This window comes from Ictalurus furcatus, chromosome 12 (assembly GCF_023375685.1).
Source record: "Ictalurus furcatus strain D&B chromosome 12, Billie_1.0, whole genome shotgun sequence".
In the NCBI taxonomy this organism is placed as follows: domain Eukaryota; kingdom Metazoa; phylum Chordata; class Actinopteri; order Siluriformes; family Ictaluridae; genus Ictalurus; species Ictalurus furcatus.
The window spans coordinates 15,630,437-15,750,787 of NC_071266.1; the positions used below are offsets into that span (position 1 = coordinate 15,630,437).

The 120,351-nt window shown below is 38.8% G+C and overlaps 8 protein-coding genes across 10 annotated transcripts; 5 read left to right on the plus strand and 3 right to left on the minus strand.

Annotated features, from left to right (window-relative positions):
- Positions 1-5,302: 5,302 nt before the first annotated feature.
- Positions 5,303-17,984, plus strand: slc9a3.1 (solute carrier family 9 member A3, tandem duplicate 1). Its single transcript, XM_053638124.1, has 16 exons — positions 5,303-5,766; positions 11,360-11,662; positions 11,771-11,931; positions 12,017-12,095; positions 12,206-12,383; positions 12,605-12,825; positions 12,989-13,191; positions 14,347-14,436; positions 14,543-14,613; positions 14,763-14,892; positions 15,024-15,178; positions 16,353-16,470; positions 16,562-16,735; positions 17,361-17,412; positions 17,532-17,618; positions 17,719-17,984. Exons 1-16 carry the CDS (start codon positions 5,511-5,513, stop codon positions 17,982-17,984), a joined length of 2,544 nt encoding a protein of 847 aa, XP_053494099.1. The 5' UTR covers positions 5,303-5,510.
- Positions 17,985-22,763: 4,779 nt separating this feature from the next.
- Positions 22,764-46,744, minus strand: ago3b (argonaute RISC catalytic component 3b). 2 transcript variants are annotated; one of them, XM_053637577.1, is made up of 19 exons: positions 46,202-46,744; positions 39,271-39,442; positions 38,879-38,999; positions 38,063-38,271; positions 37,733-37,869; positions 37,418-37,552; positions 34,567-34,654; positions 34,199-34,346; positions 32,710-32,829; positions 32,364-32,486; positions 31,601-31,734; positions 31,258-31,442; positions 28,992-29,151; positions 28,814-28,904; positions 28,324-28,518; positions 25,611-25,745; positions 25,387-25,488; positions 24,837-25,036; positions 22,764-24,382 (listed from the first exon to the last, which is right to left on the minus strand). In XM_053637577.1, the coding sequence occupies exons 1-19, from the start codon at positions 46,218-46,220 to the stop codon at positions 24,274-24,276; spliced, it is 2,583 nt and encodes an 860-aa protein (XP_053493552.1). In that variant the 5' UTR covers positions 46,221-46,744; the 3' UTR covers positions 22,764-24,273. The 2 variants fall into 2 exon arrangements, with proteins under 2 accessions (XP_053493552.1, XP_053493551.1); XM_053637576.1 differs by having other exon boundaries at positions 32,343-32,486.
- Positions 46,745-47,816: 1,072 nt separating this feature from the next.
- On the plus strand, positions 47,817-55,312 carry olah (oleoyl-ACP hydrolase). Its single transcript, XM_053638808.1, has 7 exons — positions 47,817-48,786; positions 49,976-50,109; positions 51,176-51,314; positions 51,727-51,826; positions 52,446-52,615; positions 53,161-53,243; positions 54,519-55,312. The coding sequence occupies exons 1-7, from the start codon at positions 48,773-48,775 to the stop codon at positions 54,659-54,661; spliced, it is 783 nt and encodes a 260-aa protein (XP_053494783.1). The 5' UTR covers positions 47,817-48,772; the 3' UTR covers positions 54,662-55,312.
- A 1,425-nt stretch (positions 55,313-56,737) lies between these two features.
- Positions 56,738-63,379, plus strand: tekt2 (tektin 2 (testicular)). The gene is made up of 11 exons (XM_053638160.1): positions 56,738-56,825; positions 57,437-57,557; positions 57,913-58,070; positions 58,164-58,289; positions 59,220-59,425; positions 59,571-59,714; positions 60,736-60,850; positions 61,024-61,131; positions 61,222-61,365; positions 61,460-61,539; positions 62,194-63,379. The coding sequence occupies exons 3-11, from the start codon at positions 57,915-57,917 to the stop codon at positions 62,402-62,404; spliced, it is 1,290 nt and encodes a 429-aa protein (XP_053494135.1). The 5' UTR covers positions 56,738-56,825; positions 57,437-57,557; positions 57,913-57,914; the 3' UTR covers positions 62,405-63,379.
- Positions 63,380-66,149: 2,770 nt separating this feature from the next.
- Positions 66,150-67,398, plus strand: si:dkey-211g8.9 (free fatty acid receptor 2). Its single transcript, XM_053637343.1, has one exon. It carries the CDS (start codon positions 66,259-66,261, stop codon positions 67,288-67,290), a length of 1,032 nt encoding a protein of 343 aa, XP_053493318.1. The 5' UTR covers positions 66,150-66,258; the 3' UTR covers positions 67,291-67,398.
- A 5,001-nt stretch (positions 67,399-72,399) lies between these two features.
- On the plus strand, positions 72,400-74,233 carry LOC128615922 (free fatty acid receptor 2-like). The gene has a single exon (XM_053638324.1). It carries the CDS (start codon positions 72,773-72,775, stop codon positions 73,934-73,936), a length of 1,164 nt encoding a protein of 387 aa, XP_053494299.1. The 5' UTR covers positions 72,400-72,772; the 3' UTR covers positions 73,937-74,233.
- A 7,008-nt stretch (positions 74,234-81,241) lies between these two features.
- usf2 (upstream transcription factor 2, c-fos interacting) lies at positions 81,242-90,581 on the minus strand. The gene is made up of 10 exons (XM_053638427.1): positions 90,107-90,581; positions 88,564-88,607; positions 88,125-88,240; positions 87,259-87,378; positions 86,404-86,560; positions 85,584-85,671; positions 84,426-84,484; positions 82,129-82,223; positions 81,863-81,991; positions 81,242-81,750 (listed from the first exon to the last, which is right to left on the minus strand). Exons 1-10 carry the CDS (start codon positions 90,142-90,144, stop codon positions 81,661-81,663), a joined length of 936 nt encoding a protein of 311 aa, XP_053494402.1. The 5' UTR covers positions 90,145-90,581; the 3' UTR covers positions 81,242-81,660.
- A 5,530-nt stretch (positions 90,582-96,111) lies between these two features.
- On the minus strand, positions 96,112-100,733 carry LOC128616344 (fMet-Leu-Phe receptor-like). Of its 2 annotated transcripts, none has more exons than XM_053638950.1 (3): positions 100,294-100,733; positions 98,506-99,064; positions 96,112-98,304 (listed from the first exon to the last, which is right to left on the minus strand). In XM_053638950.1, exons 2-3 carry the CDS (start codon positions 99,055-99,057, stop codon positions 97,813-97,815), a joined length of 1,044 nt encoding a protein of 347 aa, XP_053494925.1. In that variant the 5' UTR covers positions 99,058-99,064; positions 100,294-100,733; the 3' UTR covers positions 96,112-97,812. The 2 variants fall into 2 exon arrangements, with proteins under 2 accessions (XP_053494925.1, XP_053494924.1); XM_053638949.1 differs by having other exon boundaries at positions 98,506-99,067.
- Between the last annotated feature and the right edge of the window lie 19,618 nt (positions 100,734-120,351).

Here is a 120,351-nt window from a genome sequence, read left to right on the forward strand (position 1 = left end):
TGCTCAAGATTGCTCACAGTTCCACTTTTAGGGTCAAGACATAAGGAAGAAACCTGGAGAGAACTCAAAAGGGAACCCATCCTCATCTGGATAGTGTGATTTCTCTCCTATAACTGCATACTATAGAGTCAAAAAGTGCTAATAGTGTTAACAGGAACATGAGTATGAGCATCAGAGTCTATTGTATCAAACTGAAATTATTAACTGTTCAATAAGTAGAAAAGTAGAAACCCTAAATATAATGTATGAGACAAAGTGTTTCAAAATCGAGTGCAGAAGGCTTTTGCTTTATACAGTAGTATGTTCAATCAAAGGAAGTGATTTTAAAAAATCATGTTTGACAAATCACAGTCTTGCAACACTCAGAATTCTTAGACAGACTGATTGTTGATTGTGTCATCCAGGATTATCTAGTCCAAACACAAGTATTATACTTGTATTATTGTTGTAGTAGGAGGATGTGTTGCTATTTGCCTTGGTGGTATATTAAGCATAGTGAATCCTTTCTTCTAGAGACAACAAATCCACCTAGAGATCCACAGAAAAACACAAGTTAAAATGTCAGTAGAGCTTAGCATACTCGGCTGGCCGTAGGAAGTTAATTAGCAAATGTCTGAATTTTCCCATGTCCCTAATTCTACTTCACATACGTGATTTATTTTTTCACTGTTAGTTCAACCATCAATGGGAGTCGGTTCAATAGGTCTAACAAATCAGATAATAGTTTGTTCAATCTTCCTTGTGAAAACACTCCACAGTAACAATGAGCCAATCTTTCTGAATGACAATAATGAAAAATATAATGACTTAGTGACCTCTAGGTTCCCTTGAAGTATAAAATTAATGTTGTGGGGCAGTGCATATATATGAAACATAAAACAGTTGTTTCAGGAAGTCATTATTCTCATTTGCGTGGGCAGTTTCTCTTGGGCTCATCTAGGTGTATTTGTATTTATATGAATACATCTCAGTTTCATATAATACTCTATCCACCTTTGAATACAGAACAATGAAATCAAGGGAGTGAAAAATGATTGATTGAGGAAAAAGATTATAGGCCTCATGTTACAGATGAATATTATGTTCCACCCACACCTGCAACAAGAACATTGACACAACATACACTGTTGTGTAAGCAGTTAAGCAGCGTACTACATGTATCATTAGTGGCTACATCAAAATAAACAATGTCATGGACAGCCTTGAGATGATGATGGTGCGTATTTGCGTGCATGTGCATAATTCACTGTTAGGATTTGTCATTCCCTACATATATATACATTTTTAAAAATAAAGTTGCATACACACTCAGAGACTGAGTTTTCTACTTAGCTGTAAAAAGCCATTCTTTTTCCACTAGCGTTACTGTAAATACCCATTCGCTGAACTGATCTTCAAGTGGTTAGCATGGCTCACCAGGTTGCAGTGAAGGCAAAACAGTAAATTCACAGTAAGTCCACCTTCCAAACTTGGATAAAATGACAGAAGGTCATGGTATCAGGAAGAGAGTTTCATACTGGACTTGGGAAATCACGATTCATACTTACAGGTCTGTTTCGAAATCTTGTGGTCTTGTTTATAGGTTAATTACTAAGACGCATGATCAGGGCTTTTACATAGACAGTTGTTCTTGGTGTCAGTCTCAGTCTTCACTCAGGCCACTTACTTAAGGAATAATCCCTTTTTCCACCAATAGTTTATGCTAAATCTTGGACCACCATGAAGAATTCTCAACTCCCAAGTGATACTGAATGACATGCAGGAATAATTATTGTATATCAACACCAAACATTTTACTACAATTTGAGAAATGAATTAGCAAAATGTCTTCCAAAATGTTTCATACTTAAAAAAAAATAAAATAAAAATTATATATATTTTGTTTAGACAGCCTTTAAAAATGCCTTTGACACAAGAACGTATTGAAATATTTCTCATGGCTGGATCATTAGGATGTCACAAGGTTGTGAAGGACTTTAACAGGAAACATGGCAAGCATATCACACACATGACACTGTCACCAAACTTATAAACAAATTCAAAAAGACTGGAAGTGTTGTGGACCGACCGTAAAGAAGTGGACATCCAGGACACGAACATCCACTGATGAAGGCACAACCGAGATGGTGCTGGCAAACATAGTCCCCTATGTATGGAGACTTTTGGGACACCCTGTATAATAAATATAACAAAGTATAAATATAATCAAATCAATCCTAAAAGTGAAGTCTCTTTATATGCAAACATTTCCAATTCCAAAAATCAATTCCTTTTCCAAATCTGATTATACTGGTATCAATTTTTTGCTTGAGATCCATCTCTAATATTTAGTAAAAGAATGATTTAACTAATGTTATAACAACCTTAGAAGCAACAGTTCCTAAATTATTTGCTATTGCAATAGTTTAACAAAACTGGGTTTAGTTTAAAATTTTAAACCTGTTTCATTCTTGCAAAATGGAAATACATGAAGATTTTTAGCTATCTGTTGTGAGCAGTCAGGTTCTTCCAAACCTGTTGTTTCAACAGATTTATGAAATGTTGTATCCTGGGATGTGGCCACTATTTTGGAATTACTCATCTTGAGAAAATTCCCAGAGAAAATCAGGTGTGATTAAAGTATTGATATTTTGCCAATTTGCCAAATTATGTCAAGATAAGGTCTGCAAGTACGAGTAATAAATCTGTAATGATGCACTGCCTGAAACTGTGTACATGAGATGGATTTTGCTCATGCAATTGTACCTCATTAGGCACAATGAAAATAATAGTAATAAAAATAACAATAATAATAATAGGATCAAGATGGTCACTAATGCAATTTACTGTGAAATACAAGGTCATTTATAACTACTTGCAGGAGCCTTAGTCCTAAATTGTGGTCTATACTCAAACATAGTGTGTTTTATAAAGAGAAATCCTGCATCATCACACTACTCTGTTTGCATTTGGAATATCCTCAGTGATTCCAAAGCACATAATGTATAATGCCTAGTTATTGACAACATTAGACCTCAGAGTTGTCTCAGTACAGCATGAGATATCAGGTAACTGGAATAAAAGAATAAATGAAGAGGCAAGATGGGATATGAGAAGGTACATTGTAAACAAGATGAAGATGGCTTCATTATTGGGTTAAAAACGAGATGGGCGTGAGGTGGATATAGCACACCACGGGATGGCTTCGGAGGCTGATTAAAACCCAGGGCTTTATCTGTATTACAATAGAGCATAACACACGAGACAGATTCAACAAACAAATGAGCAAAATATACAGAATTACTAAGAGAAAACAAAGGCAGAAATGAATTAGTCAAACTAGAGGTCACAAACCAAACACAAATGCTAATTACAGAGGGGAAATAAAAGGCAAGAAATGTGAGCTCTAGTCCAGATGATCTAGTCTCATCTTGAAATCAAAGCTACCTGATTTTGATATTTAAGCCATCCTGTACATTTCTTGTCCATCTTCCATGCAAAAACATTATTTACATATCTTATAAGTGTACATTATTCATGTTCTTAAAGATATCCACTTTTTAAAAATAAACAAATTCATTTGGACACATTAAAAAAAGAAAACCCCCAAAGATAAAAGACTTCTTTGTCCATTTTACTGCACGGTCAATCCAGATTTGATCGGTGACTCCTTCTCAGCTTTTTGTCTTCCTCTGTCCAATTCTACCTGTGTTTATTCTCCACACAGAATTTCTATCAGAAGCAGAGCAAGTAAAATGAATCACCTTGTTACTAGATAATCAAACAAAGAAAAGAAAAGACAAGAAAAGTGTGTTTGATTTTGCCACTGTTCGAGTATGACCTTAATTAGATTAAGGTAAGTAAAAATTGCTGTTTACATGGTAGTTTCTTAATTAGAGTATGGTCTTAATCGGATTAAGAGTGGATTATTGACTGTGTTTACATGGACAACAATAATCCACTCTTAATCTAATTAAGACCATAATTTGATTAAGAAACTACCATGTAAACAGCAACCTTAATCTAATTATGGTCATAATCTAATTAAGCTCTAATCGAATTAAGACAGGTGGATTACTCCTGTTTTAATCGTATTATGGACGTGCATTACAGACATGTAAACACCTTAATCACATTATGAACGTCGTGTGAGCGTTTTCACCGCATTTTGCGACAGGACACGATCACACACGGCAGTTTTACGTTTTACGGCGAACAAGAGAGTTCGGCTGTGTCCCAAACTGCATACTTGCTTACTATAGGCCTGTAGTGGGGAAAATACACGCATCTCGGCTACTATACAGTAGATAAGTATACGATTTGAGACGCAGCCTACGGCTTCAAGCAGTTGTCTATTTGCACGTATAGCATGACAAATAATTAACCGCACTTGAAGCGTTTGTAAAAATTTAAATAAAAACACCCAAAACTGTATACGGTACCATAACGAAGACGAACTGTATGTTGATACGTGAAATTCTGGAGGGATGTCGGACGGCGTGGCGCAGTGACGTAATGACGCGGGCTCTTAATCTAATTATGATCAATAACATGTAAAATGGGTACATGACAGGAGTATTCTAAAAGCGACTCATGTAAACACCTTAATCACATTATTACCTTACTTAGATTAAGGTCAATAATTAGATTATTACTGTCCATGTAAACGTAGTCATTGTTGTCCATGTAAACGCAGCTAGTATTTAAACCAGGTAACCACCTTGTAAACTTCAGCTTTGCCTTGTAAAATTGAGATTTGGTTGGTTGACTGTATGTTTGATGTAAGATTGAAACATTTATGGTAAGTTGATTTCCCAAACTGACTTTTAGCATAATCCCTAGAATTTAATTAGAATACAATCCTTCATCGTCACTACAAACTGTCTGAACAGAACCCATCATTATGGATTCTGCAATGATATGGTTTAGATCTAGAGAGTAGCACAGATGTAGAAGGACATCATTAGGATACATAAGCTTAAATCGGCTCTTAAGGCCCACTATTGATGCTTTGATTATACATTTACATTGTTGACACCTTAAAACTGTACAGTTCCCTGACTGTGTGTTGGTTTGCACATTTCTTCCTATACACATTTTCGGGAAGATGTTTGAGAGAAAACAGTAGTCTGCTACAGTAATATTAGTGAAGAAAAATGACTTGTCTCAACTGATAAGCACTGGAGTTGGACAGCAATCGTTTCTGAACTTGATCCTGTTTCATGGTGGCTACTGGTTCTTATTAATACAGGTGAGTCAAGAGGGTGTGGCTGGATCCTAACCATTACTGAGTCACTATTGAGCCAGAGGAGGAGCAATGCCTAAAGAAGGGATAGAGGCAGGTGATATATACATGCTGCAGACTGACAAAAGTGTGTTAGAGAAATATAGAAAGAGACTGAGTCTAGGGCTAAGTAAGAAGAAATATGTAAGAATAGTCTCAACGTTTACAGGAGAAAAGACTTCCAAGGTCAGAGAGGACAAGCAGGTGAAAAAAAAACGCAGGACTAAAACAGTGAAACCTGTCCAATATGGCACTTTTACCCAGGCTAAGCTTTTTCGTCGTCGTACTATTAATATTCAGTTCTTCATGCTGGGCTGACCTGTTAAGGAGCAGCAGTAGCAGCAGCAGCAGCTCATCCAGCAGTAGCACAGGGTCAGAAACTACCGCCAACGCTTCTGCTACGACCATCATGACACTGCCGGTCGTCACATGGAAATGGCACCATGTGGAAACCCCGTACCTGGTGGCCCTATGGATCTTTGTCTGCTGGCTTTGCAAACTTGGTATGCCAACACTGACATCCTGCTTTGGCTAATGATAGGACTGATGTGAGGTTTACTTTATTGAGAGAAATATGACGACATGGAGACATAGAGATGGCATTGCCTCCACAGAGGGAGATCTTTTCATACTTTCTTTTCATAACGTTCTTAGTTTTGGATGCATTCTGCAGGTTTAACATAGTTATGGGTGTTGTGTTAGGACTGGGGGACTAAATCACTAAATAAGGTATCACTAGATAAGTTTGTACTCATTAACAACTCTCGCTTTAGAAAGTCACTGCAAATTTAACACCAATTGAACAGAGTTAAGCACTCTGTTTTGTGTGTGTGTGTGTGTGTGTGTGTGTGTGTGTGTGTGTGTGTGTGTGTGTGTTTATTTCTTTTAACCATGCCCTGCAGGCCGTTTGTATATTTAATAACCCAGTGCACACAAAGCATTTCGGGAAATATCACTTGTCTGCGGTGATTTTGTTTTCTTCTTCTCAGTGCCACTCTCACTACCAGTGTATGGAAAGAGTCTGGGTTAATAATGGATGCTTTAAATAACTAATGGCTCACTTGTGTAATTGTGTGTCCTTGAAGCTGTGAGATGCTACGGTATGTGACGTTGGCTTCAGCAGCCCCGCTCCTGCTGTATTTAATTCAGTGTACTTTTGGTTAGAGAGAGTAAAAAAGTCAGACACACACAAATCCCTGAATATAACACTTGTAGAACTTGGCAATACTCGACAAGAAAGAAACATTTGACTTCTGTTGTATAAACTTTGTTTGTAATGATTGACACGAGTCATACATAATAATGTCTGCTTTTGATTTAATACCATTCCAGTGCTGTATTTTTTATAACACAGGGGAAGACTGTGCTGTCTCAGCATTAAATATACAGTCTAATATACAGCACAAATCCATTTCAGTGTATGAACAACCTTAAATCTGTTTCGAACTGAAAGGAAACACTATAACATCATACTAAACTCTGTCACTCTTCACACCGGAAGGCTCACTAACAGACGTTTGGAAAGACTCGTGTCAATCATTACAATTAAGTTCCTGCAGAGGACATGAGTGTTAAGGAAAGCTTGTTGAATCATTCGAGATTAGTAACAAAACTGTCGACTTCAAGGTCGTTCCCTTTGTGCAGTTTGCAGGTGGGATATGCGACATGCATGCCGAATAAAATAAAATGAAACAAATCACCAACTGCTCGCAGAGAGAAGGATAATGACGCTTACCGTTCTCAGTTGTGCATTTAAGACAAAGTATCCACTCGGAATATGTGGTTCAAAAAACGAACATATTTTGTATCGAAATTGGTATGTTTGGAGTTTTTATTTTTTTTTACCAATACCAAATACCAAACATACCATCTTCAGTGTGACAGTCATTTAGTACAGTCTGTCCAACACTTAGCTAGGACTGTGTACACATTTCAGGAGAAAAATGAAATCAGCCATAAATCATTAACATCCTGTCACGTAACTCATATTATTGTTTAAGTAGTAGCTGAACGGTGAGATTTTTCGATAGATATTTGTTATCATATAATATTAAATAAGGAATGACATTTTTTTCATATTGAATATTTAGCTGATTATGTTGCTATAACATTTCAAATGACTGATTTGCATTACTAAATATTATACATTCTGATATCTATATTACCAACAAAAAATGGCATAAGCTCACTGCTTACAGTAGGACATAGTGAATGATAAATAAGCTCGAACATTCACACACAACGTGTTCCTTAATGTGTTAATGATATAAAATAAAAATGTTCAAAAGCATTAAAATGGCAATGATCCTATTTAAGATAGCCAGGATGTGCGTGTGTGTTTGTGTGTGTGTGTGTGTGTGTATGTGATATTTGTTCCGGTGCTGCAAATCACAACTCACCACTATGAAAGTTATAATATGTATTAATGAGTTCTTATAGTTATGAATCACTGATATTAGAGGTCACGTTTTTAATTGAACAGGTCTTAATCCATACCTGAAGAACTGAGAAACAGGCAGTCCTTTAAATAATGTCAACTTGAATCTCATGAAAATATCAACTTAATATATTTAATAGAAATATTTTTTTAAAATCCTTAATAAATAGCCATAAATACTGTATTATTGTGCACATTCAGCTAATATGCATAATAGTTAGATTATGTTCATAAAATAAATCTATATGGATTTTTTGGTTTTCTTTGTTTTGTTTGTTCTGTTGTTTTATTGTTGTTGTTTTTTTAGCAGTTTGAGAAGTTTGCGAACCCCTGCTTTTTTTTTTTTTTTTTTTTTTACGGTACTTGAATACTTAAAATGTTTCATAAACGTCTCACATAGCTCTGTGTCCAATGAGGAGGAGGATTTTTTTTTTTTTTTTTTTTTTTAGCTCTCTACAGTCCATCAAGGTCAGTTTAAAAGGGTGTGAGTGGATTTCTCAAGAACTCTACCCTTAGGCTATTGCACCAGTGCTGACCAGGGCCAAAAGAAGTGTAGAAGAGTCTCTGTGTGTGTGTGTGTGTGTGTGTGTCAGAGAGAGAGAGAGAGAGAGAGAGAAGGCTACTTTCATGGGCACCTCTGGACTAGACATAGCTACTGAATAACCGTGCTGCAAGTGTGGAAAAGGCAGAAAGAACCTGTGACCCGACACAATGCTTCGCTTGACCTGTCTCTATTTTCTGGGGGTTGCATTTCTGATATGTGCAACTACCCCAGTGGCTGGAGGACAGTCTGGTGAGGCGATGCATAATCACAGAGAGACAAACTTAACAAATCTCAATGTAGTGGCAGAAAGATGGGGCCATGTGGAGACTCCTTACCTGGTAGTACTGTGGATTCTTGTTGCTGGAGTGGCAAAGATTTCTGGTATGTAGAAATACAATACAAATAAGTGTATATATATCGCATAAAGTGTATGTTTTTATTAAATAATGAAGTAATTCTGAAACTCTGCACTGAACCTACCACTAGTGCCCATCTCTGAGGAAATGTCTATGGGCTGTTATCCCTACTAAAAACCATCACAGAAATTCTAAAGTTTTTCACTACAATACCATTACAATCATCAGCTGTTAATCATTACAACCATTATCAAATGGTTTCCATTACACATTAAAGACATAGATCCTTACTGGTATTCACTAGACAAAACATGCCACCAATAGAAGGCAACAAATTACCACTAGAGACCCACAGGGACCACTACAGTTTCCATTAAAACCAATACAATTCCCATTAAAACCATTAAAAGCATAAAAAATTCTATGAGCGTTTCTATTATTTTTTATTTTTATTTATTTATTTTATTTTTTTTTAGCAGGGACAGCTTCATTCAGACCATTTGACACCACATATGTATTTAAAGATTTTTTTTTTGTTTCGTTTCTCATGAGACTTGGTCAGAGACTGTTACAATTCTGTTTTAACAATCGGTTTATTTATACATCTTCTACGTAAATGCACATCTTTTTTTCCCCCCGAGCCCATTTCAGTGAAATGTGATCTCTATAGAAATCCACTGAAATTACACAGTCACACTTCTGTTTGGGTGTGTAGGAAAAATATGATGTAATTATTAACATCACAATCCAATTTTGAGACCACAAGCAAGCAAAAAAATGTATGCCCTGTCCTACATGACGCACTTGCGGTATCCTGATACACATTTGCATGCCCGCGAGGCCATACAGCGTGCCGTTCCTCACTGAGGAGGTCAACATGGCTGCTCACGAACGCTATGTGTCCTCACTACAAATTGAATAAAACTCAAATAAAGTCCCACAATGTCTTTTGTTGTTAGTTAAAAAAAGGTATCAATGATCAACCAGAAAGTTAAAGTTCATGGATGAACTTTGATGTTGACTTGACAGGCGTTGCTAAACCTGCTAAAAGAGTTAAAAGATATTACAATGTTTTTCTTTCACTGATTTTAAAATGTTAAAAAGTTGAAAAGTTAAGTGTGAAAACATTAAAAGGCTGAAAGGTTGCTGTATAATGGTTAAAGGTTAAAAATGTAGACAGAACCGAAATCTGGAATATGGTCTACTTGATTCCAGAGCTCTGAAGAGATTATCATCTCCCTCTCCTATGTGCTGGAATGGATAGTTCCACTTTGTGTCTCCATTCTTTCAGACCTCTCCCCAGACTGAATCACGCTTCCTTTTTTGGGGACCAAGTATCTTGGGTTAATTTATGTTTAACAACTTTGTGAAAGTAGAAGAAACAAATTATATATATATATATATATATATATATATATATATATATATATATATATATATATATATATATTATCTCCAAATGGAAAAACTCAGCACAGTAGTGGACATTCCCAGAATTGGCCGACCTTCCAAAATTCCTCCAAAAGCACAGAAACAACTCATTCAGCAAGTCACAAAAGAGCCAAAGACAACATCAAATGACCTACAGGCCTCTCTTGCATCAATAAAGGTCATGTTCATGACACTACTATCAGAAAGACATGGCATCCATGGAAGATTGGTGAGGTTAAAACCACTGCTAACTCAGAAGAACATTAAGGCTCGTCTGAATTTTGCAAAACACACCTTGATGATCCTCAACCCTTTTGGAAGAATGTTCTGTGGACTGATGAGTTTGGAAGACAGGGGTCCCATTACATCTGGAGTAAACCCAACACAGAATTCCACAAAAAGACCATCATACATATGGTCAAGCATGGTGGTGGAAGTGTGATGGTATGGGTATGCTTTGCTGCTTCAGGGCCTGAGTGACTTGCAGTTGAGGGAAACATGAATTCTGCTCTCTACCATAAAATCCTAAAGGAGAATGTCTGGTCTTCAGTCTGTAAGTTGAAACTCAAGTTCAACTGGATTATGCAGCAAGATGATCCAAAGCATAGGAGTAAGTGAAAGACTGATCTGTGGTTATTGGAAGCGTTTGATTGAAGTTATTGCTGCTAAAGATGGCACAACCAGATTTTAACTTTAAGAGGGCAATTAGTTTTTCACATGGGTGATAGGTGTTGGCTAACTTTTTTTGCTTCAATAAATTTTTTTTTATAAAAACGGTATTGTGTGTTTACTCAGGTTGCCTTTGTTTTATGTTGTATTGTACTGTACATTTTGTAGTATTTGACTATTTCTCTACCCTCTTGGATTGAACGGACGTTATTTCTTGACTTGTTTCTATTGTTTACCTCAGAACTTCTGTAGACATGCATGTAGATTCGTATCCACTCTTGTGTGTATTCTTAATAAGGGATCAATTGTACAGTTCTGAATACATTACCTAGTTGACATCCATCTCTTTAAAGCAGTGTGCTTATATAAATAACTCAAACAGCACTTTGGACTAATTTTGTTTTCATTCCAGTTATGGAAAACCATGCCCTTTAAAAAAAAAGATTCAATAAATTTCTGCATAATGCTGAGAATCATAGCAGCCCTATCTACAATAAGGTAGTGTGCATTACTTGGCAAGTGATGTGGTTCTCTTGTATAGGGAATCTTAATATTGGAAATACTTAAGAGATAAGAGATACTTATAAAGGGTGATATAATCTGTACAAATTATCTTCACTGATTTCTACAAATTAATCAGTTCCGCAATCTCTTTGCAGTGATACAGATGAATACCTGGCTTAAAAGCTTTTTCCCCGAGAGTGGACTCCTGATCATCTGTGGTTTTATTCTGGGTGGTATCATCTGGGGTGCAGACAAGGTACAGACATTTTCACTCACCCCAAGAAACTTTTTCTTCTTCTTACTGCCACAAATCATCTTGGACACGGGTTACTTCATGCCCAACAAGCTTTTCTTCAGCAACCTGGGTGCCATCCTGGTGCATGCCGTTATTGGGACAGTCTGGAATGCAGCTGCAGTGGGGGTCTCTCTCTGGGGCTGCTATCTAGGAGGAGCTATGGGTATATCGGAGTGTTTTCTTAAAACCCTCACACTATCTGCCATAACTAATTTAGTAACATACAGTAAGCTGTGTAAGGATGATTTGACCATTTATATCTGCTCATCAGGTGACCTCCAGATCGGATTGTTACAGTTTCTGCTATTCGGCAGCTTGCTTGCTGCTGTTGATCCAGTGGCTGTGATTGCTGTGTTCGAGGAAGTGCATGTGAATGAAGTGCTTTTCATCTGGGTGTTTGGAGAGTCGCTGCTCAATGACGGCGTCACAGTGGTCAGTCCATGCGTTCAAGTTATAATGGCTTAATGCGTGACACCTTTGTTGCAGATTTTAATTTAGTCTCATTCTCACTCAACAGGTGCTGTACAACGTTTTTGATGCCTTTGTGTCTCTGGGAGGGCCAAAGATTAATGCTGGTGAAATCATCAAAGGCATAGGTGTGGGCATAAACCTTAAAATCGGAACATTCTTGTGCTATGGAAGTGTAACTACAGTTAATCATATTTGCTTTCTACACCCATTTCACCTTTTTTTTGTCTCTCCTCAGTCTCATTTTTCATAGTGGCATTTGGAGGTTCATTGGTTGGTGTTGCGTATGCCATCATCATCTCACTGTTGACCAAGTATACTGGGAAAGTTCAGATCATTGAGGCTGGTTTCATCTTTGTGCTCGGCTATCTGTCTTACCTCACAGCCGAGATGCTTTCACTCTCTTCCATCCTTTCGTAAGAAGATATGCTTCACCATCTTTTTGATATAATCAACATGTTTTTATTTTCATCAAATGTCACAATATAGTATCTCAGACAATTATAATAGGACTTAGTCATTAGATGATACAATCTTTGCATAATTTCAGCCAATATTGGCTGTTGTTGCATATCACTTTGACTTATTTGACTTGTTTTTCATGTCTTTGACAAGCCTTCCCTTGTTCCTTTTACAGAATCACTTTCTTCGGTGTTTGTTGCCAGAAATACGTGAATGCTAACATGGATGAAAAGTCTGTAACTACAGTGCGGTATGCCATGAAAGTATTCGCAATTGGCTCAGAGACCATGATCTTTGTCTTCTTGGGTATCTCTGCCATCGATAATGTCATCTGGGTGTGGAATACTGGCTTCATTTTCCTTACACTGCTCTTTGCAATAATCTACAGATTTATAGGTGAGTTTATTGTGTTACATTTAATGTTGGGTTCATCTGAAAGAACAAGTAATCTTGGTCTATAACTCAGATCAAATTATACATGATATCGTCACCTTTTATTTAATACCCTTCTCTCCAATGTCTGAATCTGACTGGTTTCTGTTATGTGTTGAATCTCTAGGCGTCTTTACCTTGACTTGGTGTTTAAACCGGTCTAGACTGGTTCCCATGGAGATCATTGATCAGATAGTGATGAGTTATGGTGGTCTGCGTGGGGCCGTGGCATATGGATTGGCAGCTTCATTGGATGAGACCAGGATTAAAGAGAAGAACCTGATGATCAGCACAACACTCATTGTGGTGTACTTTACTGTCATACTTCAGGTACAACTGTCACTTCATTACACAAGTTCTACATTTGTATAATCATCAGTAGACAAAATACCCTATATGGCTAAAATTATATGGACACCTGAGCATTACACCCATATGTGCTTGTTCAACATCCCATTACAAATGCATGCCAATAATGGTATTGCCAACACTCCCTAATGCAGTGCTGGAACAGGTTTGGAGTTCCATTGAAGGAAGTTGTAATGTTACAGCATATAAAGGCATTATAGACAATCATGTGCTTCATGTTACAACTGCATGGTCCTGTAGGTTCATTCTGTATAACATCAATAGAATCAAACTCTATCTCACCGAACAGGCTACACAGCTATTGGTCCAGACTCTGTCATATCAAAACTGGACTACTGCAATGCACTACTCTCGGGCCTCCCAAACAGCTCCATCAAACCCCTCCAGATGATTCAGAATGCAGCAGCACGCCTCATCTTCAACCAGCCCAAGAGAACCCATGTCACATCCCTCTTCATCTCCCACCACTGGCTTCCTGTAGCCGCCCGTATCAAATTCAAGGCCTTGATGCTCACATACAAGACCTTGTCTGGAACAGCACCCTCCTACCTCAACTCTCTCCTTGAGGTTTACGTTCCCTCACGCAATCTGCGATCGATTAATGACCGACACTTAGTAGTGCCTACTCAGTGTGGCTCAAGGTCCCTTTCCAAAACCTTCACACTAACTGTCCCTCAGTGGTGGAATGAACTCAAAACCGCAATCCGAACTGCAAAATCTGTCACTATCTTCAAAAAACAGCTAAAGACCCACCTCTTCTGTGAGCACATAACTAACCCTTAAAACACCAACCCCACATTATCCTTTAATATAAAACAAAACAAAACAAACTTACTTTTTCTCTTACACCTCTACTCTGAGCACTTTGCTTTTCTGGAACTCAATTAAAGATCTTGTATAGTAGCATTACTTGTATTGTTCTCCACTTGCTATATCGCTTTGCTTGTATTTCCTCATTTGTAAGTCGCTTTGGATAAAAGCGTCTGCTAAATGAATATATGTAAATGTAAATGTATAACATTTTGGGGAAGAACCACATATGAAGGTTATGATCAGGCATCCAACATACTTCTGGCATTTCTGCATCTGTTACACCATAATCTTCTGATTTCTCAGGGTCTCACTATGAAGCCTTTTGTCCAATGGCTAAAAGTTAAGAGGGTGATTCCATCTGAACTGAAACTTATTGAGAAAGTGAACAACAGGGTAACTTAACCTATTGTACTCAGAGAACAAAAACACACAGAATCTATTTCAGAAACTCTACATGTACCAGCTTGACTGAATTTTATTACATGTATTTGTGCCACAGGCATGTGAACATATTCTGGCAGCAATGGAGGACATTACTGGACGCATAGGAGATAACTGGTGGACCAGAGGGTTGGTGCTGGAACATGAAGATCTTGATATCATGACACTGCAGCATTTTTCTAAAAAAACAAAAAACAAAAAACAACAACAACAAACAAACAAAACAAAAACAACCCTACTAGTTTATGTCTTATATGCTGGCATAAATGTTTTTACAGATGGAAGCGGTTCGAGGGGACGTATGTCACCTGGTTTTTGATGAAGCCAGAAGCCAGGAAAAACCAAGACTACCTTTTCAGCATCTTCCACAAACTTAACCTGGAGGATGCTGTTAGTTATGTTACTGAGGTGTGAACTGGGATTACAAATGACCTGTTTATTTGATCCCAGATATAATATTACTATCCGTAAACAGGCTGATTAAGCAAAGTTTCACCGGGGAAGTATAAAAGTCTTACTTGAATATTGTCTTATCGCAGGGAGAAAAACGAGGATCTCTGGCTTTCCTGCGCAACAGTGAAGGCACTAATGTTAATTTCGAGAAAAAATTTGGTTTGGAGTTTTCTGGAGTGATGCCTGACATCACATCTGAGTTAGACTATGGCAGTGACAACGTGCCAGTGACCTCCATCATGTAAGTGTACTGGATCTTATCAACTATGTATGGCAGATGTAAACTCAGAGAAGCACTTTTCTCCTATATAGTATAAATAAATACACACAAAAAAGTGCTGTTAAGCTTGTTTGGCCAATGTGACCCAAATTGGGTTGATAATGGGTGACACAGGGTGTTGGGTTGAGGATCCGAAAGGCACTTGTAGAAATCTATAACAAATAAGTTTTTTGTCCACATTTAACTTAAATTATAATTTAATTGAACCATTTGTAATTATTGTTCAAATTTCTGTATCAACTAGACATTAATGTAGGCAAGAACTTTTTTTTTTTTTTTTTACTAATATGTAGTTTGTGGTCTTGAGAGCCAGCATTAGCATACTGGCAAAAAATACACTAGTTAATGATATTTCAGGGGAAAATACGGTATCATACTTTCAAAAAAAGGTTTAATTAGATTACATAATCATATTTACACTTAGCATTAGCAATTGCTATAATACATAACTATTAATGCTACTTCTAGCTAGTTATCATTTTCCTCAGGAACATTTCTCAGATAATCGGCTAGCACTGAAGTCAAGCTAATTCTAGTCCTTTGTTTGATATTCATACAAAGATGTAATATTGAGTTGTCTTGGTTTAGTTTCGTTGAGTGCTTTTTTTGTAGAGAAAAAGACCTTCCTGAATCTTCTTTTACGCTAGTAGGATATGTAACTAACAACTTGAGTATCTATATCCCATCAATGTAGTCATTCTTAGCCATGATTTAAAATAAATGAATAAATAAATTTAACCCCACATGCTGGGTCAGCACCTCTGGGTTAAAACAACTCGCGCTGGTTTCCCAAATGAACCAAAATGTGGTTTGTTTTTAGCCTAGCTATTTTTAGAGTGTATGTTCATTTCTTTTATTAATGTACTGTAATATGACATGAGAAAAGTACAGCTTCTCTTCCATTGCTCTGAAGGTCACGTCCTCAGAGCTGAGAGTGTAAATAGTCACCTGCATGCACTGCAGCTCCAGTAATGAGAGTGAAAAATAAAAGTAAACATAGGACTGTTTATGAAAGACACACCACTATAAGTTCATTGTTGCCCTACAGAGGTTAAACTGTCTCTTATAACCTTGGGGAAAAAGTCATCATTAATGAAACACAAAATGTATACATTTGGTGTATATTTCCACCCAGACGGGACACCATTCCCTCTGTGTCTCTGAACATTCATGAGCAAGATACGAAAGCCGTCAACGAGGACATCAATGCCCACCACTTACTGCAGCAACATCTGTACAGAAGCAGGAAAAATGTATGTCTATCATGCAAAATTGGATCATACACACTCCCCTACCCAGAAATCTCAATTCTATACACTAATATGTCTGCATTTCTTTCCACAGCACCGCCACAGGTACAGCCGTAGTGACTTCACCATCAACCAGAGTGAAGATGAGGTACAGGAGATCTTCCAGAGAACCATGAGAAATCGCCTTGAATCATTCAAATCTGCCAAGATGGGGGTCTCTCCAGCCAAGAAAATCACAAAGCATCCCAAGAAAGAGACAAACCAGAAAGTGAGAACTCTTTCAGAACAACTGATTGTAAAACCATAGACCGAAATCTGCTTAACTTAGTCTGCAATACAATATACACTTTATGGCCAGAGGTTTGTGGACGCTTTACCTTCAAACCCCCATATGTGGTTTTTCCCCAAACTGTTGCCACAAAATTGGAAATACACAGTTGTATAGAATGTGTTTGTATGCTGTAGCATTACAATTTCCCTTCACGGGATCAAAGAGGCCCCAGACCTCTTCCCTAAGCGCAAAGCGAGCTCCATGAAGACATGGTATGTTAAGGTTGGAAGAAGGTGGAAGAACTCAAGAGTCCTGACCTCAACCACACTGAACACCCCTGGGATGAACTGGAACTGGAGCCTCCTCAACATCCCAACATCAGTACCTGACCTCAACTTCACTAATGCTCTTGTAGCTGAATGAACACAAATCCCCACAGCCACGCCCCAAAATCTAGTGGAAAGTCTTCCCAGAAGAGTGGAGATTATTATAACAGCAAAAGTGGGAATAAATCTGGAATAATATGTTCAACAATCACATATGGGTGTGATGGTAAGGTGTCCACAAACTTTTGGCCATACAGACAGTAAATGTACTATAATAATCTTGTGCGTGTTTCCAGATGTCTAATTTGAGGGCTCTAGACAATGCAGCCCATCCATATGGAGATGAAGGTAACCCATTTTATTAGTGTTTTAGGATTATTTGGATCTAAAAATTTGAAACAAGTATGCATTACAATAATGTTTTTTTCCACCCATATACCCTGGTGTATTACGTATATATTGTTTAGATTTCGAGTTCTCAGAAGTAGACAGTACATCCAGCACTGATGGAAGGGCTGCAGGTGGCAATTCCTCCTTGCGATTCGCAAATGGAGGTGAGCAACAGCATTCATTCTGAACTGTTTCATACATCTTTTCACTGTAGACACTTAATTTTTCCCCCCAAATGTTATACTCCCTCTTTTTGGGTACCAGGTATAGAAAATCCAGCATTCATGCCAGACATGGACGTTCCTCCTCCTCCGTGGTTAACAGAGGCTGAGAACGACACGAGCGTAGCACCTTCTCAAAGGGCACAGCGCCAACTACCATGGAGTCCCAACAACCTGCGCCGCCTGGCACCTTTGAGGATCAGTAACCAATCAACAGACTCCTTTCTGATGGCAGACGCTCCACCCACAGAGGGATCACTCGAAGATCCATTTGAGGAACCACCTAAAAGGGATGACTCCCATCTCTAGCCTTCATATTAGTATTTAACATTAGCTTGCCATATCGTTGGATCAGCATTTCCCTGATATGCGTTTGAATACGAGTAAGATCAGCATACACTTTAGAGGTTAGTCTTTCTGTCATATTTAATCGTTTGTTCTTGCTCATCTCCATGAAGACATTCGTAATAGCATGCAAATATCTTGCCCGAGAAACATTCCAGTGATGGTTACTTTTTACTTGTGTGTGTTTTTTTTCTTGGACCGTGGAAAGTTACAGGAACACTCAGATATCCTAACAGTCCTGCAGTCAATCATTTATGTTGGAAATGTCATTTTGAAGGTAATATTCATAGCATCCGGTCCAGATATGTGGTTTACTCCCTACAGCATATAGGGAGGGGAAAACATACAATACTTTAATAGTAATATTGAATGGATTAACTTCAGCATACTGTATACTTTGTGTAAAAGCACTTGTACTTGAGTAAAATGATTATATACTTGATCTTTCTTTTCTTCACCAATAGGTGAACGATAAATTATTCTGAATTTCCCTACAAAAACTATGATCTTGTTCTACTTATGTACCGATTCAGCTTCTGAGCTTCGATGTTATTTGTTCAGTGCATATCTCAACAAGCCTGAAATCCTCACTAATGCTGAAACACTCTCTCAATGCTAGTTGTTTATGTATTGCTTAAGTCCTTTAGTTTACTATGCCTAAATATTACTCTACTTAAATCTTCCAAAAATAATAAAATGTGATTTTTTCTAGTCGGGTTTTTTTTCCCCCTTGCATGAATTTAAGAAAGAGACAAATTCTGCATACATATATATATTTAATTAAAATATTAACAATTAAATAGGACAATAAAACACAACTAAACTAAACAAAAAGGCTCAATGAAAGCCCAGAATCAGACGGTAAGACCCTCCAAAAGTGTATTTCGAAAACCAGACAGATCCTTTATCAGACAAGCGAAAGCATAATGCATTATGTACTGTAACCAAAGCACAAATCAATGATTTTTTTTCTTTTATTTTTTCCATGGAATCCCTTCATCATAAGGAAGGAACTGACATGGCATTACAGAGCTTGAGCACTGACCAAAGTTTTAGCGACTCTAGTTTATCTGCTGAAAAATATACAGAATAGATGCTAAATTTATAGATCGCTGATGCAGGAATTGTCAGCAGCTCCAAATGAAGACTGAGCAAGATAGTTTGGATTAGAGACTGAAGTCAATTAAACATCATTCAAAACCTGCTTATATAATTGCTATTTTAAAAAGAAAAGAAAAGAAAAGAAAAGAAAAGAAAAGAAAAAGGCTAGATCTTGGAGGTCTTTAGTCGCAGCCTGGCTAGTGCAAGCAGTTGTTTATGCCATGCCATGTGCCCCAATCACCAAAAAACACCCTTGTGGAAAGTTTGGTCCTGACATGATGTAACTTGCAAATCTCGGATATGGATGTGTTCTTGGCAAACAAAATGACAGTTACACACACATTTCTTTAAAAACAAATACACACATTATACAGTATATCATGAATCAGTATATACTCAGCTTCAACGTCGACAAGTGCTTGTGCCCTTTGAGCATTTCAAAACTACTCTTTTTTTGTCCTTTGTTTACTAGTTTAAGATCAGCACCATCAAGAAAGGCACATTCCACAGACAAGTCTCTTTTTATAGTGACTCTTCACCTCTATGTGGAAAATAATAATAATAATAATAATGTTAGAGTTTAGTTCAAATCATTCATTATAGTGGATAAAACATTACACAAATTCCACAAATCTGCTTTAATCTCCATTTTGTTAGGATGGACCTTTAAAGGGTAGGTTTATAAGTCTGTTCATATAGTTAAGTTGAAAAGAAAGAAAAAAAGAGAAGTTATATAAAAGAAAGAATGTCAATAGCCACTTAAAACTACACCAATACCATAGAATGACATGACAAAAAACAAGAACAACAGCATTTTAAAGGAGTGAATAAACCTGGAGGTCAACAGTCTATTGCATTTTAACTGATTATTGTTAGACACTCATCGTTTAATATTGATGTTATTTTATATTCTTGTATCTCTCATAGACTTTTGTTAGCAAAAATAAGTGGTGTGCATTACACAGATTCATTCTTTAAATATACAAATATACCTCTGCTCTGAATTAAAAATGCTTTTGAGCCAAGGCATCTATATCTCTAGTCCAGCACGGAGAGGAGAGGAGAGGAGGGGTGGGGCTTATTACATCACAGTTTGTACCCAACCTCTCCACCCTCACATGAAATGCCTCGTTTACCCTAGCAACTATATCCGTGGCAACTTGAGAAGATAAAACGTGTGTACTACAGAATGATGTACCCCAACATGCACAGGATTACATTACATGCCATATTCATCAAACTCATTTTTCAAGTAAAATCAAATCAAATGCTGGTAGTGCCAGAGAAGTACCAGTACGTTCAAACGGAGGGGAGATTTCACAGTGCTACGCACTGAAGTCATCGAAATCAGCCAAATACACGATGTGCTTCCATATTAAGGCAAGATTGGCTGAATAAGCTCTTAATGGTGTTACGGTCTTGTCACATTTCACAAATGTCACAGTTACCTCATAAACCTACAGGTTTCAAGGGATTTGCAAACTTAAACTGATTTTATACTGAGCAGTCAGCTGTTCAAAGCCCATCTCATTGGTTTTTGGAACTTGGAGACATTTTAACATGTTTAAATATTAAAACTACAATTCCTCTGAACTCTGACTGAGATGGTTTTTATTTCAGTCCTTAACTAAGAAAACAATGGAAGATTAACTTCTTGTTAAACTATCCGGTACAAGAAAACTGATGATTAAATTTTACAGTAAAATACTTCATGTTTATGAATTATATTCCCAATAAACAATAATAAAACCAACATTTGTACCAGAATGCAACCAATAATCAAACAACTTTAGGTAACCCATTCTTTACATGGTTGGATAATTGTGATGTAAACTTTTTCGACTGATTGTGGACTCATCCAATCTGTTCTTCAGATGTGAACTAAAGGGTTTTGAACATCTGGCTCTTGGATGCCATTCGTTTTGTTGACCATTCAGCAAGCATTTACCAACTAAAGTAACTTGCTAAAACTGTTCTTGATGCAATATCCCAACCTCTATAAGGCTTTCAAGCGACGAACCTGCATCTAAGACCGAGCGTGCGACTTTCAAAACACTCTATGTATGGTGAAAGTGAAAAGAACATGGCAAGCTGTGTAATAATAACAGGGAATGGTGGACAAGGCTTTCCAATTCCCCAAATTACAGCACCGCACTTCTTAGCACCTGGGCGAAGAGCCCCAATTGAGAATATAGAGTCATTTCAAACAATTAAGTGCAGTAATATTGTCATCATTCCTCGCACTCTTTGTACCGACACAGATCTGTGTGTAGTATAACAAGGGTTTAGCAGCTACACTGGTTTGCATCTGTATGTGGCTTTGAGGATAAAGACGCAGTGGACAAAGCCAATGCTTAAGGACAATAGAGGTCAAGTAGTAAACAGCCCTCAACCTGTAATGGGTCCAGAGAACAACAAACAAACAAACAAACAACCAAAAAAATAACATGCAGATGGCGATCATGATCTACTGAGGCACACTGCTTAGATCTGTAAGACCTGCAGATTCAGACCTTGTTCAAAAGTGGCAAATGCTACTTAAAAAAGGCAAAAGCTTACCATCTTCCAAAGCTCAACATTAAATTAAAGAAATAAAAAACTGCCAAGATTAATGTGTTGGTTGTGTCATACTACGGAACCAAAGTGCTAATTTACATCCGGAAGGACATTCGGCGGATTTATACTTGGAGGGCATGTGCATCAAAAACCGTATGACAGCCAGGAGACACCAGATACACTATATGGATTACAGTTTGTGGACGTGAGACCATCTCTCATCTGGGAAGGTAGATTTTGGGGCGTGGCTTTGGGGATTTGTGTTCATTCACAAATGAACAAGAGCATTAGTGAGGTTGAGGTCAGGTGCTGATGTTGGGATGTCGAGGAAGCTCCAGTTCCAGTTCATCCCAAAGGTGTTCAGTGGGGTTGAGGTCAGGTCTCTGTGCAGGACACTCGAGTTCTTCCACCTTCTTCCAAATTTAACACACCATGTCTTCATGGAGCTCGCTTTGAGCACTGTCATGCGGGAACAGATTTGGGGCTTCTTAGTTCACAGGGAAATTGTGATGCTAAAGCATACAGAGACGTTCTAGACAATTCCATGCTTCCAACTTTTCAGGGAACAGCATGCAATGAGCTGCATAATGCGATCTGGTGCCTACCAGCTTTGATTTGCGCTGTCAGAATTTTGGCCCGCTCCAAAAAAAATCTTAAAAAGTAGATCAGAAGGGCCTGTAGCTGAATCGCTTTTGGAAAAACCTTTGTGCACAGATCAGCGTGGCAGTATGTGCTTTGGGGAGGAGAGAAAGCAAGAAAGAAACGCCATTTGTTTCAAGACTCCAAAATGTTCGGAGTACAGGGTAGTCTCATCTGATTACTCATCCCAATCTTAGTTCCTCTGTTCATGCGTTTTCAAAAATAAAGTCATTTCTAAAACACTGCTTTTAAACAACGGCAGTATGAGGGTTTAACAGCATGAAAACCTTCGGATGCTCATTAAAGTGTTTCCAGGCACTTTGTCTCGAATCCCTTTGAATACACAATTATCTCTTTAGCCACAACACACAACATGTTTAACCCCTCCGTAATGTGTATAAAGTAACAACACTATAAACTATATAGATACTCGCAACCATGTGAATAAAACCACCAACTTCTCTACAAAGCATCTGAAGTTCATTGGGAAAATGCTGTATTAAGCAACATACTCATTCAGTACCTGGTAAAGACGACCACACACACACACACACACACACACACACACCTCACATGGGAAATTTTCTACTCTACTGACCTTGGGTCAGGTTTAACAGATGTCCAGCAGTTGTACTTTGGAAAAAACTGCAGTTCTTAGCTAATGTATCACTTTGCTTACACAGGGGAGGAAGAGAGAGAGAGAGAAAAAAACAAGGGACAGTCATGAACGGATACAAGGCTGAGATGTTTTCCAGGCAGCACAATGACGCACATGTCCAAGTATAAGGACTGATGACATAGGGTAAATCATTAAAGTTACTTCTGAACCTTGCTTAAGACACACACACACACACACACACACACACACACACACACACACACACACACAAAAGTGCACAAATGGTGGAAATGGAGACTGAGACAAAAATATCCTGTATCAAGTATTTCAGAGTAAGAGAATTATTAATCTGCGTTCTGTCGCGATAACTTCTTTACAAGTTGTTGAGCAAAACAGGATACTTTGATGAATATGCGCCAATATAAAATCAGAACATTCTTCCTGGTTTTGTTAGTTAGAATAGAACACAGTGTCCATTGGCAATGACCTAGCATCACTTTACCCATCTTCATTCAAATTTATATAACAGTTAGTTCCGGTCCACTAATTTGATTGGACAAGCGGCATGCTGATATTTAGTATAACAGCACTGGGATATTTCACTCATATGCTATGGTCTGTTTATCCAGCTGTGGCTTCGTTGGGAACTATTTTTGTTGATGGAGGGGAACAAAAAACAAAACACACCACAAACCCCCACAGCCCCAAAATATTTGGCCATATTGTGACTGAAATGTCAGTTACTCAATAATAAAGTTTTCTTGTAAAAGCAATATCACACTCGCATGCAATCGTGCTGCTGTACTGAATATCAGTATGATATTCGGTGCGATATTGCTTAATTATAGCATGGTAACGTTATTGCATGATCAGTTGCAGGGACCAATCAGTTCTTTAATATCACACCGCCCTACAAAGGTGTTGCACTCTTCCATTTATGAGAGTGAAATTGTTTGACCTTTAGATCTGATATCAATTTCCCTAATTTCAGCTTTGATTTTCAATCAAAAATGAAAAAGAACTTCATGTGATTAAAAAGACAGACAGACAGGGAGAGAAAAACTCGATGCTAATAAATAAGTGTACAAGTGTATGCCATACCTTTGTCGGGACTCACAGATCTACACAAGAAAATTAAAGAAGTAGGCTCTTAGAAAAGCCTGGCTGTTTTTTTGTTTGTTTCTATTCTATTGCATAACAGTGTTAATTCCCACCCCTCCCCTTTGTTGTAGTTGCGTTTGGTTCATTTTAGCAGCAGAGCGGCCCGGGACTGGGGAGTAGGTTTCAGTGCATGATGTCATATGAGTGACAGGTGAGTGCGGATGAGGAGGAGGAGGGCTAGGCAAAGTACATGGTCCTCAGAGTGTCGTGGTGAATCTGCACAGCTTTGGCCAAAGCTTGGGGGTCACGACCATTACTCTGTCCTGACACATGACTGCCCTCCGCACTGAGAGAGACACAGAGAGAGAGAGAGAGAGAGAGAGAGAGAGAGAGAGAGAGAGAGAGAGATAGATATCAACAACAATGCTCATTAAAAATATCAACAGTGAGCATATTATACGTTATAGAATCACATCACTGGCTACCAGCTTTATTTAGAACAGGGTTTAATGGGTACTGAAGATAAATAAATGAATAAATATCATTTTTCAGAGATGTGTTTTGTTCTTTCAGGACATATACACTCGCTGGCCACTTTATTAGGAACCCCTGTCTATTCATGCAATTATCCAATCATGCGGCAGAATCGTAACACATTAAAACCCCCCAGTTCCCTACAGTGTATTTTTCAAATTTGCAGAAAGTTTGAGATCATAGTTTGAGAAACCTCTTTAGCTGTTTTCTTACACTCTGTGCTTCATGAATAATAGTTTACATCCTACATGATAAACGCTCCTTACCTGTCATGCTCCTTGTCGACCAGGTGGTAACGAGCACGGAAGGCCACTAGGTGGGCATAGTAGGCAGGCGCTGGGATGGAGACGGAGCGTGTGCAGCGTACATACGTGTGACACAGCTGGTAGGTGAGCAGCTGGAACTCGTCGGCTGTGAAGCAGTTATCATCCCACAGCACGTGGTAGTGTGAGGGCCGGCTCGTACCCTTGAGATGCGGAGAACAAAACAGCAGCTTGGAGTTAAGGGTGTGATCCAAAAGACCGCTTGCTACTCATTATGACAATAGGATTTGTTTCACAAACTAGTGCTGAAACTTCTCTGTGTTTGATTTGTGGTATGGTTTTGGTCCACAGAGAAACGGGTTACTGCAAAATCAGTACAAACTTAATTCTTTATCGTCTAATGAAACCCTTGTATGCTGTTGAGAGTGGTGTCTTGCAGGATGACAATATATGTTTAATATCTTTTCCAATTCAAAAACTATTCTGGTGACTAATGGTGTCCTGGCACTTTATGAAGAACTTTGGTTTTGTGTGTGCGTGTGTGTGTGTGTACCTGTATTCCAGCATGACTGCAGAGGTAAAAATCAAACTCGTAGGGGTGGGTGATGTCTGTGTCGACTGTGGTGCCGGCAGGAATATTCCCACTCCGTCCGACCTGAGAAAGCAGGGTACAGGGTAAAGTAAAACGAATGAAAAAAGAATGACAAAACTGCCAGTAATATACCTGGAAACATGAGATATAAGCCCAACAATATTCTGGACAAAGCTTTTCCTCACCCTCTCGTTACGGTCAGCGCAGAAAAGGCGTGTGTGGTGTCGCTTTTGCACGACGATATACGTGATACCTGGTTGGTACTCTCTCTCCAGACTTATACAGGCTTCCCGAATGGCCAGCAGCTCATAATACAGCACCTAAATAACAGAGTCCATTTAGCATTATGCATTATTATCGAAGTGAGCCACGTTAGCATTGTTGTACTGATTATTTATTTATTATTTTTTTTTAATGGCACCTTTTGAAGACAATTAAATTCCTGGCTAAAACAACGGGCGCACGAGGGGGCTCTCCCTACCATTATTTCAGAGGAGCAAACCGGGTTTATAAAAGGACGGCGTTCCTTTTCTAATATTCGTACTCTACTTAGCATTTTGTGTTCAAAACAAAACAGCGCCTCATCTGAAGTGGTCATCTCTTTGGATGCAGAAAAGGCATTTGATAGGATCGAATGGGAATATCTTTTTACGGTGCTAAGGAGGTTCGGCTTTGGGGATGGACTGATATCATGGATCCGTTTATTATATGTGGGACCGCAGGCTTCCATATATACCAACGATGCTAAGTCTGACTATTTTACTCTGTCACGGGGTACGCGCCAGGGATGTCCTCTGTCTCCCTTACTTTTTGCCATAGCAATTGAGCCTCTCTCGATGGTGCTTAGAACTCTTCCTGTATTTCAGGGTATAATTCGCAAAGGAATTGAACATAAACTAGCCCTATATGCTGACGACTTACTACTTTATGTTACAGATCCGATTGCACCTAGTCCTGAGATAATACGCATATTAAATGACTTTGGGAAATTTTCTGGGTATAAACTGAACCTACAGAAGAGTGAATGCTTACCCATAAACCAATCTGGCAAAAAATAAACCAGACTGAAATACCTTTTCATTTGGAGGACTCTAAATTCAAATATTTCGGAGTTAATGTCACCCGTTCTTATTCTGCGTTAATGGCGGCGAATTTTGCACCCTTAATTTCATACATGAAGTCGGCCTTCCAAAGATAAGCAGCTCTACCATTATCCCCTCTTGGTAGAATAAACACAGTAAAAATGAACATTCTTCCAAAATTCCTCTACCTTTTCCAGTCCATCCCTTTGTTTTTACCCAAATCTTTCTTCAAGAATATAGACCAATTAATCTCCTCTTTTGTATGGGCAGGGAAAACTCCCAGGGTTTCCAAACTTTCACTTCAGAGGAGTCGACTAAGTGGTGGCCTTTCCTTGCCCAATTTCATGTATTATTATTGGGCGGCTAATATTCAGAAACTGGTGCTCTGGGTGCAGGCCCCCTCTCTTCCATGGTGCCACTTAGAAGCGAAGTCTTGTACTTCAACCTCCCTCCCTGCTATGGTGTTCTCCTCCCTTCCTATAGCCCTTTCACAATACACGGATAATCCAATAGTATGTACCTCTCTAAAAATTTTCTATCAGTTTCGCCATCATTTTAAATCCATCTTGGCCTCAACCATGGCACCTATATGTAATAACCACCTCTTTCCCCCCTCCTTTATGGATTCCACGTTCTCTTTGTGGGAAAAGAAGGGTCTGAAACGCTTTGAGGATCTTTTCATTAATAATGTGTTTGCAAACTTTTCTGAATTATCCTCGTCATTCAGCCTGCCTCCGTCTCACCTATTTCGTTTCTTTCAAGTTAGGCATTGTGTCTCCTCCCTATTCGCTGGTTTTCCCTCCTTACCTACAAAGTCTGCATGGGAAGAGGTGTTCAAGCTGAATCCTAATAAGGGTTGAATTATTTCACGGATATATGCAACGATCTGGTCACAGGACAATTCTTACAATATCAAAACCATTGGTGCTTGGGAGGAGGAATTGGGCCTGGAGCTTGAGGATGATTACTGGGGCAGAGCGTTAGATAATATGCGTACTGCCACGTCTTGTGCTAGACTTAGTTCCATACAGTTTAAAGTGGTCCATAGAGCTCACCTCTCTAGGAGTAAACTGTCTAAAATATATCCCAATGTTCCTGACATGTGTGAAAAATGCAAACTTTCGCCGTGTAACCTCAGTCATATGTTTGCACTCTGTCCCAAATTGCAGAACTTTTGGAACTCTTTCTTCGGAACTATGTCCGACGTTCTTAAGATCAAATTAGATGTCTGTCCTTTAATTGCCATCTTTGGTGTTCCATCTCAGCGTCAACCTCTGAACCATAAACAAGCTAGTGTTGTGGCCTTTGCATCGTTACTTGCTCGGCGCAGAATACTGTTGTCTTGGACCTCTACACAACCCCCCTCTATATCAGTCTGGCTTAAAGATTTAATCTTCTTTTTAAAACTTGAAAGAATCAAGTACAACATCAGAGGCAGGGGTGACTCATTTTTGGGAAAATGGGCACAATTTATTACCTACTTCAATGATGTACGCACCCTGGTGGTGGATTGAGGAGAGGTGGACTGTAATTCCTGATCATCTTACCCCTTTTTTTTTTGTTGTTGTTTTGGGTTTTTATGTTTATTAGTTTGTTTGTTTGTTTTTTTTTGTTTTTTTTTTGGTTTTGTTTTTTTTTGTGTTTTTTTTTTCTTCTTTGGTTGTTTGTTTATTGTTTTTTTGTTTACCCCTTTTGGTTTTGGCTGTGGTTGTTTGTTGGGGTTGTTGGGTGGGGTGTTATGTAAAATGTAAATTTTCAATAAAAATTCTATGATCAAAAAAAAAACAAACAACGGGCGCACAATCGGACGTCTGACCTGTCGGAACTGTCCCTCGGACACTCCGTCTCTGTAAAAGATGAGGCGTGTGGGTTTGTAGCGTGTGGATTTGTAGAACTGGATGAGCAGCTCTCGGACCATGGAGGCCAGGTCCTGGATGACCTCCTGCCTGGGCCTCTGCACACGCACCGTGGCACAGTAGCGGCTCGGGTGGGCGTCCATGCTGCCCACCACCTACACACACACACACACACACACACAGTTATTTATTTACACTGAGCATACATTGAGTATACAAGTTTGCATCTTCCATGTTGTTTTATAACTTGAAATGTCCAATAAGAAACATGAACAGGAAGTAGAAAATGAAATATAAAAAGTCTGATTAAAAACGCTTTGAAACAGTGACCTGACAGGTCTACATTCCACTGTTTCCATGGCTACATCTGAAGATAAATCAGAAGTGTGTGTGTGTATATTGTATGTGTGTGAGAGAGAGAGAAAGAGGAAAGGGAAGATGTTTTCTCACAGCAGCGATGGAGGGCTTCTTGCCATCTCCTGCAGGTGGATGAGTGACATCAGCACCTAGGAAAATGACCGGCTGCTGGAAGACGGACGGACTAAAACAGGAAAAGAAAATGAGTCGAGTCGTCCAAACCACTGTACACCGGAGTACATGTTACAACGATGTAAACGGTGTTACAGACCGTTGATGAGGAACCAGGATGTTGTTGATGCCACCTAGCTTGACGTTGATCTTGAGGCAGAGGTTGGAGAGCGTCTGTGGCGACGTCTTCACCACGTTCTTCACCTGCACACACTGAGTGGCCATTCCAAGAAGAGTGTCTCCAACACGCTTCACCTCCGCTGCAGAAAACACACACACACTGATATAAACATGCTGGCACATGGTGGATGGTCATGTGGTACGTTTTATAAACACAATTTGTTTACTAAATGACAGTAAACAGATATAAATAACTGTATGAGTGTACTGAACATAAAATTCCTAATTACTAAACAAATAACGGCTAAATGTATGAAATCAGTGTATGGGGTGAGTGAGTCATGGCTGCACATGCCATCTTACTGAGAACTTGCATGGAATGTGATTAACAGAATCATAATATGGATGGTTTCCTTATATGGGAGGACACACTGCACTCTTGACACCTAATATTATTAAAGTGTTTATATTAAACAGCAGTTTTGCCTAGGATTTAGTCTATTATGGTAGAAAGGAGGCAGTAAGTCACACGCACGCACACATGCGCAAACGCCTCCACTAATATTAGCACCCTTGGTAAATATGAGCAAAGAAGGCTGTGAAAAATTGTCTTTATTGATGAACCTTTTGATCTTTTATTTAAAAAAATCACAAAAATACTCTGCTCTCATGGATATCAAACAGTTGCAAACACACCACAGGTTTATATGTCTGCACCAATTATTGCCACCCTTTTAGTCAATATTTTGTGCTACCTCTACCCTTTGCCAAGATAAGAGCTCTGATAACAGTCTTCTCCTATAATGCCTGATGAGGTTGGAGAATACATGGCAAGGGATCTGAGACCATTCCTCCATACAGAATCTCTCCAGATCCTTCACATTTCAAGGACCACGCTGATGGACTCTCCTCTTCAGTTCAACCCACAGGTTTTCTATGGGGTTCAATTCAGGGGACTGGGATGGTCATGGCAGGACCTTGATTTTGTGGTCAATAAACCATTTTTGTGATGATTTTTATGCATGTTTTGTATCATTGTCCTGCTGGAAGATCCAACCATGTCCCATTTTAAGCTTTCTGGCAGAGGCAGTCATGTTTTCATTTAATATCTGTTTATATTTGATAGAGTCCATGATGCCATGTATCCTAACAAAATGTCCAGGTCCTCTGGCAGAAAAACAGCCCCAAAACATTAAAGAGCCACCACCATATTTAACCGTGGGCATGAGGGACTTTTCCGTATGGCTACCTCTGTGTGTGCAACAAACCCACCTCTGGTCTTTATTACCAAATATTTTTGGTTCTATGTTGGTTTCATCTGACCATAGAACCTGATCCCATTTGAAGTTCCACTAGTGTCTGGCAAACTGAAGACGCCTGAGTTTGTTTTTGGATGAGAGTAGAGGCTTTTTTCTTGAAACCCTTTCAAACAATTTGTGGTGATATAGGTGACTTCAGATTGTAGTTTTGGAAACTTTCTGACTCCAAAACGCAACTAACTTCTGCAATTCTCCAGCTGTGATCCTTGGAGATTTTTTGGCCACTCAAACCATCTTCACAGTGCACTGAGACAATATAGACACATGTCCAATTCCAGGTTGATTCATAACATTTCCAGTTGACTGGAACTTCTTAATTATTGCCCTGATGGTGGAAATGGGCATTATCAATGCTTCCCATTTTGTGAACAACCTTTTGCCGCACATCACAGCTATATTCATTGGTCTAACCCATTGTTATGAATGACTAAGGGAATGACTAAGGGAATGTGTTACCTCATAGTAGGTCAAATAATTTCCTGTTCCAAGTCACCCAGGTGTGCTAAAAATTTTGTAAAACATTAACGGGAATATATATACTTCAAATATATTTTCTCATATGAATTCATAGTAGTGCCAATAATTGTTGCACAACTACATTTAAGATTTTTTTTTGATAAGCCTGTGTTGTGTTTGCAATTCTTTGATATCTGAAAGCAGATAGACCAAAAAGGTAAACAATAAAGACAATTTTTCACAGCCTTCTTTGCTCATATTTAGCAAGGGTGCCAATATTAGTGGAAGGCACTGTATATATTGCTCCTTACACAACTGGTCATGAGATCTCATTTCTCAATTACATGTGCAGTTATTTACAACAAGTTAATTTATCTTTAAACAAGCACCACTTTTATTACTACATCATTCGGATAATGGTGTAATCTGTGATAAAGGGGAAGACAGCAGGAGTTTATAGCAGGTCTTTACCATAAACAGGTGTTTTCCCAGGCAGGATAACGATGATGAGCTGCAGGCCAGCATAAGTGTTTTTTAAGTGTCTGAACATAGGCTCTACACTGTCTGCTCCCTGAGCATACTTGCAGAAGCACGGCTGGCCCTGAATAGGCATCCCGGCATCTTTTGAAATCTTACGCAGCTGATCGGTAAAGCTTCTGAACCAGAAACAGGGAGACCAAAAAAAAAATAAAAAAAATAAATTAAAGGCAGCTATCAATCATCAACCTATCATAAAAACAGAAAGTATAATTGAGCAAAGAGATGAAGGAAAGGCAGTACAAAGAGAAAACGAGATGGAGGAGAGAAGCCGTACTTGAGGATTTCCTCTCGGCACTGTCTCTGGGTGGCAAAGCAGGCGATCGCCCAGATTTTAATTTCTACACCTGTGTGGAACTGCTTGCCTCTCATATCCCATACACCATGGCTTGGAGTGGCCACAGTGCGATTCTAAACAAACACACACACACACACACACACACACACACACACACACACACACACACAGACATGGATCACCTCCTGAGCAAACGCTCACTATCACGACAGATGCTCTAGAGTTTTATTAAGGAATCACTGCATAAAATTTCATAATATACTTATTAGTGTTCAATATAAAGCTGCATGCAGACAGATATACAGGTACTGACTGGCATAATGAGAAAATAGGAGGTACGGCACCTGAAATATTGATATACTGAGTACACAAATTATAATTAAATGCAAGTTTTATGACCAGGATTGTTGATTTATAGATGTTGATTATTCATGTTTAAACATTTATTAAATTTTTGTCAATTGTATTCCGCACTAAAATCTTGCAGCTTACAGGAGAAATAGAAAAGTTATGCATTTGCAGAAAAAAAAAAACAGACAGTAATCAAGTCAGTAATAAAGTAGACATAAGTTTCATTTTATCACTCTACAACTACCCTACACAAAGCTGGACAAACTGCAACTAAATCCAGTGTAATCCAAAAGAGCAACCCACTTAAAACCCCCATACTGACACACACAGACACACACACAAACTGCGTGATTGAAAGGAGAGGAGATACCAGGAAGTGTTCAGAGCTCACCCTGCCGCCGTACTGCAGCATGGGGGCAGGCAATACGCGGCCGGTCACCTCGGCCATCTCATCCCTCACGCGGAACTGGAACTCCTGAACAAATGGGTCAGCCTCGTAGTTTGCACTGCGCACCTGTGATGGAGAGAGGGAGAGAGAGAGAGAGAGAGAGAGAGAGAGAGAGAGAGAGAGAGAGAGAGAGAGAGAGAAAGAGAGATAAGCAACAAGTCTTTGTGCTCTGGATGACCTAGTTCAATTTCATGCTTTTTTTAATGTGTGTATTTAAAAAATAAAAAGACACAGAAGGGAGAGCGTTTGAGCACAGTGCTAGATCACTAGCGTGTGATGTGCTGCTCACCAGTCGGCTGATCTCCTCCTGCCTGTCTGGTGCTGATCGAGCTGTGGCTTTAATCATGGTGGAAGTTTGGTTATCTGTCAGTTTCTTAATGCAGCGCTGCCCAGCTACGATATTACACACCTGGATTAAAACAGCTGGTTAAAGTTTATCATCACTCTGATATGATGAGAAGAACATTAGGAGACTAAAAACACAAGAATGTTAAACATGCACAGGATGAAAGGCATCTGATGAGCAGAACAATATCATGGTGCTGTTTAGAGTGCTTGTGAATTAGTTACAGCAGATAAATTAGGTAATTCTCCCCAACGTTATAGACTACATGTAAACTCTAATATTTATTTATATATTACAGAGTTTGTACATGTTGCTATGATATTGCTGGTGGTTGCTATGCTAACCCAGCTGGTTGCTAAGTGGTTGCTATACTATCCTACTTGGTTGCAAGGGTGTCGATAGTTGGTTGCTATGCTATCCTAGTTGGTCGGTAGGGTGTAGCTAGATGGTTGCTATTCTATCCCAGTTGGTTGAAAGGGTGTTGCTGGGTGGCTGCTGTGCTATCCTACTTGGTTGCTAGGTGGTTGCTATGCTATTCTAGTTGTTGGCTAGGGTGTTGCGATGTAGCTGCTATGGTATTACAAGTGGCTGCCTGGGGTGTTGCTAGGATATTCCGATTAGTTGCTTGGGTGTTGCGAGGTGGTTGCTATGATATCCCAAGTGGTTGCCAGGGTTTGCTTGATTCTCCATCTACTAAATAATGATCATGTTTGATGTCTGTAGCTCCTATGGTTTGGTCTGCACACCTTCTGACTAAAAATAAATGCACCCCAAATGCTTCCCTATGGAGAAATGACCCTCTTCAATTCGTTGCTTCGCAGTAACCGTAATTCCTTTCTTTCCCAATAGCATAAGCACCCCATTCCCGTACAGGATCTACGCTTGTGCTGAATTGTGTGTTGCTATGTCAGAAAAAATGCTACAAATTTCTTGACAGAATAATAAGTAGAAGAAGAAGAAGAAGAGGATTATGGAGAACAGCATGTTGGCTCTATCCAGCCAACATAATAGTGTTCAGTAGTGTGGTAATACTGCCCCAAGACCATTAAGGAAGACTTATCTCTACCATGAAGCTGCACACGCAATCACACATGCAATCTTCTGTCTATGAAGCATTTGCAAAAAGACCACTTGCATGCACTTCTGCAAAAAAATTTAATAATAAATAATAATAAAAAAAACAGAAGCAGGCTTTTTTATTTTTATTTTAGGACTTTAATGATGGAGTCTATAAAGAGCACATGGTTGATTTATCCTACTCCTTCCTTCAACACGATAACACAATGATCATGATGTGAAGGTTCAAGCAAAAGAAACATGTACATCTATCTCATGAGGATGTTCGACTCGGTACAACAGTCTCCAACTACAATGCAGTGTGATCCACATTAACTATTAAAGTATTAAACAGTGAAAGGAGAGTGGTGCTCACCTCTAGGGGCAGATATGTGTGTTTCTGCTCCTGGCCCACCTGCAGGCAGGGCAAGTGGGGATATTTGAGCTGCAGGTTGTATTTCTCACGGAAGTACTGTGCCACTGTTCTCTCCACAGTCTGTCCGTTCTCCAGTTGCAGCGGAAACCTGACGGAAACAAATACCTTAGACGTTATAAGGGTAATAACTTGGAATTGGTAAGAACTTATTTTGGAGCCCTATTTGATTTGAAGTTATTCTGATTTTTAACATGCTGAAAAAAGCTGCAAATAAACAAATAAACAAACAAAACAAAAAACGCTGTAAAATGGCTAACCGTAGTTGAGCACATTTAAAGCTGCCACTCCTCAGGGCTCCATTTACTCACGTTTGGTGGCTGGCAGGTCGGCGGGTGACATTACACACCCTGTACTTTCTCCTCATGGTGCCGCAGTGTGTTACCTCCACCTTCAGACCTGAGCAAAAGGATTACAGATTCAAATTAAGATCTGATATCCTGCACAATCCAAAACTACAGCATCTTCAGAGCTTCAGATTTGACATGCTTTTTTGGGTAGTTGATAGAACTGTATGCACACAAGGAAACACGAACTGAAAAATGAGTAGCTGTTGAATTAACTTAGGTAGCCACCGAGGTAGCCACATAGACTTCTTATTTTCATATCTTAATTATAGAGTCTATAAAGTGTGGTGTGTTGCGGAAAAAGGTATTTTAAATTGAAATGATTTGCGCTCATTTATCTAAAAGTCCTTAATAAACAAAAGTATCAAAATCTAACAGAGCAATTTCAATTTAAAAAAATTAAAGCTGCCAGCAGCATTTTCGGGAGCCAAGCACCCAGACTCGGTGAGCCACACATTCACAGGCGCACTACAATTTTTGCATAAGCAGTCAGGAAAGCAGAGCCATAACTATAGGTAAATAGATTCAAGAATGATTTGTAAACTTCCTGTATGGTGGCTTCGCCATCAGGTTTGTTGGCACTTTATGCCCCAGGAAATTACAAGAAAAAAGAACTGTGAATTTAGCACAAATTCTTCAAATGATTTAAAAAAAAAAAAAAAAAAGAAAAGTTGTTCCGGTTCTTGACCACAAGGAGGAGCAGTCACGAAACATCTAGGGCAGTGGTTTTCAAAGTGGGGGCCGCCAGGGGGCGCCCGGGGGCCTCAACAATTTGGTGTGAAAAAAAAATCTCACTCTCAGACACACACACACAATCAATTCCTAATGTAATGTAATGTAAAGATGTAAGATGTAATTATTAATAAAACGGGGGATATATTCAGAAGTCTGTATTTTTAATGTGTTTTAAAGACATCTTGCAAAAGGGGGGCCTCGGTCAAATGTTAATGCCATTTAGGGGGCCTTGCCCTGGAAAAGTTTGGGAACCCCTGATCTAGGGTACACTCAAATATGGTCCTGAAGATTCATGTCAAGTTTCATGATGATGCTTAGATGCATTGCTGAGATACACACTCACCTCCTGTTTTTTGCAAGCGAGTAACAGGAGAACAGTCTTTAATATTAATATTCCTTTGATAACTTTTGTTCAGATAGGTCTCGAGATGATGCGAGTCAAATTTGGTGATGATTGGACAAAATTTGGAGGAAGAATAGCAAAATTTTGAAAATCACAAAATTTGTTGGATAGCCTCAGGTCTTGGTTCTGAAGGTGCGTACCAAGTTTTGTGTCCTTGCACAAAGTCGTTGCTGAGATATACCTCACTTCCTGTGTGATGGCTTCACTGTCAGATTCATTGGTCCATTACGTGCAAACTGTTTGCAAAGTATTCAAAATTCTTTTGATAAATTTTGTGAGGATTACTCCAAAGATGACATGCCAAATTTGGTGATGAGTGGACAAAAACTGAGCCATTTACAAAATTTGTAGGAGGAGGAAGGTGTGTTGAGGAATCTAAGCATAGCCTAGCTTTTAAATTTTAGACATACGGTTCAAAAGTTATGACCATAATCGTATTTCCAAATAAAGCCCAAATTAGATTCGATGGTGGCACTAAAGCATTGGCAGCACTTGGCCTAAATTTGGTCAGAATGGTCCTTAGACCCTCCCCAATCAGTGTAGTAATCGATTTCACAACTATTTACCAGACGGTTGGTTATATGGGTTGCTACAGACATCCTACCCTGAAGAACAAGTAGAATAACAGTAGGGTGCCTACGCACCTTTGGTGCTTGGCCCCTAAAAAGAAGGAACCACTTGGGCTTACCACACGGCAACAAAATAAGATTTCTCAGAACACTCATAACAACTACTTTGAAAACATATATGGCCAAAATTCAGTATAATACAGGTCTAAAATATAAGGCTCACTTTTGAACTTCAATATACGCTTTTCAATATATGTGGCATCACACAGAGACAGGTGCCAAGTAAGTAATGTCTTACGAATGGCAAAAGTACCAAATAAAATACAAATCAATGTGTTGTTTCCACCAACTAGAGTTTACAAATGTTTTTAAAAGAGTCCAAAAAGACAATGTACTCAGAACACCAGGTACAGTGCCCTCCACTAATATTGGCACCCTTGGAAATATGAGCAAAGACACTTATGGTCTCAGATCCCTTGTCATGTATTCTCCAACCTCATCAGGAATTATAGGAGAAGACTCAGAGCTGTTATCTTGTCAAAGGGAAGTATTGACTAAAAGGGTGCCAATAATTGTTACACACCAATTGTTTGATATCCATGAGAGCAGAATATTTTTGTGATTTTTTTTTTTAACAAAAGATCAAAAGGTTAAACAATAAAGACAATCTATCACATACTTCTTTGCTCATATTTACCAAGGGTGCCAATATTAGTGGAGGGCACTGCACATATAATCAGAGGAGGATTGTAACACAAATTCTTCACCTTTATAGTGCTACATTGTGGGACAGAAAGAAGCAAATGTGTTGTGTGAAGAGGAATGTCTTCACTGGAGAAGTGAAATATGTAAGAGATGAGCAGATTGCTGAGAAATTAGGCAGAAAACCTGCAGATAGAGTACTGGCCAGGGACCTAAGGGTCCGAGCATGGAGATTCTCAGACAAACAAGCAGGAGCGTGATCCTGAAGGACTTCATATGGGAAGAGATATCTAACCAGCGTAGCTGATCGCATGTTTTTTTCTTTATTTCTAGCAGTCAAATTTTCACATTCAAAACCTCAGCCTAGTCAGAAGAGTGCATGAAATCAGCAGACCAAGACACACACCTTTGATTTCTTTGGTGAATTTTACCCTGTGCGAGTCTGTCAGAGGGCGTGGCTGCTCATCGATGTTATGGATGTCCAGAACCTCACACATGAACTGGATCACCGGCTGGGCTTTGTAGAACGCCGTAGCAGACACTATAGCCAGGATAAACAAACGAATGAGTTCCACTTCAACATGGCACACGCTCTAATATCATAATGAAATATGGCAGTCAGTTTCATTCTCGTCACATTGCGCACACATGCGATATACTTAGGTTGGATTTAGCATTTGCGTATACATGAAACCAAATTCTTTAGGAATGCTGCACCAACCATCTATGTTCAGCATCATCTTCCACATAGCCGGCCTCACTGATTGGTGGAAGCCAAACCACACCTCCCTGCCCCCACCCAGCGGATGATCATAACCTTCAGGAGAAGAGAAGAAAGACCGGCCTACTGGTGTGTACCTAAAGGAAAAAACAAACAAAAAAAACACACACTCAAATTTGGGCACACATTTGCTGGTAGCCTTTATACAAATTCAAGCCAGAATTTATACAAATCCAGTTTACTTTAAAACAAAAGAGCAGTAGGATATAAGCATTTCGTTTTTAGAAGTAAATCTTCCATAATTTGAGCTCCCCAAGACACGAGGTTTACCTCATGGAGGGCAGGTGGCGCAGCACGACGTCTACAGCATGCACAGGGTTGGTGCTGATTGGCTTGTCCAACTCCAGAGGCTCGGGAATACTCCGCCCAGTCAGCACCTCATGCAGCATGTGCCAGCTGACCAGCGACACAAACTTGATCGAGACTTTAAAGGGCCGATCCTTACCTCCTTCTCCAGGCAAGGTCACATCTAGGTCTACCTGCACAAACCGGAAAAATTAAAGTGCTGATGAGACTAGATTTTGAATTCCGATAATGAATGTGTATTATTGTACACATTGTACTAGAAGGGTGAATTATTACTTAGTCATTATGACTGTCATTTCCGAGCATCTTGCGTCTGGTTTGTATCTTGATAAGATTCTAACCACATGCATTTACACCGGAAATGTACCTCTGGTTGGCCAAGCTGAAATCCGGTAGCTGTACTGTGTGACTATGCAAATCAGCTCATTACACACGAACTTCCAGTGCTGTTCCTTGTTTTTAGTTGTTGTACGATTAGGATGGTAACAGCATCAAATAATAGTGATGTCATTTTTAATCTCATTTGAAATGCACAGAGCATGTACATCGTTTGTTTTTGTTTTTTTGGTTGTCAAATGTGGCTCGGAGAGACGGATGCATTTACACTTCCCGGAGCAGACCTCCGTGATCAGATTTAAATCTGCTATGCATGTGTATTGGGTGAATTTACACTTCTTCGAAAATACCACATGTGTAAAATGAGTCTCAGAATTTTACACCCCATTGCATTAATATGTTAATGTGTCAGGTTTTGCATGCATATGTGTGTGTGTGTCTTACTCCTCCTGTGGCAACTGGTAGCGGCTGTGCTGTGTACAGGCTCTTCTTGCCGTCATAGACCGGCTTTCTATCTCCAAAGATGGTCACTTTAAAATGCTGCACCATGGAGTCCACAACCTCCCTAGAGGTCATCAAAAGAGACAAAATAAACATTGCTCATGGTCACTTTAGGCATTAGGGCTAAGAACAGAGTCTGTTTGGAAAACTATCTAGCGCATGTCTTTATAATCAATTTTGAACTGTGACGAAGCCCTAAATCAATTGATCCACTCTTTAGAGCACCTTTCATGTGTCAGTTTTCAAAGATGTGAGAAGTGAGAGTACGCACACTTTGGCAAAAAGTCACTACACCGATATGAGTGGTGTTCCGTTACAGGATGATTTGCACTCACCTGTTGACACGGCGTGGACATCTCTCTGGCTTGATGTCCACGTCATACAGGTAGACATCCATCTTTGGGATGTCCACCTGAAAGCAGTTGGCCAGCAGCTTGATGGGCTTGCCCATGGTGCCATAGCCAGGTCTGCGCGGTACGGAGAACAGGGGCGCAGCCCCAACGGCTCCTGTGCACACACAGACACTTACACCTCAGTTAAGAGCTAATCAATCCAAACGTGTTTGTTTCTGGAAACTATAATGAGCCTTATTAAAATATCCCTCCAAAACCTTAGCATATTGGGTTAAAGTCAGTGTGTTATTAGGTATCTTTCTGTTATCTGGTACTTAAAGACGGATATGAATGTGAAATGACTTGGATAAGAATTTGCTCTTGTTTTACCAATAAACGTGTTGTGTTCATTATGAAATCAAGTCATGGTGTAAGGATGCTTTGCCCAACCTTTAAGTCCCCATGAAATCAAAATGGAGGTTTTGTGGCTTTTAGTATGAATATGTTAGCCTTAAGGTTACCTATAAGCTAGTGTGCTTTAAAACAATGACAAAACTCACATTTATATACAGTATATAGATATATGCAGTCAGAATTTACCATCTCTCTCTACCACCAATACAGATCAATACAACAATTCTGATGCACTTTGGTTTCTCATCAGATTTTCTGTCCAATCAGATGCTCTCTAGAATCTGAAGTATCCCGGCCACAGCATTATAAAAACCCATGGTACTAACTGTCAAGTGTCTGACGCCAGTTACACTGCTGTTTAAATGAAACTTAGTCACATCTTGTGCATGGTTTTAGACCAACAAGTCAACATGTGGGTTTCATTTGTGCATCTCAATTATCATGCATCTTGCAGTGATGTTCAGTGACAACAGGGTATTGTTTCCATTACTGTTCTGTTCTGCAATTTGACTTCCCTTATTAATAGGTGAACATCGAGCCTGAGATATAACTCCATTTCTATAAATGGCTTCTGAGGTGCGGAAACAAACAAGTTTATGATCATTATCCTCGTCTAACAAAGTTTCATCATGTTTGGAACCTGAAAAATAAATAAATAAATCAAATCACCTTTCCCACAGTTATGGAATAGCCTTTCAATTAGTGTTCGGGACTCAGACACAGTCTCTGTGTTTAAGTCCATACTGAAAACAAATTTGTTCACTCAAGCTTACCATGAATAGAATTTCTTTTACCCAAAGTACACAGTCTTATCAATCACGGGATAGTAAGCATACCTAATAATCTCTCCCCCTCTTTACCTCCCTCTAGCTCTCTCCTTCTGTTGAGCCACACAAGATATTATGGAGATTCCACTGATCCTGACCCTTTCTGCACTCCGGACCTGCCTGATCCATCCTGTTGCCCTACCTCTGGATGGAGCTCTCATCAACTGGGGTCTACAGCCTGGAGATGGTGCTGAGGATGGTACCGCTTGATGTACCATGGAAATGGTTTTGGACCTCAATTCCACATGGACATTCTCGTTGTGGTTGCTGGGACTACGGTGGCTTTGAGACTGCAATTACCACATGCAGTTTTGCACTCGCGTCTCTTTTAGTGAACAGTGGACTAGTTTAACAAACAGACTTCATATAAAACCATAATGAACTTTCCTTAATACTTTCACACTATCCATTGCTATCCAGATGAGGATGGGTTCCCTTCTGAGTTTGGTTTCTCTCAAGGTTTCTTCCTCATTTCATCTTAGGTAGTTTTCTACCTCGCCACCGGCTTGCTCAATAGGGATACGTTGACGCACTTAAAATCTGTATCCTGTGTTTATATGTTTCTGTAAAGCTGCTTTGAGACAATGTCTATTGTATACAAATAAAATTTAATTGAATTTGGTATTTCATCCTCACGTCAGATGTAAAAGATACTATTCGAAGCCGTCCTGTTTTTCCTTTTAATGGGCCTCATTTATCAAACTGTATATGAATGGATTTATTCATAAATCATTTGTAGGAGCCTTTACACAAAACATTTGATATTCAGAAATAGCCTGTAAATTCAGGAAAAAAAAAACATTCGTATCCTACTTGTGCTCCTGAGCGTACGTACGCTCCAATCACCACCATTTCTGCTTTTACTCTCATAGTTCATTTCATGCTCGCAGCTGTCTGTGTGCTTTATGTTTTATGGCTTTTTGTGGGCGTCACCATATGTAAACGAGCTGTGTCAGGAACACACTTTACAGCTGCACTTTACGGCTGTTAAACATGAACACGTGGATGAGGAAAATCAGCCATTCTGAAACTCCTGTAAATCTGACAAAACTTTTGAGCGGTTTGGCTTACGCAGACATTTACAAACAATTTTACTAAAAGATTGATCTTTGAGGCCCGATGTGTTTAATTGCATGTAGTAATCAGGAGAGGTACAGCATGGGGCTGCAACTAACAAATATTTTATTAATCGATTAATCTGTTGATTATTTCTTCGAATAGTTGGGTTCAAATGCCAATTTTTATTTTCTGTATTTTAAAAAAAACGTCATTTCTCATTCTGCCCAATATTGTCCTTCAAACATTGTGCAAATTGAAGGCTATGAAAAAGGTATTAAATGTATCGATGAGGGTTATGCTATACATTGTGCAAAGGATTTTTTAAAATATTAACATTATATTTTGAAAACCCCCCCCCCCAAAAACTGATTGTGCACAAGCTTTAAAGAAGTTAAAAATACTATATTAAAAATGTTTAAAAAAAAGAAAAACAAAAGCACAAATTAAGTGTTAACTGGTAAGAGGTTGGATGTTCTGCAGTAACACACACAATCACTCATCTGAACACAGTAACATGTTACTTTATTCTGTAAATGTATGACACTACTTACATTTATAAACAATTACATGTTATAATCACATCATAGTTACTGCTCTCAAAAAAAACACAATTACTTTAATTTATAAATCTAGCATCAAACAACATATTTGATCAAAATGAATATTTTAGTCAGAGTTATTGCGCTTCCTTTCTACTGCGTGATGTCTGATTGGCGCACATGCGTGGACTCGCGCTCGTTCAGTGAAGTGTAATGGAGACTCGCTTGCTGTCAGGACGAGACTTTATGTAAAATGGAAATACTGGTGTGAATTTCTAACATTTACAGATAAGTATATAAAGGATATAAATGTAATTTCTGCACTGAAGAAAACATGTCTGGAACACATTAAACAGCACACGCATCCGTCGCAGCATCTGATACGACAAGCCGCGTTAATATACAAGTGTTTAAAGCACTTAATATAAAACACTCATGTTTTGGACGACCTGGATCATGCACTTTTCCCACAGCAGCTCACTCTGTGACCTACGCTGTTTTCCAGATGTGTTTTTTCATAGAAATGCGCTTTTCACCATTGTGAAGTGAAGTCACTCACAGGGGTTATCCACAGTGACATCACAGACCCGACTAATAAATAATGAAATTCGTTGTCGATTATTTTAATTATTGATTAGTTGTTGCAGCCCTATTACAGTATACGTCAGCTTTGTGCTGGACTTTATTTTACAGGGGGTTTCCCCCCCAGTGTTTCCACATACCTGCTTGTTCACGCTAATTAATCTGCCTAGTAGAAACTTTTCTACCATTAACCAAATTGATACCTACTTGTCCGCTGAGTAACTATGAGTAAAAAACAAATAGCCTGGACACAAAATATACTTGTTGTGATTTGTCCACCCCTGCTTCTGCTTTGATTAAAAGCGTGTGAATTACACCGATAAATTTATTCATGTTTAACCAGATCATTACTCCACATCTATGATATTGGTTTCATTATGTGTGCAAACAGTTTCGTTTTTCCGAACCAAGCCCAGCTCTGCTCTTTAAATTCTTCAAGCACCAGCATTTGCATTCCATGTGACCATGCAAATGAAGTGCTTAGGAGCTGTGAGACTGAGGTCATGAGGCCTACGTAGATGTTTAAAACTGAAAGGGGATTTGTCAGGATGTTTGCGCAACACAGTAAGATAATCACGTGTTAATCCCTTATATGTCTCTGCCTAAGCTTGGTTAAAAGCTGGTTAAAACTGGTAATTGCAAAAATGCTGCAAAAAAGTTTGATATGAATGACCCGATAGTATTGGTGCGAAAGTATTCAAAACAGAGCATGGGTATAGAAAGAATATTGCTGAGGAAAGCATTCATCAGCATCAATAATACAAAAGCACGGGTGAATTTTTCAAAAGAACACAAGGAGAAAGAGAGCAGCTTCTGGAGAACCGTCTTATTTCCTGGTGAATCAAAATGGGACTTGGATGGATCTGATGGTACAGTGTTTATGTGGAGAAAGCCAGGAGAAACATTCAGACCAAACTACACTAAGGGTACTATAAAGCACACAGGGAAATGGGGCTGTTTTTCCTACAGTAGTGTTGGTGAGCTTGTGTGAATTGACAGCATTTTCAATGCAAACTTGCAGAAATCTATGAAGAAATTATTCAAGCGATTTTACAGCAGGATAATGATCTGAAGAATACTGGCCATCTTTTAAAAGAATACGTCCAGAACCCTGAACTAAACCCTACAGAGCATCAGTGGGCCACAGTGGAGAAGAAATTGTTAATTGTCGATGTTCTAAAGTGGACGAACTGAACATTTTGTTGGTTGAAACATGGAGGAAACGTCCACTGCAACTGTTACAGAAACTAGTTGATTCCATGCCCACATGTTGTCAAGAAGTTCTGCGCAACAACGGACAGCAAACTAAACACAAAAACACTATATTGTATGCTATATGTATGTGTGTGATTTGAGATATATATGACATTTTTTAATCACACCAGTGCCATGATCTATATCCTTCCATGAGTTGAAACCTCTCACTTGAGGAATGGTGAAGCATCAGAATAAATCCAGCACATGGTGCGAGTGTAATCTCTCAGTGAGGGTGGTGTGCGGGAGATATGCAGAAAATGTGTTGATGGTGGAAGGCAACTGAAAGGAACTCCAGTTCCCAGGGAGATGTTGCCATACCAACCAAACCCATGTGGCACCCCTCCCACATACCCCCTCCTCTCCATGGCAACGGAGTCTATACCAACAAGCCATAACAGCAAAACAGGTGCTTCAATATATAGTCACGAGTACACCTGCATGGACAAGACACCATATCATTCCCACAGTACACCATCAGAACACAGCTCAGCCCAGCATTCAATCATTTGCCTACACATACCACATATTTAATACCAAAATGATTGCTACCCTAGATGAATAATGAGCAATATTTCAAAATTTTTAAACGCATGGTTCTTATCGTGTCTAATGATCTTTCTGTATTTCTTTTGAGTTTGTGCCTGAGCTAACAGAAGATTCAGGACTTGCTTATTATTATTATTATTATTATTATTATTATTAATTTGATGGACAATTAATACCCTCATTGCTCATTTCATGCTCCCAGCTGTCTGTCCACTTCACCTTTTATGGACTTTTCTGGGCATCACTAAATGCAAATGAGCTGCGTCAGGAATGCACTTTACACTTTAATACCTCACTAAAAGATTGACAAATGAGGCCTGATGAATGTAATGTTTATTGTGTACAGTTAATAAGACTGTGATTCAGATCACAGGTGTATATTAATGCGCTCGTTCTAACATAACACAATATCGTTTCTATAGCAACAGCTATTTCACAGAGAGGTGCACGATGGATGCTCCATGTAATCCAAGACTAATAACAAACATGTTATTTAGCAAAAAAATTAAAAAACAAACTTTAATCATTGATATCATGAAGTTTTCTGTAAGGAGATGTTTATTTAACATTTACAGAAGGAGTCTCCAGTGTTAGTGCTTTGGAACGGTAAGTAAATGAGTAAATAAACAAAACACACAAATAGGAGACATTTTAAACAGTTTAAAAACATTAACAAGAGAGAGATTAAGAAAAAAAAGATGCTGATGATGTAAACATTAAATGTAACTACAAACGGTTAAAAAGCACAACATGTGATGCATTAAAAAATTGCAGCTAATACTTGACAAGTCGCTGTGGTATAAGAGAAATAAAACACTTCAAATTCCCATAATGCAACGGGACTGCTGCAGACGAGCTCAGAAAAAAAAAAAAAAATGGCAGAAGACAGCGCGTTGGCTGTTTTAAAGTATCAAACAGAACTTGTTTAACAATACCCAAATAAATTGTTACCTTGTTGAAGGTTTGAACAAGAAAACGGTCATCACAGCGTTTGAAATCTTTTTGTGATCTCCATCATGCCTTAGCCGGCAAAGCTAACAGCAACGAATTTATCTCAGATTGTTAACCCCGCCCACTTTACATTACTAATTAAATTACTAATAATCAGTTAACTTTCTTGATGTGCATTTTGCCCTTAGTGCGGTTGCTTTAATCTGGTTGTCCCTTTAAAATTTGTGTTTATGATGACATTGAAGGTCACATGACAATGAAACATGGTGGATGTAGTATGTCTGGGATTGTATTCATACTACACACACATACTGATTAATACGTACTGCATCGAATGCAGTACTTTCTGTCACAGTAGGCGATTTGGGACACAGCCCAGGTCTGCTTCCTTCTGGAGTGGCCGCACCTGACCACCTGCACGCGCAACACCAGCAAGCGTGACCTCAGCGACTAGATGACATCAGGGGAGTATGCTACTAGAACCAGAAGAGCTTACTTTGGCCTACAATGGATCTTGTAAATGTAAAATGACTGACAGGATGACGATCCGAACATAAACAAGCTTTCCGGACCGGAAGCCGGTTTTCCAAACGGGTTTTCTCTGCCACTTGATACATTTAGGTTGAAGCCATTGCTTAAACCATTATTTTTTAACATCAATTCTACATATTTTCCTGATTATTTGTGCAAGTAAGACATAAAAAATTAACTATTGCACCTTTAAGTGGATAACTTTCGGGAATGAGAAGAAGCGCGTACCTGTAGTGCCGATTTCCATTCATGAGGTCTGTGCCCGGTTTCTACCGGCTTCTGGAGGTTTAGGGGACTGCGGTTAGGTTTGTTCTTCCAGATTTAGGCCAGGTTAACTTCTCTCTCTCTCTCTCTCTCTCTCTCTCTCTCTCCCTGGTTGAGGGTCAGCTTGGCCTCGGGTTCATGCGGTTCAGCAGCACTGTGTCCTCCTGCCAGTCGATCCACACTAACCTTTGGGTTTTTTCCTCGGCGCTGGAACTAATTGCTCCCAGATGACAAGTCAGACGAATCCTCCTAAAACTCTCCCCAGTGTCTGTCTCTTTCCTTTTTTCTGCTACTAGCTACCAGCACCACCACTGCGGTGAAATACACCCGGTCGTTTCCGACAGCTAAAATAATAAATATGTGTCTATGTCTAAAAACTTCAAATTATTGGACCAAAAGAACAGCTTTTTTTCTACCGACCAGGTTCTCACTCCGAGTCCCTTTAGGTCCTGTTACCGGTTTACCATCTCACTACGGACAGTTGGACCCAACCGGAAATACCAACCTCAGGAAGTCGCGTCATTTCCGGGAACGCGTCATTCAGTTGTCAGGTCTACCGCAGTTTTACGCTGATTTTCTCATTTGCTCCTCGAGAGTTATTCAATAATAATGTTTGTTACATCTATGATGTCTTTTATTGTATTTTCAAATATCTGTAAAAAAAATTCTGTTAATAAAAATAATATAAAAATTTGTCAATAACAATAATAACATAGCTCATTATTATATTATTATGATAAAATGTTCTATGATGTACACTAATTTCATTATTATTGATTCACCGAGCTCGTCTTTATATTTGTTTGTTTGTTTATCCATTTATTTATTATTTATTAATGTTTATCATTTATCAGCACTGATCAAGCGTTTCTGGGCCCCCTGGCTAATTTGTACTCCGGGCCCCAAGCCCCCACCCCCCAATTATCTTTTCTTATTGCCACGTGTAAAAACAATCATTATCAATAAGCATAACAATTATTACATATTCAATAAGAGACTATAAAGAACTAAATTTGAACAGTTTATTAAATTAACTGAAATTATGCATTTATAACTATTTGCAAATAACTATATATTTACAATACAATTAATTAACACCATTGTTCTCTCTCTCTCTCACTGTAAAAAATCTGTCTGGATGTCCTTATAAGCTGTTGACTTGTAATTTCTTATTCCCCAAGTACCAAGAATAATGAACTGTATTATTATTATTATTATTATTATTATTATTATTATTATTATTATTATTATTATTCATTAAGTGAATAGTACGTTTCACACACCAGCAGCTCCAGAAAGAAATGTGGAAATTAACTAAAACAGTGACATGATCATTGAATCAGTGAGTTGAACTCGAGAATCAAATCGGTTCTATCCGTGAATGAATCACTCAAACTGGTTTTATCAACGGGAATCTCCACTTCATTGAAATGAACCGACTCAAACAAACGATTCACTCACAAATCGGACATCATCACAACACTTCTCTCATAAACTCACTCGGGACAATTAAAGCAGATTTATATGATTACATTAAATTTCGATCGATTCCTCACAGAAAGCTGCTGCAGGGCTTCGGAAAGCTTGAATATATACAACACTGGAGTAGTTTTATTGTCGCTTGGTGCTTTTCCGTCCTTTGTGAACGTCCTTTTTCTGTTTGATGTTAATTTTAACCACTTCATACGGGCTAGCTTTAGAATCATAGCACAAAACAGGGAACATAAACCACCTTATTTATTTATTTATTTATTTTAACTGGGTGACTAGCTGTCTTCTGGTGCTGGGCCCCCTGTCTGACCAGGGCCCTTAGAATTGTCCTAATACCCCCAACCCCCGAATACAGCGCCCCTGTCACTCATATATAATTTTAGGTTAATTTTTTAATTACTTACTTATGTACTTTATTACCCATGTAATTTGCACTGCTCTCTTTATTTGACATTTTTTTATGTTAGAGCTTGTAATTCAAGACAAAATCCAACAAGCAAACAAAATAATTACTTTATATAGGGTGAGTTTCTTATTTGCTCATTGAAAACGTTGTTTAATAAAAAGCTTATTATTGAAGCAATATGATGAAATGTTCCAGGTTGTGCCCTAATTACTTTATTGTTGATTCAGTGAGCTTGTGTCTTTTTATTTGTTTGTTTGTTGTTTTTTGTTTTTGTAGGGTTAAATGAGGCTGAGATTATTAAAAAAAGTTATTAAAATCTTTCAGTCTTTTATTTAGGAAAATAAAACCAAGAAATGGACATTTGCTAATGCTTCATGATGAACAGTGGGCTGGAGATGGCGATGTTGCATTGCTGATTCAAGTTTGTTCCCACAGAAGAAGAGGAAGAAGAGAAACAGACGAGACTGAAGTTTGTGTTTGTGTGTTTCAGCTGTTTACCTCTCAGTACAACAGGCACCTTGTCATACTAAACAGTAAACATCTTAGTACGGTTACTGTTTTATGAGATCAAATACTTCAGGATTCTAGCTGATGGGACATGATCTTAAAATCAGATCTGAAGGCACACGAGGAAACCAATGAATTTCAAAAGGTTGGTTTGTTTCTGTGTTGTTTGTCAGCAGTGGATCCATAATAAACCTGGAAACAACTAGCAGTTTTCAAAGGCAGATATATGATTAGTTTGCTATTTAGTCTCTGTGTTCTGGAGTTAATAAACAGTGTTGGGTAGTTTGAGGAAATGTGGGTATTGACCACAAATTCATTTACATTAGTAATCAGTAATATTGTCTACCTTTTCAGTCTGGTCTGATTACACTTGCACTTTATTTTATTTTATTTGATTTTATTTTATTTATTTATTTATTTATTATTTTATACCTATTAGGCTTTGTGCACTTATGTGTATAATAATCTTGTACAAGTTTATTAAAAGTACAAAAAGATAATAGTATAGAATACACTGACTAGTACTACTTTTATTACCAAAAGAGCCAAGCATATATTAATTATATACATACAGTTAAAAAAATACAAAATGATTAGACAAAAAAAGAAAAAGATTAGGATGTTGTTGTGTAGGCAGTTGACAATATTAGGTTATATGAGATTAATATCATTTTAATATCAGGGAGACATAATTGCCAGCTGTCCTAAGCTTAGGTTTAGTTGTATTATTTATTTATTTATTTTATTTGTATAGCGCTTTTTACAATAGACATTGTCTCAAAGCAGCTTTACAGAAATATCAACATGGTATACAGATATTAAAGGTGCAAATTTATCCCAACTGAGTAAGCCACTGAGTGGCGACGGTGGCAAGGAAAAACTCCCTAAGATGTTTTAAGAGGAAGAAACCTTGAGAGGAACCCGACTCAGAAGGGAACCCATCCTCATCTGGGTAACAACAGATAGTGTGAAAAAGTTCATTATGGATTTATATGAAGTCTGTAGAAGTTGTGTGAAACTGCACACATTATCCCAATCATAGTGACAGCTATTATGATCTTTATGGGCAAATCTAATTATATAAATCAATAAACTATAATTCATTAACTAAATTAATGTTCTATGATTCATCAGAACTGTCTGATAATGCACAAAACTACAAATTACTTTCATTTAGATAACATGTAGTCTGTTGAGACCTGATGTCATCTACTTTAATATGCTGCTCTTGAAAAACTTGAGTTTTCAGCTCTAACATCTGCTGTCCAGTTGTTTAGTTTAATGTAATTTCTTAAAGCTACCTAACAACTAATTGTCCTATTTGCTTCCTCTAGTGGGATGGATAAGGTCATTAACTGTTTCAATAAAAGGCCTGAGGCTGTAGCAAGGCTGATCTGTTTTCCCTGGGCAGGTGGAGGCTCCATCCACTATGCCCGCTGGGGAAGACTCCTTAACCACTCCATTGAAGGTATTTGAGAAGTTTGTCTATTATATTTACTGGTATATTTTGCTAAGTTGGATGGTGCACCAGACATATACAGAACAATACGGCACATTTAACACAGTAGTATGTGCACAACACACGTCATTCCAAGCAGTGCTTCCCAATCCAATCCAGCCTAGTAAAATCCAGTCTGTTTCCCAATCCAATCCAGTCTAGTAAAGTTCAGTCCATTCCCCAATCCAATCCAGTCTAGTAAAATCCAGTCTGTTTCCCAATCCAATCCAGTCTAGTAAAGTTCAGTCCATTTCCCAATCCAATCCATCCACCCATCTTCTACCGCTTACTCCTTCTTCAGGGTCACGGGGGAACCTGGAGCCTATCCCAGGGAGCATGGGGCACAAGGCGGGGTACACCCTGGACAGGGTGCCAGTCCATCGCAGGGCACAATCACATACACGCTCACACATCCATTCATACACTACGGACACTTTAGACACGCCAATCAGCCTACCATGCATGTCTTTGGACTGGTGGAGGAAACCGGAGTACCCGGAGAAAACCCCCCAGCACGGGGAGGACATGCAAACTCCGCACACACATGGAGTGTGTGAATCGAACCCCGGACCCTGGAGGTATGAGGCGAACGTGCTAACCACTTAGCCACCGTGCGCCCCCAAGCCAATCCAGTCTAGTAAAATCCAGTCTGTTTCCCAGTCCAATCCAGTCTAGTAAAATCCAGTCTGTTTCCCAGTCCAATCCAGTCTAGTAAAGTCCAGTCCGTTTCCCAATCCAATCTAGTCTAGTGAAGTCCAGTCCATTTTCCAAGCAGTGTTTCCCAAGGTTAAGGGTGGAAGAAGGTGGCTGACCTCAACCTCACTCATGCTCTTGTAGCTGAATGAACACAAATCCCCACAGCCACACCCCAAAATCTAGTGGAAAGCCTTCCCAAAAGAAAGAGTGGAGCTTATTATAACAGCAATGGGATGTTCAACAAGCACATATAGGTGTGATGATCAGGTGTCTACAAACCTGAATAATTTTGGAGGAAGTTTGTGGGGGAATTTATTGCCTGTGTAAAAATTGTCTGCAGTGTATGCAGTCAGATTGCCTGGAAGGGAAGGCCGAGGAAAAGAACCCTTCTTCCAGAACATGCAGCAGATCCTTGATGAGGTACTTGGTGTGATTTTGCCAGAGCTCAAAGAGAAACCATTTGCTGTCTTTGGACACAGGTAGGTGAAGTTAAGCAGATGCATGAGATTTTGATATGCATTATATACTGTATTGTTTGTTGGTTATACTAATAGAGTGTGTTGCAGTTGAGGAGAGCCTCAGTATGTTATGAACTACATGATGAGTAACAAAAATTTTATTTAATGAGGTGTTAAACATTCATATGATACCAAATATATACAGTGAGTAGGTTTGGTCAAAGTAATGAAGGCCAAATCATTAATGTACTGTACAAAAATCTATAACATCATGTCCAGCTCCAGTCATTATCTGTATTGTGTGTTTAATTCAGTTTTGTTTACTGCTGTAACCCACATTTTTAATGCTCTGTATGTGTGTATTCATTGTAAAAGGATGCAACATATTCAAATATTGATTTGTCTTCTCTCCTGTGGCCTATTATTTTACCAGTTTTGGTGCCATGACGAGCTATGCTTTCACTGAATATGTGAAGAATGTTTACAATCTTGAGCCTGTACATGTGTTCCTCTCCGGAGCCTCTGCACCTTATGTAAGTGTGAAGTGTACATTATGGTGCTTTGTTCATTAATATATGTGGAATATAGGGTTGATTAGCGAACTTGGTAATTTAATCTACCCGATCCTTCCTAGATACAATGGATAGGAAAAAATGATAATTGTGCAACTGTTATTAGTTAAAAGAGAAGTTGGTTAACTTGAGTGAAATGTTCATAAGCTAGGGTTTATCCCACGGTGTTCATGTAGGACGTTTTCTTTGTGGAAGTTAATAAACTTCTGACTGATAAACGTGAGAAAATCTTACACAGCTCTGAGAGGGGGATGCAGTGTAAAGGGTTAATTAGCGGCTCAAATTCAGACTATACAGAGTTCAAAGTAAGATGCTTGCTGAGCGTAAGGATTTGTGACCTACCAGTCAAGAGACACCACCTTTAAGAAATAATACGATAAAGCAGCAGTAGCCTGGCTAATGTTTGGTTGAGTTGTTTAAATATTTTTGATCATTACATTTAATTGAAAGAAGCACCAAGATGTCTTGTCTTATTGTCATCAATGTGCTGTACATTTTCACTTACTCTAGGCACTAGGATTGTTCTCCTTCATGTGGTGAAAATGCATAAGCTGATAGAGTCGACAATCCTCTTTTGCAGTCTGAAACTAGACTGCAGGCACCACGTAGGAGCCACCTGTCTGATGAAGAATTCCTCCAGTGGATGATCTCTCTTGGAGGAACGCCTCCTGAAATCCTGGCCAATCCTGAGGCGCTAAAGTTGTTCCTGCCAGCCTTGAGAGCAGACCTAAATGTAGTAGAGAACTACAGGTAGGTGGTTTGAAGAAAATGTCAGTGTTTGCTTGGTGTACAAACCACCATAGTTTACTTATTAGAAGAAATCAATGGCCCTATTTATAAAAAATTGTAAGGCATGACATGGCTCCTAACCCCCTTGAAGTCTATAGAAATATAAGCTCACCATTCACATTTAGCATTTATTTTATTAAGAACACCTGTACACTTGCACATTCTTGTAGTTATCCAATTAGCCACCTGGCATGTCTGTTATTACCAGATGGGCTGGTTTGATCTCCTGGGATTTTTACATACAACAGTCTCTAGAGTTTACACAGAATGGTGCGAAAAACAAAAAAACACTGAGTGAGTGACAGTTCTGTGGGTGGAAACACCTTGTTCATAAGAGAGGTCAGTGGAAAATGGCCCGATTGGGTGAGTAATAATAGGATGTGCTGGATTGAGTGCTATTTTAAAAACTGCCAAACAATGAGGGTGGAACACTTAAATTAAATTAATGTTAAAGTTAATGTGTGTGTGTGTGTGTGTGTGTGTATGTGTGTGTGACTGACTTGCAGGTGTAGCAGGCCAACAGCCCCTTTCTTGTCATGTCCAGTGTCATGCTTTGACGGCAAGGAGGATTTGCCGCATGACTTACAAGGTCAGAGGTTGAGCCATGCAGGATTTCTGAATATGTTCCAGCATCATTACTCTGTGAATCGTGAAGTGGAGTCAATGCATTGTGTCAGCATTATAAATGCAAAGAAAATATGTGGCCAATTTATTCTGAGTAATGTACTAAAATGAACTTTTAATATACTGTAATTAAGTCTATCAGCTATAGGTTGTCAGGAATCCCAGGGGACTCGGGGCACAAGGCAGGGGACACCCTGGACAGGGTGCCAACCCATTGCCATGCACAATCACACACACATTCACACACTAAGGACACTTTGGAAATGCCAGTCAGCCAACAATGCATGTTTCTGGACTGGGAGAGGAAACCAGATTACCTGGAGGAAACCCCCGAAGCACATGCAAACATGAGATCATGAGAACATGCAAACTCTGTGCACACAGGGCAGAGGCAGGCTTCAAACGCCCAACCCTGGAGTGGACTAACCACTAAGCCACCAAGCCCCCTCTAATTTCACACATAGAACTGTTAAATGAGCTGACAGTGACAGTTTGAGACATTTGTAGGGAGAATAGATATTTACCACTAGGGTTTTGGTAAGTCAGGAAGTCAGTCAAACTATGATATATACAGTATAGTCTCACATGTTGAAGATGACTAACCTGCAATAATGCCCCAAGTAATACATGTAACCATGAGCAACAAGGGAAAGTAAGATCTCAGCAGAGGGAACACACATGGACACACTATACACAGACTAACAAACTTCAGGGAACTGAGATGACAGTGTATGTGCTTCCAGGAAGAAAAGTTTGTGGACACCTGACCATTAGGTGCTTGATGCGGTTCCCATTTTTTGACCACTAAGTGCAAAGGAATCTAATTTTGGAAGTACACATGCTGCCCTGCCCTCACTGAGGCTAAATGTGAGTGGTCACAATGATATCTGAATGGATCAGCACATGGAAGTGTCTCAGAATATGTAAGAATAATTAGATTATTGCGGTCACTTTGTGACTTTGTTGGAAGGTCTCAGCACATGTACGCAGGAGGATATCCAGATGATATTCACCACACCTGGTGGTTAAAAGGAGTCAAACAGAACTGAGCTTTCAGTTCTTCTTAAAGGCCAGTGAAGGAAACTGCATGTCAAATGAAGCTCGGCATTAAAAATGACACCAGTTAAGAGTTAGAGCCTAAGGATGAATGAAGATTTCAGTTCAGCCCGTATTTGAACAGGTAGTATGTTATCAGCCATATCAAAATGTTTAACACGTGTTCATATGTCTTGCGTTGCAGCATTCAGAGCCATGACCAGTGGAGATTTCAGTGTACAGATGCTGCCTGGATCACACTTCTACCTAAAAGATGCCGCAAATGAGAAAGTCATACTGGACTATATGACAAAACATCTAGAGACAGCTGAGATGGACTACTTGTAGAATACGTTTGGATATAATCACTGCTCCTGTGGCAGTGGAACTCTTTACACAACAGAGTTTAAACAGAAAGGAAAGCATTAACACTGACATTCTTATATTTCTGTACGAGCATTAATTCTTCTATTAATGGCAGTAAATGATATTCTTACAGTTAAGATAATTTCAGATGTATTTGTTCACTAATTTTCAAACGATCTTTTGCTAAATTACATTTTGGTAATGACTAAGTTGAGAATGTCACTGTGGGAAATTGGTCCTAGCTTTAAAGGTGTTACTTGTGCTATTAATTTGTTTTCAGTCTGACACAATTTTCTTTCTGTAATGGAAAAAAAAAAATCTGTAGGTAATCATCTGTGTCATGTGTACACTGTGTTTAGTCAAACACTACACATTTAATTAGCCAAAAAGACCCATAACAGGTTAAAATGTGTAAGGTTTGTCGCTTGTATATTAATATGATTAATTGGATACTGAAGGTAGAAATGAACATTTATTCATTTTGGCTGACATCCAGATTTAAATAAAAGTGAGGCAACTCCAACACAGAAATAAGTAGTTAGGTAAAATCCTCGCACAAGGACATAACTACTATCTAATGTCATATTTGATGATAGTAATACATGAATAAATTTAAATAAATAAAAATGCATTTAAAAATAAAATGTTACTACGTTTACATTTTTTATCTATCTATCTATCTATTATTATTATTATTATTATTATTATTATTATTATTATTATTATTGTTGTTGTTGTTGTTGTTATTTTTATTTTTATTATTATATGTCTTCACACAACCTCATCTTCATCTTCCACACTTTTCCAATGGGAAATTCAAATAGTGTTTAAAACTTCCTATTATTTCCAAGTCTGTGAAACATTACGAAGATATACAGTATTGATTTAGAATAGATCCTTGTCTATTGCTAGACAGCAGAATTGGATAGATCTTACCGTAAAGGCCATAGCCACAGACCCCTTAACCGTAGAGGAGGCTCCAGTTCCAGTTCATCCCAAAGGTGTTCAGTGGGGTTGAGGTCAGGGCTCTGTGCAGGACACTCGAGTTCTTCTACCTTCTTCCAACCTTAACACACCATGTCTTCATTGAGCTCGCTTTGTACACTTTGTGTCATGCTGGAACAGGTTTGGGGCCTCTTAGTTCCAGTGAAGGGAAATTGTAATGTTACAGCGTACAAAGACATACTATACAAATGCATGCTTAACACTTTGTGGCAACTGAAGCACATATGGGTGTGATGGTCAGGTGTCCAGAAAACGTTTTGGCCATATAGTGTATATGAAATGAGTGTTTATCCATGAGCTAAAATGATAAATTGATATTGATACAGCATGATTGCACACATTTAATGCACACGAATTATTAATACCTTATACCTGCAATACATGTATTATATAATTATAGCCTATAAGCAGAGGGTAGTTAGTTATGTCATGCATAAAATTTATTACTCTATTCTACCCATACTACAGTATAATGAAGCTACATTTAAGGCTTTGTATAGCTTAGACAGGAATTTTTTCAGGAGAGCAAGAGGAAATACAGGCTAATAATAAAATCAACATATGATGTGTACAATGAAGTTTGATATCCCTGCTGGAAAAATCCCAGTAGAAAACATCACAGAAATTCAAAGGTTTTCCACCATAAATACCATTACAAACCATCAGATAATCATTAAAACCTTTACTATTATTGGTCCTTAATGGTATCTATTAGACATTACATACCACCAATAGAAGACAACAAATTACCAGTAGAGACCCACAGGGAACATTACAGTTTCCATTAAAGCCAATAAAATTCCTATTATAACCATTAAAACCATTAATTCTATGAGGGTTTCTATTGTTTTTTTTCTCTTCAACAACACGTGATGTGTGTAAACAGAACTCATTATAGAGATTCTTAATAAACACCATGTAATTCAGAGCTGTAATATCAGACTGCGCAGCGTTGCCATGGTGCTTTGAATATTAAGTTGCATGTGTCCCTTAGTTACTTGGAGACAGGACGCGTTTCAGTCTTGTTTTCTTTGTGTGTGTGTGTGTGTGTGTGTGTGTGTGTGTGTGTGTGTGTGTGTGTGTGTGTGTTTAACATTAAAAACACCCAGAGAAAGGCACGTGTGATTTCCAGAACATTCAGGTAAGTACGAATGAAATAAATTTTTTATTTTTTTGGAAAAGTTGGATATAGATAGATTTGAGCATAAAACTAACACTCTTAGAGATACTCAGATGATACCAAACTGTACTTTCCTTTGTCTCTTTAGTGGCAGCATCAAAGCTACTTATTTTTTACAGGTCATCACCTTTAAAAATAAGTTAAGCTACATAAGTGGACCTTAAGGACCACTGATGTACTGTATGTAGCTGTACTCTAATTAAACTAATTAAAGCTACGCCATATGCAAATCCCAAAGTAGAAGAGACATATTAAAGGTACTTTAATGCTTTTAATTATTTTCATAACTTTCAAAATAATAAAAAAATTATTTAGTACATTATTACTGCAGACATGAGCGAAACTCTGTTCTATGTTAATAAATATATCATTGGCTGTTATCCTTTCAGAAATTGCAATGTTATTTATATACAGTACTGTGCTGCATATAGGTCTTAAGCATGTTTAAAGAAATGCTGTAAAGCAAAGATGCTTTTAAAAATAATTAAACATTCCTGCATTAAAATAATCTACTGTAAAGAGCAGTGAACAGTAATACACTAAACGAAGTCAATGTTTGGTGGGAAAAAAAGCATCTACAAATGACCTAATGAAGTGCGGCTTCATAATGAAGATGTTTTTCTGAGCTTCTTGGAGATCCTGCCACAGTTCTTCTGAAGACTCGGACTGTCCTGCTTGCTTCTGTATTTGGAGGTGAAACCTGACAGCTTTCATCTTTTATTTTTTTTGTCTGAAAAGTGGTCTGTTATGTAACATGTTACTTTACCGACATGCAAACATTTTTCTGTAACATTTATCTTTGTTGTCGAAAAAGTAATGTTTGGATATAAATACTCCAAAGGCTTTTGTACAGTACTGTATGCATAATTTTCTTAAAAACAGTACAATATTATTCCACACATGTCTATGAAACTGGTTAGATAAAAGATTGTCCAAAAACATTCAGATTAAATGACACTCTTTCGATCATTCATAATCCATATTTTTTAAAATGATCAATTACTCCTGATTTTGAACAGCTGTCCTGTTATTTCTGTTGTGTCAGTAGACATGGCCACCCTAAGCATTAAACCAGGCCTCCGCTGCACTGTGTCTGACTGGATGAACACCAATAATGAGATCTCAGTCACTGCTGAGCAAAGGAGACACCTATCACACGAGATACGGCAGGAGGGCAGGGCTCTGTGCAATGACACCACCAATAAGGTGGTCTATTTTAAATGGGGGGGGGGGGGGATGTTAAATCCAAAGACTGTTAAATAATAGTGCAAGTTTATGAGTTCCTTCTGTGTCTCTCAGACAATATGGGGTGAATATGACAACAATCGTCGACTGAGTGACAGAATCAGTGAGGTCAAACTATGGAAGAAGAGCTTGGAAGCCTGTGCCGAGGAAGTGGATACAGAAATGGATGCTCTCACACTAGTGAGTAGATTTATTACACTTAAAGCATAAAAAGCATAAAAATGAAGCATAAAAAGTACCTGTGTCTATCTCCTGTGAATAGTTATTGAATATAACTTGTTGCTGAGAAGAATTAAACCTGGGTAAATCATTACACATGAAGACTGCCACAGCTCATCTAACTGCCCATAAAGAGAGACCATAACTGCATAACGTTGCCCCAGGGCAACAATTACAAACATTACAACATTTCATTAAAACCTGTCACATATCTTTCCAGAAATATTCATGCACCAGTACATATTTTTGTTTTCACATCCCCATTGTTTTCACATTGTATTGGTTAATATCATGATAGATAATTTACCTATCCTAACAGCAATTCCACTTCCTGAAAAGAAGCCCCTCCCCCAAGTGTTACATCATACCATATGTTGCAGGTTATTGAATAGTTCACTGACATGTGTTGAGCTAAAACAAAGGGTGGGGGTCTCAGGGCCCAATAAATAATCTGTTGACTGAGGGCAATAATATTCCAGGACAGTCTTGTCTTGTCTTGTCTTATCTTATCTTATCTCATCTTATCTTATCTTAATTATACTGTAAAATAAGTAAATATATTTGTATGACATCAACATCCATAACTCATTAATTATTGTGTAAAATTAAAACAGTAAAGCTTCACTTATCAACATTCGTGCCTGGTTTGATGCTTTTACATTTAAAGAAAAACTTATGAGAATCACCAGACATAATATTGATGAGAAAGTCTCATAGTCTGTATATTGACTTATTTTGGCACTTCAATGAGGAGTGTCATTTATATTTCCACTCGTATAAGTGAATCAGCTTCGTGATAATACCATACGTTTGGCCACCTTGAATTACTCAAAATGACTTTTACCTGCTTAAATGTTTTCTATGAAAGTTGTCCTGTGTCTGTGTTTATAGACAAAGGAAGCAGTAGAGCGTGCTCTTGCAGCCACAGTGTTGCCCCTAGAGGTCACTAATGAGTGTTTGACCTTGAGGGAGGGTCGTCGGGGAAATGAGCTGCTTAGTGACCCAGTGGAGGCAGAGCTAAAGAAGGAGGTGGAGGTGATTGATAAGGCACAAGAAGTCCTGCAGCAATGTATCGACCAAGCCTTTAGACACCTTTGGTGAGAAATGGAGAAGATAAACAGAACAAAATGAGAAATATATTTTAAAAATGCACACACACACACACACACACACACACACATACACATACACATACACACACAGAAAAGTTCAGTCCCTAAAAGTCCCTAATTGTGTGTGCAGTCTGCTGCAGGAAGCCCGACATCAACTGACTCTTGACCTCCAGCACAAGATGGAGGCTTTGGATGTAGACATATCATGCCTGTCGCTCTCTGTGACGTCGTCTGAGATCTCCCTGAAGCCCAATCCCACCAGAGTACCTCCTGGGTGAGTACCTCCTTACTCTTTTTATTCCCCCACTCCCCAATTAAATGATCTCATGGCTACACAGAACATCTGACATATTGCAGAATCTCAATAATGATATATTTTAATACTATACAGTATTGTCTATTAGCAATAGATTTGTGTTACAGTCTTAAAGACACTTGATAAAATTGACCGAGCAGTGGGACATTAAAAATCCCAGTGGATGACCAAGACGAAAGACGTTATGAAACTCATTAAGGTTATAGGTCACCAAGTATCAAATGGGTAAAGCTCCACAAATAACTGCATATACAAAGGAAATATATTTTTCATCCTTTTCTCAGTTTTGTGAAAGCCTCCATGCAGTATATTTCACAATCTATTGTGTTCTTAGGTTCTTAGGTAAGATGGTCGTTTCAAACATTTATCAGTCATTCAGTAAACATGTATGTAAATGTTTTTGTAGTCCACTACCAAACTAAAACATCCTATAGGAATGTATTGGTGATGCTGATTTTCTTCTGATTTCTCATTTTCTAATGTGTGCATGTTAATTAATGCCAAAGATGATAAAATGCCAGTGATCCACCACTAGCTTTTACAGTGAGTATGGGTGTTTTATCTTTAGCAGTTTGTAGTGCACAAATAATGTTCATGGCCAGAAAGTTTGATTTTTTTCTTCATCTGACTGCAACACAATTTGAACTGTATTTGCAGAGCTCTTTGGTTGACAACTGGATATTAGAAATATTATCTAAAAATTATATTTGTACCCCAAAGAAAGTCGAAATGGTCAAAGGAAACAACAAAGTAGCGGCTGAACAATTTGAAGTAGTAATAATAATAATAATAATAATAATAATAATTTTCTAGGGTGATAATTAGTATTTACTTTCTATAAAAAAGAAATAGTTCTTATGTAATAGTTGTTATGATTTTTGTTTGTTTATTCATTTATTTATTTGGGATGGAACATTTGAACGAACCCTTCTTGTTTCATCTAGTAGCAAGCTTGTTTCCTCTAAATTTATGGTTGCAGTTCCACAACCCCTCAGCAGTGGGTGCAGTTTAGCCAGAACAATATAACTCAAGCCAAGGAGGAAATGCAGGCTTCTCTGCATCTGAGAGAGAACATCAATATCACTATAGCAGAGGTATGTAGCTGACACGTACAGAATGATGTGCTGTATATAGTCCCATATACCTTTGAGAGTGATAACCTTACTACTTGTGAGGTCCAAAATCTACCAGCCTTTTCTAATTTCTTAACAGAATGGAACAGAAAAAGCGAGCTAGAAGTCTAAACCCCACATCTGCTTTTCCACAGGTCCAAAATGAATTAGAGTCTCAGCGCACAGCCACGCGATTCGCCTTCCGGAAGCACACTCATCAGCTGGAGCAGGCTCACCAAGAACTCCAGTGGCAGATAAAAACTGTAAACTGTCTTTATCAGTGTCCATCTCACCCTTGTCTTACTGATAGTTTTAATTCAAGTAGGTCTGGTTCTATTTGTCCTGTCCGGCAGACTCAGGATGAGATTAATGAGCTGAAAGAAGACATCCTTAGACTGGAGAGGGACATGCAATCTAAGATGGCTCCTCTAAAACTGGTGCACACTCGCTTGGAGTACAGAACCAGGAGGCCTGGTACGGACCTATGCAGAGACGAGGTAAACGTTCACGTCAGTAATCAGGTGGTCTCTTTTTCCATCCTTTTGTCTAATCTTTGCAGTGCTCTGATTCACTCTAATGCACTCTTCCCAGGTGCAGCATGGGCTGGTGGAGGAGACCAGACAGCTTGCTTCTTCTATTTTGGTTTTGAAACAGAAGTTGGCACAGGCTCAGTGAGTCTCTCCTGTCTAAATCTACTATGTGTTCTGTTTTTCATAAGTCTGATTTCATTTATGGGTAGTTGTTGAATGTCAAAGACATCATGTGGAAAAAAAAAATAATTGTACTACTTTTCAGCTAAATTTGGATTTAGAAGGTGAGGGAACCCTTTCTTTCATGGGTGCCGACATTTATGTTCTCTAAGGGAGGTAGCACAAAGTATTGACTAAAAGGGAGACAATAATTGTTGCACATCTATATTTAACATTTGATTTTGATAAACCTGTTCTGGGTTTACAATTGTTTGATATCCATGAGAGCAGAGTATTTTTGTGATTTTTTTTAACAAAAGATCAAAAGGTTAAACAATAAAGACAATTTTTCACAGCTTTCTTTGCTCATATTTACCAAGGGTGCCAATATTAGTGGAGGACACTGTATATATAATTATCCACTTTAACTCCTATTGGTTTCTGACTTTTTGAACACCCTAAATCTACCTAAATCTACATCTAACAGAAAAGCATTTCAGTTATTAGGCGTCTAAAAATCTTAGAAAACCTAGATTTAATTTAGAAATCAAGTATCTTCTCTCTCTCTCTCTCTCTCTCTCTCTCTCTCTCTCTCTCTCTCTCTCTCTCTCTCTCTCCCTCCCCTCTGTTTACCAGGGACTCATTGCAGGCTTTGCAGCTACATGAAGCTCGGATGCTTGAGGATCTTGTGCGTAAACAAGAAGCTCTATCTCTTGAGCAACGGAGCATGCAAACACGTCAGCGCCTGAACTCGGCTCAAAAGGAATCGGAACCCTCAGCCGTGTCGCCTCTTACCAACTCCAGTGGCATGCACAAGCTCCAACTGAAATACACAGACTCAGCTTGAGAGCGCCGTCCCATGCCTCATCAGATATTTGGTCAATAGGATCTTTACCCGACTGTGCCTTGTGTAGAGTGAATTTATTTGTTCTTTTTTCTTTGATTGCAGTTTGTGTGATAGCTGTCATGATTTTTCCCCCACTGCTTTGTTTGAAAGGTTATGCAGAAGAATTAAGACATCAAGTATGCTATGGGAATGAGAATAAGTTTTATGTTACACATACAAGGAATTTGATTTGGAGAGTGCACATGTAATATCAAACCGACAACACTGGACAATTTACAAATAGGAAGTTTTCTGTTATTCCGCTTATTCCACAGTATATTTTTCACAGTATAGTACCACAGTAGTGTTTTCCAATCCAGTCCAATCTAGTCAAGTCCATCCAATTTTCCAAGCAGTGTTTATACTGGAAAGTTCATACTTGGTCATGGTAGAGATGTGCACTGGATTATTTTTTTAATAAATTGAATTTTATATTTGAATTGAATAATTGAAATTATTATTTTTGTTTGTACCTGTTGTTTGTATGAATTCATTTGGTTATATTTCTCAAAATACAAACATCCTAATTTAAGCACCATGACCATGACCAGGCAGATACTATGGCTAAATGAATTAACCAAATGCTGTGCACAGCAACTCACATTCACATTAAACAACATTAGTAAGTTTTTCTTTATTCAGTGAACTTCTTATCTAAAGTAAAACCCGCTTTTTGTTCCATCCCTAGTCCGTTGTTGCACATCTCTAGACTCAACCAGATGCAATAGTGTGCCTCCTATTCATATTGCATTTGTATCGGTTTAGAACACATTATCTGTTTGTTCTGAATAATGTAAAAGTATTCGGGATGTATACCTCCCTATTCCAGACTGATCATTAGCAGCAAACCCGTCATTAGCAGCAAACTGACTTCTCAGCTTGTTAGAATGAAATAAATGAAACTCTTTTTCCAGCCTGTACTTGGTGTTCAGTCTGAACTTGGGCATTTCCGTTGTTATATTAACCAATATTGAAAATAAAAAAATGTCATGCCGAAGATAAATATTTCTTCCATTTTGTTACATAGAAATTGAATTTCGGTTGAATCGAGGAACTCAGGAAGGTTGAACTGGTTGACTGAGAAACACAAAGAGGGTGATCCAAGAAAACTTTATCCAAACTTTATTAAAATATTTCATAATACAGTAACGCAAAACAAGGAATATTGAAAACAACCCATCCACAAAGCTCAGAATTAAATCAGTTTAAAGTTCTGTGAACAGTTGTGCAAATGAAATTTAAAAAAACCCTGGCCCCACTTTAGTGTGTACTCGGTTCAAGTATGTTTTCCAATTTTGTGAGCTCTTGCAAAATCATATTAAATTTAGGTCAGTAAAGTAAGTAAAATATACAATAGGGTTTTAGCCACATATTTACATGATTTAATTTACAGTAGTGCTTGAAATTTTCCAAACCCATTAGAATTTTAAACATTTCTGCTAAATATGACCTAAAACATCATCAGATTTTAACACAAATCATAAAAGTAGATTAAACAAACCCAATTAAACAAATGAGGCAAAAATATTATTCTTAGTCATTTATTTACTGAGGAAAATGATCCAATATTACATATCTGTGAGAGGCAAAAGTATGTGAGCCTTTGCTTTCAGTATCTGGTTTGACCCGCTTGTGCAGCAATAACTGCAACCTTCTAATTTTAAACGTTTGTGGTAACTGTTGATCAGTTCTGCACATTGGCTTGGAGGTATTTTAGCCCATTCCTCAGTACAGAACAGCTTCAACTCCGGGATGTTGGTGGGTTTCTCACATGAACTGCTTGCTTCAGGTCCTTCCACAAGGTTTCTATTGGATTAAGGTCAGGACTTTGACTTGGCCATTCCAAAACATTAACTTTATTATTCTTTAACTATTCTTTGGTAGAGTGACTTGTGTGCTTAATGTCGTTGTCCTGCTGCATGACCCACTTTCTCTTCAGATTCAGATCACAGAAAGGTGTCCTGACATTTTCCTTTACAATTTGTTGGTGTAATTCAGAATTCATTGTTCCATCAATGATGGCAAGTCGTCCTAGCCCAGATGCAGCGAAACAGGCCAAATCCATGATACTACCACCACCATGTTTCACAGATGGGATAAGGTTCTTATGCCGGAATGCAGCGTTTTCCTTTTTCCGAACATAATGCTTCTCATTTAAACCAAAAATGTAATTTGGGTCTCATCTGTCCACATACATTTGTCCAATAGCCTTCTGGCTTGTCCATGTGATTTTTAGCAAACTGCAGACGGGCAGCAATGTTCTTTTTGGAGAGCAGCGGTTTTCTCCTTGCAACCCTGCCATGCACACCATTGTTGTTCAGTGTTCTCCTGATGGTGGACTCATGAACATTAACATTAGCCAATATGAGACAGGCCTTTAGTTGCTTAGAAGTTACCCTCAATTCCTTCCTGACCTTGTGGACTATTACATGTCTTTTTCTTGGTGTGATCGCTCTTCAACCTCTCCTGGAGAGGGTAACGATGGTCTTGAATTTCCTCCATTTGTACACAGTCTGTCTGACTGTGGACTGGTGTAGTCCAAATTCTTTAGACTTGGTTTTGTAGCCTTTTCCAGCCTGATGAGCTTCAACAACTCTTTTTCTGAGATGCTCAGAAATCTCTAACCCATGCATATTAAAGTGTTAAGAGTTACTTTTATTAAAGGGTTGAAAGAGGACTTAGGGAACAATAAAAATTTGGAGGGAGGGTTAATAGGAGCTGGAAAACATTTCAGAAAGGTAGATATTACTAAGTAGGGCACTTAACCGAAGATGGGGCCAAGCTAGGAGTAGGAGTGTGGACAAGAGCCAGATTGTGACACTGATTTACTAAATGTTTGTGTGTGTGTTAAAACACATTAAAATAAATTCGAAACAAACCCTGGAACTGATGCAATGATGCTAGAATATGGAAAATTGTTACAACAAAAAGCCATGACTGAAGCATGGGGTAAAATCATACTATCTATGTTTCATAGTGAAAATCAGCAATCTTTCTGACATAATCAGCATATGATTTTCATGTTAACCTCCATTAAAGAATAACATCTCACATCTATTCAGCCTACAAAATCAGATTTGGCTACAAAACTGTATAAACATCAGCGATGAAGATTTTCCTGTGTTTACACAATACTACGCACAACACTCAGACATGTGCACACACACACACACACACACACACACACACACACACACACACATATTTACACACATGCACTTCTAAAAAAACTTAAACCTACCAATTGATGTGCTTTTTTCCTTCTCCTATAAAGACATAAAGTTTTTCTTATTGTGCAATAACCACCATCATCCCATCATCTGCATTTTGAGTCTTGCTCCCACCTCCCTGGTACTACCATCTACCAGTTGGTTTTATGGCTTTATGATTTAACCTTCATTTTATTTAGAGAGACCAAGCTATATCTGAATGGACACAGCATCCTGAAAAGCTCAATTATTCTGAATCATTTCACTAAAGGGGCTGACGCGGTCTTCCCGTTGTCGTTTGCATTGAAGGCAATTAAGGCAGGACTGGGATGCACAAATGCCATCCTGTTCCATTACTGCTGCCTGAGCAGCCACTTAGTCTGCTTCAACGTCAAATCAAGCCAAGCCTCTCGACACACCTACCAGCCTCCTTTAAATGCAGACTTACTGTACACACCCATCTTTCCACTGGCTTGACATCATTGTTGTTTTTGCTTCACATATTTGTCTCTCTCTCTCTCACATTAAATTTTGAATTAAATCACCTTGGATTACACTGGGCATCAGTCATCTCCTAAAAGAAGCACCTCTACATATGGGTCTTGAATGGATAACCAGCAACCGGGAATATTTCTAGTGCAAGCAAGGATGATGCCCATTTCAGTGTTTGACTGCATCTCCTTGACCGTGTATTCCTTCACCTTCCTGCTTGGCCTCCCTGCCAACCTTCTGGTCTTCTTTGTCTATGTGCGTAAAGCTCAAAAACATGGCGCTACTCCTAATGTGGTTTATACTATCAACTTGTGCTTCTCCAACCTTATCTTGGTTGCCTGGATGCCTGTAAAGTCCGCCTACACGGTTCTTGATATATGGATCCTACCAGAGTTGCTCTGTCCGATTTACAACTTCTTTGTTGTGGCCTCGCTTTATGGCAGTGGGCTCCTGCTGACAGCTGTGGCTGTTGGACGTTATTTGAGTATTGCCTTCCCAATCAGCTATAAAATTTATCGCCGTGCTCGCACATCCTGCATGATTAGTGCTCTGTTGTGGGCTGTAGTATTTATGCATCTCAGCTTAGCTTTAGTGGCAGAGAAAGGGGCCTACTTTGTGTCTCCATTTAAGCCCAACACATCAACGTGCTATGAGAACTTTACTCGTGAGCAGCTGGATATCTTGGTGCCACTGCGCCTAGAGATGGCGATAATGCTGTTTGCCATGCCACTTCTGCTCTCTGTGTTCTGCACACTGCGCTGTCTAGCGTTGGTGAAACAATCATGCCTTTCGGCTGGCAGCAAGCGTCGCATCCTGGCCATGGAACTCTCAGCGCTCGTCGTCTTTGTGGTATGTTACACACCGTACAACGTATCTCACGTGGTTGGTTTCATCAAGGACAACAACACTCACTGGAGACGTGAGGCCATTGTCTCTAGCTGCTGTAATGTCTTCCTCGAACCTGTGGTGATGCTGATGCTGTCGCCATCAAGGCCAAAGGACCTACTCTGCAGACTGTGCTTGAAGCAGACCCCCAAGCAACATCACGAAGGCATTGTGCAAGCGAAGGACCCTCTGGCAACCATGCAAAGAGGGACAATGTCAATCAAACGACAGTTAGCTTCTGAATCTGTGAAAGTGACTTAATAATAAAGGAACACTTTATTACAGGAAGACGTATTACAGTCGAGCTTTTAAAAGGTAACTGAGTTAGTCCTTCTAACTACATCAAAGATTTCAGATGGATAGATGGTGTACTCGGTAGACATGGAGCAAAACATTTATGTCTATGGATGTCTTTGAGGTGTAGAAGCAATGGAAAAATTAAGTAACATGCTTGTACGTGTGACATCATTTAACACAAAATTTATTACAGATGGACAAAACATTATTAGGTTATTATTCTTTTGGAAAGAGTCTAAGTATTTATGAAAGGTGCTCTTAATATCAGCAAAGATTCTGTTAGGCCTATTTGATAGCCTGTACTTGATATAATGTACACAAGAAGTGTATACTGGGATCTGTATTACTGAATTTGCTGCCATGAATCATAAATGGAGTGTCTATGCTTCTTTTTTTAACGCACATTATTTTCAGTGGAAATTACCAATGAAAGGAGGTCATATCCTGAGCAGTTTGTATGTAAGAGATCCTGAAAGGAATGACGGCAGTGCAAGGAGAACTCAAGTTCCCTTTAACACACTTAGCACTGCTTGACTTTATAGTATACAGTTATAGAAAATAAATGATTTATAATCGCACTATCTGGTGTCACCCAGATGAGGATGGGCTCCCTTTTGAGTCTGGTTCCTTTCAAGGTTTCTTCCTTATGTCATCTCAAGGACTTTTTTCCTTGCCACTGTTATCTCTGGCTTTCTCATTAGAGATCAATTTAAATGTACATTTCTGTAAAGCTGCTTTGAGAAAATGTACACTGTTAAAAGCGCTATATACCTAAAACTGAACGGAACTGATTTGAATTGAATTGAATTGAATTGAGAAAAAGTGCTTGGTGAGCACAATTCACCACACCCACTGCTAAAAATAAAAGAAATGAGGTCTGTGGCTACCATTCAAGAAATTGAAGGAACAAGAAATCCTACGACTGAAATCTCCTAAATGAATCCACAAAACTCCCAGCATTAAATGCGAGCAACATATTGCACAATTCTCCTTGAAGGCACAATGGGAGAGTTTAAAATCTTTTCTTTTTAAAAAATCATTTATTGTATATAGATAATGATTATACATTATCTGTTGATATTTATTGTCTCCACTGAGGTGGTAATTATGCTGTTTAGATCCTAAACATAAGCAAGAGACGTTCAACATAAGATAACAATAATAATAATCATCATAATAATCATAACAATATTGTTATATCAGAACATTTAGGATGTTTATGACATTAATGTGCAAATCTACAGTCTCTGTGAATTTAATGACTCATTTCAATTGTAAAAGCACGTTAATGAACATTTTCAGTATTTGGACAATGAAACATAATGCATATCAAACTTTACTTTGTTATTTCTTCATTATATGTGTCATATATTAAATGGTTCTGTTGTTTAAAAGTGTTATTATTTATGTAAAGAGTTATAGTAATATTCCATTAAAATCTATTTTTGTAAATGCAGACTTGTGAATGTTAATGAAGTGGATACCTTTCTCTCTCTCGTTCTCTCTCTCTCTCTCTCTCTCTCTCTCGTTCTCTCTCTCTCTCGCTCTTGCATTATTTTATTTATTTATTTAAAAGTTGGTTATGTACATTTTTATTGCATAACAATCAAATGTAATATAAACAGGCTACAGAATATTATGATATTTAATCTTGAACATTTGCTATCAGCAATTTGCCACATCATTGCTATTTCTTTTGTTGCTGTTACCAAATTACATTATTTTAGTTATTTTGAATAAGAGACAAAAATTATATATATATATATATATAAAGGCAAAAACCTTTGTTATGAATGGTACACTAATTTGAATTCTCTTCTGAAAACATGAAAACATAGAAAAACATATTAACTTTGTAAAAGGGATTATTGTATCTCATTATAACTAATATCTGCCAGATGCCTTTTTCACACTGGCTGTGAAAGGCAAACCTTTAGTTATTCTGATAAACCAACACTGGTTATTAGAAAGTAACACATTTACTATGCTTATTGGGAATGAAATTATAATTGATCAGAGATTTAATGTTTGGTTATTTTTTGTAAAACAGATATTTGTATTAGACCAACTGAAAACATAGCTTTAAATGAGGTTACATTTATACACATATCATCTTCGTACTATTTACAATGATACTCTAGGACAGGTTTCCTCCTTTGGTATTCTGTTTCCTCCGAATATCAAACATAAACAGAACAAAGCAAGAAAATTTGTACTTTGATTGGACAATGTGTGCTTAGTCTGTTTACTTTTAGTTTCTCCTCCAAAGCCATTTTAGAGAAAAAGGACAATGGATTAAATACGCCATCTTGTTTCATTTTTATTAAACCCGAAACTGTATTTCACATTCATCTTACTAATCACTGCTGTGGACGTGTTACGGGTGGGTCAGCAACATGAGGTTAAAATGATCAGCCCAATGCATATCAAATCTAGGGACGTTTCACTTTGTGTAATCACCTGACAAGACTGTCACTGATTTTGCATAGAAACACTTTGCATACTATACCTTGATTTATTGAAAATCTCCCTCACCCTGTTTGGGGGAAAAAGCTATAGCACCATGGTATAGTGATCATATTCACATGGACCGCTTGGAAGTTAGAGCATAAATCATGTTAAACTAAACTTATAGTCTTCTAAACTGCATACAAGGAGAGCCTTCTTAGCTATAGATTCTTATTTATAGTAGCAAAGTTAATTAGAAATAAGACATCCACCCAAGCACAAACACCAACAGTATGACAAACACATATATTCATTCATAGCTGAAGCCTATTGCACTAACACTGTGAGCAGCATGCCTTTGGTTATTCTGATAATATATTCTGCCACAGTTTACATTTTCAGCTGATCACATTTTGCTGCAAAAGCAAGTGCATGTACTATAAAGGAGTGATGCTGTCCTAAAACACAACTGGAATAAAATAGAGAAGTGATGATCCACCTCTTTGCTTGTAGTGTCTTGAACATGAATTACATAATTACCTGAAATATCTAGGAGATGGAGATACTACTCTGTGTTACTTACCTATGGTGGTATAATAAGGAACAATGAGGAAAAAATCATGCCTAGTTAAGCAGTACATGTAAGCAAATGCCTCATACTGGGCGGCTGTGGCTCAGGTGGTAGGGCGGATTGTCCACTAATTGTAGGGTTAGTGGTTAGATTCCTGGCCCACATGACTCCACATACCGAAGTGTCCTTGGGCAAGACACTGAACCCCAAGTTGCCCCGATGGCAAGTTAGCGCCTTGCATGGCAGCTCTGCTACCACTGGTGTGTGAGTGTGTGTGTGTGTGTGTGTGTGTATGTGTGTGTGTGTGTGTGTGAATGGGTGAATGAGACAGTGTAAAGTGCTTTGGAAAAAAGTGCTATATAAGTGCAGACCATTTACCATATTGATGAAGATATAATGTACCTTAAAGTAAGTCTAAGAAATTTGATAACTCTTAGGTTCTGCTGTGAGCTGTAAGTATTTAATATGGATTAGGACTGTGATTGCATTTCAATGTGGCACAAATACAATGCACAGATGTAACTGTATGTAATTGTAAAGGGAATATTCGTTTACTTCTGATATGATGTTAAAGTCAATTCAACAGTATTTCATTAAAGACATCAAGCAATAAAGGAATAAAGGAAACACAATAAAGGTTGTATTTTTCAGTGTAGGATTTTTGCATGCCACTGAGACACTGACGAAAAGTGATAAGGTTTAAGTTTTGTATTGTAATTCCCATGCATAAATATTCAATCCCCCCCCCCCCCCACCATTTCATAGACTTAAATGGGATACTATGTAATGAATTTCCACAAAATAACCCATAATATTTAAGTGGCGGTGGGGGGGGATCAATGTTCTACAAAATTATTTACAAAGAATAAAATTAAGTGTGATTTAAGTATTCAACCTTGTTACCGTGAAACCCCTCAAATCAGATCAGAAGTCCTTTTATATGCACTATTTGTAATTTATGTTATTGTGTTCTCCATGTTCTGTATGTCAGAGGCTGCTGGGAGGATTCGATTCACAGACTAAGAATTTCACTGTACTGTGTAACACTGTGTTTCCTGTACATATGACAATAAACTCTTGAATCTTGAATCTGTGTGCAATTAAAGTGTCATGCGATCTCAATATAAATACACCTGTTCCTGAATGCCCCCAGAGTTTGTTAGAGAATATACCTAACAATACACCTGGCATCATGAAAAACCAAGGAGCTATCAAAACAAGTTCTGGAAACTGGGGAAAATCAGGATTTGGTTGTAAAAATCGTATCCCAAACATTGAACCATTATATCCATTATTATGGAGGAAAAAAACCATTTCAGACTGGGTAAGAGTTTTAGGTTCCAACAGGACAACAACCCTAAGCATAGTGGCAAAGCTATAATGGAGTTGTTCCAAGAATGTGATTGTGCTAGCAGGGCCCAGTCAAAGCCCAGACCTCAGTTTGATCGTCTGTGGAAAGTCCAACAGTCTCTATCTAATTGGACAGAGCTTGAGCAAGGCACTGCTAGAAGCAACCTTTCTGATTATGTAGTAAATCGATCATTCCTTTCAGTTGCATCATGTATAAGACTGAAAGACTGTTCGTGTGATTACTGACTCCAGTCTCTCATTTGAAGCTCAAGTAAATCACATTACTAGGATAGCCTTTTTCATTTCAGAACCATTGCTAAGCTAGGAAATACTGCATAATATCGTTACTTGATGCAGAAATGAGTTCAAGCTTTTATTACCTCTTGGTGGGTCTTGCTGTCTGGATATTTCAGTAGATGCATAAACAAGTTCCAGTTAGTCCAAAAATTCAGCAGTCCTTCCTAGAACCATAAAGTCATGCCATATCGTCCTTATGTCATGCACACTGGTGGTAAGGTTTATTCTTGGTCTGCACTTATACAGCGCTTTTCTTAACCTTAGCAGATCTTCAAAGCGCTTTACACTTTTTCTCATTCACATATTCACACACTCACACACCAGTGCTTGCAGAGCTGCCATGCAAGGCGCTAGCTTGCCATCGGGGGCAACTTGTGGTATAACAGGTTACACTAACAGTGGTTAGGACACCTTCCTGTGTTCCTGAGGGGTTGCTGAGCAACATTGTTTGATGAGCTTAAGGCATGAAACGTGTAACAGGGGCTTATTAAATTTCCATGGGTTGAGACACTGCATCCACCCTATGATTTGTTAAGGTAATTAGAATAGCTGAGACAAGGCAGAGCGCACTTTGCTCGCATACTCAGGACCAGGAGGACAGCTGCAAAACGATAAAGCTGATTTTCCATGGTGAGTCCTATAACTGATTTGCATTTTTTTCTTTTTCAAACATTTACTGTACATCATTTAATGATGCAGAAGGCTTTAAGCTGAGAAATATTATTTTTAATTATATTGTGGATGCCATCTTCTCGCTACCTATATGTATAACTCTTTGCTATGCAAAATATCTACCATAACCACATTTATTGTATTCTTCTCCAAGTATCCAAGCTAATTAGTTCTGTTTTTTTGTTTTGTTTTTTTTTGGCAGAAATTCACAGATGCTTTGTGAAAACTGTACTCAACACCATGTTGGTTAGCCAGCTGCTCTTGCCTGTGTACATCCTTACCTTCCTGATTGGGCTTCCTGCCAACATCCTTGCATTCTGTACCTTCTGCCGCAAGGTCCACCGCAAACCTGCCCCCATTGACATCCTCCTACTGAACCTCACAATCTCTGACCTCATCTTCCTCACCTTCTTGCCCTTCAAGATGAAGGAGGCTATTGATGACATGATTTGGAAGCTGCCAGACTACCTGTGTCCCCTCAGCAGCTTTATGTTCTTCTCTACTATTTACACCAGTACATTTTTTCTGACAGGAGTTAGCATTGAACGCTACTTGGGCGTTGCTTTTCCAATCCAATACTCAGTTTACCGTCGGCCACGCTACGCCGTGATTGCCAGCCTGTTCTTCTGGCTTGTTGGCACTCTGAACCTCAGCATTGTCTACATTGTGCCATTTTTGCATTCAAATAACAGCAGTGATTGTCACAGTCCAAACTGCAGTATCACACAACCCTCAGAAATGAAATGCTACAACAACTTTACCCAAGAGCAACTCAGTATTCTGCTACCGGTACGTCTGGAGCTCTTTGTAGTGCTCTTTTGCATTCCCTTCCTTATCTGTGGCTTCTGTTACATCAATTTCATTCGAATTCTCTCCCAGTTGCCACACATCAGTCGGCGCCGCAGGCTGAGGGCTATCGGACTGGCCCTTGGAACTCTGGTGGTGTTTGGCATTTGTTTCGGACCATATAATGCCTCACACGTGGTTGGGTTCGTCCGGGAAGAGAGTGAGGATTGGCGAGAACTGGCTTTGATCTCCAGTACTTTAAATGCCTGCCTAGACCCCATTATCTTCTACTTCTCATCCGCAGCAGTACGGAGTGCAATCACTGGCTTTGTGAAAGGAATGAAAGAGAAAGATCATGTACTGAAGTGTGGGAAGACTCAGTGTTGCCCTATGCTGGTCTCTGAGACTGAGAAATATAGAGACACACCTCCACCTGACAACCAGAAACATTCCTTAGGACAAGTGGAATTAGAAGGTGTTCTATAGCTACAAAAGCAGTCATTGCTTTTTTAACTGCATGACCCCTTACTATTGTACTATTTAATGCATGATGTTAATAAGGATTAATGTAAGGAGAAGTTCCAAAAATATGCACCTATTCAGGGGCTTCCTGACCCTCCACTGCCTTATCATTATTTTGTTTACAAATGACTGCTAACTGAAAACCGGCTAGTTTTCAGTCATGGTTTGTTCTTCAACATTGTTGTTTAACATTTGTTCCGATGGGGTTTCCCTACACAAAGGCTGATGAACTCCATTTGATAGCAGGAGCTGTTGAATCAACTTGCCATGTTTTGTTTACTCAAAGAGAACTGGAAGAAGTGACTCTAAATTGGAGCCAAGAAAATGCAACCTTCTACCTGAGAATGTGATTGCCATGTCTCTTGGCCTTTAAAACTTTACTTATGTTTTACGTTTTAAGTAAATGTGATATCCTCTGGTCCAGAGAGACTCATATATCTTGACTCATAATGCTTCCAGCTTTTCAAACATGAAACAATTTTCTGCTTAAAAGAGGAAAACCGTTTTCATACTTTTTGTTGGTGGATGCAGAGAAGGAGTTAAGTTTGGTGTATCACCAAATGTTTGTGGACACCTGACCAAATAACAGCCGTTTGTGCTTGTTGAACATCCCATTCCAGATTTAGTACCCCTTGGTGGTTATAATAAGCTCCTCTCTTCTGGGATGGTTTTCCACTAGATTTTGGGCTGTGGCTGTGGGGATTTGTGATCATTCAGCCACAAGCGCATTAGTGAGGTTTAGCTCAAACACTGATGTTGGGTGAGGAGGCTCCAGTTCCAGTTCATCCCAAAGATGTTCTGTGGGGTTGAGGTCAGGACTCTGTGCATGACACTCGAGTTCTTCCACCTTCTTCCAACCTTAACACACCATGTCTTCAGGGAGCTCGCTTTGTGCACTTTGCGTCATGCTGGAACAGATTTGGACCTCTTAGTTCCAGTGAAGGGAAACTGCAATGCTACAGCATACCAAGACATTCTATACAAGTGTGCTTTGCAACTTTGTGGCAACAGTTTGGGGAAGAACCACATATGGGTGTGAAGGTCAGGTATCCACATACTTTTGGCCATATAGTGTAGAACTGGCCACCCTAGTGGCCAAATATGACTTATAACCCATAAGTTCCTTTAGAATTTTGGGAAACAAGCCCTACTCATAACATAATTTCAAACAATCATGCAAAACAACTTCATAAATGAGTATGCCCTTTCATTTTCATTTGTCAATAGAGAAAATAAAACTTTATTTAATTTTATGTTTAAACAGGATGCGAGATGTGGGTGGTGAGAGGCTATTCAATCTCCCTGGTGAAAAAGGACAAGTAAATCTAATTCAAACCATTCTTCATGTCAAACTATTTAGGAGACCAGAGATGTAGAAATCAATGTTGCCATATTGAATTGACTGTTGAATCCAGCTACATTCATTCATTCATCTTCAGCTTTATCTAACTGCTTTATCCTGGTCAAGGTCATGGCGACATGGGAGCACTGTTCACAAGGCGGTGATACACCCAGAATCAGATGCCAGTTCATCACAGGGCCCTATGCATACACACATTCTCACACCCATTCACACCTGGGGAAATTTAGCATAGCCAATCCACCTACTGGCATGTTTTGAAACCACAGAAACCATACTAACCCCAAGCAGACATGGGGAGAATTTGCACAGAATCTTCACACAGACAGTAACCCAAGCTCAGCATCAAACCACAGATTAAACTAAAATAAATCATAGTCCTTATATCATAGTCTTATTTTTATTCATTCATTTATTTATTTATTTTTATCAATTAGATCAAAATTAGCTTAGCTGTAAATTTGAAACGTGATCTAGCAACCCTGATACAAATGCATACTTTACCAGTTTTGTCAATGCATACATACAGCGGCCTGGACAGCATCACATACTGTATATGCACATATATCGTATATGGAGGCTGTTATTGAATTGGGTTTATTTACTCTGTAATGGTGATCAAAAATAAATGTAGCAAAGCTTAATATTTTATTTAAAAAAAATTAAGCAAAAATGTAGTGTGATTTAATTATACTTAAAGAAAAGTTTTGCTACAGTGAGGCATGTACTCAAGTACTGCACCATTCCACCCCTGCAATTTTATAAACTTGATTTTCAAATCAACAGTCAGATTGGTAACAAAATGCCAAAGCAGAGGTAAACTGTCCCATAAGCCACTGACTTCACATGATTCTTAAAAAGTTTGTAGCCTTCTGAAGGAATATGTAGGTTTGGTGTGTACCGTATATGAGTGTTTGTGCACAAATAGGGCCTGTTGAGTACACAAAGGACTTTATGAAGAATGTGGATATGTTTTGGGACAAACAATAATGAACACCCAGTGCATATACACATAATGCTGTTTTCTAGCATTTTTAGCATTCTGTTGTAGATGGTAAACTTTCAGAAACAGATTAAAAGTGCTAATGTGTCATTCACACCTTGAGTTACTGTGATGTAGATCTATTGCTTTTGTTTGCTATACATTACGGGGCCATCTAGCGACTATATTGGGGTGAGTGATGAAACAAAAAAGTTTACATTTATGCAAATTAGAAGTGCAGCGATGTGGCAACTACCATTGGACTGTTTTATTTTTTTTTGTAAATGTAGTATGCAGCAGGTAGACAAAGGGTAGAGCCAAGTAGATACTGAGCCAAGTAGATAATTGTTAAAAATCTAATAAACACTGGCACACATTGATCACTAGTCATGAAAACAGTTTTCACTTTATCCTCACTGTTGTTGACCCCAAGTGTCAGGAATATGTAAGAATCCTCAGAAAACATGGCTCCAAAATGAATAAATAATATAAATTCTTTGTGGTAGACTTTCTTCACAACTATCAGGTAAAATAGTCAAGCTTACATTAGCATGACATTAAATGAGCACTAGCTTTGCCGTTACAGTGCTGTGAAAAAGTTTTCTGATTCTTCTGTTTTTGTGTACATCTCATACTAAATAGTTTTAGACCTTCAAACAAAATACAACATAAAACAAAGTTAACCTGAGTAAACACAATACAGTTTTTATTTTTTATTATATATATTTTTGAAGCAAAAAAACCCCAACATGATCCAACACCTATCACCCATGTGAAAAACTAATTGCCCCATTAAACTTAAAATCTGATTGTACCTTTAGCAGCTATATTTTCTGGTAGAGAGCAGAATTCATGTTTCCATCAATTATTGCAAGTTGCCCAGGCCCTGAAGCGGTAAAACATCCCCACACCATCACACTTCCACCACCATGCTTGACTGTAGGTATGATGTTCTTTTTGTGGAATTCAGTGTTTGGTTTCCTCGAGATGTAACGGGACACCTGTCTTCCAAACAGTTCCACTTTAGACTCATCAGTCCACAGAGCATTCTCCCAAAAGGTTTGAGGATCATCAAGGTGTGTTTTGGCAAAATTCAGATGAGACTTAATGTTCTTCTGGGTTTGCAGTGGTTTTCACCTCACCACTCTCCCATGGAGGCCATTTTTGCCCAGTGTCTTTCTGATAGTGGAGTCATGAACAGTGACCTTTATTGATGTAAGAGAGGCCTGTAGGTCCTTTGATGTTGTCCTTGGCTTTTTTGTGACTTCCTGGATGAGTCGTTGCTGTGCTCTTGGAGGAATTTTGGAAGGTCGGCCACTTCTGGGAAAGTTCACTACTGTGCCGAGTTTTTCCATTTGGAGATAATGTCTCTCGCTGTGGTCCTTTGGAGTCCCAGAGCCTTTGAAATAGCTTTGGAAGCAGTATGTTACTGGGTAAGACCTTTTAACCAACTTCATGCTGTTGAAACAGTTCTATTTAAGTGTTGATTTGCTTGAACAAGGTTTGCAGTAATCAGGCCTGGTTGTGTCTAGTCCAGCTGAACCCCATTGTGAATGCAGTTTCATAGATTTGGGGAATTAGTAACTACGGGGGCAAATAGATTTTCACACAGGCTCAGCTGGTATTGGATAACTTTTTTTACTTCATTAAATAACATCATTTAAAAACTGTATTTTGTCTTTACTCAGGTTGTCTTTGTTTTATCTTGGATTTTGTTTTAATTTCTGAAACTATTTTGTATGAGATACACACAAAAACTGAAGGAATTTTTTCGACACCAGTGTATATGAAGATTGTTCATGCATTATATATATATATGCTATAGTTTACCATTTTAATTCATTTGCATTACTCACTTTACAGAATGATAAAATAGTAGATGAATGAAGCAGTTATTTTTATTATCATATTCCTCAAACCATTCCCAAACACTGTGTGCAGTGTGGCAGGTCACACTATCCTACTGAAATATTCCACTGCCATTGAGGAATACCATTGTCATGGAGGGGTGTACCTAGTCCTCAACAATGTTCCGGTAGTTTCCTAGCAGAACATTGCCCAGAGCATCATACCCCCACCACCGGCTTGTCTTCTTCCCACATTGCAATCACTTCCCCAGGTAAATGGAGCACACAGAACTGGCCACCCACATGAAAGAAAGCAGGACTCATCAGAACACACAACCTTCTTCCAGTGCGCTGAAGTCCAGACCATAGTCTTAGACCATAAGCACATCATAATGAAACTAAAGCCGAATTCCAGACATTTTCTCAAACTTAGAAATTCCGACCGGACGCTTTTTTAAAGGTATGAAAAAGAGGACATGTCATGGAAAAAGTGGATGCATGGTCACCCTACCAAAATATTTCAGGGAACAATTTCTGTTAATTTCTACCAAATTACCTTGTGCAAAATTTATTTATGCATGCACAAGGAGTTTGTGTGAGTCACGACTGGAAAGAGAGAACCACAACTATAATCAAGCAGCTGTCTATATTATGTTATGTTAAAAGATTAATGTCTTTGGTTTTAAATGAAAATAATTGTAATCCTGATAGTATTCCCTTTTTTAAAATTTTTTTTAACAAAATGTACCTATAACCTGATTACTTTGTTTTTTAACGTAACTGTAACGGATTACACTTACCAGTTTTTTGTATCCTGATTACACAACGCTGTTACATGTATTCCGTTACTCCCCAAGTACGTAACAATCATTATGATTTTTGGTGACTTGTAACACAGTGACTTGTATTGTCGGTTCGGACCAGCTAGAACAGATGTCATTGCCAGCACCCTTTTGCCAACGAAGGAGCACTGACTAGGATCACTCCATAAGCCTTGAAGCTTCTGAGATCAATCCAGTCCAACTCCAATCCAGTCATCTGTCCACAATGATATCTGCCTTGTCAAAGTCACTCAGGTCTTTGCACCTGCTTATTTCTCCCTTATCCAACACATTGACTACAAGAAACGTCTGTTTGCATACCATCTTGATATGCACCATTGTTATGAGATAATCAACATTATACGCTTCATCTGTGAGTGATCACAATGTCTTGACTCATCTGGGTAGATGTGAGGCATCAAATATTTAGCAGTCCTTACTTCAGATCACTGTGCATTTGATATCATCTAATCTTGTGCTACATTACTAGGACAAACTTGGATATTTTATAATTTTTTGTTTATGTTTAGCTCAGGAAACAGACACAGTCTTAATATGGAAGGCAGCTAGGAGGTGGCTTTTTGTCTGTTACCTGGCCCTGGCTCTGTATTGTCACAGATTAACTAGTCTTGAGTGCAGCAACTTCCTGAGTAGATGGATCTTAGACATGACCTCAAAAGTAGTACAATTATCTATAAAGCTCATATCGTTTTCCACATTGGACATCCAGCATACCAGCAACCATAATCTGCTGCAGGTTACATTGCCATGCCACATTTGGATGGCACCAGAACACATTCACTAATTTACACACTTCCACATTTACCTGACTGACGAAAGCCTTACATTATTAGCATCTGCATGCACTCACCTAATACGCTAAAATTACCTGCAACATCCAACACTGCGGCTCTCAGTATACAGCTCCTTAAGGCCTGGCAAATTTTTTTTAACATGTTGTAGATTGTAGCCTCCTATATCCAGAGCTATCTCAAGAGTCTTCTCAGTAGGTGCCTCAATAAATGGGACAAACTTATTAGACATGCTAATGTCTAATAAGTTTAGACATTAGCATGTCTAAACTTATTAGAATGGCTACCGAATGGCTAGTTGTCTATACTATTACTAATGGCTAAGAAGGATAGATAAACATTTTATAGCAATTTCCAAATGGGGGATTTTGGGCAGATCCGATGAGAATATTCTCTTTATTTGCTGTCTGTAAACAAAAAATGCTCTTTGAAAAATTGTCGGGGCAGGTAAAAAAAAAAAAAAAAGAAAAAAAAGAAAGAAAAAAAAACCACATAGAAGCAGCGACAATCTCTGGGCATACAGATTAAAAAAAACAAACAAACAAACAAAAAAACAAAACAGGAAGTGCATCAGCAGAACATCTTCAGATTTTACACCTGAAAAGAGTAAAGGTTAAGTCCTAGCAGTGCATTACCTTATGTGACGTAATGGGGCATGTAAGTCAATAGATACTTGGGACAAATACAGAACAGAGTGCTGAACACCTAATAAAAAAACAAAACAAAACAAAACAAACAAACAAAAACATCCAGACTGCTTGGAGAGTTTTGAAAATTTCCACAAAATAAAAACGATGAACTAGTTACATCGCAATATAAACTACACTTTCCACTAAATTTATTCATTTCTATGTTACCACAGCAAAGCAATTTGGAAATTTTAAGGCAGGTACAGGTGGTTATTGGGAAGCGTTTCTAAGTAGGTTAGCATTTCCTCCTACATGCGACCATCAGTTATGTTCTGTTCAGTACATTTATCCTGGGGGTCTGAATTCTCAAATCTGCTCAAGCCACGTTGGCTGTGATGTTTTAATATATTTTAGTGTGGACATATAGGCCAAATGGATTCAGAGTATGGCACAGCCAGTTGCTGTATATCGATCCTGTGCCATAGTAATTCCTTTGTCAACCCTGAGCTGTTTATACATCATTTGTTTAATTAAATTGTAACCCAATACTACAATTATATTTGCCAAATACATCTATACCCCAGCCACAACTTTGATATATCTGATGAACATAATCTTAGAAATTGCTTAAAGAACTAGGCCTTACCTGGACCCAGAACCAAAGGAAATTTGCTCTAAATTAATGGCAAAGCATTTTAAATGTGAAAGACAACTGGCTTGATGGTATTCAAGCTTCAAAACAAAGGTTTCACATCCCTGTTGTGTTCTTCTCTGTGAGCTAATAAATAATGCAAAACATAACATAATGGAGACAGTAGTAATAATTACAGAAGAAATTCCATTGGGGAGGGAAAAACATAACAAAACAAAACAGGAAAACCAGCCCAGCTTTAAACAATATGATCATGAGGCATTGTTGAGAATTTAAATTCATCACAATTCAAAAACTCAAAAAAAAAATAAAAAAAAAAAAAATAAAAATAAAAATGACAAGTTAGTCCAATGCAAGCCCGTTTACGTCACATATTGGGATGCGTTTCAGTTTGTTGCTGCGTCCGTGTAGGTCAAGCTCTCACAGGTGGAACAGTAGATGTGCTTTTTAACTATTGTTCAAAAGTTTCTCTGATCACTTCTGTTAATATCAGATAGCCATTATTATTCTATCAGGTTAACAAACATCTCAAGTCTGTGAGGTGGTTTTGTGGAGGTGTGTGTATTCCGTGTGTGTGACTGTCCGTCATTGCGAAATGGTTTCTCCACTGATTTCAAGGCCATGCTGTTGGAGTTGGGCTCTGAGCAGTGCATTGTCATTCTTCAGGTCTTCAATCTATAGCAGAGTGAAATGGAAATAATATTTTAGTACCACATTTTAGTTCTAATTATAAGCTTATGTAGGGTTTTTTTCTTTGCTAACTTCTTTTAAAGAGGGATTAGTTTACCTGTTGTCTTAAGAGCTCATTATCCACCTGTATTCTCTCCACCTCTTTGAAACTCTCTTGCAGCCTCTGGTTGCTCTGCCTGAGCTCTCTAATGTAATCACATGCTTTAGACAGGATCCCTCCTTTGCTCTGAGAGAGAGAGAGAGAGGGGAGAGAGAGAGAGAGAGAAAGCGAGAGAGAGAGAGAGAGAGAGAGAGAGAGAGAATTTTAGACCACAGACATACATAGACTGTAAGAAGGACACTTCTTAGCATGTGTGTACATACTGCGCCAGTTTTGGTGTTGTCCATGTTGCAGTCTGGGATGATTTTTGACAATGTGACTATCCAGTTGTTGATTTTGTCTCTTCTTCTTCTTTCCACTGCAAATAGGTAACTAGTGCTTAAAATCAAAGTCAAACTATTCAAATCAAATACATACTAGTGATGAGTCCATATTTTCCAAATGTTTCATTTTCACAAGTGTAGTAATGGAATAGTAAATTACGTGTTTGAGTATTATTTAATAGTAATCACAAGAGTTAGTTGTCTATCAGGAGGTGTGTAGCTGCCTGTATGGTTGATGCTGCACCATCAAGATGCACTCACTGAGCACATCTTACCGTATCTAATACAGCTGTTTGTCTCTGTGGTTGGATCAAATTTAAACTTTAATTACAGCTACTTCAATGTGTGAAAGCTGAAGTGGGAAAGCACTATATTTCCATTGAAGAACTGTGTTGCACTATGGTAAGGAGTCAGGTAACTTAGCTAGTTAAACATTGCCATAAGTTAACTTATTGTCTCGTGCTTAAATGTGGAATATAATAGCATCCACTAGCTGGAGCGAGTTTACATTATATATCCACACACTGCAATGAATAAAGGCCTAATTTTCTCTGTCATACATGCCATGTGGATGATATTATATTCAAAATATTAACCTAATAATGGTGTGAAAAAAACAAAAACCTGCCTTCATGCACCTACAATACAGACTTATGAAAGTGAATGTACATTGCAACTATATGTAAATAAATGGAGATCCAGGGTTTGGAGCTCATTTGTGTGAAGGCCTGGGAAAACCCTTCACATGGTAAAGCTCTAAAAACTGCATATGTTTCCCTTTTATACACAATTCAACATTAACGACGTTAAACATGAAAAGTGTAAAGATTCCATTCTGAACCACAGCAATACTACATTTACTGATTGCATTTAATTTAATATGTAATAATGAATACATACAATTTATAATAATGGCCATCTTTATACCAGGCTTTCTTCAGAGCCTACAGACTGACTGGTTATTCAGAAGTCCAGCCCATCCGGTAGCCAATCTATGTTTAATAATATAATTTATTTTATATAAAAAGGGCAAACATCATTTACAGGTTATTAGAAATACTTATATTTACATCACAAACTCTTTAAGAGTCCCTTATAACATTTAGTGGTTGTTTACTTAAAAAAATTATATATATATATATATATATATATATATATATATATATATATATATATATATATATATATATATATACACACATACATACATACATGTATGTATGTATTTGAGATGCACCGATACTATTTGAAATGCACCGATACTAAATTTCTCATCCAAAACGATAGAGTGATACGATAATTCAGAGTGATATCGGCCAATACCGATAACAAATACCGATAGTTCTGCCTTTTATGCCTTCTTTTACATTCCTAATAATTAATTCCACAATTCTGAAATAAATGCAAATAAAAACTTTATTCTCTCTATTTCAATGCTGAAACTCCCGCTTCACTGCTGCTCAATGCCGGTGTAAAATTTTTAGCAGTGCAGAAATGACAGAGTTTACAAAGTGCAGTTATGTCATCATTCCACACAAGACATCATCTTTACAAAATCAATGCGTTTTCCTGCCCTCTTTTGACTGACAGGATATAATCGGCCCTGATCATCGGATGTTTTTAAACTATCGGCCGATAGAGGGAAAAATAGCCTTTGTCGGCCGATACTGTTTATCGGCTGATACATCGGTGCATCTCTAATGCACACACACACACTACTTTCTCTATATCATCTCGTTAGGAATTATTTCAACCTGATTCAATTTGACCTTAGCCGACAGGCTACAGAAAGCAAAAGCCCTGGCCTCATCTGCATTCACCACCTAATCTACTTATGGAAAATTGACATTAGTTTATGATGGTAAATGTATAATCAGTTTAACCATCAACATCATCCATATCAGCCTCTAGTCTTATCACCTTAAGTAAATGTCAGTTGTGAAATTGAAACGGTAGCCTCGTCACCATCTCTACATGGCAAAGATCACTGTTTACTCTTAAATCATGGGGACATAATCACTGATTAAACCAGTGAACACCACATTTTAACACTACGTTTGTTTCATCAAAATAGTTGCAGTAACATAGCTTTGGCCAAGATTAGAAATAACTAAAAACATTTCTAGTTCATTTTGGTGAAATATATTTATGCTGTCCTAATTGAAGTATATGCTATAGGCACAAAAAAATGAATTAAAGCATGAATTTGTTGTTTATCTTTTTTTCTTTCCACATACCTTCGTTGTGTTGCGCTCTCCTCCTCTCGTCTCGTGGTGCTCTCGGGCCATCCATCTTCCTGTTTTTGAGAGAGAAGAAAATTTAAAGCAGGTGAAGCAGTTGGATGTAACACTAAATCCCCACATGCAAAATTCAAAAACTCGGTTGCTAATGTTTACAGACAAAAGAGAGACTAGATATGATGTCATTCTGCACTGCATTCAGAAGTGCCAATATTTATATTATATTTATATTCTGAATAATAATACTTATATTAAAAAAAAGCTCTTAAGACCTTCCATTACCTCTTCAATACCTGCAGCTCTTATCCCACCTTTGCAGTAGGCTAGAAATTATTGTTTTAAGAAAAAATGTGTGTTCATTACAACAATATATATATCACAGTGAGGTTGAATTCTCGAATCAGTCTGTATAGATTAATTTTCTGCAGCAGCATGGATATGAACAGTATTTACAGCTGCAACATAAATGATATTAAAGATTAATATATGATTATATGATAGATTAGGGCGCTTGTTCTGAAAGCTACTGTTCCTATAGTAACAGCTCATTTACAGGGAGTTGTATGGACGACACACCACATAATCCAAGCCTAATAATAAACGGATTAAAAGACATGTTGCTTAGGAGACATTTATTTAACATTTATGAGGGTTAGTTCCGTGTATTCGTTATGTTATAGTCCTAAGGATCTAGCCAGGATCTTTTTCCTGCCATTCTTTTGAAGAAGACAAAACAAACACAGTTTTTCATGTTACAGACAAACCAGAAAAGTAAAAACCCCTTGGTCCTGAAGATACGAGTCTTGTGGACTTATGGATGATCAGATTAAACAGTTAAAGGGCACAATTTGTTGTTCATTAATAAATTATAATTTTTGGCAAATCGCCAAAAATAAGACAGATATATATATATATATATATATATATATATATATATATATATATATATATATATATATATATATATATTTGTGCAGTGTTTGTTTAACATTTTTAAAAACTTTTCTTCATATATGGATGCTGGAAGCAAATCATCTTCGTGAATGAAATGGTGTAAACTACAGTATTTATGCTTTCAAAGATAAAAAAGAGCAGACTGAACTGTCCAGCCTGTGAGACAGAGGGTGGGGATGTTAAGCCATGGCTCATACTCACGTGGAATAAGTGTGTGTGCGAGGGGCAATGGTCCGTGGCGTGCCTGCCTGTAACACATCTGGAGGACTCATCATCACGTAAAACTGACCTGGGTGCAGACAAAAAGGGAAAATTTTGAAGCCATTCTTATTCAAACCTTTTATGTTACAGTAAAGAGTCATTTAAAATTTACAATACTGACATGAGAGAGTGAGTAATTTATGGAAATATATTTTTTGCTCATTCTGCATACAATATACTATTACAAAAAAAGAAACTTCAGCAAACGGACTGCATTTAACTATTATATGAAGAAAAAAAAAGTGTTTCTAAGGAAAAACATGCCACAATGGGATCACATATGCTGCTTGTTATATTGTTCATCAAGATAACATGCTTGGAATGAAGAATGTTCAGAATACTAGCTATCACAACATCATGGGATAACGATCACCATTATCAAATATATTTAGATATATAGATATTAAATCATCAGAGATTGCATTATACCACATAGTATGATCTATATATAAAGTATAAAAATATATAAAAGGTAAGGTAAAGGTATAAGAATATACAAAGGTAAAATAAAACTGTGTATTTATTAATTAAAAAGCCAGTAATAATTATACTAGAGAGGAGCAAAAAAATGTCTTTGACACTTTTTGGTCAAGAAACAATACTCACTGCTGTTTAATAAAACAAAAGACCTTCCAAAATGACTGGAGACAGCTTTGCTTGGCCAGTAATTACAATCCTGTTTCATTCCATCAGTAGGGAGTTGAATTCAGTCCTGGCATACCTGTTAACCTCAGCAAAGGATTTTGATGTGTGACCAAACCTGCTGCTGGTGCAAGAGTCGCATCTGTGGCTGCCTGCACTGAAACCGCGGTTGCCGTACCATCGCTGACAGCCGGGAAGTAAGCGAAACGTGTCTCACCCCCAACCGTCTCACCTGCCGGACTGCCTCCATTACTGAAAGGGTTCTGGATGACAGCCTTATTGAAAACAAAGCAGAAGAGGAAAGAAAAAACGTTACTGGGAGTGTAAAGCTGTAAAGTGCACATATACACACACAAACAAAAAAAATGCTAGTAGTGTTTTATGATAGAATAATTAGAATAAAAGAATCGGATGACTCCTTCGCCCCATTAGAGGTCGACCGGTTGACCGATTTTGCCGAATACTTGGTACTGATAACGGATTGCTGGAACTATTGGGTTATATGCAAAAATCCACACTGATAGTGTTTCCTGGTCCGCTGACATTATAAATTACGAGAGCGGCCTCTAGAGGTGAAATAAAAACTATCACTGACAAATTTTGTTGTGTTATTTGAAGTGTTTTTTAAATTCATTTTGGAATTAATTGGTCTCTATTTTTATTTGTTATTTGGAGTGTTACTTTTTGGTTCAGTTTGGTTGTATATCTTTTATTTACTTTAATATTTCTAAAGTTAATATATCAATATATTATTATTTTACATATTTATTTCATTTTTTAAAAAGTACAGTACATTTTCATGGTACAGTCAGTACTGTTTATTTTTATAATAAAGTTCAGCATTTTTTTACTTTGAATGCTATGTTTTCATTCAGTATTCATTTGAAAAACTATCGGTTGATTATCGGCAGGTCCTGCCCAACTCGGTTATTGATTAAATCCACTACCAACCCCACCCATACTCTCGTGCTACCTGTGCAACTGCCTGCTGGGCTCCAGCAAAGGCGGCAGTGGACACGACACTGACCGCAGCTCCTCCATCTCCAGCTGTTTCCAACTGGTCTTCTGTTACCTGGACGACACGATATGTCACCTGCAGACCACATACAAATAAATAAAAATAGCCAAGTCAATAAGACACACCATAATCTGTTCAAAGTTCATTAACAACCTGCTAATGACTCATATTGCATGCACAGTAAGGCTTACATGATCCTCAAACAAACAGGCAAGCTAAAAAAAGTGATTAAATAACCTGCAAATCAAAGTTGTTGTATTTTTTTACTCCTGTATTTAATAACTCCCACAAAAGTAAATGATGGTCCCTTGTGGTGTAAACATGCAGTAAAAAAAGATAAAGATAGTGCCTTTAATCTATGCTTCATAACATTGTCTTTTATGTTTTTCTATTGAATGGCTTTAGTCATGTGTTGTGCTCTGTAATAACAAATCAAACAGGGCCGTTAGCACATAATATCATTACTTAGGCACCATGTAATTTTCTAAAAATCACTTTAAGATGTTTGAAAGTCAGTATTTCAATTGTATTATGAGGAAAGCTTAAAAACATTGAAGATAAGAGCGCCGTCAAGGAAGTTAAATGCTAACTGATAATCTGTAAAGATTTCAGCCTACATGGACAATTAAAGCTAATTTGAAGCAAAGCAGATCAAAAGAGGGGGGAAAAAAAAGAATAGTCCAGAAAATGTTCACAAAAGATTAAAGATCTACCCAGGGGACATAAAATGGTTACATTTAGAGTCCATGGTTTGCCTTGATCCCTTCCTGACCCCTGTAAAACACACCCCTCCTACCATAGAAGTGAAAAATCATGCTGACCTGCCCACTGCTGTTTTCTGTGCGGAACTGGTACTGGACATTGTCAGCAAATACTGCGGCCTGCTGGGCGCTCGCTATGGTAACCGCCGCTGGTTCCTCCGCCCCCACTCCCTCTCCTGACAAACACACACACACACACACACACGTTATTTCATCTTTCCAAGAGTGCATGAGATTTCTGAAACTCTTAATGAATATACAAACAAATAAATCACATTTCGAGACCGCAAAAAGAGACAATTAAATATAAATTAATATTCATCACACTGACTTTTTCATTGGAATTGAATAGTTTATTTGACTACTGCATTCTACAGCTCATTAGTTCATGCTCTAATCATGCCTGAACACTGTTCATATGTGCAGTGTGTACAAACTGTTTTATGGGTACAGAGAGGTGATGAGCAACATGCCAGCTTCAGGACAAAAGAAGGCTTACCTTCCTGCAACTGAACAACCTCCTCAGTTTCCTGTTTCTCGTGACTGAAACCAAACAAGCAAGACACATAAAACAATATTAGAAAAAGACTGAATGTAAGGAGGATTACTACACATCATAACACTCACAATATCTGTTACAATATAAAGTATACCGAATATACAAAAAGTATTAAAAGTTAAAGTAGTTGTGAGAACTCAACATCTTCCAAGAACTATGGCGAAATGATAATCTGGTATATTTAATAACGAATAAAGCCATTTAGATTGGTTAATAATGACATATTTAGGATTTACGTCTGGCTAGATGCAGTAATATCTATAGTGGGTATTATATTGCCATATTAACTTAATAAACTATAACACAAACCTTTTTCAAAACAAAGTTTTGCAACCTGATAGTATTTTCGTTGATATGGCAAGACTTAGAAATGAAATGGAAAATAAATAAATAAATAAATAAAGTAAGGCAAGGTAGGGGCTTCCTAACTTGTTCATCAGCTGAACCCTTTGAACTTAATTATTCGCACCATTATGAATGAATTTGAACACACACATATATCTTATATATATATATATATATATATATATATATATATATATATATATATATATATATATATATATATATATAAATTCCCAGCACATCTGACCCCCCTGCAATGCCAGAGGAGACTTCACAGAAGACCTCCATGATGGAAGTGAAATGATGTGTTCGGCACTATACTTATTATTTATTTTATTTTATTTTATTTTATTTTTTACTGAATTTCACCTTCTAATTTTGGTGTGATGTGCTGGTTCTTGCACCTTCAGCTTCCGAGGTACAAAGTACAATTAATTTTAACATAGCACCATTTTATTGTTTATAATGATCACGGAACTTATTTCTTAGCACCGACTTTATGCTATCAATTGTGAACGCCCCCTATTTTAGACACAAACTGGCATCCTGTCGAGGGAAAACATAATAATAATAATAATAATAATAATAATAATAAATGTTTTAAATTCATCCAAACGTTATTTTAGCTTCACATAAAACTACGAGTTTTAAAGGAACGCATTAATTTCCATAAAACTACTAAACATTAAGAGCAACCATACAACTGGTACAAACTTAAAACAAATATACTTGCAAAACAGTTTAAATATCAATGATCTACAGAGTAGCAAGAACTGCCAATTTAATCACTGACGAAAATAATTTACTAAAATACTAACGCAAACAAGCTAAGAGACTTCATGCTTAGCCAACGCTAATAGACAAAATTAGCCAGCTAGCTAAAAATGTAAATAAATACTCTCACTTTAATCATATCAAAAAAAATAATGAGGCATAATTTCACTAGGATAAAGATTAAAATTATTTCATTTTTAATGTAACCGAAGCATGCAGCAAAGTCAAAGTGGGGGGAAAGAATAAAAAAATAAATTAAGTTTGTATGTTGAATGACAACGCTAACGTTAGAAAATGGTTGCCTTGGGCCCGGGAGCCATTTAAGAGCAGGGACGGTGCGCGCGGAGCAATGACGCGCGCTCACCTCGTCTGAGCTTCCAGGCTCTGTTCGAGCATATCCATGAAGGTGAGCGATTCTCTCTCTTTTTTTTTTAAACGCGATATTCGGCAACACTTGAAACGCGGAGACGGCGGCGCTGATCACGGGGACAAACACGAGGGTCATGTGAGAGAGACAAGTCCGGGACACGTGAGGCGCAGCCTGGGCGAGGAGACAAAATGGAGGCCGCTTGAAAAAGATACGAAGCTCTCGCGCGCTTGTTTTTTTTCTCCCCCGTCTTCTTCGTCCGCGGCCGAATTACACCTCTCTGTTAGGACCACGGACTATTAAATCTACCGTCTTCTTGATTTTTAAATGTTGTTTAAATTTCCTCTCTCGGGTTGATTTCTACTGGAAAACGTTCTTATCTTTCGAAGCAAGCTTGGCTTTTCCTGCCTTTGTTTTTTTCTACGATTCTTTACGTCGCCTTGTTCAGCTCCGTGGCGTGTATCGTTGACGTATCCATCCGCAAGCGTGAAACAAGTATATTGAGTCGATGCGGTTAATAAGATATGGAGAGGAGTGCTTTGGTGTTGTTTTTTGTCCTGTTTTATGAACAAAATGTTACACTTCAGAGAAAATTAATAATAAAGTGTATTGGAGAATGATGTGTGAATGACAAGTTGGTTTTTTCCCCCCCGTGTCCTGTTCGTTTTGCTGTTGTATTCTGAAACGGATGGTTGATAAATTGACGATAAATGCTTCTTACGGTTATAAAATTGTATTAAAATCTGCCTGAGGTCAATACGGAAGACTCCACAAATGTACTGTTGTGAACTGTAAATTAGAACTAAACCGCGGGTGTACCTCTACCAGAGTGAATAAATGTTGGAGTTTTTTTTCCCCCCACTGATGAGCCATTTTTCTTCTCAGGTGACCACAATGATCCAATCCGGGTTTTCAAGCAAACCACATGACATTCAGCGCCGTGGACAAAGAGAGTTACGACACGCTTTGATTTCGCCGCGACGCAGTCACGTGGTTCATGTATCTCAGTAGTTCAAAACAAATCCACGCTGTCAACCTGTTTGGGTTTAAGTGGAAGCCCGCTTCCACCACAGCTGAGTAAAAAATATATGATTCTATATGTCGTAATCATGAGAAACTTTCTGGCAATAATGACCTAACATCCCATAATGAGAAACTTTCTGGTAATAATGACTTAATCCACGCATGCGCAATGTGCACAGGCAAGCGAGGCGAGCATGTGCGTTGCAAATGCAGAATTGCTGAACTTTTGGAAAGTAACTGTTCCTGTATAACAACAGCTGAACACTTATTATTATTATTATTATTATTATTATTATTATTATTTTAAAGTAACTAAGTTAAACCGTAACATGTTCATGTTTTGAGCAAATGTTCATGTCATTAAAAGATGCGGTTGCATGATTACACGCTCCAGACTGTAATTCACTTAGTTGTCGTTCGCATTTTGGTTGATGAATGGTCGATTACTAAGTTGGCCAAATCTCTTTAATTATGTGCTTTCTGTCACGTATGGTAAACATCGAACACCAAACACTCAAGTGAAAATGAGACGAAAAGGTGCTATCTGTTTGAACTGCACAGCGAGAGCTAAATATGTGCATGATTTAGGTGCATTTAATCTTGAAACCCACTGAAAACCAAAAGTTTGTGCACCCCTGACCATCACAACCCACATGTGCTTTTTAAACATCTCATTCCAAATTTATTCCACCTTTGCTGTTATAATAAGCTCCACTCTTCTGGGAAGACTTTCCACTAGATTTTGGGGCATGGCTGTGGGGATTTGTGATAATTCAGCTATAAGCGCATTAGTGAGGTTGAGGTCAGGTGCTGATGTTGGGATGTCGAAGAAGTTCCAGTTCATCCCAAAGGTGTTCAATGGGGTTGAGGTCAGGACTCTGTGCAGGACACTCGAGTTCCTCCACCTTCTTCCAACCTTAACACACCATGTCTTCATGGAGCTCGCTTTGTGCACTTTTGTGTCATGCTGGAACAGATTTGAGGTCTCTTAGTTCCTAGTGAAAGGAAATTGTAAAGCTACAGCATACAAAGACATTCTATACAATTGCTTCAAACTTTGTGGCAACAGTTTGTGGAAGAAACACATATAGTCAGGTTTTGCCAGGATACAGATGAGATATGAAACATACCCATGCATTGTTTAACAGTAGTGTAAAGTATTACTGTCTTAAAGTAAAGATACCAATGGATTTGCTCTTCATCATCCTGTGCATCATCTTGCTCACATGTAATTGACAGATGATGATGATTTTATGAATATTCATAATGGTGTGATAAAAAATTATTTATTGATTAATAATGTGTTAATGTATCTTAGCCAATTACTTCACTCAGTTTAGTCCTATATAATAACATGTAATCAGTAAGCAACTACTCTACTTCCACTGTAAAGGCTGCCCCCCTCTCTTCGTCTCCCTTATTTCCCTTTTCTTTACCAACTACTTCTCTATAACTTTCCTGAAGAAATGCGCTATGCAATGTTTGCTGTGAACTTCTCTTCTGTTTTGGAATAAAAGCTGACTTTTGTTATTTAACATTTTTACTTATGTCATTTTACTTATGAGCTTGTGAACAACTTATGAATATGAGCATCAGAGTCATTTCTGAATTCATAATAGTTTTAACTTGAAGTCTATTGTATCGAACTGAAGTTACTCATTGTTCAGTGATGGAGACTTGAGTGTAAATTGCTCTTTGCAATTGCAGTCCTATGGCTATCCAAGGGAAAACATCCATAGCCATCTTTATGGTTTCTATGTGGTACCATCCACGGTAATCTCACAGTGATCTTTAAGCTGTCCATGTGTGGCCATCCTTAGCAGCAGCAAGGGATCCTCAGCAAGTGATTAACTGATTAAGAGAATTTTTGGCTAGCCCTTACTTAATATGGAATATTTTCAATTCAATTCAATTCAATTCAATTTTATTTGTATAGCGCTTTTTACAATAGACATTGTCTCAAAGCAGCTTTACAGAAATATCAACATGGTATACAGATATTAAAGGTGCGAATTTATCCCAACTGAGCAAGCCACTGAGTGGCGACGGTGGCATGGAAAAACTCCCTAAGATGTTTTAAGAGGAAGAAACCTTGAGAGGAACCCGACTCAGAAGGGAACCCATCCTCATCTGGGTAACAACAGATAGTGTGAAAAAGTTCATTATGGATTTATATGAAGTCTGTATGGCCTTAGGAGCAGCCGTAGTCCCAGAGTCTGGAATTAAAGAAGATTTGAGCTCCATCCAGAGGCAGAAAGGATCTGGATCTCTAGTATCTCCATAAATTCATGTGGGGCTCGGCGAAAGGAGAGAGGGAGAAAAAAGATTATTATGACTGCGAAGTAGTAGAACAGAATCTAGTCAGGGTAGGTTTGAGTAAACAAATACGTTTTAAGCCTAGACTTAAACACTGAGACTGTGTCTGAGTCCCGAACACTAATAGGAAGACTGTTCCATAACTGTGGGGCTCTATAAGAGAAAGCTCTTCCCCCTGCTGTAGCCTTCACTATTCGAGGTACCGTCAAATAGCCTGCATCTTTTGATCTAAGTAGGCGTGGCGGATTATATAAAACCAAAAGGTCGCTTAGATATTGTGGCGCGAGACCATTTAGTGCTTTATAGGTTAATAAAAGTTTTAATAATTTTCAAAGTTTTAATTCAAAGTGTGTGTGGTCTCTCATCTTTTTATTATGTAGTTACATCAAAACTACCCTTTAAGCTATCTAATTTCCATAATCACATGTTTTCATTTTATTCAAATTATTAAATCAATCAAATATTCCAGTTACTAAAAGCGAATTTGCTGTGCCTTGCTTTGCAAGTGCCTCCCAAATGATAGTGCCAGTGCTGAAGTCTTTCATGGTGGCCTTCAGGCAGTCTTTGAACCACTTCTTCTGCCTTCCAGATGCGAGCTTGCTCTGGTGTACTTCACTGTACAGCAGCTGTTTTGGCAGGCTGCTGTCAGGCAACCACACTACATGCCCTTGCTCAGGCCCAGCTTGCCTAGGTTTTCTGCAGGAGAGTGTGGATTCCAGCACACTTGTGGACTTCCATGTCAGGGGTCTTGTCTTGCGATTGAATCTGCAGAATTGTGTGTGAAGGGAGCTCATATGGAAGTGGTTGATATTGTCTTTGGCAATTCTACTGATGAAATCAACATTGATGCATGTGCATGAGATTGCATCAGAATCTTATCAGCTAGAGTAAGCTGTCAACTTGAGGAAGCCTTGAGGTTTTGCCCCTTCATTAGCCAATCAAGACAAAGCTCTGTCATCATCAAATCGAGGTCAAGCTTGTGCAGTTGATGGAGAGCAACTGAAGCACCCAGCACCTTACTCATGGAAGATTATCACATTGCATTTCATTATGGAGTGCTGGTGATGCAGGCATACGTTGGCCATAAAAATTTAACCAGGCAGGTGACAATCATAATGCCCAAGGCTGTTTGATGCCAAACACACCTATTAATTTAACAATTTAAGTCTTCTCCATCTTGGTTGGTTGACACTTACAGTATCAATCATAAGTGGATACATCCCTCTTATTCCTTCCCCAAAGACTTAAAATCCCACAATTTAGGTGGGATTAGTGTTTGCCTCCGCTACATGCTACAAACACAAACAGTGCCATAACTGAAAGAGATTGCTGTATTGTGTGTGCATTGTATTTTTTGTGGTTTTAAGAACATGTCATTAAAAAAGTGACTCAAAGGTGAAGGTGTTATATTATGACAAACTCCAGAGGGATGCCAAACAAAGAAAAAATATATTTAAGGTGTGGACAACTCCCCATTAAACTGGTGTAATTATCTGGAATGGTACAGGACCTGCAAAGCTATAAGAACATAAACAATAAATTACAATAAATTACATACTAATGGGAGAGAGAACTTGTTTCTGGCATGTAAATTCCTACCTGTAATTCAAATACAGTGCTGTGAAAATGTATTTGTCCCCATCCTGATTTCTTCTGTTTTTGTGTATATCTCATACTGAATAGTTTTAGATCATTAAACGAAATACAACATAACACAAAGGCAACCTGAGTAAACACACAATGCAGTTTTTATTTATTTATTTATTTTATTGAAGCAAAAAAGTTATCCAATACCAGCTAGGCCTGTGTGAAAATGTATTTGCCCTGTAGTTACTAATTCCCAAATCTATGAAGCTGCATTCATAACGGGGTTCAGCTGGACTAGACGCAACTAGGCCTGATTAGTGCAAACCCTGTTCAATCAAATCAACACTTAAATAGAACTTTTTCAACAGCATGAAGTTGGTTAAAAGGTCTTACCCTGTAACACACTATACCAAAGTTGAAAGAAATTCCAGAAATGATGAAGAAGAAGGTGATTGAAATACATCAGTCTGGGAAGGGTTACAAAGCTATTTCAAAGGCTCTGGGACCCCAAAGGACCACAGTGAGAGCCATTATCCCCAAATGGAAAGACTTGGCACAGTAGTGAACCTTCCCAGAAGTGGAAGACCTTCCAAAATTCCTCCAAGAGCAACTACTCATCCAGGAAATCACAAAAGAGCCAAGGACAACATCAAAGGAACTACAGGCCCCTTTTGCATCAATAAAGGTCACTGTTCATGACGCCACTATTAGAAAGACACTGGGCAAAAAATGGCATCCATGGAAGAGTGGCGAGGTGAAAACCACTGCTAACCCAGAAGAACATTAAGGCTTGTCTGAATTTTGCCAAAACACACCTTGATGGTCCTCAAACCTTTTGGGAGAGGGTTCTGTGGACTGATGAGTCGAAAGTGGAACTGACAGGTGTCCCATTACATCTCGAGGAAACCAAACACTGAATTCCACAAAAAGAACATCATACCTATGGTCAAGCATGGTGGTGGAAGTGTGATGGTGTGGGGATGTTTTACCGCTTCAGGGTCTGGGCAACGTGCAATAATTGATAGAAACATGAATTCTGCTCTCTACCGGAAAATCTTAAAGGAGAATCTCCGGTCTTCAGTCTGTAAGTTGAAACTCAAACGCAACTGGATTATGCAGCAAGACAATGATCCAAAGCATAAGAGTAAGTCCACCTCTGAATGGCTCAATAAAAGCTAAATTTAAGTTTTGGAGTGGCCTAGTCAAATTCCTGACTTGAACCAATTGAGATGCTGTGACCGTTCATGCTTGAAAACCTCCCAGTGTGGTGGAACTATAGCAGTTCTGCAAAGAATTGGCTTCAGTAAAAAGTTTTATGTTGTTTGAAGATCTAAAACTATTTAACATGAGATATACACAAAAACAGAAGAAATCAGAATACTTTTTCACAGCACTTCATATCTCATTAAAAGGGAAGGATTGATTCTAAAAGAAAGTAGGCACATATCAGTGCAAACAAACAAACAAACAAAAACCCTGGTTGCAAGGAGTTAAATAAACCGAATGCAATGTGTACCTCTGCTGCCATTGTACAGTATTGCCATTTGGCAATATACTCCAAATTCCCCTCTAAAAAAAGAAAAGAAAATAACAATAGTAATTGAAATGGCTGTTTTTATGTAATTTGAAGTGATAAAACGCTAAAATAACACCAATGTATCAAATGTGTACATTAGAGGGTTAATATACAGTGTATAACTTTAATTATACAACGGCTAAAGTGCCATGTGAAGTGTGATCCCCAAATCTCCCCAACGTCCAGGATGACATAAAACCACAGGAACAACTCATTTGTATCTGCTTTATTGTGCTAGTGAAGACATGGATCATGTTAGATAATGAACAAACTTATCAATGAATGTCATAGCTATACAACAACAACAACAACAACACATCTTTGGATCATATCTATACAAGCAATTAAACCATTTCAGAACAGTTTCAAAACAGCTTATCTAAACCTCAATATTAATCAATAGAACTTTTTTTAGCCTCCATAATTTATAATTTACAGAGTTCTCTTATGAACTCTCTCATCAACAAGGCGTTTCCACCCACAGAACTGTCACTCACACAATGTTTTTTTTTCTTTTCGCACCATACTGTGAAAACTCTAGAGACTGTTGTGTGTGAAATTCTCAGGAGATCATCAGTTTACTCAGACCAGGCCAAACCAACCCTTCTGTTACTAACAACCATGCCACGGTTATAGTCACAGAAATCACATTTTATCTTAATTCTGATGCTTGATGTGAACATTAACTGAAGCTCTTGACCTGTATCTGCATGATTTTATGCATTGTGCTGCTGCCACATGATTGGCTGTTTGGATAACTGCATAAATGTGCAGGTATACACGTGTTCCTAAAACAGATGTTGCGTGTATATAACTAAGAGCTATAGTGTGACAGTTAGAGGTCTACAGTTGCACTTGTTCTCCATTTCAGGTGTGCTGAACATAACCTGTATGTTTCACAGCCTAATGGGTTCAATGTTCTTGCTAGAAGACACCAATGTGTTTACAAAATGTGTGTACTTTGTCAACAGTACTTACGGTTTATTAGTTTAACATTTGTTAATATTAATTAATGCAGTAATGTTAGTTCCTAACAACCTAACCTTTACAAATGTATTTTAAATGAACCTGTTAAATTACTGAAGACAGACTAATCTCAACAGTGGCTCACTACGGTCTTAAGTGGAGATCATGTGATTATGTTGCAACTTTTTCAGCTTTTTTCAAACATTAGCTATTTCCTCAGACATGTATTTCCCGGTCACTTTGACTCTTGATATACAACTCCACTGTCATCCACTGTTCCTGAACCTGTGCATTCCTTAGACTGCGAGGTCTGCCCCTCCCAGTCTTCGGCTAAAGCTTTAGCGTAAACCCGAGATAGGCTTTGGTTAAAGCGCAGCCTCGTGTCCAGACCCATACAGAAGTATAAAAGTGGGTTAACACAGCTGTTGAAGTAGGCAATGCCCTTAGCAATGGGCAGGCCCACTTTTACTGCCTGGCTCTTCTTGTCCACCATCTTGGCCAAAAGTAGGCAGTGGTAAGGCCCCCAGCACAGGAAGAAGGCACAGATCAAACAAACAAGAATTCGAAGGGGTCGTGATTTGCGCAGGATACGTGTTCGCCGTATCCCTAAACCAGCTAGTACATAGCAGGTTAGGATGATGAGGAAGGGTAACAAAAATCCACATAAGAAGCGAAGGCTGTACAAGGCCAGTGTAGCTCTATTATCACCTTCAGTTGATTGCGGCACCTGTGGAATTAAGTAAAATGGGTAGGTCAGGAGGAACAGATCATATTTATTTAAACCAACAAATGGGAGGACAATTTAATGACTAATATTGAACTGTTATACCCCACAGAACAAGAGTGAAAAAAATTATAGTTGAAAACAAGCATTTCCCTATGATTATACTGTCTGCTTGTCAGTAAATTTTTTATTTTTATTTTTTACCTCCAAGGAGCACTTGGTCAAGTTGTTCTTTCCTATATATACCTGCCGGTACACATAATATGGTACACTGAAGATCACTGCCACAGTCCAAACCCCAACGCTAATGAGTCTGGCTACACCAAGAGTTCGCCGCTGCCTGGTGAACACTGGTTGCCAAACACAAAGTGCCCGATCCAGACTAATGACAGCCAGGATGAATACACTGCAGAACATGTTGGTGTACTTGAAGAATCCATTGAACTTGCAGAGGAAGATGCCAAAGGGCCAGTAATCATAGAAGAGTTTCTTAATCAATGAAGTAACACGAGTGAGGCAAAAAATCAGGTCTGCCACAGCCAAGTTGACCAGCCACACATTGGTGACATTGGCTTTTAGACGGAATCCAGACATCCAGATGACCACAGCATTTCCAGTGGTGCCCAAAAGTATAGTGATTGTGTAAAAGACAATAGTGATGTTTTCCATAATAGCATCAATGTCCACTGTGGTTTTGCCATTTCTGATGGAGACTTCAGCATCAGTAAGGCGGATAAAAGTGTTGTTAAAGGCCATTCTGCTGCTGCTGCAAAAAAGAACATTGTGTGCTATATCACTGTTATAATTATCTGCATTAAAAACTGTTGTTCCTTAAATTCATTGTGCCCATTTCCTTAAAAATCATCTCAATTTAATTCCTGGCAGCAAATATTCAAGTAGTGCTAGTCAGGTACTGTATGTAATTTTAACATAAATTAATGTAATTAAAGTTCCATATAATAAGCATTCCTATCCATCATACGAATGATTATAAGCTCCTCCACGCATACACTTTTCGTGTTTTTCCCCATTCACATGACACGATTTCCACTTCCCCAAAGACTGCCAGTCCCTTACGCAGTGTCTGTTTCTAAGAAAATGTTTGAGGTTATTTATTTATTTATTTATTTATTTTAGCATCTACCCCTTTCACCCATCACAAAATACAGAACTTGAAAAATAGGCCTTTTGGCATCATGATGCAAATAGCTATGTTGTACCGCAGTTAATAACTGTATTCCAACCTGATAAATTTCACCATGTGGATGATAGTTAATAATCTCCACTAAGAGTTTATCTGTAGCAATATATTTGGAATTATATGGATTTCTGCATAAAAGTTAATATCTCATGGAATGCTCTGAAACCATCTAAGCCATAATAAAGGTAAAAACATAAACAAAATATAGAACAATAAACAATAAAGTTCAAATATTTAAATCTCTAATTAGCTTGACCCGTAATCTTAATATATATGACTAAGACCTATATTATGACAGAGCATCTATGGTTGTACTTGCTGTTCATTTCAGGTTTGCTGAATCTAACCTGTATGTTTCACAGCCTTATTGGTTCAATGTTCTTGCTAGTTGACACAAATTGTTTTGGAGAATGCAATTAATTTTACTTTAACTCCACGTCCCAATTGTAATGTAAAGGAAAGGACGCCTACTGTCACTGGCTGATATTTTGTATCAGCAACGGGCTGATACAAATTATCAGCCAATTATCTAAAACACATGCATCATGACAAATATCCACAACAGCAACCACAACAGGATGCTTAAAGTTCTAGCTATTTCCAAAGTTATCAGAAATGTTTCTCACAATAATAAGTATAATATTATTTTAAGTTAAACATATACATATGCACCCAGGTCTGTTTTATATATACACATGCCAAAAGTAAGGGCACAAGCTTGATTTATATATGCATTAACTAATACTGATTCGAATATTATATCCAAGCAGACACTGACAAATGGTTCTTACCTGGAAGTTTTGTAGGTGTGTTTTTAAGTCAGTGTTCTTTCTGTATCTAAACATAAACTAACATTACAAAGTTTAATGATGAATGTTATAGCTGTAAAAAAAAAAAAAAAACCCTGCCTTTTTTCTCAAGACTCAAAAATGTATACCATTGTTGAATCCTTTCTTACACTTATTCTTACATCCTCTTCTCTTTTCTGTCTTTCCTTAATCAGTCCATTCACTGAAGTAAGACAGGAAAATGGGTAGTGATGTGCTTTTCAGCTCCTCCCTCCTACACAGTATCCAATTGCATACTAGTATGTATTCAGTATTCAACACCTCATTACTTTCTTAGAAGCTAACTTTTGTGAAACTGTTATACAGTCATGGATCATGCTCATTTTCATCTGTATTTTCTCTCATTAAGATTAATGTACTGCTGCTACTACTATTACGACTACTACTGCTACTACTACTACTACTAATAATAGACATGCTACTTCACAGACATGCTACACTTTTAGCATGGAATCACAGGAAAGCAGAGCCATAACTATAGGCAAAGAGATTCAAGAATTACTTGTAATTTCACACATTTACCAGTCCACTATGGGAGAACTGTTTTGAATATCAGAGTTCCTTTGATAACTTTTGTTTAGACAGGTCTCATGATTTCTGAGCCAAACTTGGTGGAGATAAAGACTGGAGGAGGAGTAGCAAAAATGGCAGTTAGATGGAAGCATTTTTGGCATGTTATTGCAACTTTTAACCAGTTGGTGGCGCTGTCACAAAATTTGTTGCATAGTGTGGCAGTGGGGTTCATGGTTGAGCATTGGCTGTGGATGGAGAGGAGGCAGGTCGAACTGGCAGGTAACGTGTAATGATTCTAAACTGCATATAATTAAAGATTAAGTATTAAGGATTGTTTTGTTTGTGTCCCTTTGTGCTTTTAGTTGCCTCCTGGAGAAGCCACAATGAGAGTGAGAGAGAGAGCCAAACAGCACAGAGTCGTGTGTGTGCGTGCATGTGTGTGTCTTTATGAAATAAAACCGCTGATAGTAAAAGATAAAGAATAAAGTACCTTTTGAGTTGTTCCAAGCCTGCCGCAGGGTTCCTCATTCCCTAACTGAACATAGGAAGTGTTACACTAGTGTCGAAACCTGGGATTGAGGTAAGAACACCATCATGGAGTCCTCACCACTGACCGAGATCATCAGGTCCCTCACCAGCCTCCACGACACCCAGCATCGACAAGACCAGGAACAGTGCATCCAGGCCCTGCTCGAAGCTCAGGTGGAGGACCGGCAGGCAAGAACTCCAGCAACAGCCCCAGTGGCCGGCGCGGACCCAGCCCACATCATCCTCACAAAGATGGGACTGCAGGACGACCCAGAAGCATTCCTGAAGTTTTTTTGAGCGGACTATAGAAGCGTGGGACTGACCCACTTATTGCTGCTCCTGTATGGGGAAGCAGAGCTTGCAGCCCAACACTGATCTCAGGACAGCCCTCAGGTGCTGCATGTGCTGCTGCCGATCGGTACTATAAATAATAGTCATCTAATTAGGCATGGGAGTACACAGTGTGCGGACAGAGGATTATGTCCATGAGTCACTGGGATGTCACTGGGACTCCAAACAACACAAAAGGAAGGGCCACAAATTGGTGTAACCCAAAGGAAGTGGAAAAGGCTGTTTTCTCACAGGATACTGGAGTTAAGAGGATCTGCCAATATTCCTTTGTCAAATCCAGTGTTGCATATAAGTGCTCCGCACCTAACCGATCAAAAGTTTGTCAATGCATTTTGTAAGTGTCAAATTTAGACACTGCATTGACACACAGTCCACACTGAACTGGACTGACCTGTCGACCTTGGTAACCAAGACCACCAGACTGGACCAGTCACTGTGCGACGCCTCAATTTCACCCATGTTCTATGAGATCATTGTGACTGGGTAGGGGTGAGAATGTCAGAAAATTCCACCTGCAACTTTGCAATCTCTGTGATTTGGGATGGTGAGAGGTGGGGTCCACAAATGACAGGGGTGGATTGAGGTGCCGTTTTTAGAATCACCTCTGGTCCTAGCTCCTCCATCTCCGGAATGACCACCTCTCGCCTTGGTTTAAGGAGATTGAGGTGATAAAATTTCAGTGCCCCACCTCTGTTCCTTTGCATTACTTCATAATCGACATCCCTGACTTGCCGTGTTACCTCGAAGGGCCCTTGCCACTTGGTAGGCAATTTGGAGCTCCTTGTGAAAAGTCCCATAGCTGAGTACCCATGTTATGCAGTCAGGATTGTTGTTCTTGCACCTGATGCAAATTCTCCCATGTTATGTGACTTAATGTGTGGAGTTTTGCTCTGTGGTCAAGAATGTACTGAATTTAATTTTCGCTTTTAGAAGGTTCCTCCAAATTTTCCCTAATGATTTTTTTTTGCTATTCCTCCTACAAATTTTGTCCAATCATAGCCAAATTTCGCAAACATCATCTTCAGAGTAAGCCTCACAAAAGTTATCAAAATAATTTTGAGCATTCCAAACAGTTTGCCCGTAATGGGCCAATGAATCTGAAAGTCAAGCTGCCAAACTCGAAGTGAGGCTGTATCTTTGCACAATAACACAAATCTTGGTAGGCCTCTTCAGGACCATGACCTGAGGCTATGCAATAAATTTTGTGACAGTGCCACCTACTAGTCACAAGTTACAATAACATGCTCAAAATGCTTACAATGAACTGCCATTTTTGCTACTCCTCCTACAAATTTTCTCCAGTCTTCACCAAATTTGGCTCACATCATCTTGAGTCCTGTATAAACATTCACAATGAAAATAAATTCCTTAGATGTTTTTAAATTGCAAGACAAAAAAAAATTCTGGTCAGTGCAGTAGCAACCATGACCACAGGCCAAAGTAGCAACAGACAACACTACAGATCACAGAAATAGTGACAGCTGCTGCGGCAGTGCTACTCTGTGAATGTGCGGCTCACCGAGCCTGGGTGCTTGGCCCCCTAAAATGCTGCTTGCACTTTAATTATTATGATTATGATTATGATTATGATTATTATTATTGGATCCACAGAGACCCTGAGTAGGATAAAGTGGTTACTGAAGATATATGAATGAGTGAATGACTAAATTATTTTAATTTCAGTATGTAGATTCAGAACTTGTGAAAATCTATTCATATTTGCACTAAATTCTGCATGTTTTTATGAATTAAATAATTGAGATTCAAACTGCGTCCTAGAGTAGAAGTGGAAAAATCCTGCCTCTGCCCTGTGTGCACAGAGTTTGCATGTTCTCACATATATGTCAATGATTGTAGCATAAGATTGATAAACCTATTTTTTTAATGGCTTACAAATTTTAAGAGATATTTAATTGATTATAAATGTTTTACAAACAATAGAAAAACACAGGGCATCCATCTTATTACACACCTTTGCCCCATTTAATGGACAAAGGTTATTCTTGACCTTCATCACTTTCTTTACCCAATGGGCTAACATGTATACATATATGTATAGTGTTACCCAAGGCAAACAAACAGCTCAGTAATCCACCAGGTAGCTGTCTCTTCCATATAGCATTTGAGACAGCTCAATGTACACAGGGCTGGCCTTTGAACATTGTCATCTTCAGAAAGGTTGATAGATTTATTAATATATTGCAGCTTCAATATTTTTACAGGAATGCTCAATTTAGCCACAGTGTGACATGCTTGAATACATGCAATTGAGAATACAGAATGCAAAACAAATCAATGTCCACACTTCTGTAAGTGTTCTGTATGACTGCAAAGTGGTCCATCCCCTAGCAGAAGACTGCGGTGAGACAGGGCTTCTGCTATCTGACTACATCTGTTCAGTAGATCAGTACATCTGTTCAGTAGATCAGTACATCTGTTCAGTAGCAGCTTGTAAGACACAAGATGTGTGTCTGTTTACTTTCAAATCTTGTTGGCCCAATCTTAACATTGCTTGCAATATTGTTCCTCTTTGCTCATAGATGAACATAACTTCCTCATGAAGCCTTACAGTTTACCCTGTCTTTCATTCTTTCACGCATGTTCTGAGCATGTTCTGGAAAGTTTAACACCCTCTTTTGTCTCGTACTGTCTCTACCTTTGCTTGACCCTTTTAGATTTTATACTATATTTGACTTCTAGACTATTCACCCTGCCCAGCCATTTGACCACAATTTTGGATAATGTTTTGGAATGTTCTCTGTTAGTGCTCATTTGTTTTTTGACTCAGAACATTCTGACCCCTATTACTGCCTTAATAAACCTCTTGCAACTGGCGCCCTATAATCTACCTGAGAACCCGTTCTTACAGTATCAAAATGTGTACACTAGAGGGTTAATATACAGTGTAAAACTTATACAATGGGTCAGGTGCCATGTGAAGTGTGAGCCCCAAACCTCCCCAACTTCCATGTTGACATAAAACCTACACCACAGGAACAACTCATTTGTATTTGCTTTAATTAGCTTATGAAGGGCAATTGATCAAGTACAGATAATGATAGCTAAACATAACAATAAACATCATGGCAATACCGTGAGAATAAAACTTGTAGATCATATCTATACAAGCAATTAAACCAGTTCAAAACAGCTTATCTAAACCTCAGCCTCAAACAATAGAACATTTTTTGTCCTTAACACAAAAAGACAGAACTGAAATGTCTTTTTATTCATGAAATAGAGATTATTACAACAATGGCATAGTTAGAATAAATAAAAACATTTACATAATACCCGTTATGGGGCTTTGTTAATTTTTTTTTCTTTTTCTTAGGGGCAGTGGTGGCTTAGTGGTTAAGGCTCTGGGTTACTGATCGGAAGGTCGGGATTCAAGCTGCCACACTTGCACTGTCAAGATGCCACTGTTGGGACCTTGAGCAAGGCCCTTAACCCTCTCTTCTCCAGGGGCGCTGTATCATGGCTGACCCTACGCTCTGACCCCAGCTTCGTAACATGCTGGGGTATGCAAAGAAAAGAATTTCACTGTGCTGTAATGTATATGTGACCAATAAAGACTCATTATCATTATCTGGCATAAGAATGATTATATCTTTTTCCCCCTCACACATCATGGTTTTCTTCCCTTTCACATGATACAATTTCCACTTCCCCAGAGACTGACAGTCCCTTACTCAGTGTCTGTTTCCAAGAAAATGTTTGAGGAGGAAAAGGTTGTTTTTTTTTTTTTTTTTTAAAGCATCCAACCCTTTCACCCCTTACAAAATACAGAACTGGAAACAAATAGCAGCATGATGCATATTCCAACCTGATAACACTCTTCACATTCATAATAGCTATATATCTCCAGTATGAGTTTATCTGTAGAGCTCAAGGGACCATGTTTTTGTGAATTTGGTATTACATGGATTTTGGCATGAATTAATGTCTTAGGAATATTCTGATATCATCTAATCCATAATGAACTTAAAGATAGTTAGGGAATCTATAGTTCTCAATAGATCTATAGCTTTGCTGAACTTGGATGTTTTGCATGGTTTTGCTAGATCACACAAATAAAACTCATATCATGACAAATACAGTATGTACAACAACAGGGTGGCTCAAACTTCCAGCAAATTTCAAAGTGATCAAAAACCTTTCTCACATTTATAGGAATAATTCTATTTACTGGCAGTTTTAGTAGTGTTGTAGAAATGAAGTGAGTGCTCTTGGAACGTTAGAAGGCAATGCTTTCATCTCTTGCAGCAGAAGTATTATGTTTGCACAGTTGATGAAAGTCTGATGTCTGAAATGTTACTCTTATAGCATTTTTTCTGCACTGAAATTGTTCTAGCTCTACATTTATACTACATGTTTATTTTGATTGCATTTAATTTATTACATATATGCATATCCAGTTATGTTTAAAAAAAAGTAGGGATGCAAACTGTGATTTATAGATGCATTCACAAATATTGATTAGAATATTATAATATCCAAGCAGATATTGACATTAGGTTCTTAAATGTAAGTTTTGTTGGTGTGTTTTTAAGTCACTGTTTTTACATCCATCCATCCATTTTCTATACCGCTTATCCTACAGGGTCGCGGGGTACACCCTGGAGAGGGTGCCAATCCATCGCAGGGCACAATCACATACATTACAGACACTTTGGACATGCCAATCAGCCTACGATGCATGTCTTTGGACCGGGGGAGAAAATCAGATTACCCAGAGGAACCACCGCAGCACAGGGAGAACATGCAAACTCCGCACACACAGGGCCACAGCGGAAATCAAACCCACAACCCTGGAAGTGTGAGACGAATGTTCTAACCTCTAAGCCACTGTGCGCCCGTCGTTGTTTTTTCAGTATCTAAATAAAAACCAACATTACAAAGTTTTGATGAATGGTTCATGCATGTTATAGCTGTATTTTTGTCAAGGATGTATCTGGATTTATGACCTGCCTAAGACACTCAAAATTGTATATTCGGGTCTATACCTTGCTAACACTTTTTCTTACATCCTCTTACACTTACATACTAGTGTATATTCAACATTCAATACTCCGTTGTCACTTTTTAGAACCTAGCAACTTTTGTGAAACTGTTATGCAGTTGAGGAGCATGCTCATTTTCATCAGTATTTTCAAATATAACAGCAACAACAACAACAATATTAATAATAATAAGTAGAGTGTTTAAGCAAGCATAATAGCAGGTATGAGGGCAAGAGGGCCACATCACACATCATGTTGCAATTATGTGTACTTTTTTCTTATTTACATCTGCTGCCTCATTGATCACAGCCTCCACTAAAATTTCATTAAAATGCACCAAGGAAATGTTTATAGCGCATATTAAATGTATAAATTTGTCTATATTATTAATCACTCTTGGTGAAATACAATATTTTAGCATTCAGATTCAATCAGATATTTCACTGCAATATTGTGCTGTTCATTCATTTAATGTAAACTTTACTTGTAAATAAATTGTAAATATAAAGTTTTGCTTGATTATTTACATTCAGTTTTTTGTTTATTTATAGGTCAAGCTTGCTAGCTGTCACTAACTTCTTCAGTGAAATTGAGTTAGCTTGTTAGCAGCTAATTTGCTTTTTAGCATGATATGGAAAAGGAGTTTCATGCCCTTACTTATGAGGACAGACCAACAGATAAAACAGAACACATCAGATATATATTTCATTAACAGTGCACCCCCTATTTAAAAACCACCAGTCATCAATGGAGGGGTGTGTTGAACAATGGACAATGTCAAAGGAGAAACCAACCTTTTCTGGCAGAGATGGAAGGGAAGTACAGCTCACCAAGCAGAGACTAAAAGCTACTAATGATGATTAAAAGCCAACTTGAAACTAACCCTCCTCACAGAGAGGATGAGTGGAGGCTCTACTCCAGGCTCTGTCCCCTTTGGAGAATAAGATACCTCTAGCTCCATAGTCACAAGCTGACTTCAACCTTATACCCTGACCTGATACATAATAATTTTTCATTTGTCTCTCTGCTCTGCTGTCCTAAGTTTGCAATAACTTAATTAGTTATCTGATGTAGCTATTAAAATAGATTTTAAAAAGACATGTTTGCATTTGGAGTCCCTCATTGCATCGCTTTTACAGCTGGCAGGAAACTGGCATGCCACACTACTTTTCCACTGTCTGATTCATAATTGGAAAATTATGTCTGAATGTCCATGATTCAACTGTACTACAATCTGGTGCACATGTATGTGAGCCACTTACTGCTGCCCTCTAGTGCGACGAGAGGAAAATGTTTACATTTGAAGAATTCATTGTACATGTATTATACATTAATTATACATTGTTCACACTTCCTATTTGATTCTGGGATTGTTGTTATTGCATGTGGCACAAATATAAATCACATATTTCATTTGTGCTCAGAACATAGAATTCCATCACTGGACCATTATGCTATCACACACACACACACATACCCTGGCAGGTGTATTCACTGTGTACGACAGAGGGCATTCGGTTACTTCAATTCAATGAGCAAGACAGGGGTAATGGTGGTGAAGGAAAAACTCCCTGAGATGATATGAGGAAGAAACCTTGAGAGGAACCAGACTCAAAAGGGAACCCATCCTCATCTGGGTAACAACGGATAGTGCGATTATAAATAAGTAAATCCCTTCTATAAATGTGCTAATACTACATGGTCAAATAGTGCAGTTGTGAATCAGGGTTAGATAACTGCTAGTTTAAATGATTTAGGTACATAGCCAATGCTAAGTCGCTTTGGATAAAAGCGTCTGCTAAATTAATAAATTTATTATTTTTTTTAGAAGGGGTTTGCTTACTTCTGGAATAATCTGTGTAAAGAAACATGTAGGTAAAGGATCTATATACAAGTTGATGATTTTGATCAAGATATTAATTCAATTTGTTTGGGCTCTCTAAGAGAGGTAACCATTCGAATCAGTGATCTGATATTGCTATATTATTACCTACAGGGTTAGTTATAAGACTATCTGGTTTTAAATTAATAGTCTGAATTTGTGGTCTAATGTTTTCAATTTTGCCAATGAAAAAATTAATGAAATCCTCGCTGCTATATAATGATTGTGTGCAAGTTTCTGTGATGGTTATAGTCCTAGTTAATTTGGCTACAGTATTGAATAAGAATCTAGGATTATGTTTGTTATCTTCAATTAGGGTGGATAGACTGAAATAGCAGCACTATTAGCACTTTTCCACTGGAGCCGGAGCACAATCTCGAACCAGGCTTTGCTTTTCCACAAAAAAAAAACCCCTGGGCCAGTGCCCAATTTCTGGAGCTGAACCTGCCCTGCTGAACATTAGAAACCAAGATTAAACATGTTGGATCAACAATGGTCGGCAGAAGAGACCAACGCTTTCCTTGCCATCTGGTCAACGAGAGAAATTCAAGACAAATTGAAAAGTAGCATTAGAAAAAAAAAGCACATATATGAGAAGATAGCAGGGGAAATGGCCACCTTAGGATTTAGCCTTTCCGCCAATCAAGTGGTCAACAAATTTGTAAAAAAAAAACTTTAAAAGGAATACAGGGATCAAAAAGATAGATGAACAGAAGCTGGAGTGGACGGAGCAAAATTATTAATTTTGATGTCATGGACTCTGTTCATCGGCCTCATCACATAGACCGAGGAGCAGAAGAGCAGGTAATGGCATATTTTCAAGCTGTGGATGAATGTCTCATGCTGCAAACAAGCAACAAACAGTTTTTGTACAAAGGAAGACACTTAAACCTTGTATTCACTTTTTAATCACTTTTTTCCATTGTACATATTGACATTTAATTTAATAAATCTGACTTTTAACACATTGTCTTGTTGTTTCTTCATATTATATCCAAAGCTAGCTACTACAAATTAACCTTAAGACCATTTATTTGTTGAATAAATCTGTCCCCTCCAAAATGACTATTATGAATACCAATTAGTAAATTAAGAATGTCCTTCATCCTGCCTGCTGAAATACTGCAATAATTCTGGATAAACTGCATCGGATTAAACACAGGAATGATGGTAATCCACCAGTGGCATGCTTGAAGATATGCCCACACAACAGCCAAGCATCTTGCCCTAATCCGCAGAGCTAGCTGTAAAAAAAAAATGGACAACTGAAAAATAAATTACTTTCAATGTGATTATTATTATTATTATTATTATTATTATTATTATTATTATTATTACTAGAGCTTGGAACAATAGCTAGGGAGGTAGATATCAGCTAGGACAGCAGATAGAAATGGACAGAAGCCCATTGAGACATAAGAAGGGAGTGTTGGTCAGAGAGAAACAAAAAACAAAGACTCTGTCTAAGTGAAACCTTTTTTTTTTTTTTATAAAGAAACCTTGTCCTCATAAAACCTTTTCAAGAAGAACAACTAACTGTGCATGCTCCACAAATTTAAGATAACATATAGACATGACAATTAATTGTAGTGAAGAAGATTGGTCTGTTTTTAACAAAAAGGCAAAACCCAGCCTAAGATGAGTACGCTGTGGAGAAAGGTATAAAAAGGGCTGTGTTTGCATAATTTAGACTTTCTGCAGACTGTCTCACTCTATTGTTTCAATAAAGTTTAATTACTTTTTGACATCTACAAACCCTCTGTCTCTAAAGTTTTTTGTTAGGCTGGAAAGATTACCTGCCATGACAATATCTCTGTGAGGTTATTGATAAAACTCTGCAGTATCTGATATGAATGTACATTTGACACAGTATCATGGCAAGGTGTATATATTATGGTCAATACGCAATTTAAATGAGATGAGATGATCTGAGATAGCTTCAGACTGCGGAATTGTTTACTATTTTCTATATTTAATCTGTATGTTAGTATCAGGTCAAGAGTGTGACCACCATTATGAGTGGGTCCTATTACATTCTGATTGACCCCTACTGAATCTAGAATAGACACAACCACTGTTCTCACAGGGTCTTCCGGGTTATCAAAACGAATATTAAAGTCGGCAAAAATTTGTTTTGTCTAAAGAAACAAACAGGTTAGAGATCAAATCTACAAATTCACCAAGGCTCTGTGGGTCTGTAAATAATAATTAGTTGAATCAACTCTAGACTTATTTTTGTGGCTACATATGTTATACTAGCATGAAGAACTTCAAAAGAGTTGAATTTATGACTGGGTTTTGGTGTGGCACCTAGATCCAGCACGTATCCAGCACGACTGACTTTATTTAATGCTACTGTATGTACTGATCTGGTTTAATACATATTTCTGTCAAACATTATATTAAACTCCTGATCAGAAATTTAATTAACAATAAGTGTTTTAGATGTAAGAGATCTAATATTTAACAGTCCTAGCTTCAGATCAAAGGTGTTGGCTGTGCATTTGGTATGACCAAAATTTTATGTTAATCAGGTTACTAAAACAAACTTTCTGAAAATTTCTACATTTTTGTTTAGTCCAGGGAACAGACACTGTCTCGATATTGTGGAACCTAGGTGACAACTCAGTGAACCTGCCACAGGTGATCTCACTAAACTAATAATGGAACTATGAACAGGAAGTCAGGGGGAGGTTGGTCTTGTGCGCTCTGCCTCCCTCTTCTGGACAGGTCGTGGTGTGACACTGCCAGCAACTTCAGCGGTTTCTTGTTGATCTCAGATTATTGTCATAAGTGTAAGCACTACATAGGGGGATTTTGTGACTTTAGTATTATATGGTTCTATCTGGCATTTCTGTTGAAATTTAGTTAACTGCATAAACAAATTTCCTGGAGGATGCTTTATTTCATTTAATCCGAGGGTGGCCAACACCTTAATGTGCAGAAACAAGAACCGAATCACAAACAGAGCTGAGTCCATTAATCTCTGTAGTCTGAGGCTTATCTTGAGTGTGGCATACTGCTCTCTCTGAAAACAGTCCAGACACAACCAGAACACATCTGTACATTCCACTGACTCGCTCTCCTTGAACAATAATGAATTCAGGCTGAGTTCTATACAGTATATGAAATCTCCTGAGTGGGAGTCAGAACACTTTTGGACATGTTTATACAGAAAGCCTAGAGCACTCTGACGCTGTGTGAGCATACTGGTGTACTCCAAGGCTTCCTGTTCTAACTGACCTGCCAAAAACCAGTTGTCAATGTAAGTAGCCAGACAAAATGCCCTTCCTTCTGAGCAGCACCTTGGCCACCTCAGGACACTCAAGGACTCAGTAAGAGCCTGAAAGGGAGAACCATTTTTTTTGTCTTGAAATGTGAATCTCAGAAACTTTCTGTGGGGAGGGTATATAGTCATAAGCTGTTTGTTTTAAAGCTAGAAAATACTTCAAATAGAAACCACACTAAGTCTCCTTGGGAGGTATTACTTTTATCACTCTTTTGTCCGACAGTGAGGATATATCTTCACCAAAGACTCAAAACGATTCGCCCTGAGCCTTTGAAATCAGTATTCCCCTGACCTGAGGTGGAGTGACAGAAAATTGGAGTCAACCATGCTACCCTGGCTTCCAGGGGTTTAGGCTGTGCCGGGGGTCCTGCTTGTGTTGCCATGGGGCATTTGAATCCTGAAGGACAGCTGCCTGTGCAAAGGTCTGGTAAGGGCCAATGGGCAGGGCAGATTGCCTTCTTAAGGAGGCATATCTGCAGACCTTTGCCTTCTTGTTTCTTTTCCTCACTGTTACATGGAGGATATGGCAAGGCCAAACAAGCCCTTAGGGTCTACTGGAATATCCAATAGATCAAGTTTCTGCTTTTGAGAAAGGCTGGAGAGGTTAAGCCTCTGTGCTCTATTCTGTGTCATCATGATGCCCATAGTCCTTCCAGCTGCTTGGATGGCACAGTGATGCAGATGTAGAGAAAAGGTAATCACAGTGCAGATCTCATCCCTCTGACTGCAGTCTGGTTATGGAGGTCATGTCCTCCTTTAGCTCAGCCTGGTATGCAGTAAGCATGTAAGAGACATTAAGGGCTCTTTCTGCCATGGCGACTGAAAGTAACATTTTGTGTCATGGAAGACTGGAATTTATCCAACTTGGGGGAAAATGAAGGGTCAGGCACAGTCACAGACTTCAGACCTGGGTGGAGTTGAAATGGCACTACTGGCTCGAGGGTTTTTGGCAGAGAACAGTTTATTACATGAGCTGGAGATCTCCTCTTTGCACTCTGGGAAGATAAAAGAAAAGTTGCCTTACTGTGCTTCCATTCATAGCAAGATCTGCAGATCCATGCTAAGAGGCTGGGTGACATCATTATCAAAGCTGGAGCATGGGCAGCCTGATGAGATAGGATAAAAGTAGCCTCATCAAAGTCATCTTCATCCGAAAATACTCCCTCCCATTCACAGAGCAAGGCAGACTCATCTTCCTCCTCTTCTGGAATTTGTGCCATGGCCAGTAGGGCCTTGCTGAACATTTCCACTAGCAAGTTGGCTTTGTCAAGCTGATCTGGTTGTAGTCTCCAGAAACGTTGAGCTGATCGTCAAACTGATCTGGTTGTAGTCTCCAGAATCTCTGCACTGATTGCTGAATGACCTAGCATAGTCTCCAGCAATGGATCATTTGGCATGCTAGTTTGCTTCAGGGAGATGCATGCACAATGCTAACAAAGGTTTGGCAAGGCTAATGCAGACTGGGCAGATTGCAACCTGAGACACAAAGTGCATCTGGTGTGAGTGTTTGCACCTAAACTTTTGTTGCTGCATGGGCATACTTGAAGGAGGAGGCTTTTCTGTATCCTTGGTGTGGGAAGTATCCTTATCGAAAAGGTTGTTTGCAAATCCTTTGCTCTGTATCTAGTTTGGAGATGAGCAACTGAGGCTAAGAGCCACTAGCTTGCTCCCTAACTTGAGATTGTTCAATGCTGAGTGAGTCCACATTTTGGCTGCAGATAAACTCTGTATTTCTTTAAAAAAAATTCTGTGGTGAAGGAAAGGTTCTTCATGGCCGAGTTAGGTTAGCACCTGGCAGTTAAGTTGTAAGCTCGACCGAATTGTTTAGCCAGGCCCCCACTGTGGCCATGTCAAGGTAGAACATTCTGAGTAAATTGAGAAGTGGTATTTGAATGATGCTGATCGAGCTTGGACTCTTAAGTGTCATGGCTGTCAGTCAATGAGAGTTGACACATTAAAATAAGGGCTTCTGAGGACTACGCAGAGAGACATATCCCACAGTAAGTTACAAAAAGGAATGCTTGAAAAAGAACCTTCCTTCTGCAGACTCCTGCTAAACCATGCCCCAACCTGCTTCATACTGCCACCCACAACTATGCAGCCTACATTTAATTCATTTATAGAACTGAGTGTCACGATTCCCCCTTTAAGCAGCGTGCTCTAAGCGCAAATGCGCGAGCACCTGCTTTTCCGTTGTTGACCGTAATGACATCTGGACACGTGTGTTTTGTTTATGTTTCTGTCATGTCTCCTCCCTGTTCTGTCATTGGCTAGGACTTCACGTGGGTCTGTATTGCTCTCAGCTGCAAGCAGTTTAGACGCTGATTATGTCTGCATATATACCGCGCGCCTCCCAGCACACAACGCGGAAGATTAATAATATTATGTTACCGTTAGTTTAGTTCGTATCGTAGTCATAGTCATAGTCATAGTCCATGTTTAAAGTTAGTTCGCACTGGATTATCCGCTTCCAGTCCCTCGTCATAGTTCGTTTCTTGTTTTGTTTATTGACCTAGATTCCTGCCTTGCCCCGTGTATGCCTGTTTGCCAATCGCCTGACCTCTTGCATGTTTGTGGATTACGTTTTGGATCACGTTTTGGATTTGTCTGCCTGCCTGTCTTTCTTTCCAATAAACAACCGTTCATACTGCACTTGCATCCATCCTATCTCTGCTCCGTCACGATTCGTGACAGAATCTTCCGCCAAAACATGTATGCAGCAGGAGAACGGAGGAGACGCAGAACCCGGAAGTCGATGCCAACCGTCCCCGCTATAGACTCCGTCCACTTCCCACAATGGACATTTATGGAGCTTCCTGATCCATTTGACGGATTTTTCGGTGCCCCTGAATATTTTCTGGTAGACTAATACTATTTCGCCAGCCTGTTAGACCCTAAGCCAGAGGAGAAGCAATGGCTCCGATTCATGTGGTCCTGGTTCTTTGGACCGGCCCGTCAATGGGTGCAGCTCAAACTGGATAAGCACTGTAGGAACCTGGACAGTGTAGAACAGTTTGTGGGGGAATTCATGATGCGATTCGGGAGTCCGGAGGCGAAGGACGAGCTAGAACAACTTCTCAGGGGGGTAAGTCTGGCAGGCGAACCTGCCCTGCCGTTTACCCACTACTATAGGCAACTTCATGCAGAGCTCAACTATGAAACCCAAGTTAAGTCTCAAGTCCCTAAGGTCCAAGTCCAAGTCAAGCCTCCAGTCTCTGAAGTCCAAGTCAAGCCTCTAGTCTCTGAAATCCAAGTCAAGTCTCAAGTCCCTAAGGTCCAAGTCCAAGTCAAGCCTCCAGTCCCGGAGATCCAAGTCACGCCTCCAGTCCCTGAGATCCAAGTCACGCCTCCAGTCCCTGAGATCCAAGTCAAGCCTCCAGTCCCTGAGGTCCAAGTCAAGCCTCCAGTCCCTGAGATCCAAGTCAAGCCTCCAGTCCCTGAGGTCCAAGTCCAAGTCAAGCCTCCAATCCCTGAGGTCCAAGTCCAAGTCAAGCCTCCAGTCTCTGAGATCCAAGTCAAGCCTCCAGTCCCTGAGGTCCAGGTCCAAGTCAAGCCTCCAGGCTCTGAAGCCCAAGTCAAGCCTCCAGGCTCTGAAGCCCAAGTCAAGCCTCCAGGCTCTGACGTCCAGGCCAAGCCTCCCATCCCTGAGGTCCGAGCCAAGCCTCCCGTCCCTGAGGTCCGTGCCAAGCCTCCCGTCCCTGAGGTCCGAGCCAAGCCTCCCGTCCCTGAGCTCACGTCCAAGCCTGCTGATCCAGTTGACCAAGCTCTGCTAATATCCCAGCCAAATGACCAAATGCTGCTCACGCCCAAGTCTACCGACCCGGTCGCCCAAGTTCAGCCCACGCCCAAGACTACTGACACGCACAGCCAAGTTCTCCTCACGCCCCAGTCTGCTGACACGCACAGCCAAGTTCTGCTCGCGCCCCAGTCTGCTGACACGCACAGCCAAGTTCTGCTCGCGCCCCAGTCTGCTGACACGGCCAGCCAAGCTCCGCCCGCGCCCGAGTCTGCTGACACGGCCAGCCAAGCTCCGCCCATGTCCAAGGTTCACCTGGTGACCTCAGAGCCTCAGCCTCCCTGTTCAGCTGAGGACGTCGCTCAGCCCGCCTGTTCAGCTGAGGATGTCGCCCAGCCCGCCTGTTCAGCTGAGGTCGTCGCCCAGCCCGCCTGTTCAGCTGAGGTCGTCGCCCAGGCCGCCTGTTCAGCTGAGGTCGTCGCCCAGCCCGCCTGTTCAGCTGAGGTCGTCGCCCAGCCCGCCTGTTCAGCTGAGGTCGTCGCCCAGCCCGCCTGTTCAGCTGTGGTCGTCGCTCAGCCCCCCTGTTCAGCTGAGGTCGTCGCTCAGCCCCCCTGTTCAGCTGAGATCGTCGCTCAGCCCCCCGGCTCCATGGCAAACGTCGTTCCCCCCTACTGCTTCGAGCAGACCCACGCTCCTCTCCCTGGCCGCACGGAGACCCACGCTCCTCTCCCTGGCCTTACAGGGGACTTCGCTCTGCCTTCCGGTTCAGCTGGGGTCGTTGCTCTGCCTTCATGCTCCGCTGAGGACTTCGCTCAGCCTGCCTGCCCGGCTGTGGATGTCGCTCTGCCTTCATGCTCCGCCGAGGACATCGCTCTGCCTTCATGCTCCGCCAAGGACTTCGCTCAGCCCGCCTGCCCTGCTGTGGTCGTCGCTCTGCCTTCATGCTCCGCCGAGGACTTTGCTCAGCCTGCCTGCCCGGCTGTGGTCGTCGCTCTGCCTTCATGCTCCGCCGAGGACTTCGCTCAGCCTGCCTGCCCGGCTGTGGACGTCACTCTGCCTTCATGCTCCGCCAAGGACGTCGCTCTGCCTTCGTGCTCCGCCGAGGACTTTGCTCAGCCTGCCTGCCTGGCTGTGGATGTCGCTCTGCTTCCCTGCTACGCCGAGGACGTCGCTCCGCTTCCCTGCGCCGCCAAGAACACCGTGCAGTTTCCTGGCTCTGCCTGGGACATTCAGTCCAGGGGGCCGGGTCCGCCAATTAAATGGGATGACTCATGGCACTCCGGGAGGAGTGCCTTTGGGGGGGGGGGGGGGTTCTGTCACGATTCCCCCTTTAAGCAGCGTGCTCTAAGCGCAAATGCGCGAACACCTGCTTTTCCGTTGTTGACCGTAATGACATCTGGACACGTGTGTTTTGTTTATGTTTCTGTCATGTCTCCTCCCTGTTCTGTCATTGGCTGGGACTTCACGTGGGTCTGTATTGCTCTCAGCTGCAAGCAGTTTAGATGCTGATTATGTCCGCATATATACGGCGCGCCTCCCAGCACACAACGCGGAAGATTAATAATAATGTGTTAGCTTTAGTTTAGTTCATATCGTAGTCATAGTCACAGTTCATGTTTAAAGTTAGTTCGCGCTGGATTATCCGCTTCCAGTCCCTCGTCATAGTTCGTTTCTTGTTTTGTTTATCGACCTAGATTCCTGCCTTGCCCCGTGTATGCCTGTTTGCCAATCGCCTGACCTCTTGCATGTTTGCGGATTACGTTTTGGATCACGTTTTGGATTTGTCTGCCTGCCTGTCTTTCTTTCCAATAAACAACCGTTCATACTGCACTTGCATCCGTCCTATCTCTGCTCCATCACGATTCGTGACACTGAGCAGTTGAGGATTAAGGGCCCAGTAGTGGCAGCTTGGCAGTGCTGGGATTTGAGCTCACAATTTTCCGATCAGTAGTCCAAAATCTTAACCACTGAGCTACCATGTCATAACATAATAGAAACATAACGTAACATAATAGACAGGCTATTTCCAGTGTAGTGTTTGGTCTACCCCAAGGTGCCAAGGCATGGGGTTATAGTAAGCCGTGTGGAACAACATTTCCATGTGGCTTTTTGGGACCAATTACTGGGTCACTGATTACCTGTTTGAGTGTCACAGCTCACTCAACATAAATTATAAAATGGGGAAAAGCCAGTGCCATCACAGCCTTCATTTTGGCCATCAAATAAAATTTTATTGGTCACATACACAACCATACACAGTACGATGCGCAGTACTGATATGTAGATTTTTTACGACTGTCCAGTGACATAAAACAGATTTTTGGATAAAAAACAGAACTTACTTACATAGAAATAGAAAAAGAAAATTATAAAAATGTAAGATAAATAAAATATAAAAAATACACAAGGGGGGCATGGTGGATTAGTGGTTTAGTGTTGCATTAATATGCTATGTGTATTGACAGGAATGTTGGATTAATATGCTGTGTGTATTGACAGGAATGCATTACTTAAAATGTTGTCACGATTTTTCCAGTGGGAAATCTGCTAGAGGGTTTAAGAAGGGAGACATCCACATACAGAGGCAATGCAAGTGGGCCTTCTGGCATTTTTTCCCTCTTTATTGTCCTTATGTTACCATGATATCATTATAAAGAATGAGAAATACATTGACAAGCATTTTAGAATATAAACATTTTCTAATCGTCATAGTTTTGCAGTATAGCAACAAATTATAAAATCTAACAGTCTGAAAGTGTTACTATATGTAGTCCAAGATCAAGCTTCCCAATTAGATAAACAACATCATTGTTACATCATGCAGGGTACAACAGAACATATTTGGTAACGTGTTGGTATTTGGTATTTGGTATATTTGGTAACGTGGCTTCCAGACAGTTCTTTTCTTTCTGAAAAGCACACTTATTCAAAATAAACATTTACAAGTCCCACATGCTAGAGAGGCCCCCTTTAAGGGGGTTCCTGGTATTGCGGTGTACATTACCTCGTGCATTCCTTGGCATTTTCAGACCATGAGCCATTTCACCATCTATCACTCTTTTTACAGAACAGCAGAGGATAGCAAAAAGAAAGAAAGAAAAACTACTAATGAGATATGTTGAGTCATTGTGACACATAATTTTTTTTGCAACTTCCCCCCACTAGGCAGTGAAGATAACTCCCTCTCAAACATTCCATACATACCCTATCTCATTGAGAAGCAAAGTCGGGGGAAAAGAGCTGACAAAAATGGAAATCACCTCTTTATCTCTCTCTGTATGTGAGCACACATCTACTGTACAGTATATGTACATCAGTGATAAAAGAATGAGAAGAATGCTGACTGATGAGTAAGAGAGTACCATTCATATGTCCAGAACAAAAAAGTTAGGCCCTTAATCAACCATAGTTTATAAAAATTTTGATTAAATAAATGTCCTATATATTTTTTATTATGTTAATAAAGATGGTAGGAGATCCTCAATTTATTTTTTACATTTTAATATTTGGGGAAAATAAAGGAATACATATATTCAACTGTCTGGTTTGCTACTCATTAGTAAACCTCAACCAAAAATCAGACCTATTGCCATGCATTGGTGAGTTTCAATGCCAACATACCTGCATTACCTTTGTATTTTCTATAGTATTACTTTAGTGAAGTAAAAACATTCAAAGACACATTTAAAGGTTTTTATTTCTTTTATATTCTGTAATAAAATATTGAGTTACAAAGGTCTAATATAAGGTGGCAAAGTCTCCCACTTCCTGTTATTATTCTCAACCCTTCTATCAGCACATTTGCTTGAAACCTAAATCTTCATAACCATCTAAGGATAGATAAAGATATGTAGACAAGAAAAAAAATTGCTGGTGATGTTCGGAAAATTTACGTCGACCACATAGAAGACCTGCACACTGATCTTAGCTGTGTATTCATAGCAGTCAGAGTCATATAAAAAATATTTTTTTGAATAAGTGAAGGAAAACTAGTAGTGGCTCTCATTCTGTGTTGTTTTTTGAAATGTGTTCTTAGTTATTTTAAGCAATATTGTATTCATATACAGTAGGGTGTAGATGTATACATATTCATAGGACAAAATGAAGAAATCAACATACAAAATACATTATAGATTTTCTCCAGTTGATTGAACAGCCTCTTCTCTTTTGGATCCTCTCATTTGTAATATTCACCCAAGTCATCCTGGCATTTCTGTTCTACCTCAGCCAGAATGAGAGTCAATGAATTTTTTTGGGACGGTGGAATCCATAAATTCATTCCACATGTGTATAGCGCATGCAGTGGCACATAATATTCCAGTGAAATGAGGCTACATGACCTGAAAAGTCTAGATAGAACTGTCACAGAACAATGATGTCACTGTCTCAGCAATTACATCATAGGAACAACGTAGGAAAGTCTGATGCTAACATCAGTGTCAGCCTCAACATGGCTAAGACTCACTAATGAACATGGCAGACGTCTGGGTCATCCCCCAAAAATGTGTGAACTTGTCCAAGGTTGTGTTCTGTGTGAGGAATAAAGTTGTAGGAAACCAGGAAATTTATGCTTGAATATAATCATTCATTAATAACCCACATTATAAGACAGCAGAATACACAGTTCATCCTGTTCATGCATTGTTTTCACACCTGGCTTCATAAAGAATATGACTTTCTTATGCAAGACAATAGTTGG

What these genes read in the sequence shown, in the direction of transcription:
- LOC128615922 (XM_053638324.1), top strand. Translation starts at nt 72,773, where the DNA reads ATGCAAAATATCTACCATAACCACATTTATTGTATTCTTCTCCAAGTA.
- slc9a3.1 (XM_053638124.1), top strand. Translation starts at nt 5,511, where the DNA reads ATGGCACTTTTACCCAGGCTAAGCTTTTTCGTCGTCGTACTATTAATA. An exon ending in GATAACTGGTGGACCAGAGG is followed by an intron (nt 14,614 to 14,762) that starts GTTGGTGCTGGA and finishes ATGTTTTTACAG; the next exon opens with ATGGAAGCGGTTCGAGGGGA. An exon ending in TGTACAGAAGCAGGAAAAAT is followed by an intron (nt 16,471 to 16,561) that starts GTATGTCTATCA and finishes TTCTTTCCACAG; the next exon opens with CACCGCCACAGGTACAGCCG.
- tekt2 (XM_053638160.1), top strand. Translation starts at nt 57,915, where the DNA reads ATGGCCACCCTAAGCATTAAACCAGGCCTCCGCTGCACTGTGTCTGAC. An exon ending in GCAATGACACCACCAATAAG is followed by an intron (nt 58,071 to 58,163) that starts GTGGTCTATTTT and finishes TGTGTCTCTCAG; the next exon opens with ACAATATGGGGTGAATATGA. An exon ending in CCCACCAGAGTACCTCCTGG is followed by an intron (nt 59,715 to 60,735) that starts GTGAGTACCTCC and finishes TTATGGTTGCAG; the next exon opens with TTCCACAACCCCTCAGCAGT.
- LOC128616344 (XM_053638950.1), bottom strand. Translation starts at nt 99,057, where the DNA reads ATGGCCTTTAACAACACTTTTATCCGCCTTACTGATGCTGAAGTCTCC. An exon ending in TGACCAAGTGCTCCTTGGAG is followed by an intron (nt 98,305 to 98,505) that starts GTAAAAAATAAA and finishes TTAATTCCACAG; the next exon opens with GTGCCGCAATCAACTGAAGG.
- olah (XM_053638808.1), top strand. An exon ending in TTTGCTGTCTTTGGACACAG is followed by an intron (nt 51,315 to 51,726) that starts GTAGGTGAAGTT and finishes TTATTTTACCAG; the next exon opens with TTTTGGTGCCATGACGAGCT. An exon ending in TTTGCCGCATGACTTACAAG is followed by an intron (nt 53,244 to 54,518) that starts GTCAGAGGTTGA and finishes CTTGCGTTGCAG; the next exon opens with CATTCAGAGCCATGACCAGT.
- ago3b (XM_053637576.1), bottom strand. An exon ending in CGACCTGCCAGCCACCAAAC is followed by an intron (nt 34,347 to 34,566) that starts GTGAGTAAATGG and finishes TGTTTCCGTCAG; the next exon opens with GTTTCCGCTGCAACTGGAGA. An exon ending in TGGGAAAACACCTGTTTATG is followed by an intron (nt 29,152 to 31,257) that starts GTAAAGACCTGC and finishes TGTTTTCTGCAG; the next exon opens with CGGAGGTGAAGCGTGTTGGA.
- si:dkey-211g8.9 (XM_053637343.1), top strand. Translation starts at nt 66,259, where the DNA reads ATGGATAACCAGCAACCGGGAATATTTCTAGTGCAAGCAAGGATGATG.
- usf2 (XM_053638427.1), bottom strand. Translation starts at nt 90,144, where the DNA reads ATGGATATGCTCGAACAGAGCCTGGAAGCTCAGACGAG. An exon ending in GACTCTTGCACCAGCAGCAG is followed by an intron (nt 85,672 to 86,403) that starts GTTTGGTCACAC and finishes GTCTGCACCCAG; the next exon opens with GTCAGTTTTACGTGATGATG. An exon ending in CGCACACACACTTATTCCAC is followed by an intron (nt 84,485 to 85,583) that starts GTGAGTATGAGC and finishes TCTCAAAAACAG; the next exon opens with GAAGATGGATGGCCCGAGAG.